At 39.0% G+C, this 132,164-nt stretch overlaps 3 protein-coding genes and 1 long non-coding RNA gene across 12 annotated transcripts; 2 read left to right on the forward strand and 2 right to left on the reverse strand.

Annotated features, from left to right (window-relative positions):
* Positions 1 to 1,153: 1,153 nt before the first annotated feature.
* Positions 1,154 to 42,370, forward strand: LOC131085776 (neurabin-1-like). Of its 5 annotated transcripts, none has more exons than XM_058028248.1 (19): positions 1,154 to 1,188; positions 1,949 to 3,787; positions 15,621 to 15,753; positions 16,124 to 16,244; positions 16,757 to 16,861; positions 17,041 to 17,161; positions 17,604 to 17,750; positions 19,503 to 19,556; positions 21,333 to 21,562; positions 23,221 to 23,317; positions 23,398 to 23,587; positions 24,416 to 24,567; positions 25,370 to 25,703; positions 28,029 to 28,113; positions 28,694 to 28,765; positions 29,244 to 29,439; positions 33,814 to 33,930; positions 39,518 to 39,706; positions 40,961 to 42,370. In XM_058028248.1, the coding sequence occupies exons 2-19, from the start codon at positions 2,204 to 2,206 to the stop codon at positions 41,126 to 41,128; spliced, it is 4,095 nt and encodes a 1,364-aa protein (XP_057884231.1). In that variant the 5' UTR covers positions 1,154 to 1,188; positions 1,949 to 2,203; the 3' UTR covers positions 41,129 to 42,370. The 5 variants fall into 5 exon arrangements, with proteins under 5 accessions (XP_057884231.1, XP_057884232.1, XP_057884230.1 ...); XM_058028249.1 differs by lacking the exon at positions 1,154 to 1,188 and adding an exon at positions 1,189 to 1,255; XM_058028247.1 differs by lacking the exon at positions 1,154 to 1,188 and adding an exon at positions 1,341 to 1,426.
* Positions 42,371 to 43,042: 672 nt separating this feature from the next.
* Positions 43,043 to 55,957, reverse strand: PDK1 (pyruvate dehydrogenase kinase 1). Its single transcript, XM_058028260.1, has 11 exons — positions 55,755 to 55,957; positions 52,507 to 52,648; positions 50,976 to 51,047; positions 50,277 to 50,461; positions 49,905 to 49,994; positions 49,554 to 49,631; positions 48,909 to 48,985; positions 48,137 to 48,235; positions 47,092 to 47,202; positions 45,794 to 45,907; positions 43,043 to 45,673 (listed from the first exon to the last, which is right to left on the reverse strand). Exons 1-11 carry the CDS (start codon positions 55,870 to 55,872, stop codon positions 45,533 to 45,535), a joined length of 1,227 nt encoding a protein of 408 aa, XP_057884243.1. The 5' UTR covers positions 55,873 to 55,957; the 3' UTR covers positions 43,043 to 45,532.
* Positions 55,958 to 56,078: 121 nt separating this feature from the next.
* On the forward strand, positions 56,079 to 79,008 carry LOC131085946 (uncharacterized). Of its 3 annotated transcripts, XR_009114694.1 has the most exons (6): positions 56,079 to 56,187; positions 63,642 to 63,698; positions 64,930 to 65,077; positions 77,661 to 77,740; positions 78,306 to 78,438; positions 78,517 to 79,008. It is a non-coding gene; the product is annotated as an uncharacterized LOC131085946 (long non-coding RNA). The 3 variants fall into 3 exon arrangements; XR_009114693.1 differs by having other exon boundaries at positions 77,162 to 77,740; positions 78,306 to 79,008; XR_009114692.1 differs by having other exon boundaries at positions 78,306 to 79,008.
* Positions 62,886 to 101,445, reverse strand: ITGA6 (integrin subunit alpha 6). 3 transcript variants are annotated; one of them, XM_058028527.1, is made up of 26 exons: positions 101,212 to 101,445; positions 86,481 to 86,608; positions 85,968 to 86,047; positions 83,977 to 84,232; positions 82,403 to 82,534; positions 81,063 to 81,179; positions 79,869 to 80,079; positions 79,238 to 79,431; positions 79,016 to 79,104; positions 78,107 to 78,234; positions 77,074 to 77,169; positions 76,566 to 76,627; positions 75,164 to 75,321; positions 74,035 to 74,184; positions 73,186 to 73,301; positions 72,057 to 72,246; positions 71,888 to 71,971; positions 71,603 to 71,682; positions 71,370 to 71,447; positions 71,166 to 71,268; positions 70,389 to 70,562; positions 69,298 to 69,396; positions 68,810 to 68,920; positions 68,628 to 68,726; positions 68,173 to 68,298; positions 62,886 to 64,981 (listed from the first exon to the last, which is right to left on the reverse strand). In XM_058028527.1, the coding sequence occupies exons 1-26, from the start codon at positions 101,409 to 101,411 to the stop codon at positions 64,823 to 64,825; spliced, it is 3,420 nt and encodes a 1,139-aa protein (XP_057884510.1). In that variant the 5' UTR covers positions 101,412 to 101,445; the 3' UTR covers positions 62,886 to 64,822. The 3 variants fall into 3 exon arrangements, with proteins under 3 accessions (XP_057884510.1, XP_057884508.1, XP_057884509.1); XM_058028526.1 differs by lacking the exon at positions 81,063 to 81,179 and adding an exon at positions 66,596 to 66,725 and having other exon boundaries at positions 64,894 to 64,981; XM_058028525.1 differs by lacking the exon at positions 81,063 to 81,179.
* Between the last annotated feature and the right edge of the window lie 30,719 nt (positions 101,446 to 132,164).

The raw sequence follows: 132,164 nt of genomic DNA on the forward strand, positions 1-132,164 counted from the left end.
GTTTTGGAAAGACTGTTATATCAATAATAAGATTTATTTTATTGTAAAATCATTATTAGGGTCATTTGAAACTGCATCATAGATTTTAGATCAAGCTGTGAAATATCATAATATAGATGTTAGATCAAGCTTGTGACTCCAAGTTAAGCCAAAGTCAATTAGGATGTCTGGGAGAATGTATAAATTTCACCATAGACTTGAGTAATAAACCAGTGAAGCTTTTTTTTTTTCCTCAAGGAGCTAAGTATTTAGTCTTCTAAATAACTGTTACACAATTTGCTGTCAGGTGCCAACAACAGTTGCCATGTAATTGGTAACTACCAGTACTCTTCTTCTGTGCTCTTCTATTAATTTTGTGTGAGCTTTATTCATATGGAAGGAACTGCAATCGAAATTAAACAGTCGTCCAAATCCAGTCTTCGATAAATAGGTTGAAGCCAGTGCTTTTATTTGGGCTAAGAAACGAGAGAACTGAACGTATGGAACACTGCTTTCTAAACTGCGGTTATTACTGCCTGGGGCTATCAATGATGAGCAAGAGTTTCCCGGCCTTGGGGAGCTGCAGTGCCTTCCCGCCCGGGGAGCGTGCGGGGGAGCCCCGCGGGCTCAGCCCCGTTCCTGCGCGGACACGTCAGGCTGTCCCGGGGCAGCAGGTGGATCCTCCTGTGCTCTGACACCGACCTGCTCGGGAGCGGCTAACACCGACTCGATTTTTGAAAGGAAGAGGGGGAAAAGGAAAGGTTTGGCACTGTTGTTCTTCAACTGTCCGAGCCTCGGTCGCGGCAGCTGTCGCTCTCCGCGCCGCGCTGGCCGCCCGGGTTTGAAAGTAGCGCGCAGCATCACGGCAGCTCGGCGCTCGCCTTTCTCCAGCGTCCCTCGCCCCACTGTCTCCAGCTCCCCCGACGGAGGCACCGGTGAGCGCTCGGGGCCCACCGACGCTGCCCCGCGCCGGCTCGCCTCGCCGACATTGTATCACCCGAAACCCGTATCCCGCCATGGCGTGGTATATCCCGGCGCGGGAGGCGCTTCCCTCGGGCCGGTCGCGCCCGCCGCCCCCAGCCCGTCTCTTCCGTGGCGCTGAGAGCGGAGCAGGGGCGCGCCCGCCGCTCCCTCTCTTTGTGTGCGAGCGAGGCAGGGAGCGCGCGCGGGCGGGCCCGAGACACAGCGCGGAGGAGGGCGCGGAGCGGCGTGAGGCCGGGGAGCGGCGCGGGCGGGCAGGCGGCGGTTCTGAGCGCGCCGCGGGGGCGGGAGGAAGGTGGAGTGAGGAGAGCGGGGCGGCGGCAGGGCGGAGGGGGGTGGGAGGGAAGCAGAAAGAGAGAGAGGAAAGGCGGGCGGCTGTGGCGGCGGATAATGATGGCGTGGTGTGTGCGGCCGCTGGGCGGCTGGGAACGCTGAGGCCAAGGAGGCGCAGGACCCCCGCCCCCAGGTAGGCTGGCTCGGAAAGTTTGGGGCGAGGTACCGGGGCGGCTCCGCTGCGCACCCCGCAGGCCCCGCGGCGCAAAGCGCCACCACGGGGAAGCCCCAACTTGGGGCCGAAACTTGTGGCTTCCCCCGTTGCGGGCGGCGCGGGGAGCCCGGGCCCCTCCGTCCTGCCCCGCCGCGGTGCGGGCGCGCGGTCCGGCCCGGGCCCGGCCTCCCCCGGGCGGCAGGAAGGGCTGGCGCTGCCCTCCCCCGCCGCCGCCCGAGCCGGCCTGGCCTGGCCCAGCCCGGGACGGCCCTTAGCGGAGGGGCGGCAGCCGGAGGTTGCGGGGGGGCCGCCTGCCGCCGCATCCCCCGCCAGAGCCGTCAGGTCGGTGCGCGGGGAGCAGCTGGGTCCGCGCGTCCCGGCCGACACAATGGGCTTTATCCCGCAGAGAGGTCTTGGGCTGCGATTCCCAGCCCGAGTTTTGGATTCGTGTCACACGCCGGCGAGGCCCCGAGTTAATGGAAACTCTCTGTCTCTCTGCAGATGGCTTTCCGGATCCCGCGATCCGCGCTGGGGATAACTCCCGATGTGGCCATTCACGCGCTTTGATTTCTTTCTCTCCACGTAGCGTCCCCTGCGCTCCATTTCAATGCGAGCAGGGAGGCTGACTGAGTGAAAGGCTGCTTTTGGGATCTTCTCTGGGATATACACTGCCTGGTGTTGGAGGGTGGAAGCTTTGTGCTAGGGAATCGTTCTTCCCATTCTTCTTAAGGAGTGGAGGGAGCTTCCTCTTCAACAATGATGAAAACCGAAGGCAAGGGGGAGAGGACTTTAAGAAGCGCTTCTCCACACCGAAATGCTTACAAATCTGATTTCCATGCTATCAAATGCTCTTTTGATGGTGTAAACAATCCTGACAACGCTTCCAACAAAACAGGCTTGCATCAGAAGCTGAGCACCTCTTCCAATGGAGGGGGAAGTGACCCGCACAGTCGAGGCAGAGCTGCCACTTACGGTAACAGAGTACACAAGATCAAAAATATGTTTCTGCAAATGGGAAGCTCTTGTGAAAGCAATCCACCGGCTGATACTAAACGGGCCACGGCAGCAGAGTATGGATCTTCTCCAGGTAGTCCATCTTTTCTCATTGTCCAAAAAAATAATCTTCTTAATACAAGTACCAGCCCCAGTGGCAGTCCTGTGGATTCAACGTCTGTGTCTTCTTCTGCTGACAAAGTCATCCGTAGCAACGATGAGGCAGACTTGGACAAAGTAGCCCTGGCAGAAAAATTTTCAGAGACCAGGAAGCTCTTCGAGAGAAATATAAAACAACGGAGCTCAGTGGACAGATATTCCCCCAGCAAATGTGAAAGAAGTGAAGATAAGAGGAGACATGGTTCAGCTTCTGATTGCATCAATGTGGTGGATCACTTCAGTTTTAATACAGAAGCAAGTCCTCCAGTTGTACTGGAGAAGGCTGAAAATCAAAGTAATGAGGAGTTGAAGCAGCAACATACTAACAGTGGTTCCAAATCTTCCTTCCTGAATGCAGGGCCCATTTCTAGGAGGCTGGAAAGCTTTCTGGGTGACAGTGATACTGAAGAATGCAAAGAAACTTCCAAAAATGATAGTTCTCCAAGTCAGGACCCTTTGAGAGGCCAGCAGACTTTGAATTCATCTGCTATTGCTGAAGGATGTCGGGAGAAAGGTGCATTCCCCAGAGCGCCTGAGACCTGCAGAGATGAGCCGAGCAAGGCACTGGGAAAAGACAAAAGAGAGCAACTGGTACTTGAGAGAAGCCCGTGGAATATGGGCAGTATGCCTGCTCAGGAGGCTCAGCAGATGTCAGATAGTGTTTGCTCCTGGGTTTCTCCCACAGAGGTGACTTGCACAGAGCTGGTTGCACAAGATGAAACCTCAGGGCATGAAAAAAAAGGTTTGGAGAAAGATCACGTTGATGAAGAGAATCAGAAGCTCACATGTGATCTACAGGAAGGGAAGAGAAGTAACTATGCCTTGGAAGTGGTAGAAGAGTTTATGGATGGCAGCAAGACCAGATGGGAAGAAGGAGATGGGATGTCTGTAAGAGATGGTCCAGCTCCACAAGTACAGGATGTTCTAGAGCAGGAAGAGGGTACTGAAGAAGAGGAGCAAGTGTTAGAAAAGCAAAGTGAGGACTTCAGTGATTTTGGAATAGAGAATGCAGCTTTTGATGATGACAGGGACACAGAGCCAGAAAACCAAGAGCCTGAAGGCAGAGAAATTTTGGAGGGAGAGGAGGACTATATGTATGACAGCGAATATGAGGAGTTTCCTGGACTTTCTGAAGAGGAAGATCCAGCGCCAGACCGAAAAGTTAAGTTCTCAACAGCTCCTATCAAAGTAAGTACATTTGAGTTTTCTTTTTTCTTTTTAAATTGTTTTGCAGTCAGAAATACTCAGAAAATAAATTTTGAGTGTTTTGTGGGTTTTTTTTTAGGTTCTAAAAGCATTTAAGAAGTGTAGGTTTATAGCTTTTTTTCAACACTAAGTATGAGAGAAGTTACCACTTCAGAAAACTCATTAGTCAGTCTCAAGAGATTTCTTAATTACAGCTGCTTCATAAGATAGTGTAGTGAAGCACATGAGATCTTACTTGCTGGACTTTTTCAGCAGCAGATACAAACACCTTGACCTTTAATACTTTAATTTTTTTAGAATTGAGGCATTGTGTTAGGAATTATTATTTTCAGTTTTCCTTTTGGCACAAAAGTTAAAAAAAAAAATCCAAACAACCCTCCCCCCCGAAAACTTTGATATTCAACTTCAGACTTGTTTATAGAATGAACTATAAGAAAATATCAAATGACTGGTTCTTGTATTTTAAGATTCTAGAATTCTCTCCAATAATAATCATATATATGTTGTTTGGATCTAATACTGATAAGGTGAATAAGCCGTAGGAGTGTTAACTTGATTATTTTGGAGTTATGAAGTTGCAGAAGTCAAAGTTATAGAGCAGACTGCCTAATGAGGAGTAGTGTAAGTTCTAACTTGAACAAATTAAAAAGACTTATGTGTCTGATCTTCCTCCACCAAAAATACCCACAAAATAAGTTGCTCCACAACTCAAGCTATGTTCACCCATAGTCTCTTTCCAGACTTGAATAATTCTAGTCTCTGTTAAACTTTGGAAGGAGAATTGGAAGACATGGACCAGGGTAGAATGGGGGACTGTACAGACTTTCCTCAGAATGCTTCTCTTCTACTATCACATGACTGAAAGAAATAACTTTTAATAAACAGCTTTTACATTTTGTTCTTAGAGTCAGGACTCATTTTACTGATCAGAGGGATGTAAAAATTCTCTTGACTCTTGAACTTCCCACAGCACAGAGCTGTAATTTCCCAGTTTGCTAACACACACTAGTGCTGTACCCAAAAAGATGTTTTGATCGTGGCAAAAAAATTAGGCAAAATGTGAGTTTTGTTGCGTGTGGGTTTTTTTGTAGTCTCTCCATAGACAAGCTGACTTTATATGGCTTTCTTCTAGTTGATGTTGCTTTAGTGGTGACCTGGAGCAGTGAAGGGGAGAGTGCTGCTATTGAAAACTGCATAATGAGTCTGGTTGGGGCTGGGAGAGAGCCAGAGGGGCATCAGTCCATTTCTACATGCATTTGTGCACTCAGTATCTGAGCAAAGTGCCGAGTAGAGTCTACTGTAAATGTGTTAAGTGACTTCCTGCTGTAGGCAGGGTTTTCCTGATCATTGCTGATTTCCTACTGCAGCAGCGGCCCTTAACAGACTTCTGCCTTCTTTGCTGTGCCTATGCCAGACATAATTGAGAGCCCCGGTAGAAATCTCAGTGCTAACTGTGATGGTAGCTCTTGTGTAGACAAAACTCAGAATTTGGTAACAAGCACTGCTCAATTATAGCTGCTTGTCTGAAAGCTACGGGAAGCAACCTGTCTCAGATGATCATTTACACAATCAAGAGATGAATGGTTAGAAGCAACTGGTAGCGGTTTCCTATGAAAAATAACAGTTCTTGCCAGAATGCCCCACTTGGATTGGCAGAATAAACTGTACTTAATAGCAATAGCGTTATTGAGATACTTTTTAAGGCCCTTAAATTGAAGCTTGTGATACTTGCCTTCCTTTATCCCCTTTCAGTGAAACTTGACTGTATCTTTCCTACATTGGGTATAGGGATCTCTTTCTGTGGGTCATTTTCAATAGGTTTTCCCTCTTTGTTCCTTTTGCCTAGGCAATGATTTCTGTTCCCATGTCTGCCTTTTTGCTTCATGTTTCTATTATAATTAATGGGAATAAGTCCTGGTTATATGGTTTTTGGGATTTGTATTCTATAAAACAAAGAATTCCAGCTTTTTATGCCTACCCAGAACTTTCTTCAATTCTGTATTTTTAATATCTCAATAACCTTTTAGAAAATCCTAGTTTTACCTTACAGAAGGAAATCTCTCCATCTTTCTTCATAGATGGTGCATCTTAAATTGGAAGAGAGAAAAATATCTCATTGGTAGCTAAAAGATTATTCCTGGTCCCTACCGCAGCTTTGAGCTGTGCCATAGTGAGAAATGTATCCTAGTAGCTTCTTCTTTCAGCTTTATTTAGACAAATAAGTTTGACTAAAATGTGAGTGCCATTTTCAGACATTTGTAGCCACTAGAGAAGGTCTGTGATTCTTCTCCTCACAGATGTTCCTGAGAGAGGCCAGTCTGTCCTTGCATTCTTGCTGCTTTCATTCTGAATCTCTAGTGATGACAAAGAAACCATCTGTGTCTCTTGCAGTTACTGTTTAGCAGGTATCTGGTAGAGGTGAAGAATTCAAAATGTTCAGAGTGTATTGGGCAAGAAAAAGCACATTCTCAGATCTGCAGCATTCTGCAGTGAGGGAGCCTTGACCGTTGAATTTGAAACCTGCAAAAGGGAGTTTGGATATGTCTGTCAGTAATGGATAGAACTTAAGACATCTTAAAAACAGCATTTATACTGCTGCAACAAAGAGAACTTTATTAATATTTCTGTTTCAAAGCTTCTAGTCATTAGTAATATTGGCAAGTTCATTGGGTAAAAGAAGGAGACTGTGGAGCTCCCAGGGGTAGCTAACACTGTTAGCACTGCAGCTGACCTGTGGTGGAGGTCTGTAATTGTTGACATCTGTAGCAGGGCTTGGGAACATAATTTGATCTGATAATTTCAGGAAAGATGGAACAGAATTACACAATACTCTGTTGTTTTGTGTTGTCCTGTGCCTGTGAAAGCAAGCACAGATGAGACTTTTTAAGTGTTTAAATTCCATAGAAGCTATTGATAAACGATATATGGGATTTTTTTGCTTGCTGTGAGTGACCAGACTCTCTTAAGTCCTGCTGCTGTTTGATCTTTCCAGACCCTGGGGAACATTTTATCTCGGTTCTTGTTTTCCTGAAGTAGTTTAGAGAGTGATACAATACAGTTATTAGCAGAACTTTGCAGCCTGGGTTTGTGTTATGGTACATGAGCAATTTTTAGTCTCTTGTTGCCACATATGAAGCCAGTAAGGAATGTAAAGCACACTTGCAGTCCAAGGTATTTGCAAGGGAACTGAATTTGCCTTTGTGTTGAAGTTTTCTGAGTGAACTGTGTAAACAATCAGCATTACACACAAGGCAAATAACATCAGGTAATTCTTCTGTCATCCCTTTATATTTCATTTTGCCTTTGTAATGTAGATGTTAACTTGCTGTCAGTTATGAGATTACCTTGAAAGGCTTTAATTAACATAAATGTAATGACTGAGTGCCTTTTGATGTTTGTAATTTTGAAACTTTCTGTTTGGAAAACAAATGCTTGTTTTCAAATTGATTTCTTGAGATGTTTTCACCTCTGACTGTGTCAAACAAACTTTGTCCTCCAAGCACAGTGACTAACTTCTGAAATGATTTATGATCCTTAGAAATTCTGTAGCTCAGGTAAGCTGAAAAGATAGTACAGCTGCTGCTGCTGTTTGCTTCTGTTTACTTATCAGTGTTATCTAGTTTATGTTGCATGGGAGTGTCTGTTCCCAGCTTTTTGTGAATAGTAATATATTTTGAGCTGGTTTAGTCAAGAAAGCCGTTCAAAAAAGTAAACAGAACAAACCCCGAACCTTATAAAGATATTACTTTTATATTTGTCACAGCTGAGCATAAATTTGCTTCATAAGGAAACTGCAAGCAGTTTCACAGTCTGTGTGTTGTCCTAACCAGTCTAGTTTCAGCTGCTTCTGTGAGAACATGGGAATCCTTCCTAGTATTGCCATTTGTCTTGCACATCACAGTAAAGCTGTTCTATGTATAGCTGGGCACAAATGGTGCTGGTGTTCAGCCTTTCCTATTCTTCAACGTTTTTTGTACAAAACTGCTTACTGTGGAAGTTAATGAAGAACTAAGTGAAGATAACCCTTGAATTAGATTTTGACAGCATGCCTGCAAGTGCTTTTAGAAGATGCACTTTTAGGACATGCACAGATTTTCTAGGTCAGTGTGCAGACTGGTGTTTTAACACAATGTTGCAGTGTGGTGCTTCAGCTTCATACAGCCTCTGAGTTTGGAACTGTTTGTTCGAGTACTTACAGTGTCCTACACAACGCGGGGTACAAAATGCACTGCCTGGTTGAAGGTACCCAAACCCTGAGTTCCTTCAGGAATTAGAGAATTGATGGCTGGTCAATTGTCAGCCATTGCTCAAGCACTTCTGTAAAGCACTTCTGTGGCACTAAGAAACAAGTATGTGATGTGGGTGAGGGTTGATGAAGGAAAACAGATTTGATTTGAGACCAGATTTAAACAGAATTGGCTTATATGTGGGAATAAATATTTTGTTTCTTGACAGAAATAATGTGTCTTTCCATACTACTTTGTGTGGGATCTTTTCCAATGACAATTTGCTTGTTTAAAGTTATAGATTTTAATTGTTTTGAAGCTCCATTTCTTAACATTATGACATTTGTAATGTAACATGAAACCAACTTCTCTTCATATTTTCATCTCAATCTCTCCACGGTGCTTTTCAGTGATTTTTCACAAAAAATAATTCTATTTTGTTTTGTCTGCATCTGACAGTATGGCATTCCTGCAACTTAACAGTATGAGAGATTAAAAATATGGGTAATAACTGGAGGAAGAAGGTATATATTTTCACACACATTTGAAATTTTTTGTTGTTTTGGGGGTTTTTTTTGAGAAAATATAGTCTTTAAACCTTTATTGAAAGTTCAGTTTTCATACAAGTAAAATCTTTCTTAAGTTAAATGGTTATTAAGCCTAAATGCATTTAATTCTTCCCATAGGTTTACCTGTGTTACACAGTTCTGTGTTGAATCTTTCTGGTGCCTTTATGGTCCTTGTTTTTTGATGCTGTGATGGTTGTTCAGCTGGAACAAAGCTGTTTCAACTCAAGCTGTCTTTGGCTTTTTTCTTTTTTTAAACCAAACATCTTCTCGTTTGATTTTTAGTAAATGTTTGATATGTAATGTTTACAATAGTAGATTGATTTGGCATTTCAGGAGTCTTTGGATGAGAGTCCTGTGCCAGGACATGAGGCTGTAGATCAGAAATCTGAATTGGAACAGAAAAAGTAAAGAATTTCTTTTTGTATCCTGGCTCACTGCTGGAGCAGCTGGACTCTCTACATTAATATCTCAGTGTATTTCCAACTGAATTATTCTGCAGATGCAGTTAGACAACATACCAACTGACCTGCTTAATGTATTTGATTATGCTAGAAAACTATATATATATATATATTTATAGAGTGTTGAGGTAATGGAGATCAGGTGAGGTTATCACCTGCCTGTCCCCACTCTCCTTTCAGTCCATCCAGCTTCGAACTTCCAGAAGTTTCACCTGGATTTATTAGGAAGGAGAGAGGGGTTTTAAAAGGTACTTTTAAAGTACTGATTGGTTTGTTTGGAAAATTAGCACTTGTATCAGAGGTGCATATTCATGGCCTCACTGATGACAGGGCTACAGCTTTTGTTTAAGTTACGTGTTCTTTTTGGCTTAATGCTAGCTGATCACTACATATTCCCTGCCAGCATTTCCAGCCTGCACTGTTTTACTTTGTCAGAACAGCTGTGGGGAACAGGAGGGAGAAAAGGAGGTGAATATGAGGCACTTGAGGGTTTCATGGGAGATGATTAGAAGAAACACTGAGGAGGTGGTGGGGATCAGCAAAGATAAGCAGATTTATAGGAGACAAGTTCAGTAGATCAACAGTTGAAGTGCTGAAAGATTCAGTGTTTTTTCATGATGATTAGTGTTGTTACTATGTGAGAATACATTTCCTAGCCAGGTAAAAAATGAACCAGAAGTAGCTGAAACTTTTTGCAGTTTACCTCTGGAGAGAAATAAATTTAAAAAAAAATTATCGCCTTTCCATATAATTCTAACAAAAAGAAAAGTGAACACTAAGAAGGACGTCAGTAAAAAGATCCTTACTTTCATCTTATCTGAGTACATATTTTGTAATCCTGAAATCATGAGGATTGTGCAGAGGTTTTTACAGGGTTCTTATATTTTTATTTAGTAGGAAAGTATTATGCAATATGTCAGATATCCTATTTTTCAGACATTTTCTTTCATCACCCTCTAATATGACTTGGCATAGTGAATTGACCCTTCTTTTTAGAGCTGGGGTATTGATCATTGCTAATGGTAGTATTAATGCAGATTGGTTAATTGTATTAATGCAGATTAGTTAATTGAGTTGATCTGGTACCCCCGATGACAGGGTTATTTTGTTGTTTCTTCCTAAGGACTTTAAAATACAGGTGGACTATTTTTGTGTCCACTGTTATTCTTTTGAAGTTCCCCACAGTGATTTGCTTGCTGTTTCAATTTGGTCAGGCCAAGATTTTTGTTTTGGTGAATACCAAATAGATACATGTGTATCTGTGTGCATCACCAGGGGTAAACTGTTGGTACCAAGGCACCTGTGAAATTCACAGAGGTTTGTCATTGAGTCACTCTCTTTATACACATACCTAGCTTTCAGAAGCTAATTTTTTTTGTGTGTGCTTCCTTTTATGTGGTATTTTGAACAGTTTTTGTTCTTATGGACATATGCTACTTATTTTGGAGCCTTTCAGTCTCTTTGTCAGTCAGAGAGCATAGCCACCTCAAGTTGAGTTGCTGGAGGAGTACAGCCAGGCCAGAGCAGAGCTCTTCTGCAGATGGGGATCATGGATCATCAACTTCTCTGAATACCTGAAATGAAATAAAATCAGTGCTCTGAATCTGAATGGATGCTTTTCTTTGTCTTCAATATTTCTTCCACTGGGATTGAAAAATTAAATGCTGAAAGTGAATGTTTCTCCTTCTCAAGTAGCTAGCATAACCTGACTGAAATAGATGCCATTATTGACTGTCTTGTTCTTTAGCAGGCTACAGTGTTTTATCTCCTGCAGTGAAAAACAGAACTAAAGAATAAATTTTACTGTTTTATTGAGAATTAAGTAGAGACTGAGACTGGTAAAAAACTGGTTTATTTATGATAACATTGTCCATATGAAATTGTTTGCATTGTAGATGTAAAGCTAGATTGCACTTTTGTCTTTATGTAAACTGACTTGGTTGGGGTTTTTGATGAAGTCATACCAGGCTGCAGTACCAAGGACATGAGTGTGCAAAGCCTGCCTGTCTACCTGGTTAGTAACAGAAATTGCTGTCTTGAGTGTAATTGTTTATAATATCGACCTTTAACAGTTACCAGCCATTCTGAAAACTTTTTGAAGAGTAAAGGTGTGAGTATTTAAAAAGTCAAATTAAACACAATATTTCTCTTTGCTGCTTCTATGGTTGTATAGCCTGAATTGAGTTAGATCAGATATAGGCAATTTTTACTTAAAATATAGAAAGTAGTGCTAATGAAATATTAACCACATAGCTTTTGGAAGTAGAGGGAAGAATAGGATAGCAGTAGCAAGATGTCTACTTGAACAGAAGAGAGATATGGTAAGAGTAAAAAGTAAAGTGTACATTAGGCTTCAGTCCTACTTCAGTGCTGCTATTTCAAATGATTATTCATGGGCACTTCACATTTCGCCAGGCATCACAAAGGCCTCAGTTTGGAAAGCTGAAACTGTTTGCTATTGGGTAATTTTCCCTGAGCTTTAACTCATGTTTTGAATGTTGGCTTTATGGAGTGTCAGTAAACAGGCACATTCAAATGAGGGCAGGTGAGGCAGGGCTGTGGTCCTGGCTGGGTGTGCTCCAGGCAGGGATCAGGAACACTCCAGGGCCTCTCTCAGATGTTCAGGGGTGCTGTAACTGCCCGTGCAGGTGTTGTGAGTCTTCCCAGCAAATGCTGCAGGATTACATGAGAACTTTAACATGATGTGGATGTTGCTTCCATTCTAATTATTTGGAGGCCCTTCCGGGCAGTTCCTGATTTCCTAATCTGACTGTTTAATTGCTTTTGTAATGTTCTGCTTTGCATTAGGCACAAACAAATCTATATACTAGAAATGAATGTTGGAGTGGAGGTCTTTGTGATTTTTTTTAGATTTTTTGAACTTTCTTGCAAGCATATGGTAAATTAGTGTTTGCCTTCTAACTAATTAATATTCTTCTAAAAGTAACATATTTAATAGACATTCTTCTGTGCTGTTAAGAGTTTGAAGCATGTGAAGGTCATGGTTGTTTTTCTGTGATAGTGCTATTTTCTGTGTTGGCACTAAGATGATACAAGAAATTTTTGGTTCTGTAATAATTACAGGAACTGAACAGCAGGGTCTTTTAGACAGGCTCTGTTGGTGTTTTTTGGGTGCGGGTCTTGTCTTGAGGATAAGCACCTTCATAAAATATGCAAACCAAGTTTTGCATCTTCACACCAGATTTTTCTGGTGTGAAGAATGTAGCTAGTTTTCTCTCCAGATAAATATATATGCCGTTCGAGCACTAAGTATGTTTGAAAACTTACCATTATGCGTTTAAAACAGTTCAATTCAAATAATTCTTAAAAATTCAGCCTTCTATCAGAACTTTCTTTGATTCAAGTTAATTGTATTCATTCTGAAGGAAAAAGGTTTTAAGTGAAAAAAACCAACCTTTTCAGCATTTTGCCATTCATTAACTTGACAGGATCCAAAAATTATTAATGTTAGGGTAACATCCTGGATATATAACAAGCTATGGGAAAAGGCTTGTGAAATTCACATGGTTTTCATGTGAAATTCACCTGTTTTCCCTGTGTTGAGCCAATAATTTGTGTTGGCTAAAAAATATATTTTAAAAATACCAGTTGCGGTACTAATAATTTTTAAATCTCTAGCTTGCAGTGGTTTCTGAATAGTAAGATTAGAATTTCTTTTGTCTGTAATGCATTTGATTCAGTGACTAAACCCTGCCAGACACAGTGTAGGGATGAACATGTTTAGCTTTCTCATCAGTCTTCTAAACTGTGAACTTACATTATTTATTATCCACATTTAAATGTTACTTTTGCTACTTGGCAAGAACAACTTGCTGACCAGTTCTGTATTTTCTGTATTAATAGCAACATTTTTTTTCTCTCTCATAAAAGATGAACACAATGTTATGATTCCATGTGTACACAATAAAATTTCTGTATTATACCCTTGACTCTTCAGTCATAGATTTTGTAGTGTGCTTTTACTTTTCTTTCTGTTTTTCCAGTGTTTGGCTTCTGGTTATAAGTTTTACTTTTCTTCTGTTCTTTGTAAATTAATGTTTTTCCTCAAAATTATTTTTCTGAAATTTGGAGAGGGGTGTGTTGTTCTTACTATTTGGAAGTAGGTCTGTTTTCTTTTAATTGTGAGGTTATGGTTTTAAGAACATTACCCAAATGTTCTCATACAGTTGTCAACTGTCACTTTAAGATAAAAGTATGAATTCTTTCTCTTAGTAAATTACACAGAATTTATTTCAAGTAGGCTTTTCTTAGAAAGGTAATATGCATAAATATTAGGATTCTTCATTTGCATAAATATGTTTATGCCATTATTTTATTAATAGCAATGATAAACGGCACTGGAATTTAAGTGACCCCTAGTTTTAAATTCTATTATCCGCTTCTGGTAGATGAACAATTCCTATCATCAATTTTGCATAAAAATGAGCAAATTCCATAAGATTCTAAAGTACAATTCTGTTAGTTTTAAATTGGAAAAGTGATAAATCATTTTTAGAAGTTCCAGAGATATTTTAATGCTGGTGCCCAAGGCTTGCAGTGTACATAATGCTGTTGTTACAGTGCAACTTTGCTTTCCCAAATTTCTAGCACTTTATAGTGTTGTGCAAGCAGCCAGTTATCCCTGTGGTAATGTCATTTTTCAGTAGATAGTAATTATTTGCATAATGTTCTGCTCTCTTAGACCACTGAGTTGTAAAGCACTAAGGAAATACAGTTGTCACTGTCTCCAAAATTAACTACTGCCATTCTCCACATTTTGCTCAACCATTTGATAGTTGAGATATCTTTTTTATATTGTAGTCATACTGTTAATGCTAGATTATATGTGTATGAATTTTTATGGGGGTTTTTTTTTCATGCCTTGGTATTTGATTTGCCCTCAAGAACTCAGATCTTCTCAATAACAAGTTATCATTTGTCCACTCATGTGCTTCCTTTTTATTATTAGTTTAAAATTAATCTTATTATAATTTGACTGTTTTTGGAGATGCTGCTTTTTCTGTTGGAATGAAAAATAAAACTAGGCCAGTCTTCTTCCAAAGGATGAATAATGCTACATTAAATGCTTCTGCTGCATATCCTATTTAGTGATTTGGGGGCTGAGGAGGGTGATTAATTTAAAGAACTTGGCCACTTTTTTCTGATAGTGGTAGAATAAGACCATTTAGATGGTTTTCTTTGTCTGTTTTGCAGATTTTTTCTGTAAAGCTCATGGAAGACATGCTGTAAGTGTGACCCTTGCTGTCTTTCTGTGTCCAGTTGTTGCCTACTGGTATCTGTATGAAAGTCACAATGAGTTTATTTATTGACCTTTATGCAAGACTTAGGAATAACAGCTTCTAAGGAAGGTTCTTTCATTGTGGAAGGCATAAGATTTCTGAGAGTGGGTTTCTTCCTTCCCTTTCAGCCAAGTGGATCTAACCTTTCTTGATGGACTGGCCATGCCATGTGTCTGGAGTAGGTGTTTTGCAGGTTTGGGAAGAGTTTGTGAACTGATGTCAAGTTGTAGTCTGAAGGTGATGGCAGTAGGCTCCTCACAGGAAATACTGAATTATATTGGTTGCATTTTGATAATCTGTTTCAATGACCATTTTTCAGTGTCTGAAGCTACTGCTCTGCAGAGCTAAAGCTGTATACTAGTGAATGTAAATTCACAGGGAAAATGTTCATTACAGCTAATGCTGTGATATTTCCATGATTCAGTTACCTGTTTAGGTAGTCTCAGCAGAAAATACAACAGTTGCTAAAATACAGTAAACCAGTGTGAATGAACTTCATGTCAGTGCTGCATGTTCTTGATTAGGGAGATGACTGCTGCAGCAGCAATGAGTGCTTTTTTGTCTTACAGTGGTGGTGGATAAAATACTTAGTGCCTGCAAAACATTTAGCAGATAAACCTTAATTTTTAAGATAAATGAGGGTGTGATATTTTTCCTTTTTTTTCCTAACTTCTTAATTTAAATGCAATTAATGAACATGCTGATATGTCTGTTATATATAGTTAATTCTTCCTTCTAGATTTCTGTCTTAATTTGTGTTGTTTGTTTATCTTTTATTTTTAACAATTCAGAAACTCGGCTGGAGTGAATACTAAAAATAGTAATGTATGTAGCAAGGCATTTCCTTTTCCTGGGAAACTGTGTGATTCCCTTGCAAAATCAGAAAACTACATCTGTTTGAAACACTGCAATTGGCAGATGGTGTGGGGGGAGGGAAGAAGAGAGGAAGGATTTGGTGGAATGTAGTCCTAATAAAAAAAGTCACACGATATCAAAGAGGAGCTGACTGATTTCTTTTAACTCTTTGGTGTGTTTGCAAGATAAAATCTGTTCAAGTAATTGTTTTGAAACTTAAAATGTTACTTCTGTGCAAGCTGGAAACTGTGTGACAGCAGCAGTATTTATTAAATTGATGGTTGTTTAGAAAATGAGATCTCTGAAAATACCACTTTAATTTCCTTATGGATTGTCTTTCAATTTCATAATGTTTGAAAGGAGGTGAGAAGACATTAAAAAAAGTTTTCTGTTCCATTTCTTAGGTTTTCAGTACTTACTCAAATGAAGACTATGATAGACGTAATGAAGAAGTTGACCCTGTGGCAGCCTCAGCTGAGTATGAACTTGAGAAAAGGGTGGAAAAAATGGAAGTGTTTCCTGTGGAAATTGAAAAAGGTGCAAATCAAATCTTGAATATTTGCAGGAGATACTATGGGAACAAAAGATAAAACCATAGATGTATATTCCTGGAATTTAGGTCTTGAATTTTTGTATATGTGTCTGGGGTTAGATTTGTGGCAAGTTCTGGTGAATTTAGTGAGTGTTAAGTGCAGATTGTCATACTGAATTGAAGTTAGGAGGGCTACAGGCAAAAAGGCTTTAAGTAGTATTTACATATAGAATATATTCTATTTTTTTCTCTTTTTTAAAGTTAATTTCTATTATCTTTTGTGTAGAAAGACTTGGAATGCTTTGAAACAACTCAGTATTGCTAACTGTTACATCATATGTCATGCAACTAATGTTAGATTTTTGAATCCCTTAGGTGATAGGGGTTTGGGCATCAGTATCATTGGAATGGGAGTTGGTGCTGATCAGGGACTGGAAAAACTAGGTATTTTTGTAAAAACAATAACAGATGGTGGAGCTGCTCAGAGGGATGGACGGTGAGTTTTTCGTTGAATTGATTATGCTTTTTACAAATTTCCAACTGGGCCTAGTTGATTTCATTAGATATGCTGTATACTGTGAATAAAAGTACAAAAGCTGAATGCAGCTGAGTGATTATTACATTCCTGCTTTATGTTAAATTTTTAAAAATGAGTTTTTTATTATAGGACATTTTTGCTAAGTAACTGTAGATCTACTTGCAGCATATATATGTTCAAAATGAGCTCGTGTAGAAGTACCACAAAATGATTCATGTTGACACTCTGGAGCACTAATCACAGTTATAAATAATATAAAAAACATCGAGTCAAATACTGTGTAAATTTAAATTGTTGATTTGCATAGTAACAGAGGATGAGGAGACTATTTTTAAGCAATGAATTTCAGTGGAGTCAGAATTTATCATTGAAAATACTAGTGAGTTTTAGGTGATATTTGTCATGTCAAAAATGTTTCAAGCCAAAATACTATTGTTTACCTGATAGCTAAGCATTTATTTATTTTGCAGAATTCAAGTAAATGATCAGATTGTTGAGGTTGATGGCATAAGTCTAGTGGGAGTTACTCAGTTCTTTGCAGCCACTGTACTGAAGAACACCAAAGGCACTGTGAGGTATGTATGTTTTCTCTGAAATAATAGTTTCTTTTTGCCATTTTTCATTCATGGAGAATACAAAACCACAGTATGAAAATTTTGCAAAGATATTGTGAAGGCAACAGTGTAGCAAACTCATTTCCTAAGCATGTCTTAAATTTTTTTGGTGCAAGATAATTTGTTCTTTTTTCCTGTAGGTTCCTGATTGGGAGAGAGAAGCCAGGGGCTGAGAGTGAAGTAGCCCGTCTCATTAGTGAGACCTTAGAGCAAGAGCGGTGTCTGTACGAGCAGCACTATGCTCATGATGATACAGAGCAGGTAAACATTGCTCATGCTCTGCTAATGGGGCAAATGGTGGGGGTTAATCCAACTGAGGCAAAAAAGTACAACACAGGCAACTTGTTAAAAACAGGAAAATAAGCACTTCATACACTGCTGTTGTTAAGGCACATGGTTATTGCTTTATCACTAATCCAAAACACGCTTTTAACTGTCAGCTGTATGTGATCATTTTGTGCATGTCTTTCTTAACTCTCTTTTGTGGGACTTTGATGAAGGTGTTTGCAAGTCAACTTTACCATAGGTATAAGATGTGTATATATATACCATAGATATAGATATATACCATAGTTATATAGTAACTAGTCAAGAAAAGTTTTGCAGCTGGTAGGATTCTTTGATTGTGTGCTTTGGTTATTGCTACTACCTTAATGCAAAAGTGTTTGTGTTACAGAATGTCATGATTTTCTCATTTTGTCAGGATGATGACTATGATGATGAGGAGGAGGATACATATGAGTCACATTTACGTGGAAAATCTGTAGAAGTTTTTGATCTTCCTGAAAATGAAGATATTGGTTTACTACTGGATATGGATTCAGCAGAGTCTCTTCTTAAATTTAAAGAGGTGTTGTAGCAGTTTCTTAAATATTCTTTGTGATGCACTGGGGAGCATCTGAAGCTTGTAGGATTTGGATATAATCTCCTTCATGATCCCTCTTGTTGCTTTGGGGTTTTTTTCCCCAGGGTCACCAATAAATATCTCTGGTAAATGTCCATTGAAATATAGGTCTTCTATAATTTTTTATATCCAGTTTCCCTATGCATATTTACATTAAACAATCTTTTGATTTAAATTTGAAAAGCCCTTGGAAACGGGCGGTAGAACCCAGCCCCAGCTCGGTCCTTGTTGTCTGAGTATTGCATTAGATAAATAGGATGCTTTTCTTAGTTCTCCTGTGGCCCATTGGCTTGTGCTTGTGTTTGCTGCCCAGCAGAATGGCTTTAGCTGCAGAGGGCACGAGGGTTGTGCAAATATGCCTCTTCTGAATAGTCTCAAGTGTTGTTGTTAGATGTTTTTCAGGAAGACAGGAAATACATATCTAATTTCTTGGTTTAGTCCCTGCAGTCTTCTGAGATATCTGTGTACATAAAAGACTTGATTCTGTAGATAGGCATATTTTTGACTTGGAGAGTATTTTTATGGTGTGTTTTTTGGAAGGAATGGATTTGAAAACCCAGTAGGGCATTCCAGACTCTGAATCACAACTTAACATAATTGGAAATAGTACGGTTCTCTTTTCCCAGGGTTTTTATAAAGGAGCATATTTGCTTTATTCAGGGCTGTGGGATTTAGTCAGGGACTTAAATGGTACAGACTTTGGCATTTAGGAGTCCAGGCTTCTCTGGCAGATTTAAGTGCCTGTCATTTTCACTCTGTGAGGAGAAAAATGTACTGCAAAGAAACTGTTTTATCAGATGCTATTTGCTGCTACATCAGCTTATTTTTGTGTTGGTATTGGATTGGTATTTTGCAGATCTCCTAAGTTTGTTCTTGTTGCCATTGTCTCTGTCATTCCTCTTGTCATTGAGGAAGTAGAAATTGCAGGCTGCTGATCTCTAGAGAACATTCACAATTTTTCTAGGTTTGGAAGCATTGCAGCAAGCTGAAGCTTCTTAAGTGCTGTATTTACTTGGGATACAATTATAATCTCATGTAGAATCATTACTGTGCTGTTGCTGACATAATCTAAATGAAGAATAGTCATGGATTCACCAGTTTTAATTTGGGATCGGTGCAATGTGTCTTGACAAAAAGAAAATCCCTGCAGGGTTACAGATGGAAAGAGAGATATAAGGAACAATTAATACTTGTTAAAAAAATCTTTACATTTGGCTTAAGTGTAGTCTTTTTGATTTCTAATAATCCTATGAAGATTTGTGGTGTAAAAATACATGGCTTAATTTTAAAATAAAGCAAACACATTTATTTTTTAGTGCTGATTGTAAAAATATTTAGTACTGTTAAGTTTTTCCTTTTTTCTGTGTCCCAGTTGTCATCTTAAGTACATTGCTGCTTTTCATTACTCTGGCACATTGAAACCTTATCATAATCTTTTCAGCTTAATATATAGACAACAATGGGAGATTTTTAGGGTGGTTATATACTGGGGAACTTGTTTGAAGTTTGAGTAATTTTTAATTTTTTTTTAAATAAAAGCTCATGATGACTTCTCCTGTAAATGACAAGTAATTATGTTGACTTTATGCCACTCTAACAATGGTTTGGGGAAAAAGGGTATCAGGGAGAAATATTTAAAGCTAACATTTTCAAATGTAATTTTGTGTGTGCTCATACAGTTTTTTTCATCTGTTCCAGCTACAATTAAAACATGCAGTAACAATAGCTGAAGTGAATCAACTGAAGGAGAAAGTAAGTTTTCAAAGAATATAATTATTGGTAGGGTTTTTTGTTGGGTGGTTGGTTTGGGGGGGGTTTGTTTTGTTTTTGTGGCTGCTGATTTTACCAGGAATAGGCTGAATGCAAAAGGCAGCAATCAGTGTATGCCTCAGGTGCTCTCTACTTTATGCTGGACAGACATTTCTAAGCTGAAGAGCTATGCTCAAATTAAAAATAAAATAAAATAAATCAACCAAACAAATAAAGCCCCAAAAGTCACATAAAACAACTAGAAAAACCCCCCAAGTCTCCACTTTAAAAGGAACACTTCAGTATTACTTCTTAGAGTAGCTGAATACTGTGGAGAGCTGTATGAAACAGCTCATAAACACATAAACAAATATGAGAACATTAGCAGTGGTTTGAACTTGTCTTATTTGAGAATAGATTTGGTCAGACAATGGTTTGTGGCTGTCTTTCTGTTACCAGAAAGTTATTTCTGTTATCCTCTTTCCCTCCTCAAATTTCTGACCTGGTCTGGCAGAGTGTTTTTTTCCAGTAGTTTTGTTTGTTGCTGAAGATTGGTTCAATGCCTCTGCTTATTCTGAGAAAGTGTTTCTTTTTCTTTTTTGCTGCTTTTTCCACTGATGCAGATTTATACATGGCCTTTTTCTGAAAATACTGTGTGTGAGCAAGCAGCTTCATTTATTCCATTGCCCTTCTGTGTTGCCTTGCTCAGAAATGCATATCCTAGGACAAGCTGCAGCACATTGCTAGGAGCAGGTAGCAAGTGAAGAGGGCATAGTGCTTCAGGTTGCAGTTATTCTCAGTAGCAGTAACTATTGGGGTATTTCATGCACTCTGTAATTGTTGAGGCGAGGCAGACAAAGCTACTTATGACAGCTCCCTTTTTGATTTCTGACAGTGCTCCTCCTCTTTCTAGTATTTTTGGTATGTGCCCCAACTGGATTGCACAAAAGCTGTTAAAGATGTTGGTGTTAGTACAACTTACGACCCCATTTTTAAGTTCAAGAAATTCTTGGTCCTTTCAACATCCTTGTTCCATTGGCAGGTGATCTTAACTGGCTTAAAAAGCAGTGATTTATTTCCTCAGTGGAAGTGGTGTTCCCAAAGAAGGAGGCATGGGTATAAACTAAGCTGTATCTTGCTTGTTCACTCTTCCAAGGCCTGGAGAGCTTCACATGTTAACATACCTGTGTGTAATGTGGCTGCTGTCAAGCTGAAAGGTTGGCATCCCTTTCCCTTACTGAGGGAATATTTGGTGATTTTGGACATTAGCTCAAGAAAAGGAAACCCTGCACGTGCCATCATTGATTTGGAAGACCAGTGTCATATGAAGTTACCAGGGAAGATCAGCTGGTCGTGTTATCTTTATTCAAAAAGCTGTGGGTAACAAAGTAGTGGGACAGGGAGCTTGTCTTACACAGGTTAAAATTCTTTATCTGCAGTTGCCTTTGAAGGTATTCAAAGTAGGCCTCTCCAGAGATACTAAGTTCTGGTGAGATCTTGAGCAATATAAGCTAATAATACAGGTCTTGGTCATTTAATCTGTCTAGAATGATGCAGTACAAATGAGGAAGCAGTTAAAGACTCTTGGGTTTCAGTTCTTAACTTGATTAGATTAGCAAGGGTTGGAAGAGTTGATGTGATTACTTTAAAAGTTGTGTCCTGTTTTCATATTACTGATAAGTATGTAATCATTATTAGCTATTCTTTACATGTATCAGCAACTGTTTTTTTATTTAATCTTTTAGTTTAGATCAATTCATTAAGTATTAATCTTTTCAGTTAAAAGTTGTTGAAGCAGAAAAAAACGAATGGAAATTTAATCGAGCCCAACTGCAGCAAAACTTGGATGAAAGCAAAGAGAAAATTAAAAAGTTGGAGACCTACTGGTTAGAGGCACAAAATTTATGCAAAACAGTAAATGAGCGTCTTAAAGAGACTCAAGAACAATGTGATGCCCTTGAAAAGAAATACAACAAGGCCAAGAAATTGCTTAAAGACTACCAACAAAAGTAAGTACCCCAAAATGCTAGGTCTCTATGTATTGGTTGAATGTTTTGTGCAACTTGGGGAAAGCTGTCAGCAATACCTAGGGGAATAGGATTTGCTTGACATATTCTCTTTTTATTTATTAGAGTGCAGGGAAGAAGTGGGCTACAAATGCTGAATTATTCCATACCTTACATCACCAACTTCTGGAAAGGCTCTCTGAAAATCTTGCTGCTGATTTTGATTTATAGCTAAGGAAAAATTCTTTAATATTTCAATGACAACTATTAAAAACAAAACTTAGTTCAAAAGCTGTAATGCATATTTACTTTTTTGGAAGGACTTCGTGAAATTTGATATGAGGTGTTAGGCAATATCTTTTGCTCTTTGTGAAAAACCCTCAGCTTGGCTGACTTCAGTGTTCCAGATAGAATAGGCATCAAAGGATGTTTCATAATAGCCAGATACATGTGATTTAGTGTGAGTTAGTATATCTTGTAGGAGGAGTAAAAAGAATTTTGAGAGAAACTGAAAGTTTGGGGATATGTGTCTAGCCCACTGAAATGGCATCATGAACACAGTATCTTCAATCTGTTAAAGGATTTGGGTTTTTTAGTGGAGGTACTATTGTTTATTAGATACATCTGTGGGGGGCTACATCACTGTTATGTGGTAGTGTCTAATTGTTCTATGATCTTGTTTTATGAGGAGGTAATTGCAAAATATTTGTAGATGTGTCCTGATAATAGAGAACACAGCTGTTGCTTTTGGTAGTTGCTGTAAGTGTGTAATACTCTTGTTCCCAATTTCTCCACTTGCTACTTACTTTTAAAGGCAATTTATTATGATCTTTTGTTCTGTAGTCCACATCTAGAAATGTTACTTTTCACAGTACGTTTTTGTGCTGTTTGGTGAGCTTTTTAAAGGTCTCCTTTCCCCTCTCCTCCCAAGCTTATCCATATGGAAGTTCAAAAGTACGTGAAGATGACTGCTAACATGCTGCTTTCCATTCCCTTGCTGTTTAGCCAATCCCCATTACTTGTTTGATTATCCCTGAAGCTTTTGCATCTGTTGTAGATGTTTTATGCTTATTTTCTGGTTTTGTATGTCATTTCATATGATGCAGGCAAAAACAGCTTTTATTTTTGTTTCCTTCTTGTAGTCATTGTTTCTTTTTTGTAAAACGCAGCCATTGCAATTGCTGTAGGATGGACCAAGTAGAAACTTGAAATGCAATTTAATTTCCAACAAAGAATTTTGCCATAACTTTTGGAACGAAAATATACTGTGTGTGCATGTATCTTTGTGGAAGAGAGTAAGATGTAATGATTGGAGTCGTGCATGTATTTCAGGCTTAAATGCATATGCAACTTGCCGCTTTTAAAATGAGAGATGGTTGTACCTTTGCAGAAAAAGTGTTGCCATGCATCCTTTTTCTGTCCAGACTAAGTCACAGTCATCTCTATTTTCTTTTGAAGACAGTAGAAGCATACAAATAGATATGTCATTTTCTGACATGATAAGATTAATGAATCACCTATACCTTGCAGACTGATTTTTGTCACCATTCACTAATGGAATGTTTTTTAGTTAATGCAATTGTGCGTATTGCTATTTAACATCTTTTTCTGCATTTCTGTATATTACTGTTTCATAGACATGTATATATTTCTTTCACCAGAGAAATAGAATTTATGAAGAAAGAAGAAGATCATTCAAAGCTACTTGAAGAAAGAGACCAGAAATATGCAGAACAACTGAAAATCTATCAGGAAAAAGTAAAGCAGTATTATATTTTGAAATAAACTTCTGCATTTTTGGAGACATGTATCTCACTTCTGAATTTTAATTCTTGCAGATTTCAGAGCTTGAAAATAAATTGAAAGCATATGAGAAAATGCCTTATGTGTTTGAAGGGGGCAGTTTATTGGAAGATGGCTGTCAAAGTCCAGACCAATCTAATGAACAATCAAAGATTAAAGAAGACAATGAAAAAGAAACCAAATCAATAGAAGAAAGAATAAATTCTTTAGATATGCTGGTTTCTGGTAAGTAGAATAAATTCTTTAGATATGCTGGTTTCCTTATTTACACTTAAGGAAAATTAGGAGGCGTTATATGTATAGTGTTTTTTTTTGTTATTAAGAGAAGTGAAGTGTTTCCTGTTTCCTTCTGACTGGGTAAATGTTTTAGCTGAGTCAGTGTGGATACTTGAGTTTAGGTTCCCCCAGCATTTTCAGTAGAATTGTAATGTATTTCTTAGGTGTTGTGGGAAAGAGGAGGTGGATGGAGAGACAACTATTTTAACAGTTCTTTGGATTCTCTGTTAGTTGAACTACTGATGGGACTAAAACAATGAGATATGTCAGTTAAAATCCCATTTATTTCAAGCTATAATTTACAGTAAACTTGCTGTGATTTTTTGTCTCAATTTTATGCACAGAATGTAATGAAATATCAGATGGAGGTTCCAATGAGAATGAAATTTTAAAAATATTTGGCAAATTCTTACTTTGTAAAGAGTTTCTATCCTAAAGAATGATGTTAGGAAGGCACATCTGGGGCACAAATTTTCATCTATTTGAGAACAGAATTCAGTTTTCAATCCATTAGAATTATCATCTGTTGGATTTTATTTTTTTTTTAATTGAAGAAATTGGGTAAAAGTATATTTCAAATTAAACAGAAATTGCTATTGCAATGTGTAAAATAGTACAATATAATATGAAAATTATTTTCATACAGTAATGGTTAATAGGTAGAATAATTCCGACTTAGATTCTGAATATTTTTCTGGACAGGGGGTTGGTGAACTTGCCTAGCAGTTTTTGATGGGGTTTTTGTTTGCTTTTTTGAAAAGTATGTGTTTGTTGCAGATTTTGATGCTTTTGTTGGGGATACTCCCAGATTAGACACCAGTGCCCACAAAGCAAAAGCTCAGCTTGCTTTGAAAGTAAAACGCCAGCCACCTTCTCGGTCAAAGCTGAAAGAATCTCTTGGGGTTGCACAACAGACTGCAAATCTGCAGGTACTGACACTGGTGATCATGTGCTCTGGATACTGACCATGGGTTGAGTTTTATCTGTATTTGCAATTGTAAGTGTTCTCCATGCTTCATGCAGGCTGTGCCAAAGCATCCTTGTTTTATGCTGCATCAAAGGAAAAAACCTTTTAGGGTTCATGACATACATGGGAACTCTGACGTGTTTTTGTGGCACAGTTAATTTGGAGTTAGCAAAGAACTGTGTGAGCTTGTTCTGTGCTGCTTCTGCTTGCTGACAGATTTTGATACAGTGACATGTTGAGAAATACACTATTTTATCTTGTTATGCCTTCATCTGGAACAAGTCAGTTACCAAATTTCTTCAAAAACTAAAGAGTTCTGAAATGCTTCATTTTTCATAAGTCATCATTTGAGTTCACAAGAAGTGTGCCAGTAAAATGTTCTCGTGTTTCTGGAAAACAACTGGAGAATTGAGGTATAGATAGGCAATATATGGGAGAGCCTGTAATAGAAGGAGGACGCTGAACTAATTCAGTGAGATTGAAAACTGGCTGCATTGAATTGGGATGGCTAACGTGTACCAGAACATTTCTGATTTGCCTAGAAGAAGTTTACTTGGGATGTGCAGAAAGATGTGTATAGAGGTGGGTAACACATTCTAAAATCAGATTCATGTGATTCAGATGGTATCCACAAGTATGTAAGTTCAGAAAATTTCCTGAACTGGGGAAGTTTGCTTAGCACATCCTTCCACCCTGGTAAAAGAACAGACAATAAATGAGTATATGTCATGTTTATCAAAAAATAACTTTCAAATGTATTGAAGGATGAAGATTCAGAAGACCACGTTCTCAACAGAGAATCTTCCTCTATGTACCTAACTAAGACCTTAGAAACAGGTGAAAAATTACCTCTCCCATGCCTGGAGGACCCAGATCGAAAGAGTGAAAAGCCTGAGAAAAGAGAAAGCACAGAAAGTCCTCTGGAGTCAAGCCCTTCTGCTTCCACACACTCTTCTCCAGTACACAAACCAAACAACGAAAATAGCACAACCACCACTCGGTCACCTCCTCCTGAAGGGATGGCTCCAAATTCTCCTCAAGGGTATCTCAAGAATGTTAAGCAAAGGGAGGCAAAAGGGAAAGGGAAAGAAGCCAAGGGTAAGACTTATGGGTTTATTATTATTTTAATTCTTCAGGATTGAAATTTTACAAATTTCAGATGTAATCAGTAAGGGTCCTAATACATTTTTGCAAAACACTAGCCTCGTAAGTGGCAATGTATTGGAGAGTAAGTCTGATGGACTTCCTGATTCCCAGAAAACTTCATTGTTGCCTTTGTGCTTCCAGACATTATGCAGGTTTAAACAGGATACAGATTCTGAGAATTGTGGGAATTACCACATTACTCATCATGCCCTTTTAGGATATTTGTTACTAGAAGAAGGTTAAAGGTATTATAATCAGCCTAGTCTCTACTAGTCATTATTTGATAGGAATAGTTGGCATTTTTCTTATGAATAATTGAAAAAGGGATCTAATATAATCTTTTAAATGTTTGATATTTTCTGTAATCAGCTAGTACAAATTTATAAAGACAGATGACTTGCTGTCTCTGGTTTTGTCTGAGCTGTAGGGCATTCTTTTAATACCCTGAAACAGGATTTGTTTTATACTGTCCTTATTTTTATGTGTCTATAAAGACTCAAACAAAAAATAGCCTAAAACAAATGCCACTTATTAAGACACATACCTAATACATCTATGATTTTGCTTTCTTTTCTACAGTTTTTTTTTGTGATGGCAGAAGCATTGTAAAGTTTTTTTTTTGTAAATTTGCCATGGAATTGCTAATTAATGCAGTACATGAGGATTGGTATTGAAAGGTTGCTCTTTGTCAACAAAATTATACTAAATGCTGTTTCTGCCAGATTGTTGCTTTCTAACTGTATTTGAATGTTTGCCTATTATTTTACTGAATTAATCCTTTCTATTACCTTTTCACCCATTCATTTATCAGTCTGTATTTTAACCTACTGTGCCATATTTAAGAAATTACCTCTTTCCTTAAAATACTGCCTCTGGAAATAGAGGTGGAAACAAATGTCAGTATTAAAAGTAAGTCTTCTGGTTTTGTATTCAAGCTGATAGGAAGAAGAGCCAGTTTAATGGTAGTTATAATTTGTTGGATATTATATATTTAGAAAAAGTGCTTAACTAATTAGCTGAAGTTTTAATTTTCATCAGAAACTACGGATTAGATAAGCAAAAAAAAAAAAAAAAAATAAAAGGGGAAGCTCTTGACTAACCTGACTGTCAGGTGTGTGAGCTTTGAGGTAATCCTTCCTGAAATACATAATGGTTGTTTGCTAATGGAGTGATGGGTAGCTGACCTCAGTTTTGTGTACTGAACAGGATTTTTGGTTTTTATGGTCCTTGAAGGGAGTCTATGTATATCATGTTAGGAGTTGTTTTGAAGGTAGAGCTTAAAATTTACTTTGTTTCTCAAAATGTGAACTGCATCTCTTTCACAGGTAGCTAAGTTAGGAAACACATGATTTGCAACACAAAATGTATTTCTTTTTTTTTTTTTTAATCTAGTAGCCTGAGAATGTAAAAGTAAGTACATTTAGGACTTGCAGTAATCTGTCACAGTCCAATGAGAAGACATCATGTGGTTTGTGTCACTTAATTTTGCATAATAATTGAGAAGTTGGTATTGAACATGCTTCCTTTGGCAAAAAATTGGGTCCTAAGAGGTTGTATTCCAGTTGTGAAAATAAGAGCCTTGAAGGAGCTTCAGAGTCCCAGCTGTTTTTTCAGAATAGCCACATTTGCATGCCATTTCCAGTGAACTCAGCTTGTCGGGAGCTCTCTGCTCTCCAGGGACTGACCATTGTGTGAGTTAGGCACAGCTTCTGGAGCAGGCAGGTTATGTATGTAGCCATGTGTGCAGCAGCTGGCCTGGGCTAGGTGCTGAACCAAAAATAATACCAAGAGAGCATCTGTAATACTGTAAGAGTAATAAAGAAATACTAAATGCTATATCTTATACTGGTTATGTGGCTGTATGTTTTGAAGTTGACATTTTGCAAAAGAAGGAGGTACTTCTTTCTAAACCTGTCATAAACTAACTTTTGTTTGTAATTCATTGGAGTAAAATACTGTGGTAATTTTTACCTTTCTGTAGACTGTATAGAATTACTCTTTATCAAAAGGAATATTTTTAAGTAGTTGTCAGCAAGTGTTATGTTGCCATTTTTCAATGGCTGGTACAGACAGCATGATGGGAAGATGGCACAGACAATAACTTAGGCTGGCTGATATGGCTGTAATATTTTCAATTATTATCTGTGCGTGGGAATGGGAGTTTTAACACTGTCTCCCAGGTCATAGTATCTGACTTACAAACTTCATCATTAGTAGCTGAAAATTGCAGGTATTTTTACAACAACATTTTTATTTTTCACCTGTCTATGAAAACAGAAGAAAGGAAAAATGAAGACAGGACAGCAGAAACAAATGAAGGAATTCCACCTGGGAAGTCCAAAAGGAGATTTCCAGATTTTGGGTGAGATTTTACATGTGTTCCTTCAGAAATAAGTGTTGTTCTGTGTTACTTTAGAGAATATTATGTTCTCTAAATAAACAATGTTGAGGTGTCCAGTAATGTTACTTCATAACACCTTTGAAGATGGGATAAAGCTTGTTGAAGCCAACTAACATTAAAGACTTAGACTAGTACTTCAATAAATGCATCATAGTGTATAACATAAAGATTAGCTGATTTCACACACTGATAATGTGCTTAGTGACTGTGCTCAAGTTGCTGTGCATTGCTTAGGAGCATTAATGTAGCAATAAAACTGTGGTTTTCCTCCTGGTTGTATCCACTGTATGCTAGGCTTCTTTAGCTATTGCTGTATTTATTTTGGTTATCTGTGGCTTTTGAAAGGGTACTGTCATGAATCTTAAATAGAATATGAGTGCCAGAACTTTTTAAATTGCATGCATAATCTGCAGAATTATGCTTTGTGTAACAATACAAATGTGGCTTTTTGTAACTGTTGAAGTCAATGTGAAAACTAATTTGCTGATTTAAAGAAATGTAAATGTAAGTGCTTTATGAAATTTGTGTTTTTTCACTTCAGTGGATTGCGGAAATCTGGGGGGAAGGGTAAGAAGCAAGAAAAAGAAAATCTAAGAGGTTCTCTGGATAGCAGGTAGGTCTTTTGTTAGTTTATACATACATGCTGCATTCCTTAAATTTGTAACCTAAGGATTTCTTTAAAACTGTCATTAATGTTTGATCCTAAAGTACATTCTTGTATAACAGTGGCAAAATTCTGTGAAGATTTAATGATACAGAGATGAGCCTAAGAGAGTAGAGGAGACAACCTTAAAACTATTTTGCTTAGGAAGATGAATGTTGAGTAAATTAAGTTAGCAGTTACTGGAAATTATTAAATTGTGTGAAATACTGCAAAAATTTGTGTTATATAATAACTCATTATTTCACATGGATATTTTAAGGCAAGCATCAGTTTTCATTTCAAGTATCAGTTGTGCTGTGAAACTGGTAAAAATAAGTGGTGTGTTTTGAGTTTGTTCCTGTTTTTAGCGGGGTGGTTGTGTATTTGAGGGGTGGGATGCAGTTTTTTGCTGTTTTTATTTAAACAGAATTTCATCTGCTTATCTCAGAGGTTCCCGAGAACTTTTGGATGACTCTGGCAACTATCTATCAGCATCAGATTCAGATTCCCCTGCTCCTACTTGCATGCCTTTCTCTTGGTTTGGAGACAGCCACAAAGAGCCTCAGGTTTCAAGTAGCAGTCTGCAGGTTACTCAGAGTGGGCAGGATGGTTGTGAGCATGGTCAAGACAAGAACAGAAGCAAGGTAAATATGACTAATTTGTGCTTTGAATGTTTAAGTGTTGCATTTTGATGAAGTAAAAATATCAGTGGTTAGTGTGTGTAAGCCTAATGACTTAGTCCTTTACCACATCACCTCTTACAAACATTGCTGGAGCAGTTTGAGATACTACAGCTCTTACAAGGAGGAATTGTGAGAGTGTTGTGTTCCCTCCTTCAGCTGAAGCTCAGTAGAGCCTATTCAGGCTGAAGTAGCATCTAAGAAAGAATCACAGGGCATGTTCTTTCACTGGTTGGTAATGCTAAAAGTAATGTAGTAAGTAGTGTAAAAGTAAGTAGTAAGTAAAAGTAATGTAAGTAGTTTCAGGAAAGTATAGTTTTAGAGGTCTAATCTGTTTTCCAGACGAGTTCATGGAGGAATTGTGCATAAATAGAGGTCAGCTGTCCAAACAGTTGGCCAGCCAGTTCTTACTGTACTGGAATGTAGGATTGGAGTACCAGACAGGTGGAGGAAGATAGTATCCTACTTTTCATTAACAAATGTGGTACTAGATGCCAAGAAACACATCTATAGGACACTTTCTTCCAGGCTTCAGAGTAGCTAATAATCTAATAATTTAGAGCCTTTTAACCAGATCTTGAAAATGAGGCAACACAGTTCAATCTATAACCATAAAGTTTAAACTATTTGAAAGGAACAGCTTTAGAAACTAAAAGATGTAATGTGTGTGCTGTCTGAATATTTGGTGAAACCTTTTTCAATTTAACACTGTTCCCAGCAATTTTACTGACTGTATTCTTGTTTCCTTTAGATTTTGTCAAATTGAAAATTACAGTTATTTGAGTAAGGTGGTTTATTCTTGAGTTTCACACTTTTTCTTCACTTTGGATGGCTAAAATACCCTTTCATGTATTGGTTTTCTTCTGTGCTGTTAGAAATAAAGGAGTTGTATATATGGAAGAGAAACTTGCCAGGTTTTAGTCCATGAAGTCACTGATATTTTGCAGAGATTGCAGATGACAAGTTTGCTTTCCATGTTTCCAGATGGTGATTGCACTAAAATGCTGTTGTAATACTTTTCTTAAATACTTTGTTTCACTAGTGTAAATCTTCAGTCCCTGTGATAATGGTAAATTGTCTGCATACATAGTTTTAAAAAGTACAGAAAGTGATTTTAGAATCATACAGTAACACAGGAACTTAATAAGAGTAGGAATTTTTTAATCTCTGAAGTGGAACAGTACTTCACAAACTGCTGCCCAGTGTGCATCAGTCTTGTGTATTTACAGCTCTTGCATTGGTTGCTACTCTTGGAGCCTGCAGTGGCCAAAAGATGTTTCTGTAAATAACCCAGGAATTTGGAAGGTATATGCATATTCTTGGATACAATTTTTGATTAAATAGTAATGCATGGCTGGTCTCTTAATAGGCTGGTCTCTTGATAGGCTGTAGTTGGTCTCCTAATAGGCTGTAGCAAAGCTGTGCAGAGTAGTTTCCTGAATAGATAAGGAATCAGTGGGTTTATCATTGATTCAGAGGAACACGTTGGTCCCCTCTTCATTGCTCCTTTCTATCTGATTTGAATAAGTTTTGTAAGCATAGTAAAAGTCCCACTGCTGCATTTCTACTATAAGCATCCATAATGTGCTTAAGCAGCTCCTAATGTTTTCATGTACCTACTATATACACCTACTTTTGGCAGTCAAAAAGTTACAGATGTTACCAGACTAAGTGCTCTTTTCCTTTCCACATTGTTGTGAAGTAATCGTTTTTTCTTCTTTTCTTTTTACTGGACTATACTTCCCAAGATGATTACTGTATCAACCTTCCAGCTGGTTTCTTGCCTACTGGATTGGGGGTTTTTGTTTCCTTCTCATGCTCCAGTATGTAATTGTTGTTTGCTGCTCTCTTGCTGCAAACCAGCAGCTGGAAGATTATGCAAGTCTCCAGCTATATTCTTGCTTTGTAAAATGGTAGAAAGCTGTTCCCATTGAAGAACAGATTCTCATACATTCATTAATCATAAAATCATTCTTTTCCTCTCCAAAGTCAGGCTGGTTTCACTTTGCAATGTTTGGAGTCTTCTGTAAACATGGAGATGTGACAGTGGTTGCTGCTTCAAATGAATGACTAACTGTTGTAGATCTGAATTTAGGGTTGATAATTACATATGTACAGTTACAGGGCTTTGGCTTTTTTTGCTGTGAAAAGATATGAAAACTAACAAAGAAATGTGCTTGACCACTCAGAAGTGAGCCTTGTTAATAAAACAATATAAAAGCAAGAGACAAAGTCATCTTCCCAGAATTCAAGGGAACAATACTCCTTTTTGTTGATATCAACTCAAAATTTATAAATAAAGAAATATATCATAAATATAGCAATAGCATTTACTCATTTTATTTTGTAGTATCCAATGTGATCTAGTGACAGCATTTCTTAAACAGGAGGTAAAAGTAGAAAGCCTAAAATAAGAACTTTGTCATTCAAAAAAATCTCTGTGGAACCAAGTCCTTAGCATTGTAGTTGTGTTTTAGCATTGATGGTGCAAGGAATATAATTACATTCCTTATTACCTGGTTTCTGGTTTTGCAAAATTTGCCTCTGAAAGTCACTATACTTGAAATGTTTTTGCTTTCTTAAAATGGTTCTGAAGTTAGTTTTAAACTTAAGAGTTTGACAAAGTAGTGAGTCAACTTCTTGATCCTTGTGAAAACAAAACCACAGGAACTAAAATCCTGTGTGCTTGCAGACAGTTCTTAACTTAAGTTCTTATTTAAGAACTTAATTTAAGTTCTTAAATAAGTTCTTGGTGTAATTCTCTGATACAATACACACTTATACATAGTGTTTATACTCATTGTTTTTCCAGAATACTACTTAGCTTCTGTAAGTGTGTGTGCAGTCTTTCATTTTCAGTGCAAGGAAGAGCAGTGTGGTATAAACTATATCCTAGTACCTTAAATGGTAGGAAGCATACCTATAAAACCTCTTCTGTCCAAATTCTGTGCTATTCAAGAGTCAAAACCCTTTGCAACTGGCTCTAAATGCTTAAAAGGCAATTACTCCTATAAACTGATTAGGAGCAGAGGGAGGAGAAAATATTGCAACTGGTGCTCAGATGCCTTACTTTTGACCATATTTTTATTATTGTATCTTTTAGTTTAGTTTGTCTGAATTTTTCTTGATTTTTTTGTAAAAGAAGAAAGAGTGAGGGCAGCTAAAAGAAAAGCTCTTAAATAGATTTTCAGTTTGGGTTGAAGGTAATTTGAGAATAAGTTGATGGAAAAAGTATTCAGTTATTTCTGGTAATAATTTTTACATCTAAAAGACTGAAGAATACCTAAAATTTTATGTAATTATTAAAATAATCTACATGGTAAATAAAATACCATTTCTCGGTCAAGAAAAGTACTACACAGAGGTAGCAGGAAAACTCAGGTTGTGGGGGTTTTATGTTTGTTGTGTTGTGGTGGTGATGACTTTTTTCTTGAGATTTGGTGTGGTGTTTTCCAGGCTGAAAATGTGTATCAATAATTTAGAGTATAAGGGAGTGCACTTAGAAAACAAAAATAGAATAATCCAGAAAACTGAGAGTTCAGGTGAAATTGAAATCAGAACACAAATACAGAAGTGATAAATGAAGGTAACTGCAAAAATGTAGTTCTCTTATACAAGCATAAGTAACTGAAGAAAAATATCCTTAAGATCAGCCTTATTTGGGATCTCAGGTTATTTATGCACGTAGGGATGTGGTATGGCATCCTTACAAAGTGTAATTGGTTGATTAGAGACTTAGAGAACATTAGAGGAAAATACTAGTAAATAATTACTTACTGTTTGTAGGCAGCAAAGAGTAGTGCTGAGACATAAATCTTTAGAAAGGCAAAAGTAGGAGGCATTTTTTGGCAGCATTATTTTTCACTCACTAACACAAAATATTCTCAAGGTCACAATCTGAGTTGGAAATGGAGGGAATCAACAGAACGCTACCTTCTGAAACACATTCATGGTGTTCGTGGAGGTTTCAGTTTAATGAAAGTTCATCATGAATAAGTCGAATAAATGCATTTTAAATTGCTTCTCCCACAGTGTGGATGCCTGCTGAAAAAGTAACTGATGCACTTCCTTGTGTATTCTAACACCATTTCAGGTTATGACTGATTCTCTGCATAAGTTGCTCTTCTTGGGGATGTTGCTTTAAGTTCATTACTGCGTTTCTGAATTCAGAAATTTAACAAAAAACAAGTCAGATGCTTGATACAGTTATTACATTTCATATGTATTCTAAAGGTAACTGAGTCATACTATTTTTTTAAACCAAAAATTAGAATGTCACCTAATGACCTGCTTTTCCAACAAGTGAGTTAATAAAACATTATTTCCACTTGTTTGCAGAGTAGAATTGTCATAGATGATACATACCATAGCAAGCCAAGTTGTGAACTTTCAGGGTTAGTGACAGAACCAAATCTGTCAGGTCGTTCACACACTTTAACCTTCTCTTCAAATGAGGTGAGTTTCAAAGTGTGTATATGTGTGTTGTTGATGTTGTTGTTCACACTACGGCATGTTTCATAGAAACAGATGTGTGTAATGTGAAACTAGATGGCTGTTCCATATTTGAATGTTGTAGAGCACCCTAAAGAAGCTGTTAAGTGAGCTAAGGACATGCAGTAGTGGATGACAGATCACCCTGTGTGCTCTGAGCCTAGTTATATCTTAAAAATTGGAATGAACTAACTGATCATAACTGTTCTGTTCCACTGATTTAAAGTAACTTCTTGGGTGAATGAAAACTGCAACATTGTTGACTTCGCCTTCACATCTTGTGCAGGTTTGTTTTAAGATAAAATTTCACATCAATTATAAAAAAGAAAAAAGTCAGAAAACGTGGTGGTTCTGATATATAGGTAGAAATTAGACACCTGAAAGTGTGTTCATTCCCCTGGAGAACTAATTCTTTTGGCTACAGCTGAAACCCAAAGTCCACACTTCAGTAGCATTCTGAGATAGTGTCTCTTTTGGTGTTTGACTGATGGACATCTTAATAAATTGAATCCTTTAGTTTAGGAAAAGTAATTAAAAACAGAACATCGTTATCTTATGTAAAATGAATTAGGGAGCTTGCCAGACTGGTGGTTCATGAATATAATGGGATTTTTATTAGCTGTCTTAAGTCAGTCATTGGTGAAAATCTTACCAAATCCCAGTAATATGTAGAAAGTCACCACAGTCTTACAAACAATGTTATAAATTCACTGACATAAAAATCTGAGGTGTCAAAAATTATATAAACAGTTTACAGGTTGTAGTAGTGGATTAAGTTTTTGCAGAGTTTTTTTTGAGATAATAGTGTTAGATCTAATGAAAACCAGAGGAACTCCAGTTAATAATCTATCTTTGCAAGTACTCCATGCGGTTTTTTGAATGGAATGTTTTGTGATTGGAATATGTGTTTCTAAAACTTTCAAGGAGTATAAATTATAAGGCTTTATTATAGATGTCTTCTTGAATATTGTTCTTTGATCAGTATTACAAACTTTCAGTAAATTTTGGATTCTAAAACTAAAATGAAAGCAGTTTAGTTGTCCATGTGTGAAGTGATGATTTAAGCCTCTTTTTATTATAGATGAGTTCCAGTGTCCTGTCTAATTCATATGTTGCTTATTGTCCTGGTTTTGCATGACCAGTGAAAGCTGTTTGTATCTTTTCGGTAATTACATTGAGTATCAAGGGCCTACTCTGAGGAGAACAAGGAACAAACTCTGAACTGTTTCCTCATTTGGAAAGCAGTATGTGTGAACAAAATACATAGTTCTGTTCTTTGGGGTTTTTAAAGTTTGTAGTCTAGATCTGGGAAAAGTAATCCATCTTACAACATTTTAGGGCATTTCAAATCACAGAATCGAAGGGGTTGGAAAAGACCTCAGAGATCATCAAGTGCAGCCTATGACTGGACTTGAACACCACCTTGTCAACTAGACCATAGCACTGAGTGCCATGTTCAGTCTTTCCTTAAACATCTCCAGGGACAGTGACTCCGCCACCTCCCTGGGCAGTCCATTCCTATGTTTGGTCACCCTTGCTATGAAGTAAGTCTTCCTGATGTTCAACCTGAATCTTACCTGGCTAGCTGAAGACTATGTCCTCTTGTCTCTGGGTGCCTAGGAGAAGAGGCCCCCTCACCTGGCTACACCCTCCTTCCAGTAAGTTGTAGAGAGGTCCCTTTGAGTGTCCTCCGGGGTAAACACCCCATCTCCCTCAGCTGCTCCTCATGGGATTTGTGCTGCACAGCCTTCACCAGCTTTGCTGCCCTTCTCTGGACCTGTTCCAGCACCTCAATGTCCTTTCTGAACTGAGAGGCCCAGAACTGGATGCAGCACTCAAGGTGTGACCTCACCAGTGCCAAGTACGTGACAATCACTGTCCTGGTCCTGCTGGTGACACTATTCCTGACACAGGCCAGGATTGCCCCTGGCTTTCTTGGCCACCTGGGCACACACTGGCTCATGTTCAGCTGTTGTCTACCAGCACCCCAAGCCCTTTCCCACTGGGCCACTTTCCAGCCACTCTGCCCCCAGCCTGTAGCACTGCATGGGGCTGTTGTGGCCAGTTTGTAGGATCCAGCAGTTGGTCATGTTGAACCTCATGCTCTCGGTCTGGCCCATCCATCCAGCCTGTCCAGGTCCCTCCGCAGGATTTTCCTACCCTCCAGCATCAATATTATCACCTAACTTGGTGTTGTCCATGAATTTACTGAGGGTACGCTCAATCCCTTCATTCAGATCACCAATAAAGATACTGAACAGGATCCTTAACTTAAGCTCTTACTAATTTCTGCCTGATGGTTGTTGTCCAGATGGGTTCATGAGTATGCAGGATGAGTCGTGCTAGCCAGTGTAACTCCAGCTCTCAGAGGAGTGGGCTGTTGAACACTGCCTTATAAATCCTGGACTTGGAAACGCCTCTTGGACACCTACCTAGGGGCAGCTCTGAGGGGTCTGCCTCTGCTGTGCAGGTGCTCACAGGCAGTTTGGGCAGGTGACTGCCTGCTGAGAGTTCAGTTGTCAGTAGCCAGCTAGTTACAGCAGAGGCACTTCACTCGCAGATGGTTAGCAAGCCAGTGGGTAATCCTTCTAATGTTCCTAATATGCTAAATGGGGTGGTGGCAGTGGTGTTTTCTTGGGCTTGATATTTTTATCTCCAGAGCCTTTATTTGTTTTCTGAGTCACATGCATTTTTATGCAGGAGCACATAGCTTTCTCACGCTTCCATACCTTAGAAGTAGTTTTAGTTCTGCTTTCTGAATTTGCAGCTGATCTCTTTCTTGTGTGTGTAGTGGCTGTTTTGGGGACTCTTAACTTTGCTGTACAAAAACAACTTGGCATGTTCCTTCTGCCTCTGAATGGACATTTGAGAAAAAAAAAAAAGATGCAGAGGTATTATTTAATGACCAATAATCCTTACTCAAAAATTGGTGTTTTTCATCTTATCCTTCTACAGTTTCCCCTTTCCTTTACTCTGAAAAATAGTCACAGGTTCTTTCCCTAGTGTAGTAGTGAAAAATTCAAATTTTATAGTATTAAATATCTGTGAGGAGATGATGTCTGTGTTTTAACACAGATTCAGATGTTGCTACAACTTCTGGTTTTAGGGTTCCGTCTTTACCAATATGAAGTAAAAGGAGTTTGTTAGCAATTGATGATGCTGAAGCTGCAATTCATAGCTAAGCCTGTAGAATCCTCCATAGTGCAGCCTGTTAGATGCTCTAATCTGTGCTGTTTGGGCAAATTGGTTTAGAGAGTCCTCAAGATTCTGTCAGGGGACAGCAATTCTCTGACAAAATGAAATAATCTGAGTCTCTTTTTTTTTTTTGACAAGAATACATCTTCAGTACTTTCACTCTGAAATTACAGAAGGGAAGTTCTCGCATGGCTTGCACAGATTCAACAAATCTAGAGTGAGTTCTAACTGGAATAAAAGACTTGACACATTTTTTCATGTAAAGGAGATATATAGATACATACACACCCCCACCTCAAATGATAAAATTACGTAGATATATTAAAAACTATGTATGTGACAGCAATATATTTTAGTATTTCTTCAGTGCCCTTCTCTGGGCCTGTTCCAGCACCTCAATCTCCTTTCTGAACAGAGAGGCCCAGAACTGGATACAGAACACGAGGTGGCTGAAAGACCACACATGAAATACAGGTCCAGCCTAAAATGCAAAGTGTTTCCCCTTTTTTATGTACTATTCATGAACACTTGTTAGTATGAGACAAAGTTGCCAATATATATTTTTTTATTGCAATATCAGATTGGGGAAGTACTGTTAGGTAAAATTATTTAAAACAAATGTGCATTTTTAAATTCCCCTGCTAATTTATCCAACTAATCTTCTTTGTGTGAAGCATCTCAAGCTTGATAGCTTGGATAGAAGACTCAGTTGTCTTGATACAGATGCTGTATAGAGCACTTCAATCTAATCCTCTTCTAGAGCCCTTTGCTGTTATTTTATGCAAATTGCGATTCTCCCTTCGCACATCAGTAAGGCAGATGTGTTCATTATATCTACATAAGTATTTTGATTTGGATAAGGAGTTCATTTTTTAAATAAATATTCTGATTGTTCCCACTTGCCTTACTTTGATTTATCTCAGAAATCAAATCAAATGTGCTCCTACAGTGGTCCTGCTACGTTCCAGCTGCTAGTGGCCATTGAGTCTTTGTGATCAGACTTGGGCTATTTGGAAGTGAAAATCCTTTGAAATGGTTGTAGTGGGGATTTTCAGACCTCAGCACAAACTGTTCAGCTCTACAAACTCATTCCTATTTTTATGGATTGCCTGTTAATATAGCCACTGTCCCTTGTTTCACAGACCAGGGAAAGCAAAACCATTTTGAATTATGTGTAGTCCCTCACATTGGAAATTTGAAAATTCTCTGTTTCCCCTCGTATGGGTCTTCCATCCTCCGTGCTCAGATCCACTGTGTTGTATGATCAGATCATGTCACAGGCCTACATGTCACTGTCTTTGACTTGTAATCACCACAATAATTTTGTTACATCAGTCAACTCTCCCAAACATTCCATCAAATAAGCTGAATTTTGTGAGATCCCTTTGGCTGGCAGCTGTAGTTGTTCACCTGCCATTTTACATGATCATCTCTCAAATCTGTAACTAGGAAACCCCTTTTGTCCGTGTTTTCTGTTTACAAATGCGTGTAAGGCCTGCTGGAAAAGGGGAGCATGTTTTCTGCAGTTTGCGAATATCTCGGATGAGAAGTCTGCAAGTCTAATGCAGCCTGTACTCAGTCATGAGCTGGTGAGAGATGATTCTGGATAGTTAATAAAACTTCAGTTAACTGATGTTAGTGATTCAAGTACCACACTGGAATTACTTCTCTGCAGACACTGAGCTCTGTTGTGTAGCTTTTCTTTTGTGATGAAGTAACAGTGCTTCAGGACAAACAGCAGTACCTTTTCCCCTTGGAAGCAAAATGAAATTGAAGCAAGGTGCCTCAAAAGCTCTGTGAGCTGGCAAACTATATTTTCAGTGGAAGTCTACAAGCTGCTATGTTTCTGAAATGATCATCTTTTATTTGGGCAGTCCTTATACAATATCAACCTAATAGCATTAGTTCAAAGAACAAGCAGTCTTCTCTTGACAAATGTACAAAATGTAATAAAACTGTACCTAGAACACTCACCAGATTTACTGGCTACTAGAATTGTTTTTATTCTGGATTTCCATCACTTAACAACAATAATAGAGTTGAAGTGCTTCATAATTCTTTACGCAGTGTAAGGTAGCATCTAACATTCAGATAGAGCTACCTTAACCAGCTAACTGAGGAAGAGTGTTCCTTGTTTGGATAGGTCCAATTTACCATTTATGTTCTGTTTCTGACTTTGTGTTGTATGTTGAAGTGTCTTGTTTATAGTAAATTAGGCAAACTGATCTCAAGAACTTTACTTTTGGAGTAGAGCATGTGTAAAAATGCACTTCGTTAACCAAACTCACCTGACAACTGGAATTCAACATACAGTCAAGTAAAATATTGCTTATGGTGACTTTTCTCAATTGGTTAGGCATTGGATGATGAATTTACAACAACAGGAAAGCAAAATCAGTGGCACAGTAGACCTATTTCTGAATGGACCACCCAGCAAGTGTGCCACTGGTTAATGGGAATGAACATGGAGCAGTATATCACAGAGTTCACAGCTATGAACGTAGATGGACAGCAGCTGATGCAGCTCGACAGTGAGAAGCTGAAGGTATGTGTACATGCCAGGATTGATTTGTAACTGTATAGGTTTCACTGCTTATTTAGACATATTTTTAACTTACAAAGTCAAATTTCCTGGTTCTGTGGCTTTTTAAGGGACAGTTACTCGCTCTTGTTATTTTATTTTGAGTTGCTTTTGAAATACTTGGAGACTGTATAGTTAGATGGTAATTAGTAATTGATTGTAAAATTAAAGGCTGTTTACAGTCAGAAAAATAACAAATATTGCTTCCTTGAGGAAATGAAAGGAAGCATATTTGTCCAAGGAGTCTTGATACATCTGTCACCAATCTCAACTAAGGTCATACCAAAACAAGTTCTGGCCAATTGAAATAGAATTGCAGGATCCCGTTTTAGAAATCCATTTCTTCAATATTTCCTCTTCAAATGGGAAGGCTGAAATCCTATCTGGTGACATTTAAAATGTTTCAAGTTTTTTCTTGCCATATTGCACCTGGAAGCTGTACTATGTATGTATCCCTTATAGTTCTGGTAAATTTCTGCAGTTTTTCTTTCTTGTTAGATTATGAGACTGTATTCTGGACAGGCAAGATGTGCAGCTAGAAGAGGTTCATTGGTCAGCTCTGGCGTAAGGCAAATTATTATTAATGATTTATAGCAGAACTCGAGGAGCTTAGGGGGAAAAAAGGTGTTCTAACTTCAGCCTCCAAAATATGCCTGCATTTTAAACAGACATGTAACACGAAATGTCCTGCTTTATAAAACCGCGTGGGCACAGGGAAGATAGCAGTGGCTGGCCTGTCAGTGCTGTCCCCGCCAGCCGCGGGGCCGTGGGCGCTGTGCCCGGAGCTCCGGGCGGGTGAGGGATCGCTGCTGCCACCTGCCGGCCGCCTCCTAATAATGCGCCTTAAAGGCCTGCAAAATCACAGAGTTGGTACCGAGTAAAAATTCCTCGTGTGCAAAAAGAGCTAGGAAAATATCTGGACACTAAAACAAATGATGCTATTTTCTGGGAATTCCCATGGGTTTACATGTTTGTAAAATGCAACATGAAATTGTTATTTTACAACTGAAGAGCTAGCCTTGGTTTTCTTACCTACCTTGTCACCCAGATGATTATTTGCAGTGTTTCTGTGGCCCTGAGTCTTTATTTTTCAAATAAACAGACTATCTTGTCGAAAGGTGGATAACACTTTCTTATACTGTTAATGCACAAGCATTGATAACAGTGCTGTTGAAAAAAATCACTGATGAGGTTTTGTTTTGTTTTCCTCCTTCAAAGGCTTTGGGAGTTACCAGTCAAAATGACCGATCAACAATAAAGAAAAAAATTAAGGATATTAGAAAAACACAGGAAAAACTGGAAAAGCAGAAGGAAAAGGTTCAAAAGAAGGAGAAAGAAGTTCGCAAGACTGGCAGAGTTGTGGCCACTCTTGAATCAAGCTGCTAAAATGACCATTTTATTTTAGTGCAGACTTGCCTAAACTGGAGGAAGTTCAGCAGATTTGTATATAATTGTACAATTGAGGGAGGAGGGAAAGTGCAACAGTTCAACAGTTCAACGTGGTAGGTGGTTTTTTACTTTTAATTGTGGTCCCTCCCCATTACAGCCCAGTAAAATGAAATAATGTTTTCAGTATTTTTATTTCTAGTTGACTCTGCCTGTACTAATGGACAATAATTTAACTTTCTGCCTTAAGTAATATTTCTGCTTCTAAGGTGTCATATGCCCTTTTCATTAAATCAATGTTTGTGAAAAGTAGAATACTGTTTTAAAAATCTTTCCAGTATTAGTCAGCTAGCATTTGATAGAGTTAAAGGTGATAGAGGGACAATAGAAAAATCCTGCCAACAAATTCAGTCTGTGACAGTCTGTTTATCTGTTGCCACTAAAGATGTATAGTAAAAATTAAGTTTAAGAAATGGTAATGTCAAATTAATTTAAAAAGAAAGCATGTATTTGGAATTTAGGATTATTTTAATTCTTTTACTTCCAGAACTTCATTCAAAGTTCACTTTAGTAGCATATCATTTTTCAATTCTATGTGTTGCAATTTACTGAGAAAATAACAAGAAATACTAAGTAGTTTTCACAAACTACGGATCCTAAGCATAATACTAAGTTTTCTGTACACTACCCATATGGTGTTGGGACAAGGTTTAAGCCTATAAATAAGATCCTTTTTAACCTATTTTTCCTAAATAATACATAGTTTTATAGATTTATGCTATGAATAAGATCGATTTGCAATACATGTATTTCTCTTTTCTACATGCGACAAGATTTTTTGCGGACCAAATTTATATATTTGCTAATTTTAAACAATACTGTTTTTCAGACTTCAAATACTGAGAGAAGAATTGTAGGAAAAATTATTACTGACACCCTGGGTTTCTGCCTTGTATTTAAATGTTCAGTTGTAGACTACAGATTATTTCTCTTTAAAGGAGGATTTGATTCTTGACATAGCTTAGAACATGACTTGGTGTTTTGTATATTTACATACTATTTTCTAGACATACTACAAGAACACTTCCTTAATTTAGATTATTCCAGAAACATAGACTAGATTAAATATCAATTCCACCCTAGAATGGACTAGAACAAAACTTACATAGCTCGTTTATGTGGACCAAGTTCTCCTTTAAATCTATGGACTGTTTTTCATTTTAATTAAATGAATGAACTTCACTGTTGGTGTTTCACATTTATTATTTTTTTGTATAAATGTCTTAAGAATTTCAGCAAAAGGACTGCGTGGAAATGCTTCTGCACACTAAGCATTTCCAAAATAAAGTTTGAAAATCTTGGTAATAAATACTTTTTAAAAGATATTATATTTCAGTTTTATGCATTATTTGGTCAAGATTTAACTTATTTACTTTGTTTACAGTAGATTTGAGTTGTATGCCAAACTTACAGACCTTGAACCAAAGAGGAATGCTGCCCTACTGATGAAAGAGAAAGGAGTTAGAAGTATGGAATCATCAAATGCTCAGGATCTCCCACGTAAAACCACCATTTAATTAATTCAGTCAAGAAAGCTGAGTGTTTTCATACCTAGAACACAGAATATTGCTAGAATTCCATATTACCTTTTTTTCTTTAAGCGTACTGTTGCACCCTGGGAAGAGTTTTCTCCTGAAGGAGACTGGTGAAAATGATGGTTTCAGAAGTTTCCCTGTGTGCAGAGCTGTGACAGGTAAGGAGGGGCCACAGCAGGGATGATAAACTCCCCTGGCAGCTGAGCATGAGAACACTGATTATCAGAGCCCACAGCGTTCAACATCTGGCGGATATTGAACAAGAGGACTGGATGCACTGAACAAGCTCATTACCAAGCTACACAATCACCCAACAGAGTTTCATTTTCACAATAGTTTTAATGAATAGATGCAGCAATTCTTTCAAAAAATTAACACAGACCAAGATTAACTTTACACTGCAAGACTGAGCTAATTTGCATACAAAACTATTAATCTCAGCATTTTGATAGTATACTACTTTTCTGTAGTGATTCACTTCAACTTAACCAGTGTGCTCACAATGACTTCGGTAAATTAATGAAAACACTAAACACAAAAGTTGTCTTCTGCACTTCTATTTAAAGCAAAAGTTACCAAAGTTCATAACTTTTAACTATGATTAAATATTGTAAATCAAACCACGATGCATTTGTGTTTTCACCACAGTCGTTTGGGGTTGCAGGCAAAGAGATAACTACAAATATGATTATACAGCAAGTTGCTCTGGTAATCAGAATTCAATTGGTAGTTAGCTGAGAACATGAAAGAGACTTTATTACAGTAATATCTAAAATACTTTATAGACTTTGCAGAAAACAAACTGTTAGCTTTTCTTCAGAAACACTGCTTGTAGTTGTCTGATGTTACTAAAATCAGTTTAGTTAGTTAAAAGGTTTAAAGGCTAGAATGCTCAGCTTCAGACGTGATTTTTTAAAAGCCCTTGCTGTAACTTTCAGCTTTAGTTTAGCAAAAGCAATAGCTGCAAGTGTCCCTGCCAGCATTCGTACAGGCCCCATTTTACACTGTGTGGCATTTCTCACATCCTGTTGCAGGGCCAGAGAAGAGAACAGCTCTTGGTTCTCCTCACTTGTAGCCCTACAGACTGAAAGGTGTGCCAGTTACCAACTCGCATCCTTGCAAGGAAGAATAGGGGCCTCAAGGTGCCCACAGGCTTGAGTGGAATAGGTAACCCTACTGATCTGGTGGCAATTAAGACACAGTAATACTCCCTCAGACTGTCAGTTTAACTGTACACAGCCCAGTCTGTAATGCACTTCTATTAAAGTTACCTACAGTAGCTTAACCAGGGTATAAACCATTTTGTTGTTTTGCAGAACTTGGCTAGGGAAATAGCAGGTGATAAATCTTGAATCTCGCTCGGCTGCAACTAGAGTAGCATGACTTCAATTTCCAACATCCTACCTATCCCCTTCACTTGTGGTATCTCACCTTTTGCTCTGCACAGAGATAGTAAACTAGCAAAAGCTAGGCCTGTTGTTTCTGAGATGGAGTATGCATGTCTGCTGCAGAACAAAACCCACAGAATTACATGCAGTTTAATTAACTGAGAAAAGCATTGGTTCCCAATGGCTTTAACTGCATCCCTCCAAAAATGCTCAGGAATGACAGGGATTGAGGTGCAACACGGATGTATATGATTTGAAAAAAGCTCATATAGTAGGTGTTAAGTTGAATTCTTAATTGGAAGGACTCTATCTGAAATGTAAGATTCATTCCCCTCTCTCTCTTCCCCTTTATGTTCTGATTTGTCTTTGATTAACATATTCTGGTTATCATGTTTATGTTATAATGTGACTTCCAGTTACTACAAAGACGAGGCCAGAAGCATATCACAAATGCAAAGGTATTTTCAAAAACTGTTAATTTACTTACTTTACTTACTCCTGAGAAGGCAGTTTATACTGTCAAAGTAATAGAGATGCCCTATTACAGACAAATTTTAAGAATCTGTTTATTAAAATAGTTTCATTTACAGCTGTACCTGACATACCCAACTCTGAGATCTTACAGAGGCTAGAATGTTGATACTGCATTTTGGTATGACCTATAGAAATATAGCAAATGCAAGACTAACATTTCTCTACTGTACACAAGCCAATGCTGTTTTTAATTCACAATGATCAGGGTAAGGTAAGTTTTTCACATCTATCATATATTCACATTACAACCAAAGAAATAGAACTGATGCCACCACATACCTGAGATACATTATACCAGTAGTAGAAGTTAAAAACGCTTTTAAAAAACTTTTATCCCTACAGAGGTGTGATTTCTATAGCTGAAAACACCACCTTGATGTAGGCAGTGTATGTAGGCAACATATCTAACTTTGCAAAATTAAGCTTCAGCATGCTTAAGATAAAAGAAAGTGCCATACAGTTTCAAAGGCATAGCAATGAGCTCAGTATTTCTTACACAAATTTTTCATTAATCTGTAGAATTTTATAATGGAAGAATGTTCCAGTGAGCTTTTTTAATAGTTTTTCTAATAAAATTATTTTTAAATAATACAAATTAATACCAGATGTGATAGCTGTGGCATTGATCCCTATAAAAACCAATATATTGCTCCTTTGATTAGCTCTGAAAGCAGTCATAAATAGAAAGTGAAACAAATGAAGTATGACCTTTTTTTATATGTGCATGTTTGGGGGTTTTGGTGGCTGTTGTTCTTTTATTTCAGAAAAGCCTCATTACACTCAAATTTAGAATTACTTTCACATATCAGAAGTGGCTCAAAATCATAAATCAGGTCTTCTAAATTCCCTTTACAGACAAACCTACTTAGGAGCTGCTGAGGAAAAAGCTACATACTCCGAAAAGTGGTCATGTCCTTTGGCTCACTGCTTGGCACACACCAGTCATCAGCTTCATGGTTTGCTTTATAATGTTTCCAGGCTGCTTTGTTGTATACAGGGAGTCTTTCAATTGATTCTGTTGATAAGGCCTGTAAGGAGAAAAGGCTCTAGCTGATGATTCTTTTTAATTGAAGTTACCATAACAGAACAAGGAGTTCCATTAGCAGTTCAGATTAGAGCTGCTGATAGAGTAGAATGTTACATCATACCTTGATGTAAATAACTGCATCTGTACCATAGCCTTCTAAGGAATACAGTTTCAGGTCTCCTTGGAAGTACTGTGCATACAGACGTGATATGGGTAAGCCATAACCAAATCCAGCCTGATCAGGAGAAAACACTTCCATTAATTGCATTAATCAGCAGCATTTTCTGTTTAAACTTAATAGGTAAAATAGACAAACTAAGCATGATGTTTGACAGTAACAGGAGTTCAGGTGTTAACTATTATGCCCTCCCCCAAGCTATTATATACCCCAAAACCAGAAGAATGCATGAATGATCGTGATTATGAGAAAACTGTTTGATTCCTTTGTCAGGCAGGGCTGGTAGGTAACACTTCTTGCATTATGGCAGCTTTTTGAAGAGATGCCATTGGAGAACACACTGCTGTGTGTCTGCACCACACTCATGGAGCTCCTAATCTTAAGTACTCAGAGTTCTTAAATCAAATACACACCATCATCAGAATATATAAAAAAGGTTCAAGACACTACATCTGTGACTTTGCAGCTTATACTGGAATTCTGCCAAGCCCTGGCTGCAGTAGCAGGACAGAGCCCATAAGTGTTAAGTGTGATTTTTTTTTTGTTTAAATACTAAATATTTTGTTTAAATAATAATTTTTGTTTACATTTTAGAGGTAATCTCAGTGAGTGTACATGACACTCCTCTGTAAAGATCTGATGTTTAGTAAGTTGCAGAGTCATCTACATGCAGAACTGCATACATTTTTAAATGATGCAAGGTGGGAGAATAAATACAGGAAAGCTGTTCAGAGATTCTAATTTCTGAGAGCTTAGGCTTCATTTCTTGCGCATTTATTACACTCACATGAGATTAAAGAGGATTCTTCATATGCCCTCTCACATCTGTGTACCTTCATCCTTGCTAGGGGTTGGTACAATTGACTACACAATACAAATTAACTATGGCCTTGATCTAAAGTCACTGCTACAATTATTCTTCCTTTCATTCGGTGGCTCCAAATATAATTCTGAATCCTGCTCTCACTGGATTGTGCAGCATAGCTAAGTATTCTGCTTGAGGTGGCTGATTTTTAGGTTTAGTAGAGAAAAAGAGAATCTTGAACAAATTTAAATAATTTTTGGTATTTTATGCCATTTTCAGTTATTTTTTGAAAAATACTTTAATTAAGCTTAAATTATGTAAAATTCAAATATTACTCAATGCAATATCTATAAAATTAGCATTTCATAGCTTTAGCTAAATGGTTTTTGTGACAATTAGACCTATCCAGGATGCCATGGTATAAAATCTTGCATACCAAAGGTGTAGCTCGTGATGTCTCAACACGAGGACGTGGTGCTGTTGAATACATATAGTTGAACAGTCTGTCAATTTTCCTCATAGGAACACCACCACCACGGTCACTCATCTGCAACAAAAAGGAGCATTTAGCTTTATATCCCCGAATACATTTTTATAAAAGACAGCTTCTCAAACAATAAGCCAGAAAAAATTACGGTAAAATATTATTTGAAGGTGTAAGTTACAGATTTTCCTACTAAGTTACAGATTTTCTTTTAATTCTCATCTTCAACAATGACCAAAGAGTAACGAATCCTTCCCTTTCATCCTTTATTCAAACCATTAAATAAAATACTGCCATAAGAAGCATTCATAATCTCTTGGAGAAAAGGAAATTCTGCTTGAATTGTGCATTACTTTTATCTTGTTCATCACACTTTTGTCTGAAGTCACTATCTATACCTTTTGGCAAATGCTAGGTTCTCTGTGTATTTTATCTTTATTCCTCAAGAATACTGCCATATTTAAATATCATTTACTAAAATCTATTACTTGAAGGAGTAAGTCAAAGGAGTTATTTTACTCCAGTTTAGTTAGACCTATGAAAAACACAGTGCTTGCAGCTGGTCTTTGAAATCAAAGATGGGTGTTGTACAGAAAAAAGAAGCTGCAAACTGTACTTCAGGAGGTTTGTTTTGTGTGGAATATACAATATATATTTCCCTTTCTTCAGTTCTTTCAAACCTGTATAGCTCTGTCATTGTCACTTAGAAAATGTTGATGTTACAATTGTATTAAGATGCTACTTTAGTCATGGTTGCTTCTAAGCTAGGCAAGACACAAGCAAGTGCAGGATGCTATTGCAGAGCCCTCAAAATGACTGCAGCCTCTTCACGAGGCAGTATGTGAAATCCCATAAGGGTTTTTCACTTACAAACGTCATCACATACAATCTATTGATGGAACCAGATCACCAGCTCAAGTTACTAATATGCTGCTCATGACAGGAAAGGAAAATGCTAATCAAAATAACTTTCAGACTAGTAAAAAAAAAAGAGTACCTTCACAGTTAAATCCTCATTTCCCAACGTGATTTGTACATGAATTGCAGGATAAATGCCTCGATCAGCATGATGTTCCATGGTGGCTCTCATTGCATTCTGTAATTTCCAAGTACAACTTAAATCCTATTCACTTTGTATATTAACTTAAAATATCATTTAGTAGTTATTTTCATCATGTATTTAAGAATCAGAACAAATGTATATTGGTTTAGAATGGGTTTTTTATATTCCTAGTTTATTCAGTATCAGTATATATTTAGTTTATTAGAATATTAAGACTTCAAATATTTAATTTTTTAAAGGAAACATGAATAGTTTAACGTACAGCATTTGTGTTCTAGAATTCTTTATAATGCACATAGCACATGCAATATGGCACAAAGTTCAAGAAAAGTCTAGGACTAAACTGCTGGAGAAAGGTCTGTAGGAGATGTTATGTATTCTACCAGATTTGAAAATACAAATTTATGGTATATCTAACTTGCTTCATTAACTAATGTCTTCATACATTTTAAGATTTAAGCTGTCTATTCAGAAGGTATTCAGTGGCTGGGTTAAAGAGATACCTCTTCCTAAGCTGTTCATTTTCTATGCAATCATTGTTTCTCTAATAGTACAGGGCAGCTGTGTTGCTGCAGTCAAATGGCAATAAGTTTGCACTTGCAAAAACACACTGTGATCTAGAATCAGTTTGAAAAGTCAAAGCAATACAGTCTCAGTAAACAAAGATGTAGGAAAGAATTGTGTAATTAATGGTAAGTGCACAGACCTTGAAAAGTTCAAAAACCATGTGATAGAGATGTGATGGCACATACACCACTTGCATAGGCTGTCCTGGTGATTTAGCTGGAGAGAAGAGAGTGCAAATAACTAAATGGCAAATGAGATGTCTTTATTCATTCCCACAGTAATTCAGAATGTGAATTTGTATTGTTAAATTTAAAGAAGGAAAATTTAAACAGAAATCTTTTCAAATGTTGCTTGCTGCTTTAGAAATTAATCTTAAAACCGACTATGGGATCACTGAGTAGGGCATATCATATCATGTTTTCAAACAACCTCCTCATAGGTATCACAAAGATGGAACAGAAAGTCTTGTATAAATCTTTAATGTGTCACAAGAAATGCAGAGAGGGTGAGATGCAGTAATGTCAGGTGAAGAAACATGAAATCTTAGCAAGGGAAGGAGCCTGCTAAAATTTGTTATATCAACAGCTGTAGAATCAAAAACTTCTACTCATGTCAGTTTTCTGATTAAAGGGAGGAATGGGGAAAGCATTCTGCCAGATTTAAAAAAACCCCAGTAGATACAGAGAACACATGAACAATGTGAAAAGCAGAACATTTCACCACCAGCTCCTTTGGAAGAAGCCATCATGATGTTCAAGAGTATGCCTTGTACACATTCACTTACAATTCAACTCTTCAAGGATAAGTTCTGGAGAGCTCATGTAATATAAATCACAAAGGCTCTTGGCATTTTCATAGCCATCTATAATAAAGAACACAGGAAGTTACATTTTCTTTTTCTCCTTTGGAATCTACAAAAATAAAATTTTTGAAAGTACTGTGCACTGTCAGGGAGATTTGTACTTTTCAGAAAAACTGCATTTATAGGAAAAAGAAACAAAATTGTATTTCATGTCCAATAAAACTTCTGCTCCTGGTAGGCAAGAACGAAACAATACATGCATATCGGGATGTGTATTTACTCTTAGGACGGACTCCCATGTAAGTTTTCAGGATTCTTATCATCTGAATTTACCTTTAATAACTTCAACAACATTGCAGTTAGGATCGATGCTTCCAATATGTTTTGGATGAGCTGGATTAATTTTCCCACCAAACAGTAAAGCTGCCAAAAAAGAAAACATAATTTAATATCCAGTGTAACTTTATAATTTTAGTTTGTCTTCCATTTTGCTAAATAAAAATTTACAGACAATCTATAACTTCAGTCCTCACCATACTGAAAAGCGTACTATTAATAAATATTTTAGGAATTTTATGAAGAATGAGTTATAAATGGCAAGGCAAATAGTATACTCCTAAGTGGCACCTTAGTACATATTAAGCACTTAAAGGAAAATACAGCTGACATGGTACTGACATCATTTGCCCTCCTTTCGACACTTACAGTGTTGATTAAGGAGCATTCTGATTGAAATGCGACTCATGTAGAAGCGGTCTAAGAAATACTGCACGTTCTGGGAGGTGACTGGATCAATGCCAAAGCTCTCCTTGTATTCTATCACTCCTTGAGCCATCGTAGGAATGACATCATTGTGGCGATTCCGGATTTTTATCACAGTGTCTGTAAAACTAAAATGAATTCATGCCATCAACTATTTCACTTTCAAGGGAAATTCATCCTCCAGCAAACAGTGCCTGTCTACAAAAATGAAGACTTACAAAAATATCACATCTGCCTGCTGCAATAAGAAGGCAGGTCAGTGTTTTACAGCACATTTCAGGTGACTAGCATTGAAACAATCAGTAATCCACTATTTTGAATGTTTATAAAATTATTATTTATTTATTATCTTGATTCAACCAAGAGAAAGAGAAAACTGTGCTAACTGTTTTCATGCAGAACAACCCATGCCTGTCAAATGGCACTTCTGGTCAGCCAGGACAGAGCAGAGCATTCTGTAGAATGACATTATGCTGAAGTGCTTAATTTCCTGGTTTAATGTACCCTCCTTTAGGGACAGGGGATGACATTGCTGCAATTCTTCTGTAAAGATTTGAGATAGGAAATTTTATTTCAGCTACTGTTTTTCTGCCAATTCTCCAATACAATATTAACAAGATGTATGTGATAGCAAAGCTTTACCTTTGAACAGTCCCTGAATCTTCTGAGCTTTTGTCCTTAAAGTCAAGAATCTCCTGAAGACTTTGGACATACCTTTCAATGAAACAAAGAGGATAAAGATCAATTCTAATATGTCTCCCCAGATCTCTCTGGTTAGCAGTTTGTGGACTTCCAATGTTGCATTTTTCCAAATCATTCTACCTGTTTCCCTGTGAATTTTGTTAGATTCCTTTGAATCCATTTATGATGTTTTCTTCCAAAATTTCCAGAGCAATGCACACCACAATTTAATTAGAATGCATAAAATATCATCTTTGTGGTTTAAACCCAGTAGGGGATCACTTATTTGCAGCCCCTGCGTGTTCCTGTTAGTAGAAAAATCTTTCCATTTGTGCATGATTTAAGTATTTCTGCCATCCCTTTCCTTAGATACGTATTTTCCAAGCTGAAGAATTCTATTTGGTTTCTCCTCACGTAGAAATTGTTCCAACCCTTTGATTATCCCTCTTGGTCTTTTCTGTTCAGGATAGAGCTGCATGCAATTCAGGGGAATAATGGGCTAACACAGTGGTACAATTATATTCCTACCCATTGGTTATTTAGTTCCTAATACTATTTTCCTTCTTGCCATCAACTGACATATGCAGAAAAATATTCCCAGCAGCATCAACGTTTCTTTTTCCATTGTAAGGAAGCAAGCCCACAGGAGAGGAGGTTCTTCCCTGTGTTCTACTTTGCATTTGCCCAAATGGAATTAATTTCCTATTTGATCAGTGTCATCTAGTATCATGAGAATGTAAGCATTTGTGTTTCAGTAAGAATTCATTAAGCTATCTTCATTGATAGCTCTTTTCATATTCAGTCATCTAGTCAATCCCACTTACTGGCAGATTTTGGCAGATAACTTTAAAAGCCTTTACAGAAATCCTTGTGCCTTTAGCAGTTGCCAAGCAATCTCTTTGTTTTGCTTTCATCTTTAAAAACTTTATGCCTATGTTCCTTACTTGGAAGCAAACTTTACTTTTCAAATAATGTCTTTTTTACTTTAATACTTCCATGTTCTCTCTGTTGTTTTATGTTTTGGCTTTGGGAATTTCCTATTGCTTTTTCTTTATATTTTCTATACCTTTACTCTCAGTCTGCAATAACTTGTCTTGTAAATGGTTTCTGTTATGTTTTGCAAACATTTTGTACCTTAGTTTGCTTCTGTTGTTTTCTTCAACTAGCTTCTTCACTATAAGGTAAGTTCCCTATTAAACACTCTTCTGGTGGATTTTTTTATAAAAAAAAATTGATTCCTCATACATGAATGTGTGAAATACTTAATGATTTTTTAATTCCCTTGGAGTTCTCTAATTGCTCCTTAATGCTTTTTTCCCACATCTGTAAATTTAGTTTCTGATCACACTGGTATATTTAGCATCTCAGTATTAATACATGATGTTCATGCACCAAGCCTATGAAAGTCCTTTCAATAGAAGAGAGTGACTTCCTCCCACCTGTGTATCTGCAGGAGGTCACCCTGCAAGGAATGGAATGTCACTGTTCTTACCAGCTCTGCACCAGCTGAACTGAAGGTGTTCTCAGGAGGTTGTCTGGAAGCAAGCTGATTTCCTTCATTATGTTTGCCAACCTCACCGGCAGCTCTTGTCGCAGAAACATGAATGAGGTCTTTTCACAAGCATTTTCAGACCCTAAGACCAATGTGACATCAGAATGAAGTCAATACTATGGCAGAGAACTGCACAAAATTAATTTCTTGCATAAGAGGCCTATACCTTGATTTCAAAGCAGACTCCACCAGGCTGTTTCTTTCATGGCAGCAGCCCACTTGTATTTCAAAATCTATGGCATACTGAAACCTTCCTGTTGCAGTAATGAGAATCTTCAAGATATGAACAGAAACTAATGCAACAGTTACAGACCTATACTGTTCAACTTTAAATATGGCTTCTATCCATGTATATTGTTCATTTTATTTGCAGTAAACTCTAACCAGCACTGACCAACATGTCATTCTGAGCATGTCAGAGAAGCAAATGAAACCAACACAGGCAACTATTTATGAGAAGGATGCTTGAAAAGTATCATAGTCCCATACACCCTGCTTTTCATTGCTGATCTTAGTGAATTACCATAACTCATCCTCAAACACTTTCAGAAAATAAAATCAGTAACAGAGATCTCATTTTCAGCTAAATCTGTTATAGCTTAAATTCAGTCTTACAGGAACAGAAGTCAGGTGAACAAATTCACATGAATAGTGAGAAAGAAATTAAAGTAGGACAGCTACTCTGCTTAGCCATTAGGATACTAATACATTTAAATTTTTACATTTTTAAAAGCTGGAAGTGAAAATACTGCCTATTTCGATAACTGACCTGTCCTTTTGTAAGAACAAGTGTCATCTGTGGGGGTGGCAATTAAATGTGGTTATTAAAATCAAGACCTGTTTTACTCCCACAAAGCTTGTTTTCCTAGGTGAGAAAAGAGGGTGCAGCATGGGGAAGAGACTAAGAAATGCTGCACTTCATTCTCAGCCAGACTTCTTTCTAGACTTAAAGACTGTCACATAAACAGCTTCTGAACTTCTAACCTGCCCATCTGCTGCAGTGGAGTGTGTACTTCAGGTCTGGTGTTTCACAACATGTATCTCCTACAAAGGAACTCCTGTGTTACTGCTCAGTTCACTCCTTCCATTTGGCAAGGGGAAGTTGGGAAAGAGGATCAAAGGAAGGGATGAGGAAAGAAAAAAGGAAGCTGGGACTGCCTTAAACACGAAAAATCTTCACCATATAGAGCAGTTTAAAGCATGCAGACTCAAACACAGTAATGAAGGAAAGTCAGTTAATTAAAAAAGTGAATAATTTACAAGAAATTCCTCCACAATGGCACTTACCAGCATTAGGCACTGTCTACACAAGACCTCTGCCTAGAAACCTTTCATTCTTCTCCCTACTCAGATTGCACAGGCATGACTATTACTGGCCTTTCCCTTTTCTTGGGTAAAATTCCAAGAACAAATCAGATTGGAGGTATTAAAGTGTAAATGCAATTGTTAAATTCCTCATACACTCACAAAATTACATTTCACAAAATAGTTTTTGTATCTGAAGGCCTTATCTTTGCAATTTTGGGTCAAATATGGAAGGCAGTATAGAGCAGGAAAATGACTCTCTTCCCATGTGCAGCTACAGTCTATATCTAGGCAAAGAATGGATAAAACTCCTACAGAAAATACTGTGGTCTTATAACCCAAGACCAGACCTGAATTTGCTTACAGAATATTTCATTTTTTTAAGTTAGCTTTACCAGATTTTATTATTTCCTCTTTGACTCACTCCTGCAAAAGGAGCAAAAACAATCCTTAAAGTAAACACCATCAGATTATAATGGCTACAGAATGTCTTACAGAGAAATATTGTCTCTGTGTTGCAGTCTTTGTTATTAGATTTTACTCTCTGTAAAGGATCTCTAAAGATTAAATCTGTAAGGATTAAATCCTTAAGCAAAAGAGAGGAAAAAAATATTGTAGAAGTTTTCAAGACTATTTTTACCTTATGTTCAGGTACTAAGAGCAAAAAAGTAGCCTATCTTTTGACACAAGGATATAGTGTGCCGTGAAAATAAACATTGATTTTATGGTAAGCATTTTATCAGTAATGGTAAAATAACACAAGTCAAAGCAAACTCTGAATTGCAAGGTTCTTTGCTTAAAAGTACAGTGGCAACAGAACATATGGTGAAGTTCCTGTAGGAATCTGGAGTTTTAAATGTCAGATACATTTCATTGCACAAGTGAAACATTGAATAGATGGGTGAACTGATAGCAGATAATTGTGAGAAAATCTTGTTTGTAAGTCTTCCTGCTTATACAAAGTCTTGGATTCTAGGATTAGTTATCACTTAGGTTTTATTTGCAAAACTATAAAAAGCCATGAAACTATTGACTAGTTAAATATATAACATGTAAACATGTATGCACACCAAATTGCCTTGGGTACAGAAAGGGAGCATACTATAGAATGGTTCCAACCTCAGGTTTTGAAAAGATGTCTCAGTGTGACTTACACAACCTTTCTCTATTTGCTTTGAAGCAGAATAGAACAATTCCTGTGATCCCTTTTCTTTCCAAGCTGACAGTCAAACCTGGAAGCATTAGAAGTGGTTTTGGCACTGAGTGTAATATTGAGAATCCTGTTACTGATTTACTCAGTTTCAAGACTAGATTCCAAACCTCCAGGATGGCTCCCGGTGTCTGCATCCTGTTCCTTTTCTCACACACCTTTTAAATCGGCAACATTTGGCTAAGCTGTTTCTGTAGGGCACAGGCCAAGTGACAGCGCAGTGATGACTGTTCCAGCCCCTCGTGCCAGCCGAGGCTGAACGCTTCACGTGTTTGGCAGATGCCTTTAAAAGGCTGCGTGCTGCTCAGCAGAAGCCTTAACCAGTCTCACCTGTCTGAGTCACTGCTCTAACGCTACCAGTTGTCACAGCTGTTCCCATCCTCTCCCCAGCACTGCGGGCTCTGCAGGAGAACACCCAACTAGCCTGCTGGTGCCAAAAACTGGAGTTTTCAGCTACATTTCAACCTTGCCACAGTCGCGGTCTCCGGGAACGAGCCAACTGGGCTCCCTTGCCCCAGAAGGAAGCAGAGCCCTTTTCTGCCAGAAACGCAGCATTAACAGATAAGCAACAGCCGGGCAGCGCTGACGGGGTGAGGGGTCGTGGCCGTCCCGCTCCTCACAGGCACCTGTGGGAGGAGGGGCAGCGGTCGAGGGCGTCTCGCCGAGGACTCACCGAAGTCCAGAAATTGCTTCATGGAGAGCGGCGAGGGGGAGAAGCGTGAGTAGAAGTCCACCTGCTGCGGGATGTTGCCCGGGGCAGCGCCGCGCAGAAGGGCGCGCAGCAGCCTCATGGTGCAGCTCCGTCCCCTCAGCTCAGCCCGGCCCGGCCGCCATTTCCCGCCGCGCCGCTCCCCCGGCCCCAGCCCAGGCCGCGGCCGCCTCCGCCGCGCCGCCGGGAGGAGGTGCCCGAGGGGGGCGGCTGTCTCCGCCCGGCCCGGCCCCGCAGCGGCGCGGGGCGGGGGAGAGGGCGGCTCTGAGGGAGCGGGGCGGAGGGGCCCGGAGCTGCCTGGCGGCGCCTGAGGCGGACGCTCGGCTGTCCCCGGCGCTTCAAGGGCCCGACGGGAGGAGGCGACGCTCGCATCGCGGAGGAGCCCGGCCTCGCACAGGTACGCGACGTTACGGGTCCCGGGGCCGCCGCCTGCCCGGCGAGGGGCTGCGGGTGCGCCCTGCCCACAGGCGGGGAGCCGTGAGGGCTCTGGGTGCGGGGGCCGGGACCGCAGGGGCCGCGGCGAGGCCGAGAGATGCCCGTGCACCAGCGGCTCTCGCTGGGCACTGCGGTGCCCGGGGCTCGGCCGTGCGGGCTCGGCGCACCCGGGGCTCCCTCTCGGCCTGGGATGGAGCCGTGGCGGGCGGCGGGGACTCGGCTCCCGGTGTGGGTGAGCCGCGGGCCGGAACGGGAACTGTAGAAACTCATAGAAGGGCCGGCGGGAGGACAGAGCCTCAGCCGAGGGCATCGGGCTTAAACAGCCGTGCGTCTTCTCACTGTGGCACCTGTGTCTGCCCGGCTGCGGTTTCTTTCAGTTACCAGAAAAAAGATAATCAAACAAAAAACACAGAGGAAGAATAGGGCTTCTGCTTTTACGGATGCACTCCTGATCGGTCAGCAATGAGCACAGTATGTCTGTGTTGGTACAAAAGCACTTGGACTGTGTGTCACAGTGAATCACTTTACTGCCTGTTCAAATGCAACATGTGAGGTACCAAACTGTGTATTGAATGGTTTATTGTCCTGCTCTGGTAGAAATATCTAGAATACTAACAAAAAAAGGGCCATTAATATGATTATAAGCATTTCTGATAAACTTACTGCAGTATAGATGTTAAAGACATCTTTGACACTAGGCTCTCATCTCCATCAGATAGATCTATCAGCACAGATAAATTTCAATACCTGGTAGCTTGAGCTAGGTGCCTCAAACGAGGGACCTCCAGACAAAGAAATCCCTGGGCAATTATTATTACAGTCTAAACTGCACACAACGGTGTGGATCAATAGCCATAACAGAGTCTGGGCCCTTCTTGACCTTCATTGCTTTGCTGTTTTGTTACCAAGTGTTTGCCATGTGGTCATTTTCACATCCTCTTAGGTCTGTTTCTGTGGTGATTTCTGTCAGTTCTGTAGTCCATGTTACAATGTGGTTGCTCCAGCTATTAATATTTGAGTAATATTTAAATTACAGTTTTGTCTATTCTAACTATTAGTAATGTTTAGGCTGTTAGTTCCAGGTTTCACTGTGATCCATCTTTGACTAATGCAATATAGCCCTATAGCTCAGCTTGCTATAACAATTCTAGCTACTTATGCCAAGCAAGCACTTAGCTACTTTCAAATAATATGAATTTTTCAATAATTCTACCTTTGTTTTGGGAAGCATACCTGTTTTAATAATTTAGTATTTGATACAGGTTTAACCTCATGCCCTAGCAGAGTTTGAAGGCAAGATTCACTCTGTTAGTGAGTTGGCCATAATTCACACCCAGGCACAGAGGTGTGTACATCTATACCTGTGTACAAAGTTACTCTGCAAAGTTCCCCTTGAGTTCGGTGGAATGCATCAAATCCATTTACATTTCTCAGTGGGCAAGAGCTGCTCCTCCGGGGCTGTAGGGGGCTGGGCTTTCCTGTATGGCAGGCTTGAGGGGTCACGAGCTCCAGCTGGTGTCCCACCTGAGAGGTGCTGGCCACACCTGCTGGGGTGTGGCAGAGTTCAAAGGGCCTCTCTTGGTACTGGGTCAGGAAATGCTTGGCTTTAGTCAAAAATGTATTTCCATCCTAGCCATAAAACAAGTTTTAAAGTGCTGGAAATTTTGAGGGGGAAAAGTGCAGTAGCAGTGGTGCAGTTTCATTAGCACTGCAGCTGAGGGAGGTAACTCCAGAAATCATAGAGCAGGCCTGGGGAGGTGTGGGAGGGAATGCACCATCACTATTCCCCCGTGTCTGAAGTCAGTTCAGCTGCTCCACAGAGTGACAGTGTGCTCACCTCTTGCTTCTCTGCCTATAAACAGGTTAATGCTGTGTTCCAGTTGAAGTTGGAGAGAAATTTTTGGTTACCTAATTATTATGGTTTTTGCTAAATGTTAATAATATGTATCAGGAAGGCCTCTTCAACAAGTTATTCTCCACACTACACCATACTGAAATACTGTTCAATAAGAAGCATTATCCCAATTTACCTTTTGCATTTCAGTGGGCAAGGTGCCCTCATGACCTTCCCTTATAATTACTGTTAACAGTAGATTTTACCCACAGTGAAGAAACATAGATAGTGTGGAATGTGCTACAGTTGCCATATTGATTAAAATACAGAAAAGAAGTGAGGGTCTCCAGCCTGTGCAAACTTGCTGATGTGTGAATCAAATTTGGTTCATGCTGGCAATGGTTGCTCCTCTGAGAAGGATAAGCAGTCTTTTGATGGCTAACCTGATCTCCAGAGGAGATGTGCTGCTTATTATTCCCAGTGCCATTCCTGAAAAGAGAGAACAACAATATCAACAGTGGATGATGCCCTGCCTTCATTTCCTTTTTCTATTGTGGATATTAGTATTCGCCCCATAAATTTATTAAATCAACTTTTCAGTATTGATTGGTTTCCTACCTGGTACCTGGGACTTGTCTGTGACATGAGAGAGGGGATGGATATCCTGTGGCATCCACTGGAGCACTTCTGATACAGCAATCACGTTAATCCCTTCAGTGCTTTGTTGGATTCCTCCCATTTACGGCTGTCTTGTTTCTTGTTCATGTTGCATTGAAATACAGAAAACATTTGATTCAGTCAGCCTCCAGATGCAGTTTCCTGAGCTGCACCAATACTGAGTGAGAATGAAGCAGGATTGGACTGTTTTTTTGTAATCCAGCCATACCTTAATCTTTATGCTGCAAACTGAATGGCTTGTTCTGCTCTGGCTAATGGGGCAAGCAGCTTGTCTGGCTCTGCAAGGCTTCTGCAAATACAGCTTGTTGGCAGGTTTTGCTCATTGCTGCTTGTAGGCCACTCCTGGAACACCAAGGAGGAGCTCATGCTGCTCAAGTTTGTAATAGTTTGGAACTTGTACTTGAGAATTGCTGTGCCCAAAGCCACTTTATGATTGCCTCTCAGCTGTGAGCCAGCACTAGTTTAAAGCAGTGCCTACAAGCAGTACATGGAGTCTTTGTGAACTGTTGCAATTTCTTATGGTGGCTCTGGATTGGCTTCATCTTTTAGATGTGTATATTACTGTGGTGTTTGGTGTTTCAGCTTTACAGACATGCCTTCAAAACTGGCCTTCTGCCTAAAGTTATCTTTGGACAGCAGTCCCCAGGCACAAGATGTGGCAAAGGCTGCCAGAGATTAAATAAATCATTGTGCATTGTAAGCTGGGGACCATACAGAGTCACGTAAACAGAGAGCACTTTTCTTGGAAAAAGTTGTGCAGGATGAGCATTCACAGAAGTAACTGGATGAAAGAATGGTGGATAATTCTTTCAATGCTGTTTTCAGATAAGAACCTCTCTATTTACCTGATGGTGTTTCCTCATCTTGTTTAAACAATCGATCAGATCCTGATCCATGTAAACATGTTCTGTTAGAATACTGGAGAAAATTTTGAATGCTCTTTCTCTCCTGTTGAATGCTGTTTCTCTCATTGATGATTTTCTAGGGGCTTGCTCTGATATGATCAAGTGTGACACTGACCAGAGCTATAATGTACTAATTTCTGTAAATTTTTATGCAAACCAAAAAGGAGAAATGTATTATTTTCATTATTTTGCATTTTTCATTCTTTCATTCATGCTTATTGGTGGTGTTGAAATTTTGATACATCTGGATCAATAATTTAAATGGGACAGAACAATTCAGACCTCAAAAGAACTGAAAACACAATGTTTAGTCGAATTTCAATTTTATTTATTTTTTAAGGTCTAATACTGCAGAGTGTTACATAGAAAGAGTTTCTTGTTTGTTAAGATGTTACTGGAAGTCATCAGTTCTTGGGTGCTGCATGTACCAGTGCTTTTTTCCTTTTCCTTAAGGTCCTCCAAAGTAGGTGCAGCTCAGATTAAGAAAAAAGCTTAAGTTGCTAGGTATGAGTATCCTAAGAATATTTCTTTCTTTACTTTCCGTGGTTTATGTGCTTGGCTGCAATGCCTGCACAGTCCCCTGGCCCATCTAGCCAGTTTGTGCACCTAACCTGCACCAATCGTTTGTTGTCTTCATCCTTAGGTTTTTGTTGGTAAGTTGTGCTTTTGCTATGCTAGACAAATTCTTAGGGTAACATTGGTTTGTGTGGCTTTGATCTCTTTTTTGTGAGGAGCTATGACCTTTATAGGGCTCTTCCAATTTGAGATACTCTTAGGATTCTATGGATGTCTTTTGGATACAGGAAAAATATACTACACAGCTACTGAAGTTAAGCATTAACATTTTAGGGGAGCAGGAAAAGCAAAGGATTTTGTGGACACTGCGGACAGCTCTCAGCAGCTGCCAGAGGTGGACTGCTGGTCCGGGTGGATCTGTGGTCAGGTCCAGCGTGGCTGTTTTCATGTTGTTCTTCCTTGCTAGGCTGGAATTGGGCAGAGTGCCTTGTAAGCAGGCTGGCAGCAATGCACTGCTCAGCTCTGTACTGGGATACTCTGTTGGACCCCTCCACTTTAAGAAACCCAGCAGTATCCTGCTAACATTTCTTTTGATCAACTTACCAGTTGCATTATTTCATATGTTCCTAGCAAAAGTGTTTGACTCCTCGTCCCTTCCTTCCCTGTCCCCCCAAGACACTGGAATTGAGGGACAGAATACATAGTTAGCATTGTGTATCCGCAATGAGAGGGATTTATCTTGGTCTGCAGCAGCAAGGACACCTCCTGCAAAAATCTGTTCTCTATGTTTTCTGGGATATTTGAGGCAGGTAGGGCCCTGAAAAGGTGCTGCTTGCAAACAAACATTTTGCAGAGCTAGAAAAGAGAGAAAGGGGTCTTTCTTGCAATATGAAAAATGCAAACTGCAGGTCCCCAACCCCTTCATAGTGACAATGTCACACCTTGGCTGAGGTTTAAGGCCTGTTACAGCAGCAGTCCTTCGGGATAAGGAGTTTTGTGGTGTTTTTTTTTACAAGGTTAGGACTCAGCAAGGTTTATGAGCCTGTAAAAGGTGTATAGTATGAATTATGACTCCGGGACCTGGAAAGATAGACATGGAAAGGTATCTGAGGACTGGAATAAAAATCTAAAGCAACTGGTTCCGCAATCCCTGGAGGGAAAAACACTCGTGCTCTTGCTGTGCCACACAGCCCTGCTGTCTGGTGAGGCAGCTGAGGCACGGCCAAGCGTGTCCACGGGCTGGCTCAGAGCACTGCCTGCAGTTGCCTGGCTGTTTGTCACAGCTTGGTCTCCTGGCCTCTCCAGACCAACTGGTGACACGCTGGCTTTGTGCTGGGAAAAGCTACTGCAGCTGTTGAACACGAGCAGCTCCCTGGCCGTGCGCAGTCTGTGCAGTGAGGACACCCTGCAGCCATGACCATCAGCACTGCAACAAGGCTGCTGTGTGTGGATTGGGGTCCAGTGCCCCTTCCAGGAGCTTCTTTTACCTCATGTGCTGATTCTTGATTTGTGTCCAGCTGAGCACCCTGTTGCCTTTTCCACATATAACTTATAGACAGGTGGCTACTGGAGCTGAGCTGTGGGTCCCTTAAATTGAAAGGTATATTCTCTTATCAGGTGTCTGCTGTGCTGCAACAGTTAAATGTATGGGAAAGCATTGCAGTTTACCAACACTCTGTTTCTTACCTTGGAGTGTGTATATTTTTGTATAGATATAAAACACACATTATATATAGTGAACACTAAGTTTTATGTATCACATATATGCATACATTTTGGACACATACCCTATTAGAGTGCTGCACCACTGTATATATTGTACAGACTACATCTAGTACTATTATGTGTATGGTATATATGAGCATACATATAAAGCCCAATATAACAGATTGGCTCAGAAGTTACTATGATCAGCTACTTAACTGTTCTGACAATTGATATTTTGTCTTCTTGTAGACAAATGTTTGTGGCCAGCATGTAGAGTAATTGCTTAATAAGAGCAGCTTGAGTTCTTGTCTTTGAGATGTGCTGAAGGGTCTAGCAACATTTTCTGGGTCTAGTTCTGGAAGCTGCTTGGTCTCAACAACAAGGAGTGGCCTAGCATATATCCAGCTAACCTTTTTCTTTGGGCTTTGTTGCATCAAAAGGCCTTTCAGCAACAATGGGTAAAAGCATCCAGTGAGGGCTAATATCTTAGAGGTGGAGCCACGTTTTGTCTGTTGGGTTTGGGGGGATTTTTTCCCTGCATAACTCTGGCTTTTCCATAGGGCTTTTTTGGTGGACTCTCTACTACCCTGCAATTGTGTTATATCAAATTTCCACTGCTAAATAAATACAAATAAGGTATGCAAAATCCTTGACCAATTTTGGGGGATGTAGCCATCTCCACTACTTAAATACTTGTCTGGCACTATTTAAGAAGATTTCTAGGAGGCTGCTTGCATGGAAGGGCTCTGGGGCAGCACGAGAGGGGAGCCGTGTCCCGGTGGGAGCTGGTGCGCGGGCTCTGGCTCCTACACTGCTGGCAATGGCAGCAAGCAGCTGAGAGCCTGTGAGCCTGAGGCTGTGCCTGATCTCTGCTGCTCCTTATCTGCCCCTTGCTTGGAGCAGGGCAGCAATGCTGAGAGAGAACCTGTTAGAGCCTGCCACTTTCAGCCTCTTCTTCTGGGGAACTTAGCTGTGGCCACCTCAGTTAAGTATGATACAATCACTATTACCAAGACCATCTTTAATTTAAAAAAAATTTATTTCACACTTCTATACAAATATCCACAGGTAATTTCTAATCATGGAATGATGTAGCATTCTTAGCAGGTATAACAAAGTTTGAGATAAAAATATACCAGTGATGTGACTTATTTTTTCAAGAACTTTAACACTGCTAAGACATTCATGTTCTTAGATGAGGGTCACAATCTGATTTTATACTCAGGGGTATTTCTCAAGCTTCTTAGCCCCTGATTAGCCTGGCTTCTGATGCTGCTGAGCCTTTAAGCAAATAAGCTGGGATTCTAAAAGATATTAATACATAATTAATTATGTATTATTATCTAAAGCTATTAATACATAATTATGTAAGAGTTTATAAAGTCATAACACACTGAGATTCTCTATTTAATAGACTCATCTTAGTTAACACTAAAGGTAACTTTTTAGGTGACCACACCTTCCAAGAAGGTACATTCAAAGTTAGCAGTAAAAATAAGACATTTGACAACTGCCCTCCTAGCAGGTTTTTACCCTATGAGGAGAAAAAGTACCAAGAGGTTTTTGCATAGTTCATAGTACAAGCAATTAACATGCATACTTTTTGAGCAGAATTTTGTTCCACATGGAATACACAACTGTGAACTAAATCTTTGTTCCTAAATAGTACCAAAGCTTTAGAATATGGGTAAAAAAGTAAACTCTTTAAATCATTTTCTCAGTTATGTTACAATAACCAATTACTAATAACATGGTTCTACTTTTATCAACATTCAGGTATTCAAGCAGATTCAGCAGTCTCAACGTGGATCAGCTCAGATCCTGACAGTTAAGGTAAGTAAGGCATCTCCAGCCTCCAAGTGCTATTCAACAGCTGCAGTAGTCAAGGCCTTCTGCTGACCAGGAAGTCCTTATGAAGCTGGAAAGAGGTTTCCAAAGGACTTTTCACTTTCTTGCAGTGAGGATAAAATGGTATCTAAAACATTACTTCACTTTGGTGTCCAAACTGTTAAACAGTCCACAGTAGTATACAAATCATGTTACAGGACCTGATGTTACAAGCATCAGGAAAAGAAAGCACCCATACACATCATTTGCATAAATATTTACATTTTAGAAAGCATTGGCACCTTCAGTGATTTATTAAAATGTGGTGAAAGCCTCAGGTCTCATAATTTGAAGTTCAAGCACAGAAACATAAAAACCAGAACAATGGTTTTTAAAATTCAGTAGTCTTCAGCCTACCAGTTAGTCAAAGACAATGATTTATAATAAAAATAAATACAAAAATGACTAAAATATATATATACAGAAAGTACATTTAATATTCAAGCCTCTCTTAAAAAAAAACAAAAACCTGTGTATATTGTTGTGAGCAAGAATCACACAATCTGATCTTAAAAAAAAGAGCCCAAAATCAAGCAACATGACCCATTGCACATGTAATTTAAGATGATGCTTTTTGTTAAGCCCTAACTACTGCAGCAGGCAAAGGTTATGACTAAAGCAGACTTGCAGGTCTTCAGTTATACTTGAACAAAGTGTGATAAGGCCACTGTGTGTTTATAAAGCACTGTGCACTGAGGGAACAATGGAGAACTCATCTTGACCTTAATCATGCATGCCTTAAATAACTAGGAAGAAAGTCAGGATCACAGGAGGATCGGGTCTGCTGTAGTGGTTTTGCTCATTTTGCAGAAAAGACCCCACATCAGCATAATATTATCTGAAGTGTGGGTTAGATTTAAGGGGGATGAAGAGGCAGTGTGGAAATTAAATAAGGCAAATGAAGTCTGTTGAAGCCATTTTAACTGTGCAAATAAAAGCTTCAATATAAGTAGTAATATCTACAATCAAATGGTGAATGTGTATAGTGTTCACAGGTCTAACTCCATCAGTATTCCATGAATGAAAACCTTAACCTCTATCTGAACTTTGTGGATAAACAACATTTTTGCCTAAGAATAACTTTCATTTTCGTTCCATTTGGTGAACCACTGTTTTGTCTCAAGGTCTTGGCTTTTCCCATCTTTGATGTGTCGCTCCTCCTTTCGAATTCTTACAGCGTGATAGCGGGGGACACTGTCTTCGTACCTGGAGCGCCGGAAGAACCCGCACTGCGCACAGAAGGAGAGCAACAATTCAGCTCCGAGTTGCTGCCAAAGTACTACAACTGTAGAGGCAGTAAATTCTTCCTTCACACAAATATGCAGGTAAGAAAATTGAAAACAAAAGTATGTAGGCCAAAAATGTAGCATATTTAGCTGTAAAAATGTGAGCCAGGAGGTCTGCATTAGCTGTTCAGCAGCAGTTAAAGACAAAGGGCATGCTCTGACTATCCGTGGTAATCAAATACCTTAAAATACCTTAAAAAGATTCCCTCCAGTACAAAGCTGTTCATTCATCTAATGAGGACATTTACTTCTACACACAGGAGAGCTGCTTCTCCTGAATCAAAGGTAGGTATGTACTTCAGTGTCTTCCTGTATGATGACATGATTTACCCTTAAGAACGTACAGAAAGACTTCCAGGACATTCAGAAAAAGTTACCCTAAGGGCCTTGTTTTTCAAAGCACCACCTCCACTTCAGTCACCTGAACTAACTACACGTATGCTGTGTTAGAAACACGAGTCTTGCTTGCCATGGGAAGTCGCCCTGGCTGACACCTGTAACAGCTTCTCTGCACTCTGCAGTTTTTTATTCAAAGCCACTGTAAAAAGTGATCGTGAACATCAAAGCATGGACTAAAATTGATTTCCAAAACAAAAGGGAGCTATGGCCACAATATATAAAGATCATGAATGGTACACACTCAGCTTTACATCCTTATGGATCGCTGATCATCCTTATGGATCAAGATTCAGGTTAAGAGACATTGTGCCATCCAGCTGTCATTAGATACAGCTGGGGGTAAAAACATGTTAAAGCAAGCAAGTTTTCTTTCACAGTATTTAGAGTGCTGGATTTTTTGGTTCTGTTTGGTCAACGGTTTGGAGGTTTCTTAATATTAGAACTGAGAACTGAATTTTAAAAAAATTACAGTGAGCAAAGACTAAATCTTTAGCCATCTCATAGTTTCATTAAACACTGTTTTGAAATAATTCATTAAGAATTCCTCTCCCCTCCCTTATCCCAAGCACACTCATGGATACAATATACGTGCACATAAGTGGAATAAAGGTTGCAGGAAATACAAATCATCATTATCATGCATCTTGTAACTTCAGCAAAGTATGTTCCTAGAGAAGTACCTTAGAACTCGAGTAAAACAGATGTTTCCACAGAAGTAAATTCTCATGAAAACCCTTCTCCGATGTAAGCAACATGTACAGCATGCACTAAAGGTTAGTAAAGCAAATTTATGTATTGTTGCTGCAGTCTTATCTTTGCATCTTAACTCTACAGTGTTGATTCCCATCTTGCAAGCTCAAAGACTTACTTGTAATGGTAAAGCATAAATTAAAAAAAAAAAAAACAAAATTGAATCCCATTGCAACAGATCACCATGTTTTTAAAAAAAGAAAAAAGAAAAAAAAGCATTTTAGACCAGGGTAAACCTCTGTGTGTTCACATGCACCAAAAGCTGAAAATCTATCAACAGAAGGAGCAAGCAAGCATGATAGCTTGAAATCCAAAAGTTAATAGAACTTATGCAGAAAAAGCTTCACAGTTAGCCACTGCAACCATAGCATGTGCCACAGCTAGAAATTAAAAAATATCATCAGTTACCAATTACAGAAGTAGATCAGTACTATGCATCAGAAGTAAGTCTCTCTTTATCAGATGGCTGAGCATGGATCTCAGCCTTGTGATATGTGGCATCGTAATGATCTTTCTTATTTCTCTTGAAGAAACCACACTACAAGGAAGCAAGGTATTTAGTCATTTTTTGTGGACTGAAAGAAGTCAAACCTCTTAAAACTGACTTAAGTCTGTCAACTGTCTTCCCATTATCCCTTCAAGGGCCAAAGAAACCAAACTAAAAAACTCATTACAAGAACTCAGCTGTTTCTAGACCTGAAAACTTCTTGGGCTAACCTGATCTATACAATAACAGAATAGAATAACTTATTAACAGAGTAACCCGAGACTGTTATTTCAGAGATATTTTGATAAATGTGTAGAGAATCTGTTTGGGGTTCTTTTAGGAAAAGCTACAATAAAGTATGTCCATAGCAAGTGAAGGTAGCTGCGAAGAGCAGAAAGAACCCAATTACAGAAACCTGTTTGTTTGTGGACTAGTGCATGGGACAGACAAAACCACAGGGTGTGGAAGAAAACCAGTTACTGCTTTGGCCCCTTCGATACAAGCTTTTGTCTTAAACCAATGATGTATCTGTCTTTCCAGTATGATGTTTGTCCTTCATAGAACAGCACAGTTTGTGTCATCAAAGCAGCATTTTTCACTGTGTGTGCATGTGAAAAATGTTTGTATTTTCATGCACAGTAAAACACTAGTAGTTAGAACCTAACAGCCCACCCAGTATTCATTCATCAGGAGTATTAACAGGAGCAGCTGGGCATGTTTTACAAAATAAGGAAATCAGAACTATCCTATGGGAAGCAAATTACAGCAAATAGCTCCTCAAAGCTAACTGCTGCAGTTTCACTTGGAAAAAAGTAACAGATAGGATATTCTTTGCCTCCTCTTCCTTAAATAACCTTCTGCTATCCAATAACAGCAAATACTACAAACCTATGAAAACTAAGAATGAAAGGATTGCTCCTGTTATACTTGAGACCACAAATAACTGACATTTTTACAAAGGTAATTAGAAAAAAGATACTTAATTTTTTCTTTTGCAAATAGTTAACCATTTGTTAGACCTCTTTATTTATTTCTTTAAGGTTTCTAATATAAAAAAGCAATAATAAGAAATTCACTAGCACACATGGTTATGTATTAATACTTTGCTTTTGGTTATTTTCATCTGCTGTCAGTTTAATGGTATTTCTGATGTTTTGAGAACTTAAACATTTCTAAATAGCTCACATGAAGTTTTACACCCAACTGCAGAGGCTCCCAATGGCTCTATCCGTCTGTATCAAACTATGGTCTCTGAACATTTGTCTCAAGTTTCATCTGGAGCTCAAAATACTTCCTTTTGAGGATGTGAAAATAGAAAAATTATGTAACAAGTCTGCCCATACAACCATTTTAATTCCAAGTGTTGCAGAACTGAGAAACTGATAATGTGTGATTTGTGCAGTTTTGCCCTATTATGAGTCCCAAATACTTAAGTAGTCTGCTATCTTGTCAGTTATAGACCAGAAAATAAAAAATAACCAGATTAATAAAAGCTCACCTTCCATAGTAAGAACACCAAGAGTGCAAGCATGAGTATTCCAGCAAGGATAGCCACTGCAATGATCCACCATGGAACCCCTGTATAAAGGTCTACTGGTTTTGCAGGAAATACAGTAACACGGACCTGCAGGACAGAAAATGTGCATGTGGAAGGAGTATTTTAGAAGGTACCTGTTTAATTAGAAAGCTGCAATTTATATAGTCTTACCTCTCCTCTAACAAAATGTCTTCTACAAAATGCTTTTAAAGAAAAAGCTCCCACTGGTATCATTTCAATATGGTAATTAACTTGTTCAACCCCATTAAAGGGTAAAAATTAAAAATAATTCAAAACTCAGTTAGAAAGTTAAACTTTTAGCTAGTTTTGTTTTAAATTTGTTTCATTCCTGGTCTTTGGAGATAAGGTAGAACAACCACAACCATAACGTGGTTAGCATTAAACACTGAACCTACCTGAGCAACTTCATTTGTGAGTTTAACATTCTTAGCTGCAGCAGGAACACTGATAGAAGCCCTAACCAGAATGTCAAGGTAATTCATTTTTGAGTATTCCTGTTCCAAAATAAAACACAAGTATTAGACACAGAACAGGAAAGAACTCTGACCTTTCAAGAAGGGCAGGTAAGAGGACTTACCTCTAGGAAGGTGCTGTTCCACAGCCTGGAACGCAGCACAATAGATGCCTTGCTGTCAAAACCCTTCAGGGGACACTTTATATCCACGCAGCGTGCATTCACATTGCAGCTCTGAAAATGCAGATTTCTACATGTGAGTAGGATCACATCTTCACAGATTGTTTAAACCTCACCCCAAGATTAAAAATTAGATTATATGCATTATACCTCCATGCAAGAACCACTATCTGTTTGTACTGATAGCAATGGGAAAATACAATGAAGGTATTATTACTTGCTTATTTTAAGTAACTATGCAGATATTCTTTCCTAGTTCTTCCTCACAGTCGATGATCTAAATGTTTGAATTTTAAAAGCATCAATATTTGGATGTAAGATAAAAAGAAGGGAAAGGGATCATTTCTTTCACTCTGCCAAACTCAGAAAAGCCCTCTTTCGAGTGCCGAGGGAGGTATCTGACAAGAATAGAGCTGTTGCAATATCCTTACCAAGGTCTTGTATTTTCTTTCTGAGAATAAGGAAAATGCCTGGCCATCTGTAATCTGCTTCTCTGCAACTTCACGCTTTCTTCTGGAGTTATGGGATTCCTACAAAGAAGAAAAATTAAAAAATGAAAAAGCAGTTTATCATAAGAATCTTTTAATTCATACAAGCAGAGAAACTAGAGCTCAGTGTTTTCTTCTTCCAAAATCAGCACATGACTGATAGCATTATATAGCCCTACTTAACTACATTTACTGCTAAGAATAGAATTTGAGATTACCAAAAGAAAGGCCAACAGACTATTTTCTTTAATAGGGCAAAGGGAGGTTTAGATTTATAAAGCTTTCAATGCTATTTCCATTTTTATTTCTAGATAAAGAGTATTAATGGTACTCTTTTAAAAAAGAGTAAGAATGTGCTATGGTCAGTAGATGCAGGGGTTTTTTTAACTGTATACTAATTACACTCCAAGTTAATATTAACTAATACAATCATCTGACAAAAACAGGTTTATGTGCATGCAGTTTTAATGGTGGAAAATAAAAATTCCTCCCATATAATCTTAAGATTATATGAAGAAAAAAAATACAGCTTAAGTTTTAGGAAAAAGATTTTGCTAGACAGGCACAATCCAGGGCTATGAAAATTGCTTCTTATTATAATTGTTATAAATAAATAAATTTAGGTTCAAGTTCCTTGTCTTCAGAAAAAGGACACAGAATGCCCCTAGGCTGGGAAGATATTTAGTGATTTGTTGTTTTTTGAGTAAGAACTCAGATACTTTTATTACTGAGTAGTTTTCAATAATACTGATGAAATTTGTTAGAACAGTCAGCAGTTTCATCCTAAGAGCCTATGACAGCAGTGCCCATTGCATAAACAGTCATTGTGTCATAGCATCTATCCTTTGGCATATCAGCCTCATGAGCTGTTAAGAATTCTCCTGATAGGCTCATTCACAGATAACTGGCCCGGTATAGTGCTCGTGAGCTGCTTAAGATAAAAAGTTAGAGGCAAGCTCTCATGCCCTACTCTCACTTGCTGTGGGGTGCTCCCATGTTGTACCGATTCACCGACAGAACACAGGGTAACGTACCGCAACACGCAAACTGTTGATTTCACCCTCGGGTTGACAGGAGACTTTTTCCAAGCCTTTGGAGTCTATTTTCATCAAATAAAGCAGCCATTTGCCATTACTAATTTCTTTTGGCCACTGGATGTCCAGGGAAGCAGTGCCAAATGTTTTCAGTGGTCTGCCCAAGTTAGTTACCTATTAAAATAAACCTTCTTTAAACCGTGAAATACTTTTCAGAGGGATTTTCTTCCTGAAAACATTATTGATTTGGACAAGCTTTAAGCATGCAGCTAACAGGAAACTTAGATCAGATGAAAGGCAGTCAAAATAGTACAAAGACAAAGCATATACTAAAACTAGCATACTTGGGGAGCAAGTAAATACATAGAAGGATTAGAATTCCCTAACATGAACTTTTAGTGGTTGATTTTTAGAAATTAATCTTCATGTGAAATGACAATCCAAATTTAGAGTTAACAAATCAGTCAGTTGCGTAAGTGAGGCAAACTGCAAGTTTCTGATGAACTCTGACACAGAGAACAAGCTCTTACTCTTGTAAGTCTGAAAGTGTTTTCCCAACCTCTTTTTTATAAAATTGATAAAATATCAACACCTAAAGAAGCTTTAGTCCACAGTCAAACTGCATGTTCTGAACAGGAAGTTACGGTTTTGGGCCAAAGAAAGCAAATTCCATTATACTAACTTTTTAAAATATTCATATGCATAAAGCAAGAAGCTTTGCATTTGATTAAAAGCAGCTGTTGCATTTGATTAAAAGCATCAATCTAAATTACTCACTCTGAATTCATACTCTATGAGGTTTCCAATATCATCTTCAGATTTCATTGCACTCTCACCAATGATGTTACCTCCAAAATATACCTGAGAAGGCTTAGCAACTCTGTTCAGGTGGGGGTGGGAAAGGAGAATAATCAGATTTTAATGAGTCTGAAGCACAACTGTCCCCAGACCCCCCCCATCTGTCATGCTATCAACACTTACCCAGTGACTGATAAAAGCAATTCAAGAACCACTTTAGCACTGGCTGTAATTGGAGTCAAATTAGCTTGAGTGCTTGTTCTACAATGAAAAGGAAACAATGGTGTTTATTTTACAAATGTAGTGGGTTTCTCTCTACTATTAAATTACTTCCATGAATCAAACAAATAAATTCAAAACGTTTACAAGTGTATATCAAAGCAAAGTGCAGGTGCACGCACATGAAGAAAACTTACGTTTCCAGCTTCAGGTTAATGTCTAGGTCTGTTGTATCAACATTAACCTTAGTGGTACTTAAGATCAGATAAAAGGTTACCTAAACAAGAAGAAAGATAATGAAATACATGAGCTCTTTATAAGATATATCGATAAATGAAATGTTATAGAACATTTCAGTGTTAAGTTCTAGAGTTAAAAAGACAGATCGAAATCAGATTTCCAGTTGCAACACACAGGACCTTTGGATGACTGCGGTCAGTCAGAACGAGATCTTACATTACAGTAAAGTAAGTGCAACTTACATTAGAATTTCTTTTGAAAGGATTTCCAAGTTCACACTCTGCTTGAGAGCCATTTTGGTTAGCACCACATGTCAGCTGTTTTTCCTGATTGAACAGAACACATTTACAAGTAAAAATATGCTGGAAATAGTTTAAATTTTTCAGTAGTTTTTCTCTTAAAAATACTTACAGGATAACTCCTCATCTCTCTGAATGCAGAGTATGTCAGACTGTCTGGAAAAGTTGCAATTAGTTTAGCTTCATATGCATCTTCACCATCTTTTTGTGGATTTTTTACATCAGATGGATTGTTTGTCACCGTTATTTCCAGGGCAATATCTTTCTGGTCTTTCAGAACAAGCACTGGCATGCCCTTTTCACTACAGAAACAGAAAGTACAGGGTTCTGTGCATTAGGAAAACAAATGTGTATGCAAGTTTGCTTCTTATGATTGTTTATCCAAATACAGTTTCCTCATATTGGGGGAGAACTCTAGTAAAACTATGAACATGCACAGTCAAACTATGAACATGCATAGTCAGGTTTTTTCCCAGTCACAGGTTTTTTTCCCCCACACCAGTATTTCATCTGACAGTGGCCAGCAGTGAAGAGGAAGAACAGGATGATAAATCCCTCAAATAATCAGGAGTTGATAGTATTTCTGAACCAGCACTTGCATCTGACTCATGTAGTGAGGAATTTCCTCCAAACCAATCTACTGACCTGCTTTATACTTGTAAAGTAAACATGGGTTTGGCTTCCGAGTGTGGCACTCACTGCTAAAAATGTCTGACTGCTGGCAGTAAATAAACATTTGTTTGTTTGTTTTATCTCTGCTCTAATTTCACTGGCCCTCCAGGAAGGAGGGATGCAGCAGGGTGCTGGGCCATGTGTTAAAAGTAAATCATCACTGCATTTCTCTGTAATGACTTCTCTTGGGCTATGAGACCACAGTCTATCAAATTGTCATACAGTCAAGTTTCACCTGCAAAATAATTAACAGTGTCACACAATAAACTACTGCAAGGCTGGTTTAGCATATCATTTCTCCAGGTATTAAATTGGCTTGGTTTTTTTTCTTTTAGCCCTCCCCTGCACTACTGTGGCCACTTAGGATCCATTCAAATCTGAACCACTTTTCTTCTCAAGCTCTTCCCCTCTGCCCTCATTCCTCACCCTGACAAATCAATACTACTATCAAGGGCTGTGTTTGCAAGACACAGAAAAATGCTGCTTTCTTTTCCAAAATCCTCTCCTAAAAGTTCTTTTAAGGACTTGTTAATAATTTGAACTTTAGAAGTGCATTTATTGAGACTTACAGTGGTAAATAAGTAAACCTGTCTTCATTTCCCTCTCTCGCACAAAACCGGTACTGAAGCTTAAGGTTGCTGTGACATTCATTGTCTTCTCCACATCCTTCTTTTAAGAACTCCACCTAAATAACACCAAACCAATTTTACCACCTGACACACAATAGTAGCTTAAAATCAGATTCCTGAAACACACTGAATAAAGCAGCTATATGGAACTCACAAGGCACTTTCCTGGACAGAGTTCAGATTTCAGCCTGACTTAATTCTTGAGTTGAGTTTTGCTTTGTGAGATACAGCTCTTGATGCTGGTAGTTTAGAACTTTAAATGTGACTAACAAGCAGAGTTGGATAATTGTAAATGAGAGGTGCCCTTATTATGAGAAAATACATCTTTAGTGTGATTCTCCAATAAGCATCAAGGAAATGAAAATTTTTAATGGGGTTATTCCCTCCCTTCTATGTCACTGCTGCAATCGTTGTTCAAATTCCATTTCAGCATCCTAACCATGGAAGAATTAAGAGTGAACATTATCTTTTTATGTTGGACAAATATTCCCAACAATAGACAATGAATTTCTATTTTTAATCAAAAGTACATTTCCTCTTAAACTTATTGGGGAGAGGGAATAAACCAAGGAGCCATACCATCTTCACTTGTTGCAGAAGAACACAGGACATAGTTTGTAACATGTTGTAACAAGTTCAGAACAAAGTATAAAATAATAATCCAATAGTTACATGTCCAGTACCACCCCAATTATTTCCTTTGGACATAATTTAGTTTTCTACAGTCTTTAAAACTAAGTTATTTGTAAAAGTACAGATTTTTGTGAGTATTATATATCAAAGGCTTACTTTTGTGGTCTCTGTTTCAGATTCATTTGAATTTAGAATTGGTATGAGATCTGGAAGTGCACTCTCTTTTCTCTTGGATGGTGACTCCAGGCCAGCAATTTTAACACTGACTGATATTGGAATGGGACGTAGCTTATCTTTAATCTTTTCCTGTCAAAATATTTTAAATTGCATCATTAGTGTACAGTGCAGAGGAGAAAAAAGCAACACAAAGATGAGCTGTACTTCATATAAATTCAGCATTTTCTAAACATGCAGGGACACAAAGAGCCCAGTGCTATTGTCCTTTTTTTCCTCTGGTTTCCCAATCTGACAGTCTGTCTCACCATTAAGAATTCCTTTGAACCACAGACAGTAATTCAGGCAGGTGAAATTCACACAGCTATAGTAAAATAACACACTGGAACAGGTTTGAGTAACATGGTCTAATAAAAGGTGTCCCAGCCCCTGGCATGGGAGTTGGAATAAGATGATCCTTAGGGTCCCTTTCAACCCAAACCATTCATTGATTCTATTCTATTCATAAATTAAAGTTCTTTAATCTGCTGTGGTCAAAAGAGCCTTGGAGGCTGACTCATTCCTGCTGAGCCATGGTGAGGGAATCTGTTTAGCCTCTGGAGCAGTTCCACCTTTAGGAGCCACTACAGAGCAGCCAAATCAAGAGAGCACATACCAAGCTTTCTTGTCCTGCCCATTTGTCCACTCTAAAACCCATGGGTTAAAATTATTTTCCTGAATAGTCACACTATAAAAATCTGTAACAATTATTTCTGTTGGAAGCAGCTCTCCATTTTTGGCACTTAGTCGCTCTCTGTTGTTCTAAATTAGTTCAGCTCTACTGACCTCCAGAGTGTGCTGCAGTGGCTACAGTTTTTATCTGTATCAGTTTTTTACAGTTTTCTTGCAAAGACATCATACTTTGCAAGAAAGGCAACAGGAGGAAGCAGCATGTGTGCAGAGAATAGTAAACTATGGTGGGTTTCTGTTTTTGAAGTTTTATATTGCATATGACTTTGAAATTAAATACAAAATTACATACAAAGGTTCCTTCCATGAGGGTGCCAAAAAAAGAGCATTCTTTTGTTTGAAGTGGATCTAAATGAAAGATAAATGAAACACTCTCCCTTACCTGCAGTATAAGCTTTGCAGTGACACACTCCCATGAGTTCTGTCCCCTGAGGGTTGTACTTGCAGTGAACTGATCAGAGGAGTGGTCACTGAAGCGCACCCTGGAGGGCAGGCCCAGCTGCCGCCTCTCGTTTTCCACTTCAAACGTGTAATTGATCTCTGTGTGAAAAAATAAAGTAGGTCACTATAAAAAAAAGAATCATTTTAAAAAGAACTTTAATTGCACAAGATATCATCTTAAGCATTATTCTAGAAGACTGTTCCAGACAGTGCTGGGCTTCACAAACTGTTTTCAGTCATTTAAAAAAAAAAACCAAACTTCTCCATGTCAGTTTTGTCCTGCCACAGTTGAGGGCCAGGTACCCCGTGTGTAAATCTAAAGAAAATTTCTAAATCAAATCCCATTATTCCCAAAGTAAAGCGTTCCCTTGGGCATAGGGGCTGGCTGGGGGAGCTGTAATTGCTGTATGGAGCCAGCAGAGGGCTGAGCTACCCGCTGTAAATACCCCAGCCAGAGCCAGCACGATTCTGAGATCAAAATACATTGGTAATTTCAACACTGAAAGCAGAAGTGTGACTAGAGCTGTCCAGTTGTGTGCTGAGGTATGCTTTTCTAGATCTGAACTTGGTGCATCTTTTAATGATTGCTTCACCGAGCTAATTCAGTGCTGCACAGATGGAAACAGCACTGAGTGTGCCAAGGAACTGAGAGCTGTTTCAAACACTTCACCTGCTAAAGGACCAGCACTCATTTGGGCACAGCCGTTGGGTTTTAAAAGTAACTGAGAAATTCAAGACAACACAGGAGAAAAAGGGTCATTGGCCTAAAGTTCTTCTCATTTCCTCTCAAAATCCTACACAGTTCTCCAAGAGCTGTAACAGCAGCATTGTAGCAAGTGCTTTACATCTTTATGGCATAGTCTTCCAGTCTTCTCCTATTAATGCAGATTTTTTTATTTCAATTAATGATTTCCACAAAACCATTGTCATGAATACAGGACAGGTACATAGGGTAAGCCTCCAATAAGAAATAATACTCACTAAGGATGTATAAAATTGACCTTAAAAAAGGATTAGGGATTCTCTAAAGCAGCACTAATCTAGAGAAGCAAAATGGTTTGGGTCTGTATAGAAGCCATTTGCTCACTGGCAGTTGTATCACTTAAAAAGCTTTAGTCTGTCATCCACAGAACAGCTTAACACACCAGCATGGCTCTAAATACAGACTGTGCAACAGCTGAGCTTAGCACTGAGTCACATTTTAAATTTGTCAGTCACTGTTGAGATGACTCACTATAATTTGAGTAATATGTTTCCATGATGAACTCTAAAGAAAGAAAAAAAAAAAACCAAAAACAAACCATGTGACAAACAGATCAAAAATACTTATCTTCAGAACTTACTTATTCTTCGATTTAAATCTCTAGGGTTTGCAGTATATTTAAAACATGCTTTCACATCCATCCTGTAAAAAGTGCCAAGAAATTAGTATTAACTTTTATTAAGGCATGGTCCAACAGAATGAAAAGTTTCAACTGATCAGTCTTATGACTGTGGTATTTACTGCTTACTAGACTGAATTATAAAGCAAGAAAAAAATGGTTAATAAGCAATTCAGCATTTGCTGTCATGTGTCTATTCAAGACAAGATACTTGTGTTAGAAGTCTGAAGAGGCAAGGTGACATTAATTTTCAAAAATGAACATTATGAGAAGGACATATTCCACACCTTGTCTTTAGCACATTAGGCTGAAGAAATTCAGGAAGTCAAAATGAACATATGCAGATACATTTGCTTAACCTGCATGACTCCCATATCCCTTCACTTAAACATGATCACTGAATGAATTTTGACAGTAGAAAGTTCAATACACCAAGGCTTCTGATAGAGGAATTTCTTTTTCCATTTACCTGATTTCACCATGGTCCTCAGGGTTCTTTTTCTTTAGATCAATTCTATCAGGCTGTACTGTAATGTTTCTTCTAATGCTTATCACAGGCCGAGATCTTCATTTGGGGGAAAAACAGGGAATAAAAAGAAGATGTAAAAAAAGAAGTTGCTTCTGTTAAGATTAATGAAATAAATAATGTGAATAACAGATTCCCTCCACCCCTGCAGTGATTTGCAACAAAGACACTTCAAGAAACACAGAGTTTGGCTTTGACGCTGGTTAGAAAAAACCTGAAAACTATTAAAACTAAGCAAAGGTCACTGAGAACAACTACAGATCCTGAGTGGGAAGCAGGCTACACTAATGTGATCTTCTTGTTGTCTTTCTTTACACTTACGAAAACCAGAAAATTCAGTGGTGGTTTCTACCACCAGTAGTAATTCAGCCCCTGGGAACAACTATAGGTACTACAGTTCATTCAGGTTTGTGTTCACAAGAGCTTTAATTTGGAGCCTGGTGGCTGTGGGAAATGATATTTCCTGCTTCCTCTGCATGTAGGCTGTAACCATACTTCTGCCTGACAACTTGTCTTTTCTCTTCTGGAAGGGAGAAGACATTTCACATGAACAAATGAATGAGGTGATCCTGTTCTCATTAAAGCATCAAAAGGTTGTTTAAAATAGCTGGTAAGCCACCTGCTCCACTTAACTGGGCCACTCCTTTTACTCTTTGTCACCATAAGAGGTTTTTGTTCTCACCTTGGTAAAAGTTTTTGTCCTGCCTTTATCAGCAAAAGATTAGAGCTCCTTCTGAGCAAGGAGAATGCTAAATAATCTGACCAACTCCTCTACCACCTACTCTGTTCTCTTCCACAAGCCATGTGAGTTGCTTTTCTTGGGCACCGTTCCAGTTATTTAAGAACATTACTATTATGTGCACAGATACTGTGCACCTTAGAGATGGGAGCATAAATTGTAGGGAGGGCTGTTCTTCCTGAAAAGTTGTTTGTCCCAAAGCCCTGGTGTAATTAATTAAGGTTCCATGTATAATACCTGTACACATTTACAGAATCTGACAGGGAACCAACAGCAACATCAGGGTAGGAATTTTTATCCAGGTCCATATTTCCAGCAATAGAGTAACCAAAGAAATTGGTGTTTGTTTTTTCACCATCAAGAATCTAAAAAGCAAACAGACATTTGAAAACAATAAAGGTAAAATAAGTAACAACTGAACATAACTGTCTTACAGTCAGAGACAAAAGAGGGAAAAAGATACAATGAAGCAGGGCCTGTGAAATAGGATCTCTGTGTTCAGTTCAGCTAAAGGATACTGAAGTGCCAGGACATTTGCTCTTCTTCCAAGAAGTTACTTGGCAATAGCAGTGAGTACCAGAAATTACTGATCTGCTGAGACTTTATGTTTATTACATAATGTTTATTACCCTCATGTTTATTTACAGTATTTATGGACTATGAACACTTAAAACAGAAGAAGCATTCTATAAAGTATTCAAGCAGTATTCTAGGGAGTAATGAAGTTCCATTCCCACCCTGCAAACTGGACACAGTGACCCTCAAAATCAAACAAAAAAAAACAAAGAAACCCAACAACAACCAACCAAACATTTTTAAGAAGGAAGTGAAACAGTAGTAATGAAAGCGAAAACAAAGAAACTAATTGTTTTGCAAGCACCAGATTTTTTTTTAAACCCAGATCTATACATCTTTTCTTTCTGCACATATTACTGGTGCCAATGGATGGCCAGAGAAATAAAAATATCTGTTAATAACAAGAATTCCTAATCTTTCCTGTCAGCAATGCAATCTTTGAAGTGCCCTGCGACTTTCCTGTATACCCAACACCCCAGTGATAGCAATGGAAAGCAAGATGGATAATAGCCCTCTTGTTCCTGTAATTTTGTTCAAGAATGATTATAATAGTAAAGGTTATTTCATTACCTGTGCTGGTTTCGTATTTATTCCATTCTTGGATCCATGATAAATGTATACTTTGCCAAAACCATCGTACGGAGCCCCTACTGCAATATCTGGTGAAAATAAATTGCAACATCTAAAATCATTCTTGCTCTTTCTGCAGCATGCAATCAAAGAGTAAGATGTTACAATCTGGCATTGGCAAAACAATCTCACACATTTTTATTGTCATTGTTTTCCATTTACCTGGGTATCCGTCCTGATTAATGTCCCCAACATTTTCTACTGCAAGTCCAAACATGGAGTCAGTGGTTCCGTTTAGGCGAAGAGGCTTCACGCCTGCCCATTTGCCCTGGCGGTTCATGTAGATGTACACGGCACCCCCGATGTCCCCACTTCTGTCAAAGTACTGCGGCGCCCCAACAACGATGTCCTGCCAGCTTGGGATGAAAAGGGAAAAGAAAAGGCAATGCTTTTGTAGGAGAACTCTGAAGAATAACTGCTAAGACTGTGAGCTCAAGATCAGCTGCCCAGAGAGCTGCTGAACAAAGACTAAAATGTGCATTAAACTGTTGGGCATCAACAGCCCCGCTGACACTGCAAGCTGGTTTATTCCCTTGATGGCATACAAGGACCTTCTATGGTCTTCTTGAGATATGAGACTGGTTTCTTGTTTCTGTGTTTACAATAATTGTTTAAATAAAACTCTTCATTAGAAAGGTAGACTCCATCCTGATTGATTCTCAAGACGCTCACCATTTCCTCCAGGAAAACATGGAAAGTGGGCTTTGCCATTTCTTGTATTTCTAATGTGAAAAACCAAAGCAGAAATAAACAAGATTGCTATTCCAGCAGCAGGAGTTAATCACAGCCATACCCATCACTGTTGAGGTCCACAACAGCAACATCGTAGCCAAAAGAGGAAGCCAGCCCTTCTCCTTCAAACATGTGCTCCAAGGAAAGTGCTCTCTGATTTTTTTCCTTCTTTAGTAAAACTACTGCTCCGCTGTGGTTCGCTCTTGGGGCACCAGACACAAAAGTCATCTCATCTTGGGAGACAATTCCTTTACCAGAGTCCAAAGAGAAACCTTTAACAGAGAAAGAAATAAAGTATAAATTACCTAAGTAGCAGTTTGTATCTTCATATGAAAAAATAAACATTTCCCCAGCTATATTAAAGTGGTATCTGGAATAAAAGTTTTGTCTAAAACACAGTGTGCTATGGCTGGGAATTCTCCATTTCTGTTTGCACTGGTGGATGTGTATTTGCAAATCAACACTTTTTTACATTCCTACAAACACTCCTCCATACATTACAGTTAGTGTTTCCCCACAAAACACAGTACTTCATTGCTGACTTGGACCTGCTTTTCGCAGACCCCAAACACAGGACACATACAGCTTAGACACAATTACAGCTTTACCACTTCAATATAGCTTGAGTACTTCACCTCTGGCAAAATTATCAGAAAACCTCCTAAGTAAAGTCAGTATCATTCCATTACAAACATGCAAATTGTTCTGCACAAGCATTCTCATATGAATGATGTATGCAGTATTTGAGAATCAGCTTACACAGTAATGGTGAAATAGGCAATTTTAAGTTAATGCAGCCCTAAGAATGATATGTTCAAATTAATTTAGTCTTACAATACATTTTAAAATATGAAAAACCAAGTTAAAAGATTGTACTGCTAATACCAATATAGCCAGTGAAGGCCAAAGTAGAAAAATGCCCACTTTGCAAGGAAGGAAGATACCAGCCAGATGGGAGTCTCCCTCTGAAACACTTCACCACTGCTATGGAAATTCTCAATTACAGCAATTCACAATGACACAGTTCCAGAAAAAACTGAGGGAGTCCCAGCTGCAGGAAAGATGAGAAGGTTCGGAGAAATGCATGACAAATCAGCATTTCTCTCAAGCCTTGTTACTTTGCTGTCTCCCCTTTATCTGAATCCCTGTTTTTTTCATGCTTTACTGATATGAGAGGGGATAGAGGGGAGGGAATCATGACAAAGGTCTGGAGATTATGTCTGACCAGATGCTGCCACCTCAAGTGGTCACAAACCTAAGTAGCTATTCATCATTACATCCACTGACTTGTCCACCTGTATGCTGGGAGGCAATGTTTTGTACACAAACTGATCTGGATGAGTATCAGATACAGCTGTCAAAAATAGAAGACCTATAAATATGAGTGAAAGATTGAAGAGAAAAAAATAGTAGTTAAGCAAAGCACCTATAACCACATTTGCTTAAGGTGTAAACAGACAGAACAGTAATGCCTGGGATGAGCTGGCTTGCCTGGAAGTGGTTCTGATTATTACAAATCAAGACAGCATCTACATTTAGGAGATAAATGCATTGGTTACACAACTGGAAAAAGATCAGATGACTGTTCACAGCAAAAGGCATCGGCCTCCACAGCGCTCCTCAATTCTTATTCCACCAGAAGATGCTATCAGCTTGTCTAATCTAAGCTCTTAGGATGATTTTTCTAGTTAGCTTTACACCCAGTAATTACAGCTGATATTTAAGAGAAGTTTATGTTCTCTTTCTCCTAACAAATATGTAGCTCTAAGTTTGCTGTCTTCTTGACTTGGTTTTTTATTTTTTACATTCGCAATGCCCTTCCCATCTATTCAGCTTTCCATCACTCACACAGAAATTCCAGTGTCAGGTTACCAAAACTCTGTTTGTTGCATATGCCAAAAGCAGTGGATCAACACACCAAGAAATCTGCACTGGAACAGAAGGATTATACACTTAATGCCTTTCCAAAAATGCAGCATAGCCTTTTCAGTCTATCGCCCTGGTGTACAGAAAGGTCGCTGGCCTAAGGACATATTCCTGCTTTCTTGACTGCACAAAGAGCAAGAGATTCACCTCCTGCAGCACACACATCAGTAAAATATAAACAGCACTTATATTATGGCATTTTAAAGGTCTGTTAAAAGTCACTGGAGTTTCAAAAGCATAAATAATAGAAGAATTGCACTTACCTACCAGGAGAGAAAATCTACAGCCTTCACCGTTACATCCAGAAACTCAAATTTTGATAAACTTTCTGATACTACATGGCAGAGACTGTGCAACTAAGGACTACAGACTCATTCATTGTACTGACCCATCACAGTGATTATAATCACTACTGGAGATTCCATAGGCCCTTGGCACAGCTCTTGAATCTCACATTACAACAGCAGCTCTTCTAGGTACCTCAGCAGTCTCATCTTACACTTAAAACTGGCCCATAAATGTGGAGGGAGGCTGTGAATTATCCCAAAGAGTTAACATGTTACAGGGTCCACAATGGAACATCTGCTCCCACTTCAGATCATCACACCAGGCTGGGATCACAAATGTTTCAGAGACCTAAAGAGATTTACCACATGTACTCAATCCTACCTAAGTAACTGTTAGCTGGAACAGGAACTAGATTCTTATCCTGGCGGCTCTCATCACCAACTTCGTAAGGCCCATCATCAAAGATACCCAGATCATAAAATGTCTGATTCTTTTGCTCTGCACGAACCACCCCTGAAAAAATGAAATGATAAAATAAAAGCAAACAAATGATAAGTGAGAAAAATAACAAATAAATGTTCCCAACTTATATTAATTATGATGAATGACACAGTGACTGCTGTTAAAATGGGACAACACAGAACAGTGCACTGGGTTAGTGTTTTGTTTCTGTGTGCCAGAAGCTCACGCTGCTCTACAAAGAAGTCATACAACAATCTGGAAAACATGGGATACTAATTAAATTCTCAAAAAAACCCTATTGAACCTGTTTGGTCATAAACCACCAGTATTTCTTAGCATTATAAAGCTTCTCTTAAAAAGGAGGTAATTACACAGGAGTTTTTAAAAAATTACATTTCATTATGACAAACATCAGCATTATACTTAGAAACAGTATTTAAGAAGAAAAAAGCTATTGTTCAGTAAAAAGTGTGCTTCCCTTTTATCAATTGGCATAATTAAGGTTTTGGCAAGCACAAACATGTTTTTCCATTACACAGAAGAGTACTCTTAGGACTCTACTAGCACTTCTCTGCAATTAAAGTAAAAGGGTGTCTGCACTCAGTATGCTGTTTCAGGTCAGGCAGATTTTGTTGACAGATACATGGAAGATTAAGTTTTCACTAAAGTACACCTTGTGCCAGAGCTTAACACACTGATTTTGCATGGTTCATACACCAGGCACAGGTGTACGAGGTGGAAAAATGCAGTGCTTGGAGGATCAGATGTTCTCAAGAGGAAAGTATTTACAGCTGTTGGTGTAATGAAGTGTGATGGGAAAAATCACTTCTAGAGACTGAACTGGGCATTTAGATGCTTCTGAACATAAACTAAGAAAGAATATCCAGGGTTTTTTCCCCTTATGTTTTGGAGAATCTCCTAGATGACACAGAGTACTTGGCTCTTAGATTATCCATGAAATTTTACATGGACATGCATGGATTTAGATATGAATATATGTAGTATTGCTGTTACCTTCCTGCAATCCTTCAATATTTATTTTGGAATGTACTGGTTTCCACAAACTTCACGAAGAATAAAGGAGAGAATATTGCAGAATAAACAGAGTTCAGCAGCTATCTAACATTTGCTCAAATGCAGAAAAAGAGCTGGTCAAGTAACTCATAAAAATTTAGTAGTTTGTTCCTGTATGTAAGTGTCCAAGTAAGCCCTCAATCCCACCATAAGATTAAGACTAATAAAGGGAAAATCTGCTGTACATATGTGCAAAGTTCCATTATTCATAAATACACACAAAGATATTTAAAGAAACTTCAGTAAGTGTTGATATTTGGATACTTAGAAGCATAGCATTTTGTAAAAACAGAGTAAAATCATTACATCCCTATTATCTCCTCTTCCCTTAAAAAAAGCAATTAAAACTCTGGATTCAACCTTTGAGAGCAGTCTCAGAGGAAATGGGAAGGGTAGGCAGGAAGGAGGCCAAGTCATACCTTTCCAGTTGTAAGTGCCTGGGGCACCAAACACAATATAATGATAGTCTCTAGTAAAAGTAGCAGCAACACCTTGCTGACAGGAACCAAACTTCTCATGGCCTCTCAAACGACCATCACAAAAACTCCACACTCCATTATCCATATCATCCTTAATAGTGAGGTCCTGGCTGAGCACATAGCACCTTCCAATGATATCCCGGGTTTCCTGCACTGTGTTTACATACTGCCTTTTCTCATAGCGATGTGCGCACGTCTGCAAGACAGAAGAAACAGCGTGTGACGTGTCTGTGTGTCGTGCACGGCTCAGCACAGAAGGCAGCGCTCAGGAGCAGTGCAGCCCCTCCTGCTACCAAGGCACCCTGCAGACACACCCAATGCAGAATGCAATGCTTCCTACAGGCAACACGTGGGAAAGGTTGGGCACCTACAGCTACAGGGCAAAGCAGTCTGCTTCATGGTGAAGGACAGCCACAGGGTTAAATCCTAAAGCCCTTCCTGACACTAAATCCCTCTCTTTCAAGAAGTAAGGAGAAAACCACCCTCTCTCAAAGAAAGAAGTGGCTGTTTCCCAACAGCTCTCAAAGGACTGACACACCCGTGCAGGACACAAGAAGCTGGTTCAACTACCAAGACTATTCAGGACCTGCCCCTTACAGAAAAGCACCACTAAGCAGAGGCTGAAAGCTTCTGCAGTGGAGGGGAGGGAAGTTGCTCCTACTTCCCCTGTTGGATGTTCCATTTACAGGGTAAATGTCACTGGGGCAGAGCTGAAGCACTAAACACATCCTGTTCCTTATCCTTTCAGACTATCCTCCGAGAAAAGAATTTTCATGAAATATTTAAAACAAAGGATGAACAGCCATTGGCTAAGCAGTGTAAACACCAAACCATTGTATAAAAATGTGAACAACCAAATGCCTTTGCCAGCAGTGTTTCTGGAAGACTCAGATGTAGCAGGTTGTGTGAAGAGCACAAGCAAAGTTTGTCTCAGCTGACAAACCTGTTCTATGGTTCCTATCAAGGCCTGCATGTTATGCAAACACCCAGCTGCTCCACATTAGAGCACTGCAGTACTGTCCTGCTGCAGTGACCTCCAGGCTGCTCACACCTCATCTGAGAAGTGCATTCCCCACTCACCACAAAAAGACAACATAGCATTGGTTGATGAGCGATTATTCAGTGAACAGGACTGTTTCTATGTGTTCCTTCCCACTCTGGGTTCTGAGGCAGACCAAAGCCAGTTATTACTGCCTCTAAATGCTTAAATAACCAGATACACTTCCTGAAGTCACCTGCCCCAAGGTTTGGAAGCAGTGACATTAACCTCCAATTAGATGAGGAAGCTTCACTGCACACATGTTTTATGATATATGTTTTATCCTGCAGCACCACTAGAGGTTTTTATTTAACTGAGAATGTTACTTTTTAAACTCTGTCTCTCATAACTCCCAAAAACCTTTTCTGTTTAATATAAAATAAAAAGTATCAATGTATTGTATAAAATAAAGAATAGCACGTAGTCTTACTGCAGTGCAATGACCACATTAATTCACACGAGCTACTCAGTGGAAGTCCCTGATAAAAGCTAAAGTGAGGCTCATCATCTTGGAAAACAGGCTAGTAATAACCTGCTACTTTTACAGCCTTATTGAAGACACTAGTCTTCCCTATTTCTGCAGCTACTAGTAGTTAAAAGAAAAAATGTGTATATGACTAAAAAAAAAAGTGTACCCCTTGAAAATAAACTGTCCATCCTAGATTGTTTAAAAGGTTATAAAGAGAAGCTAACTCATAGAAAAATAATTTAAAGCTCTCACAATCTCAAATGCCTTATTTTGCTAAGGAGATATTTAAGTCCTTGCCTAGGAAAAATCAAAGGAGTAAACTTAGGCAAGTTCCCTTTCAGCAAGCTGCACAGAAACACAGACCATTCAGAACACGTACTGGAGACCCCAGATGTTTTTGCAAGTCAGTCCTTTAGCACTTACCACCACATTTCCTCCTGGCCCCTGACTCTGGACAGTTACACCCATCCATTGATCTTCTTTACTCTCCATCCTTGGGTCAGCTGCAAAGTATCATAAAACAGCTTGAAATATTAACAGTTCACTACACTTTCTTTTTTCTGTTTTTTTGTTTGTTTTGGTTTTTTTGTTAGTTTGTTTTTTCTTGAAGGCCATGTCAGGGGAGACTTCATACAGAACTTCATACAGACAGTCTGCAGGTGGCAGTGTCTGTACATGTTATCACTAACAGCTTCCATTTTATTAAACTTCTAGCCTATTACTTCACGTTACACCAATTTACAAAACAGTAAGAATCTACCAAGATTTAAATCTCGTAGTAACTTGGCAATTAAGCTACAACTTACTGTGATGCAAAAAGTAGTTAGGTATAAATCTCCAGAAGAAATTGTCTGATACACTGCCTCAGGAAAGGACATCAAACAAGAACAATCGGTCAACTGTTTCAATTCAAAACAAAAGCACTGAAAAACTTACTTTCCTCATCAAATTTGACACGCAGGCAATTTGTACTTGGAGATGCAATGTCACAGCTGTACAGCCCTCCTGTTCTGTTGGCTTGTTGGGCTGGAAAGGCCTTTTCCCGAGGAGCTCCAACCAGCAATCTGCAGGGAAAACAAAGTAATTTAAAGGAATATGTAGAAGGAATATTAGAAAAGAGAAAGGCAACAGAATCAGGAGATGTTTTCACCATGTTGCTAGAGGTTTGACATGTCCACATTTGAAGGTGGATGAAAAACTACACCAAGGCACTGCTCTTTTAAAAAGAGAAAGGGGGGGAGGGGAAGGAGAGAAGCTGTGTAGCAATAATGCAGATTACAATTATTAGACCTGCAAGCCAGTACCTGCATTGTTATTCCTGTAATTGTTGTTGCAATATTCTCTGAGAGTGGTTGATAAAAAGTCTGGCAGTTTTGGGAAAATCATCTTTTTATCAGGGCATCAAGTGGTACATTTTACTAGAAAAATGTACCATTTAAAATATACATTTGAAAAATCAAAATTCTATTATAAAAGCCAGATTACTTAATTTAAAAATAAAAAGTGTGCACAGAACTCCAGAAGTATGACATGAACCATGCATCAGTGTGAATTTCAGCATGACTGCAGTAATACAAATGAATCAGCTCATATACTGAGCTGTGCTACGTGCTCAGCAGAGTCCTTCCAGATAGAGGACACATTCCAGTCATTACTCTGTGGCTACTTACTCTGCTGTGATTTAATAGAAGAATTTTAATCAAGTTTGAGCTCATTATGCCAAAACCAGGTTAGCTTTTTCTGCAGCTATGCATTTTAGCTTTCTCATTGGCAAGCAAAACCTCTTTCTGCAGGTCAGAGGTAGGGGTAGAGTGAGGGGATGCTCTTCCAGCTATCACCATCTCCTTATAGTGGCAGATGAAACACAGACACTTAAAACCTAGGAACTTTTCCTCTGCAAATGAAGAGTGACAAAAACAAATTCTTAATTTCTCTTCACCCATGCTCACGGTATGATTCATTTTATTTACTGGGACTTTTCTCCCTCAAAGTCTGTGGACATGGTCTACTGTAACTACTTTCACTTAGGTTTGAATGTCCAAAATCATGTTCCAGAATGCATATTCAGATAACAAAATAATGCCCCAATGTCAAGAATGCAGTGGGAGATGAGAAGCCAAGATACTCCAACACACAGAAAATTTTACTGATTTTCCTATCCCCATGGTAGGTTTGCCTTGTTACTCTACAGAAAACAGAAGCTCAGCCATACAGTATACTGAATATAAACATCTCTGAGCATCAGTTCCTGTCAGAGACTTAGCTTTTTATTGAGTTATGATGACTTAATATCTAATGTTTACCATGAGTCCAACGTCAGAGAAAAGCAGACAATTGCTATTCCTCATGTAAATTACAGAAACAGATAATTCTGACTGTTAACTTGAATCCTAATTTTCCACACACATCTTGTTCAATACTTACTATAACCTAACTGGGCCAATAACACTGCACAGGTGTTAATCTACAGAAATGTAACATAATAAACCATTAATATAATTTAATTTAAAATAAGCATCTAACAAGTGACAGTGTTGGGGGGAAAAAAATCTGAATTCTCTCAAACCCTGGCATAAAACTTCAATGCTTTTAGCTCTAGTTATAATTAAAGCATGTGTCTCCCAATTTCAAACTGAAATTCTGATTTTTAACCAAATGAATCAGTCCAGTTGCCCTATTGATTAGAATTATTTTAATTATTGATTTCTCTTAATTATTTCTTGAAGATACGTGATAATAACTGAAGTCCCACTGCCAATTATGAGCATCAGTTGACTTAGAGGAACAGATTTACTCCCTTACAGTCCCAGATTCATGGCCAAATATAAGACAATCCCCCAAGACGAGAGCTCCAGGACTGGTGTACGATGGTTTAACTAAGTGCCCTCACTGAGAGGCAGGCTCAGGGGGCGCTGCCTGCCCTGCAGACACAGTGACCCCGGCTGTCCCCGTGGGTGTGACAGCAGCTGTAACACAGCAGGGAGCAGCAGGGCAGCACATCCCTCCAAGGAACCCTAGGGCACAGCTACACCCACCCTACCTCACTGTGCTGTGACATTACACCCGAACACAACAGCTGAGGCAAGAAAAGCTCCGTTTCACCACTTATGCCAAGTACTACTCAAGTCTCAGAAAAGACATCAAGACATCTTACTGACTTCATCTGCATCTGGAGCAGACCTTTAGATAAGTGTGTGTAGAAAACATGCTTCATAAGCCCACATATCTCCAAAAAGCAGAAGAAGGTGAGAACTCACTGCCCACACTCAGGTAGGCACCATGTAACTACAGGTCCAACTCCAGGTACACAGTCTATGAACTGAAGATCTGGCTGCATTTAGAAGAACCAGTCAGATTCTGGAACAGCATGATTTACTGAATGCAACATACCACATTCCTCTGGACTGAGGGTGAGAGTGCATTAACTGCAGAGGAGCCACATCCAGCACTAAAAGTGCCACTGCAATCACAAGCTTAACATCCCAGGTCAACACTCAGCACAGCTGAGGACACAAGGCTTACCAAACAGTGTCCCTTCTGAGGGGGGCAAGGAGGACAAACCTGTCTGTCTGTCCCTGCAATTTCACTCAAATTCTCCTGCCCCACTGAATGCAGAAGCGGGGTATTTTTATATCTTGTTCACTGTTACTGTGCCAAGTGCTGTGGGTGGGACTGCAGCCAAATCTTTGTGGGCCTATTTGCAGAATAGGTCTTGGTAGGAAGTGTACCTGGTTAGCACAAAACATTTCTGGGTATCAGGCAGAAGAAGGAGACCACGTGGCCTGCGCCTCACTTGGCATTGCCACCCTCAATGCCACAGCAACACAAACCACAAGCACTCCAGCTGATTTCCTGCACCTAGAGGCACCATGGCACACTGAGCTTTGCATTTTCTTCACTACTTTATGCTTTGAACAACCAGCATTCAGCAAGAACAGCTGGGTGAACACTGAGAAGAAAGGGTGTAACTTTATTTAATCAGATATGGCCCAAAAGAGTCATTAAAGTTCAAAGTAAAATACATGAGCTCTCCATTTCAACACATACTACTGATTATTAAGCAGTAGGATGCAGATTTTAAAACCCTCCCTGCTTTAATTGGTAATTCTTGAAATGTTTAGTAGGTAGCTGTGGCTCCTTCTCAGCTAATGAAAACAACAGTAAGAACTGGGAGTGGTTTCTGCTCACAGCCATTTGAACTCCCTCCAATACTGCTCATGAAACTATCTTGGTTGCTTCCAAAAGGAAAGTCAAAGTTAAGATGCGAAAACCATCTCAAAAGAAATCCAGAAATCATCCAACCTCCTGGAAGTATTCCCTTACTCCACAGCAAAATTCTTTTCTTCACTTACAGCCTGGAACTGTCCAAGGGTAACATATGATTTTCGCAACATACTTCAGAGATGAAAAATTATTACCAATTCATTACAGTTCTATTGTGGAAAAAACTCTCAAAAGAAATCAAGTAAAAGGAGGGTGAAGATCTTCAATGTTTTTTAGAGTAAATATCCTGTTCATCAAAGTAGGAGGCTCCCACTGAGTAAATTATATTTTGATTTAAACAAATACAAAAAATACCACAGTCTGCACCGAACTCAGATACTCTGCTATCTCCCTAAGTTTTCTTCATTCCTTAAATTCTTTCTTTTTCCATGGTGTCCTTCTACCCAAACAAGGCACCACATCTTTGCCAGCCTTTCTTTAAAAGTAAAAGCAAACACACCCATAGTGCCTGCCCTGAGCCTTAACAGACTGGAGTAGAAATCATGAAAGTGTTTTCTGGGTAAGAAACCATTAACCACTTCCACATATAAGTGAAATAAAGTAGTCACTGGTCTAAGTAATTTCCAATTTTGCAGGCTCCTCAGAGCACAAGTTTCAAATGGAATATTGCTGTTCTCAGGCAACAATGCTGCCACTGCAGACTTTGCACTTCATTATGTTTTCAGAAAGACTCCACAAGGGGGGCAAATTTGGAAACTGACAAAGCTAAATGCCATGAAATGGCTCACCCTTGACTGGACAGTTAAACTCCTACATCCTTTCTCTCTCCCACTTCCAGTGCTCTCTTGGGAAAGAGTTTCACTAGATTAAGCAATATAGAGCCACCAGCTCTAACTCACTTTAAATTTTACTACAAAATCACCATCACAAGTCATCTATCAAATGTTTAAAACCTCCAGGCAGAGATCCCTGATCACAATGTGGGCATCTACAGCCCTCGACCTGAGCTGTATTTCCACTCCTCTGCAATGATTTGGTCTCACCTGTTCTTAAAATTAACAAACACAGAAGATGGATGCATTTAACCGCCAAAATATTTCAACATAACTGAAGTTGGTCAGTGGGACAGCCACTGTGAATATTGGTGGCCCCGGCCCTGCTTCCTGCTTGGATTTGCCATTCCACAGAAGAAACAAGTTACAGGACAAGAGCACCACAGACTAATAAGCACAGAGAGACTGTCCCTTCACACACTGGGCTGCTGATGGGAACTGGAGCTAAACTATGGGCTCCTCAAAAAAAAAATCCTCCCCTACAAAATACAACCAGTAACTGTGTCAGCAGGGAGCTTACCTGTGATGCTTTTCACAGAGACACCCATCATGGTCAGTATGCTATTAACAGCTATTTTAAGCGACTGAATATTTTCCTGATCTGCTGCTCCACAGCTAAACTTTGGAACTAACAGAGCAAAGCTGTGGCCAAGTACATCATTAATGTACTCTGTTGCCTGGAGGCTTGGCACTTGAAGGATTGCAATTTTCATTTTATTTCTTCAGCCTTTTTTAGGAAACAGATTATGACAGAAGCTAGAAAAAGAAGCCAAAAACTGCATAAGGACTAGGGCAAGCTAATACAAAGCAAAACTGGAACTACAAAGATACCTGTTGTTCTGGAAAGGCCACTTATTATTGACTTTCTGAAAGTCACATGGAAAAATAAACACTTTCCCATCACAGTCCAGAGCCCAGCCTGTCTGGATTTGAAACAGGTTTTGCAGATCTTATTTCCAATTCCAAAGCATTTTTCTTAGAAGAAATGGTACAGTCTGCCCCAAGTTTGTGTTTCAAAAGCCAGTTTTCCATTTCAGACACCACTCTCTGGCTTTAATCAACAGATACCTCATAGATTTCATACTGAAATAACAAGTGCAACCTGTATACTACCTACAGGTTTAACGTCTCCCTTACAATCTATACATTTTTCAGATTTAAAAGGAAGAGCACTCGTGCCAGGAACAGACTACAAACTGGTACTGTAAAATAGGTATCAGACAGCTTTATAATTAATTTATGATAAACCTACAGGAGAAATAATGTTAAGGGGATTTTCACTCAGGTTCTCTAACATGGCAGTGCCTGGTACTGCATGAAATCTTCTTAAAACAACATGTGGTTTAACTCGAAAGTGACAAGCGCACCATTTCAAGAAACTAACTTGGGAGCCAAAATCCTGGCAGTCCTAGCTCAGCCCCCGCCCAGAGTCACCTTGTCGGCACTGGAAGGGCTGAACTACGGGAGTGCCACCCCTGCCAGCTGGGCACAACCCAGCCGCTCTCCTCTGCAGGCGCACCAAGCTGCAGCTCCCAACAGCAGCAGGCCAGGCACGCAGGAACAGCTGCAGCAAAGCAGCCGGGGTGAGCCAGCAGCCCCCAGGCACCCACAAGCACAGAGAGCCGCGTCCGTCCCGCTGTCCCACCCGGGCAGCCCGGCTCGGCTGCCAAGAGCCCCCCAGCAGGGCAGGGCCCTCCCCGGCCACGGCCTCGCCCAGCGCCGCCCCCGCTCCGCGGGCCCTGCAGAGGAGCCGCTGTGCCCAGGCTGGGCTGCGATCAGCGGCCTGGGAACATGGCTACCTCTGCAGGCCTCACAGAAATTAGGAATTACTGTCTCCTGCACTTGGGCTGCTGGTCATTCATGCCATAGAAAACACCTGAATTCATTTAAACTTCTTCACGTTTGCAGGACTTGTCTTTGTATCCCCACGAAACGGTATCCATATAAAAAGTTCATGAAAAATTAAAGAAGTATCACATCATATATTAGGCACATGTTTTAGAAAATAAACAAGAAAGAAATAAAAAAACAGAAACAGTTGCTCACTTTTTTTTCTTTTGGGGGGGGGGGGGGCCTGAAAGCAGTGCCCACAGTCAGTATTTGAAGGCACTACTTGTTTGAGAACTAACAACCTTAACAGGCATATACTGTTCATTCAATGTGCCAAAAGCCATTTTAAAAAAATTATAGTAGTTCTAATTCAGCACAAAACAAATATTTGGGTTGAAATGTCATTCCTCTATTTCCTTCACAGAATGAAGTACATCAGTTTCATTTATCACCATAATTAAACTATTAAAAGGCATGAAAGAAGTACAGCGAGAGGGATGGACATTTTACTGTAGAATCAATGGGCAATATGAGACACTTCTGCAACTAATACAGCCCTGCAGAATTGAAAGAGCAACTGCTCCTCATGCTAACCCAAGCCATATTTCCTTCTCTCATACATCTATTTATGAGATTCCCTCCTGCTCCTCCTTTTCCAGACTTACCACCATCTCCCTCTGAATTGTAGGGAGAATACCAAGACAGGTAGAAACCTCCTACACTGGATACACAACCACATAAATTCTGCCTGATTCAAGGTCTGAACAGAAGTTTGTCACATTTAGTTACAACACAGCAAGCAGCACCCCGGGGGGAAGGAAGCTCACCCACACCAGACCAACACTGGCACCCCTGAGCTGAGCTGTGCCCTGCCCAGCTGCCAGCCTAAGCCTGTGGGACTACAGAGCAGTACCCTGTGGGAGGGAGCTAAGGAACTCTCCATGTGCAGGAAATGCGTGCACCTTCCTGACAGGTAATCCCTAATAAGAGCTTCAGACAATGAGTACATGAACAGCCATCACACACACTTCAACAGCCCGAAGGCACTTGCATGCTAGAGCACAGTTCTAAGTATCCCTTCAGTCTTAAAGCCATCATAGCCCTGGGCTAAATGCCTACAATCAGATCCACAGTTTGAGTAACACTTTTCTTCAAGCCATGAGCTTAATGACAAAGGCAGATGTGTCACTGGGTACATGACGCATTATGCCCCCACGCCTTCAAATTAACCGAAAACACAGGCATTCAAGTCGCTTTAAAGAACATCACTCCAATAAGGTATTTCCCTAGGAGAAACAGGTCATAGCCTGTGCAGCTGGGATGCTCAAAGAGCCTTTTTTTTATATTTCATGCAGATACTCAACCACTGATCAAACAGATCAACAGAACTAAATGATACATTCACAAGAAACTGCTCTTTATATACATCTGTGGAAGAAGAAACCATTATATTTTACTATGAATAGGAATGATCAAACTGAGAATTTCAACCAGCTTTAAAAACTTAAGAACAAGATTTTTTGCAAAAAAACTTACGTTTGTGACTGTGCCAAGAAACCCACTGCAATCTCTTACTCTGTATATTGCTACTCCTCCACATGCACACATACCTAATTTTTACACACATCCCCTCATACATGCTTTTTTTTTTCCACTCTCTACATTCTCACTTGAGCAGAATTCAGAATTAGGTTTTTTTCAGGTATTTTTAACACCCTATGTTCCTGTAAGCTGCAAGTTGTACAAATACTATTGCAGCTATTTCTAGGACTACATCTGATCTGACAACAGAAGTTTTCTTCTGCTATATGCAGGAACACATCTTGGCTGGGAAGAGAAACTTGCATCTTCAGCAATATTCACGGACCACACCACATAATTATCAAACATTTCTCTAGCAGAAAAATAAATTGAGTGGATAAAAAGATTACAGGGACTTGCAAAATTACACCATATTTGTAGTAGCAGCTACAGGAATTGGCTGTGTAAGAAAAAAATATACCAAATTTATTTTAGCATCTTTGGCCAAGACAAGATGGTTTTCACTTGAGGGTTTTTCACACTACACAAACATGGATAATTAAAATGGCTTTTCACACACTCTGCTAGACATCACTAACATCTAAGAGCCAGCAGACTAAACCATTATGCAGCTTCAGCTGCACTGATGACAAAGTGCAAGGCTAACAAATCTTTATAATTCCCTTAGCAGAGTATTGTGAAAGGAGCAGTAAGTAAAATACACAAAAAATTCAACCTCCCATGATGATGGTGTCCTTGCTATCTGCAACAGCTGCTTGCCACTTTTGACCACTTCAGGATAAACATGCATTTCCTTCAGACCTTTGACCCACGCATGTGCTGCTGAACAAACAACTCCAGGCAATACAGGAGTGAGCTGTCTTCAGCATATTTGCAATTCTTTGTTTTTTTAAGATTTATTTTATAGACCTACTTTTGAGGAAGGTGACAATGACAGATGAATCATGCAGAGACTAAGCATATACAGCTCCATTTCCAAAAAAGTGTCATCTTCACTAAAAAGGAAGTAACACTCAGTCTGAGACAATTCTGCCATTCCTATGGACACTAGCTATCAGCAAACTCAACAATGCTGATCATTCCTGTCTGCTGCTCTCTATTTCTTAGATGACCTCCAAACACCTTGAAAATAGAAAACAAATGCAAGGAATACAGTTTAAAAGTAGTCTAGAAACTTGCTAGCTGGCAGTGAAATCCAGTGCAGGATCTCTCCATGTTATCCTGGAGGGACTGGAGTACATTTTTATGCTGTAGATGGCATCTTGACAGGGCCCATCCCATAAATCCCTCCTTTTCTCCTTGATTCAGCAGATCTTCTCCTTTCCTAACACAGTCTAATCATCCTCACACACATTAGCTCAACTCCTTGAAGGACACTACATATTTTAGGTGCAGTTCTGTAAGAGGAAACAAGAAAAACAGCCACTCCAGCAAAAGCAATCAATGCATAAATAGATTTTATGTAATGCTCCAAAAATCACAATGCAAGAAGCAGTACCTTTTGCCTTTCACTGTTATTTTGGTACAAAAATCTGTCTCAGGTACTTCACAGCAGAATACACACTGCCTGTTGTTTAAGCTAAGCCAACATAACTGCAGTTTTCCAAAGTAACTGCTATGGGATTCTCAAAATAATCTTAGAAAATGTGATACAATACATTAAACCCAAGAGAAGTGCATTTTAACAAGAATACAATACCTTAAATGCAAGAGCTGCAAAAGGAGCCTTAGTAACCTATGGTATAGTTAATTTATTTTTAACATACAGAATTATTCCCTTAAAAATGGAAGCAAAACATTTTTTTCCATGTTCATATTTGTTTTCTAAGCCACATTCTTCTCCCATTACTTTCAAAGCTTGGTTGTGTATATTGCAATCAAAAATATGTAGTGCTAATAAAGGAATTCTTCAATGTTTTCCAGACTATTCTACATAGTTCTTTCATCAAATATTCATGTGCTGTTACCTACCCTTGCTAAATACAATGATAAGGTGCTCATTTTCCAGCTAATGTTTCACAGTACAGACCACCATCTGCTCATTCAATAATATGGATTTTTACTTACTTGCTCTTAAACTGACATTTGCCCAATAGCCTTATCTCAGTCTTGTCCTTTCCATAGAATATGCCCTCAAAATGTGGCATTTTTACAGTTATGGCCAGAATGACTCATCTAGACCCAGGCTGGTTCTGAAATATTTAAACGATGATTTTAAATGCAGCTCTTTCAAAATGAGCATGCTATATCCAATGAGAATTTACCAGAATGCATTCCTTATAAAACTTACAGTTGCTCTGGCACATGCAGGTGGAATTTAACAGGGGAAAAAGGAATGGCCCATGCTGACTGATGAACAGCTTACTGCTGTAACATGCCAGGCAACCCACTATGCTAATTTCATTTATTTGGTGGAGAAATCATACAGCAACAAATTAGATCAGTAATCATTCTTCTGTGCTTGTCAGGCCTTATGAAAAAAACATTTATGAGAAGCCAATGTACCTGTCTGGCTTCTGTCACCGATAACCAAGAACATAACTCAAAATCAGTACTGGGAAAAAAAGCCAGCCTTCTGCAGTTTGCTCCTCCTGTAACAACTACACATCCCTTATGCAACATAAATTTGTCTTGCTTCTTTCACCCCTGATATTAGCAAAATGGATCTTTCTTGAAAATCTGTCTTTTACCACAACAAGTAAACTCTTCAACTACTCCTCCTTCCCCTCATTTGATCCTGACCTTTGCCACAGGACATCTATCTTGAACACAAACTCCTCTATTGTCACTAAGAAAGCAAATAAGCATACTAAGCAGGTTATCCAATATTAGTTTGCATAGACAAAATCAGAGAGACACTCAAGAGAAGAAAATACAAGGTGCAGTGACACAGTAAAATCACAGCCTAAGAAAAAAGGAAATTTATTGCAAATCCTTTCTTTTTTAATTGACAGAAGCACTCACCAAGGACCATCACTATTACAGCTTTTAAACCTGAAGGTATAAACGTGCATTGTTTTTCACCCAAAGCCTGAATTACACTACACCACCTCTGCATGCAGAAATTGTCATTTTTCGCTGCAGACCAGCATCATCCAGCTCTTTGTTGCTGGAGTAAAGTGTCTCTGAGCCCAAGCCCCAGAGAACACAAAAGTACTGGCTAAATGCCACAGAGGATGCACTGCAGCAGCACAGCAATGCCAGCAGACCTGCTGACCTAAGGCAACTCTGTTATGTATTGATATAAAAGCTCACAGTAGAGACATGCAGTGTCAGCAAAACCTGTGACAAGTAAAATTTTCAGTAAGACACTGCAATGTTTAGGATTTTATGGCCAGTAATGGTCAGTGCAGTCTTGACATAAAGTGCCTGTCCACAGCTTTCAATACAGCTTTTCAGCTGATGGGAGAATCCTGAATGTTAGTAACTACAGTGTCATCCCTTCTAGCCTTACACAATAACACGAAGCCTACCTGAATTCAGCTCCATACTTGCACTGAAAATATTATCAGAATTACTTGCAAGTAGGTCTTTGTGGGTCCCTTGCAAGGCAGGATAATTTGTGATTCTATTATTCTAAACCACAAATAAAAACTGGCTAACGGGTGTTAGGTTCACACTTGGACTGACCTTAAGGGTCTTTTCCAACCCACGTAATTCTAGGAGTCTATGATTCTATGAAATATACAAATTTAGGTATTCTTGATGTTTGTGTTCTAATTCAAGATGCTTAAGTCATTGTGAATTACAACCAAACTGGAATGGATTTGCTGGACACCTTACACGGAGTATGCATACATACAGACTGTATCTCTATATATCCTATAAAATTACATATATGTGACTACATGCACTACATATATAGCTAGTAGCTAGTATTTCCATTTTTATTCTAATAGTAATATATTTATAACATATAGTAGCTAATAAATCCATAATCAGTGTAGTCCCCATCTAGAGATGCTGGATACACTCACATTTTCATCACAGGACCACTTACATTTTAACCATGTTTCTCCTATAGCTATGCCCCAGTCTCAGACTCCTCTAAGTTACAAAACTCCTTTCAATCTGCAGATGAAATGTGCTGCTGTTGTGCCACCACTCCCCTGCAGAACCAGAACTCCCTTTCATCATATTGATAGATAAAAACAGAACAAACTTACACAGGGCAATAAGCCCAGCTCCTTTAGAGCTCCATCAGCCTTTTCTCCTGCCTGATTCACTATGCTTGACAATGAACCAGAACCAAACACAAAAATCCAGGGATACCTCCAACAATAATGTTCCTCAATGCACATAAAGTTTGTATTCAGCTGTCTTTCACACCCACACACCATTAGCAGTCCACTTTCAGTCACCATAAACTAAAGCTTTTCTCCTCTCTAACAAACTTTCCAACTCTTCTAACCTGAAGATACTGAAAACCAAAATCTTGTTACTAGTTCATAGCTTAATACTCAGTATGATTTACAACTAATGTCAAAGCAATTGAACAGTCATCTGTTCATAACGCTGAAAGTTAAGTAATTCATTAGCAAACATGGCATTTGTAGCTAACACTAATAAATTAATTTGTCATTCAAAGCTAATATGAAATCCACAGTATTCTGTGACTAAGAAAAAAAGATGGTCAAAAGTAAATACCATGTTTAATCAAAGGCTATTTCAGCTGTACCTTTATTTGTCACACTTCCTAGACATTCTCCACCCTCATCTTTACAGAGGATTATTGTAATGATTAACACTGAACAATCCTGTGTGAGGAAGAGGGAATCATTTCACTTAACAAATGCTTAAATGAGGTAAGAGAAAAATTACATATAATTTCATTTGTTTTACCAACGCTTGCTCCAAGCCATTAGCCCTTGAATACACTCCATGTATTTTACCTCTCATTTTCTTGTTTTTCCAAAGATGGACTGAACTTGCACATGTCTGTGCAACCTCTTTCTAATTTTGTAAAACTGGAGGGGTAGAAAGGCGCTCAAGTTGACAGGTTTCTTTGAAATGAGGGTCCCGGCCAGAAGAGATTCCAAGTATCATTTTTAATTACACTTCAGAATGAATCGGGAGTTTTTGTATTTTTGGCAACTGCTTAACAGTGTTCACACTCTAAATGTAACTGAGTTTTGAAATTAGCATCCATTCAAGAAGAAAGGGTAAAATAAATACTTCTATCTGACTAAGAGATAGCTGTACATAAATGCAGTTTTGCAGCAGAGGTAAGACAGACCAAAATGCACCTGGGAATGCAGAGTTATTGCACCCAAGTCCTGCTGTTACAGGTAACAGGCAGCATGAAGGCATCAGACATAATTGTTTCTCAGCAGAAGACTTCAGTGTGACCTCTGCTCCCAAAACTTTCCACCTTCCCCAAGTATCCGGACAGCAGATACCATTTCTTGCACCTATGAAGAATCAATCAATTTTGAAATTGCATGGGGTTTCCATGGAAAAGACCACACAAATCCTCTGGTATTAGCTCAACCTAAGCTCATTTTTAAATGATATAAAAATGCAGCCTAACATGGAACGCTTCTCTTCAAGACTCCCCAACAAACCTCCTGCTTCAGAAGACAGAGCTCACACAAAATGAGCTAAACACAACTTGGCCCCTAAGAGTTCAGAATATTTAATGTCTTGTTCTCTTAAAGCCACACACTACTACTCTTACAGACACAAAAATGATGTTCAAAGTGACTACAACATGCCCATTTGACATAAAAGGTTTCATTCCAAGCATACTAGCCAGCAGCTACCCAGGGTAGCAATCCAATTCCTTATGCTAAAACTCATGGAGTTGAAAAATGGCCAAGATACCTCATACTCAGAAGCGCATGTCACCATAAAACGCAGTTTGTCTAGTCTGGTTTTGTCTCTAATAGAGACCCTTGCTTCTCATGAAAGCCTGGATTCAGAAAGCCATGTCAAGGCAGATAGCATCTGGCTCTGCTCTTTCCCCACACTGGACTGCCTGAGGAAGCACTTACTAGACATACAATACAGAACTTTCATGCCAATAATCTCTGAGGCATTTCAGCCAAATAGTACATACCAGCTTGAATACTGTGACTGTCCTTGTGTTTCTGCTGTTTCTTTCTTCTCAGTAATTGGCTGTCTGCATATTCCTCCACACTCATTCTGCCAGGACTGACAATACAACAGGAGACTAACAAGCTTCAGGCACTGCTTTCTTGGTAATACTAAAATGAGACCTGTGCAAGCATAATCCTGTCAAGAATTAAGACGAAGGCCTCTGGAAAGGAGCTCACAGATTTGCATTTCATTCCTCAGGATGCTATGGGTCATTTTATCTGCTAGATGGAAGATGAAACATGGGTGTATGTGATTTATACTCCTCCACACACTGTAATTTTTATGAACTCACACAAGAATGCAAGTATGAGCAAAATGAGCCTACAGGATTTTTCAACTTACCACCTAACTTTACAAAGAATATTATTTATTTTCAGCTTCCTTCTCCCACTAACTCTATATGGATAATGAGCACATCTTGCCTTGAATTAAAACTAAATATTTGAGGAGGGTGCATTTATTTAACAACAATACTTTATGCTCACACTCCATCCAGCACTACTGGATAGGGTGGGGTCCAGCACTGCTCCGCTTTGGACACAAAGCAGCAAGGATGCTGAAGATGTACACAGGAGCCTTATTTTGTCTCCATAATTTCCCAAAAGAAGTTTCATGCATATACCACCAGCCTTGACTTATTTTTCTTAACTTCTTAGTATCACCTCTCATCTGCACTCCCGGGCAGGGATCTGTCTTGAACAGCAGACCCTGAGTTACCGATGCCGGGTCTGCCCAGGGAGCCCAAACCCGAGATGCTGGGCAGGCTCCGGGGGCGCAGATCGCCGCCGCCCCGGGCTGCAGCCTGCCGGCGCAGGACAGCGCTGCGGCGGGAAGGGCTCCCAGCGGCGGCTGTCGCTCGCTTCTCCTTTCCAGCCCCGGCTCCCCGCAGGTCCCCGGGGTGGGGGCGGCCCCTCGCTCGGCCGCACGTCCCCGCCCCGGCTCCGCAGCGCCCCGCGGCAGGTGCTGCCCCATCCCTCCGAGGGCCCCCGGCGGCCCGGCCCCGCTCCCGCCGCCGGCCGGACACCCCGGGAGGGCTGCCGACCCCGGCCCGCCGCCAGGAGAAGTTTCCCGGCGGTGGAAGGTAGGAAGGTCCCGGCGGGCGGCCCGGGACGGGGCTGGGCGGGGCGCGGTGCACTTACAGCCGTTTCTCCTGCGGCTGCAGCTGCCGGTGCATGGCCAGGGAGAAGCCGAAGAGGCTGCCCGTCTCCCCGCTCCAGCTGATCACGTTGTCCGTGTCCAGGTTGAAGGCGCCGGCCAGCCCCGGCAGGAGGGGCAGGTAGAGGACGAGCAGGGCCGCCATCCGCTCTCGCCCGGCACGGGAACCTGCTGCCAGCGCCATCGCCGCTCCCCGCGCTGAGCGCGCCCGTCGTGCCCCGCCGGCTCCGCGCCGGGCCCGCCCCGCCCCGCCCTCCGTGGGTGCCCGGCCCCCGGCACAGCACAAAATGTCCCCGGGCTGGGCCCCTTCCCCTGGGAGGGGCAGCCGAGGGCGTCGCCCCGCCCGTGAGTCGCCCATCGCCTCCCGGGGCCCCCAGGGGGCTCCGCGCCTGCCGCGCCCCCGCTCTCGGATGTCTTTGCCCTTCGCGACACAAAGTGAAGTCGTAGCGAGGGCGGGTCACGGCCGCCGGTGAGGAGCGGGCCGTTGGGGAAAAGGGCAGAGAGCTCCCATGGCGGGGGCGGGATGTGTTTGAAACAGCAAACCGTGTCCCCTGCGGGGCTCATACCGCTCTGGCTGCTGCTCAGCGGCGTGAAGTCGGTGCGGGTACCGACCACGGGCATAACACACTGCCCAAGTGTGCTAAGGTTGATACAGAACTGTGGCCATCATGACCCCGGTATTTAGTTTGTATTCCTCAAAAAACATATGCAAGAGAAGAAGAACAAAAAAGGAGGGAAGAAAAAAAGTATCTCTCTTTTCTAGACTATTCACAGACCACATGAGAACAGAGACTGAAGACTACCTGAATCTCCTCCTCCAGCATTTCTTATCTGTGAACACATCTGAAACTTTCTTACTCCTACCTTTTAATTGTTCAAAAACAGTATGTGGGTTTGGATCCCAGGTAATTTTCTCTTATGCTTTCACCCATAACTCCAAAAGGTTATTTGCCAGCATACCTTATCAACTTAACCCACTCCAGAGAAAGAGATTTTGGTTTTTTAACAGAATCTTGGTTTAGTGCTCTGGATTAGGGAAGCAGATGCAAATTTTTAAAACCTCACAAATTCCAAGCAGGATAACAATACTCAGTTGTTCTTTTCTCCTTGTATCCAGGGTACAAAGAGAGAAGCTAAGATTCCAGAGAAACTGAGAAAAGACCAATTGAGACAGAGCACTCAAATATGTTGATACTCCAAATAACTCCTTCTGAAACAATACTCTGCTCCCGTGGAATTAATCCAAGCTACTTTTTCCAGAGTAATTATTCTAGGATAGCTCCGTGTATAGACATGTCTTTGGCTCAAGTCCAAAACACCCTTGATCAAAAGAGGGGAAGAAAATGCACCAGAAATGTGTTTTTAATGTGGAAACAAAACATTTTGTTAAATTAGGCTCCCAGATATTTATTGCTAATAGAGTCCTTCCCTGCTTGCTCCTCCATGCCCAACTCCTTCAAAGTCTTAATCCAGTGTTCAATCACTGCCACAGCAGAAAACTGTACTGGCATAAATACTGCCCTATTTTCACTAAAGGACGTGTAAGAGGGAAGGGTCCCAGACTAATTAAAAGCTATTTTACTACAATCCACGTATTTCACAGTAATTAGAAGAGATTTGAAAACAAGTTCTTAAAAACATTGACATCTGTACCAAAGTCTTAGCAGTCTGCCTTTTGGGACAATCAAAACTTACGTGCTTCTAATACTCTTACAGTAACTATAGTTACTTTTGAAGTAATGCTTGTACTCAACAACTTGCAAGAAGTCACAGAAGTACTTTCATCCAGAGCTTCCTGAATGATACTGGCACATTAGGTTTATCTGACTGCTCCCCCTCCCTCTAACCAGCGCTGCCTGAGCATGTTGTACCTGTTGGTTCATATCCGCAGAGATTGCTGAGAGGAAACAGAATTTTCTCATCTCCAGATGCAGTAACAAGCATTCCAAGACACAGCAACATTAATAATTGTCTCAAGGGACCACAGCAAGAACAACAAAAATAGAGTGTGTACAGGGTGGAGCAAAACTGCACACGAACAGCTTACAATTACCTTGGATGGTCTCTCATCATTTCGTACTATTTTCATTTGCTCTAGATGAGGAGAGAGGAAAAAAATAGGTTTTATAAATATGTCAGTTTCCTTCCTTTGCTCTTCCTCCAAAACAAACATGCTGTGAGTTATCTGTAGCTAACACATACTTCAGGAATTCCTCTTTTGTACAATTCTGGTATAAAGGGGGACCATGTGAAGATTAGGTATGATGGCCAGTTAAACATGAGCACTCTGTTATGCATAATAACAGCAGTTCTAAGAAATGCAATGGCCAGATCAAAGCAGTTTCTCCTTTTTGTAACAAATGCTCTGCTCTTGCTGAGTTTTCAAGCTGTCTGCTTATTAATGGTGTGTTGATACTCAGCTGAAGAGCTACAAGATGTCTGCATGTTGTGTCTACACAATGAGCAAGCCTCAATGTGCAGACACACATTACTGCCAGCAATACTTTCCTCCTCTATACAATCGTGTAGCTAATTACAAAGTTTAAAAAATTCATTTCTGGAAAACAAAAGAGGTGGAATGCAGAAGCTACAGCTTGGCAAGACATTTTAAGGGTTTCCCTAGAAGAAAGGCAAGGCACAATGTTTTCCATTTCTGAAATTCTATCCTTTGTACCAACAATATACTACACAAAGAAATACACAATTTGTGGATGTTCAGCTGTGCAGCTTTACTGCAGCACATCAAATGGTCCTAAAAAGACAAAATATGTAAACATCTCCATCTCGCTTCCTTTTAAAAAATTGCTTGATTTCATAATTCTTTATTTCATATAATTCCAGATGAACAAAATGATACCACCAAAAAGGTTTGGTTTGGTTCACTATACAAGTTCCAAAGATACAGCGTTGTTTCAATTCAGAAATAGAAACTAGATTTAAATGTTAGTAGCCTGAATGGTTGGACGGTTTCTCCTGAACACAATATGCATACCATTTCTAGAACTGCATGTTCTAGAAAAATTATTTACATTTATTGAACAGATGCATCCTAACAGCTACAAGAAACACCTGCATTTTTATGCAGCCAGGTGATCAGACTATCTTTGCCAGTATGTCCTCATAGCTGTTCTTGGTTCCCTAACAGTCATTAGAAATAGCAAACAGCAGCAAAGGAGATAAAGGGGCTTAGAATGGTAAATGAAATAAACTTCTCAACACTATGTAAGCAACATGTTTTGCTTTAAACAATCTAAATCCAGAGCATTAAAATAGTTATATTTACACACTTGGAATTTTGACTTACACAAACATAACACTGATTGTATTTTTGTCATTTATAACTGGATGAGGAATGTCTCAGTCTCTTTACTGTCTTTTCAGAAAGGTTACCAAAATGCAGCTTTTTTACTAGTTGCTCTATTTAAACTACAGTTCCAAATGAAGATGTTACTATGTTCCTATGATGTCTAAAACAACAAGATGACATTCTGGCATCCTTTACTTGCTTGTAACATCAAAATATTTTACCTTGGTAGACATAGTATTACACAAATAAAAATATGAGCCAAAGGAAATATTTCAGTCCAGACCTGGAATTTTGGTGAATACTGAGACCAGTGTCTACAGCAGTTCTTTCAGTCTTTTACATCTAGAGAATGTTTTTCCACCCAAGTTGTCAGGTACATTCCTTAAGTAGTTTTAGAATGACGAGAACTGTTTGGAGAGTAAACATCTATGTAAACATACACAGGGGCACTTTATGAGTGTAGCTGGGCAGAGATCAGAGAAGCACTGGTGACAAATGGGAATCAAGCAGCCATAGTTTGGATTTCTATGGAAGGAATTAAAGATACACTTTCCAAACTACTTATAACCAAGGGATAAAATTGCAATGATTTTGAATGTATGCCTGTGTTTTAATTCACTAGTAACGTATACCACTATGTAAGATTTGCACCACCATAAGGTAAGATGAAGCTGAACCATCATTATAGATATCACAAGCACGTGTGCAGCCCCATTCTGTGGTTCTCTCTGAAAGACATTGATATACCCAAAGCTCTTACATTACCCCAGCTGAAACTTGTATCCCTGACTGCATCCCAGACCCATCTATACCATTCATGCTTTTCTTGATCTGCCATATGTCCTGCACATGAAACCTTGCCTCTCTTGGAGAATTTTTCACCAGTGTAGAGAGACATAACCTGATATCAGATGCAAACTTTTGTGTAGTTCTAGCCAACTCTCCCTCAATGTACATCTTCCAACTACTTTGCACCAAAGCAGCCAACAATGGCTTATAAGGAAGCAGAGATCGAAAAGATAAAGGTATTTCTTGGGTAGGTGTTGGCAGAGAGGGAAGAGAGAAGGCTTACAAGAAAGTTATTCACAGGATCTCCCTGGAGATTTTCCCCAGGAATTTTGAAAGCAAGACAAACCTTCACAGGACGTATTTTAACCCCATCAAGAGCCACAAAGGATTATTGTTCAGGACTCTTTCACTCTGCTAGCTCACAGAGACCTGACTAAAGAGTCTTTGGCCATCACCCAGAACACAATTCCACACAACCTTGATAGCACTTACCTCCAAGAGCTGCACTGGGTGCTGCTGCTGGACAGGACCTGGCCCTGGGACAGAACCTGCAAGGCACAAGATCAGGAACTCCAGTCACTCAAGGCCTCTGGTGTCTAGGTCACAATCTGGCTTATTGTAACAGCACAGCTGAGACCCCGAGCACCTCTGGCAACAAACTCGTGGAAACAGCTGCTTGGACATTTGCACACTTGTTACACCTGTTCTCCCATCAGGTCCTGGATCACACCCAGCTGTGAGCCCAGCCAGCTGGCTCTTTGGTTTCCATGGGAGAGGTAAAGCTCCCTCAGATTGCACAGAGGCTTCCAGTGATTCACAAGAACCATGCAAAGAAATCCAACTTCTTTTTTTTTTCTAATTGATTTAATTTCTTCTATAGCCACTGTCTTTAAAAATTCTACCATTTTGGTACTACAGCCAGCTCATTTGCGTGTGCAAACCAAACTGTGTCTGCCACTGATTCAACAGGACCTGTGGTCAAGACATGTTTAAACGTGGTTTCAGACAGCTGCAGACAAAGCCAGCAAGGGCTGCTGGTCCAAAGCTAGCAGTCTCAGAAAGATACTTCCTCTACTTCCTTTACTTTTTATTTGCTAATAGAAAACATGTCTTCCTTTTTTCTCTTTTTTTCCTTTTTTCCTTTTTCTTTTTTTCTACAAAAATAAATCTAACAAAAATATTCACTTTTCTCTTAGTGAATAGTTAATTCACTAATAGTGAATCAGATTAACATCCTGATTTCTGAAAAACTAACTGGCAAGACAGACTAGAGCACCACAGGAATCTTTTCCTAGTTCTTTTGAATCACCACCAGTTAAAACTATTTCTTTTCTGGAGAATTTATTGTTTTAATTAATCACAGTCTTTTAAATCAATCCATAATGAGTAAATTCAATCTTTTGTTATATTAAGTCTCACTTGCTAACATACTCACTAACAATGATGAGAATGTTAATTATGCAAAGGCTGTTAAAAAAATTTCTAAATGAAGCCTTTAAAGGCCCAGTCTACTCAAGATCTGAGCTACTGACTGAAGGAAAAGCAGGTTGTTCTCTCTCTCTGCTTTACCTGTATATGAACAGCAGTTATGTGGAGGCTGATACACACTGCAGTTCTCATAAGCTCCCTGCTGAGCAATGCAACCTTTAATTTCTTAAGTTTCTTAATTTCTTAAGGAGTTTCATAAGTTTTCTATAGAAACAAAAGATTCTTCTACCCTCATGCCCATCTACCTGTACCATTTTATATGAAAAAACTATCAGATACTTTAACTTTCTCATTTAGTCAAACAAATTAAGAAATTAAAATCAACAAAATAAGACAATCTGTTATCCAAGGAAGAATTTTTTAAAATATTCCTTTTTTATCCAACCTGAACCATTTATAGCTATCACAGGAAAAAAGACTGAGGATTGACTGCATATGCAGTATTTTCCAATTACCTGCTTCTGTTTAATTATTAAACAACTACATTAGGCTCAACAGGAAGAATTTTTTTCAGAATAAGACTGCTCACACATGAGTTAATCAGAAACAATTTCATGTTTAAGCAAGCACTACAGAAGTATTCAGACCAAAAACAATTTAGTTCCTCTGCAATTCCAGTTTTATTCAATGAAAATATTCATTGCATGATGCTACCATGACCAGGCAGGCTTAGGGAGTGAACTGCAAATCTAATCAGTTTGGAAAGGGTTTTATGGAAGCTGCTGTGCTGCCTTCACTGACCTCAAGTGTTTGTTTTTTTTCCTTTGTTCATTTGTTGCAAACAACTAAAAATCTAGGTCAAGGAAGGAAAGGTCATTCATTAATTATGAAAGTGCAGATTTTTATACAGTATTGGAAAGGTTTCAGAAGCAGTTTTGAATTCTGTATTCATTGTGTATCCTCACTATTTTTCCCATCTTTCTATATATCTAAATTTTGAGCACCTTCATATGAAAAGGTAAAAAACTTGTGCCTTGTAGGCAATCAAAATTTAATGCATTGAGTTTTAAACAATTATTTTGGTAACATTCTAAATTGGTAAAATATTTATGGCACAAACACATTTCCACATTTCTGTACACTGTAACTGCTCTAGTGTTTATTTTCAGACCATCACTTCATTGGTCATACTCTCTAACTTAATTCTGTCAGGAGTAATTTTTTTTTCTGGGAGTTCTAAAAGGTTTTGAGCTTTCATATAGTAATCACATTTAAATAAGCCCAGTCATATTTTATGTGATAAGAGGAATTATTCTAAAATATGCATTATAACAACTATATCTATATTTTTTTCAACTGCAATCATCAGTCCCTGTGTAGGTGTGCTGGGAGTGCTCTGCCTTGTTTGTTTACATGTCTTTCACACCAAAAATCTCAAAGACAACACCTCAAACCTATCCAAGCTCATTCCACACATTTGGGAACACAAGTGAGGAAGGTAAAATGATACAGTCCAGGAGAGATGCTCTCAGTTTTCACTAGGGCTGTACCTTTCCTGTCATTTCCTGCATGACACGTATGTATTGCTTTCTTTACTTGTGAGTGTGTATTTTTAGGACACACCAGATAACTACTATGTTTTCTAGCATTCAAGCAAGCTGCTGTGAAGTTCTGACTGCACAGAGTGAAGTACATGCATCAGTTCCTGTTACTCAGCTTCTTATAAAGTCAGTCAGCATCTCCAAGGATCAAGGTCCACTTTTAAGCAATTGAGCAACCTAATTGGCAGGTAGATCAAGGCATAATTTGCTTATGGACTGCAAATAAAGGTACACTAACTAACATTTTACTGTGGAACTGTTCTTAACAGTAATAAAATTGCTCTTGCTGTTTACTGTTGGTGCTCTGCAGATTACAGAACTTATTTGGACATGGGTTCATCCAGACCACTGTATTTATGGACAGTTTCTAATTTATATAACCCAATTTGTATTTATATTTTTGACCTCTACAGCGCAGTGGAAACAAGATATGCAAATAAATTGTACACTGTGTGAAAAGAGACTTTCTGCTTCAAACTCGCCTGCTCTGCTATTTTTATATGATCAGATGTGAATTAACATTTTAAAGTCGTCTTTTATAGTCATTCATGATTTTATAAACCTCTGTCATATCCCACTTCAATAATCTCATTTTACACAGAAGTCTCATTGTCCAATTCATATATCAAATAGATATAATTTTAAACACTTTTTAACAGTTTTTAAACACTTTGGGCATTCTTTGTACCTTTACATTATGCCTCTTGAGACAGAACTGTCAGAATACCACAAAACATTCAAGATAAAGCAAAGACATGGATTTAGAGCAGTAGCATAATTATACACCCTGCCTCATATGGTATTCCATTTGTAATTCCTTATTTTTGAATTTCCTAATTCTCTTTTCGATTGCTACTAACCATTGAGATAATGGTGGATTTACCACAGGGAGACCAAGATCCTCGGTGGAACAAGTTAGTACAAAGTCAGTTTTTTAATTGAAGCAAGTTTCTTTGTACAATATGAACCTTAGTCTTTCTGTTTTATTTCTCAGTCGTTTATACAGAAACTTTTCTTTTGAATCAGCTTTAATTTTGACCCACAAAAATGTATAGAGGTAGTAAAGACTAGGTCCCTAATGCTCACATCCCTTCTTAGGTTTTCAAACATAGCAAATGGCATAAATTCCCTTGGGATTTCTCACTGGGAGAAATATTAATTCCTCCTATTTTCTTCAGTCATCTCTTAATCTACAAAAGGATCTTCTCTTCATTGCATACCAGTTTAAGTTCTTGAGGGCTCAAAGCAACTTGAAAAATCCAAGGTGATTGTGACAACTGACTCATCTTTTTATCTAGAGGGTTATTGCCTGCTTGAAAGAATTCCAAGAGGCATGATGTCCCTTTGCAATTTCCGTATTTTCCATGTTTCCACTAATACTGCACTCATTACAATTCCTATTATGTTCCTGGATTGAAAATCAGCTTAGATTCTGTAGTTTCTCCCAAACACCCTATTTCAAACTTTCTCAAATGTACTCCCCTTTACTCCTCTGGTACATGATAACAGTTAAAACTCCATTTGGGGGAGTTCAGAAATTTCATAAATGCTCTCATTCAAATCTCAAGGACAGTAGTAAATCCATATAAAAATCACAATTAAGAAAATACTGTATCAACTGATGTACTGAGGAAATGGGATGAACACACACAGATTCTTTATTGCCATGCTCATAATTATGCAATGATATCTGTTAGAACACGTATAATTGCCAAAGCAGAGCCTAAAAAAAGGCAGGCTGCTATCTGTTGCTTATCCCCCGTCTTATCAAGTTGTGATCTCAGGAACTGAAGGAGCAGCATGAACCCAGAAGTCATGTCTGCCCTTCTAAAGGTGATGAGTATTTCCTCCTCCCTTTGCCCCTCAAGTTACCAGCAGGCTGTAAGTCTCCTCAGTATAAATGCTGCCAAATCTATCTGCTCTTTCCAAGCAGGCTGCTGGTAGCAACTGACTCATTGTAACAATTCAACTGGCAGCACAAAAATCCTTTCAGAGAGCAAGAATCCATTAAAGTCTCTAGTTTTCTTGGGCTCATGCTCTTCTTCCAACAATGGCATTAGTAAAAGTGAGTCATTTTTCAAGCAAACTAATTTTCTGAATTCTCCATGGTTTCCTATGCTGTACTCTACTGTCATCTTGTTTCTTATTTCATGACAACAATCTGGACTGTCCCCTGCACACTTACTTATTCACATAGTGACTCAGAACAAAAGCACTTCTCAAATATTTTACAAGATCTGTCTCTTTCATATTAAAGAAGCTGCATGACTACAATAAACCAACACCTAAATATTTGTCCTGTCTCCACATGCCTTGATTAGAGAGACATAACCTTAGGTGTTATTCATATGAATGCACATTCATGGACATAAAATTCTTGGCAGTTCGATTTTACCCTGCTTATAAACTGTGTAGATGATTGCTTTCTCATGGCTGAGCAATAACCTTCCAATGGGTCAGCCTCTGTCACCGCAAGGGAAAGGGATTCTCAGCACACATTGTTCATCTCTACATTAGCAGGCAGCACTCTATGCTATATCTAAGACTAGGCAGGTATTTTCCTTGCACCAAAAGGAATGGCACTTAACCCCTGAAGTTCCAATGTGTTGTTATCCAGTTGTCAACATACTTCTCATTCTAATCCATACTGTGCAACATAGCATTTAATCTAATCCATAACGTTCAGAAACCACATCCAACAAAGGCATTTGTATTTTAAGCAGCACAGCTCCACTTATTTACAACTTGCCACTCTTCCATACCCTGCATATTTAATCCTTTTAAACTTCATAGCATTCAAAAGTACATTATGCAGAATGAAAATTCATTATTTAAAGGTATAAAAATATATCAAGACTTTATTTTAAAATTTATAGCTCAGAAAGTAGTCTTTAACTGTAGAAAACCTGAAAATTTTCCCACAAATTACTAGTGGAAATAAGAGTGGATCTAAACAGAGAGGATGCTTGTATGCTCCTAAAGAATAACAAGAAAGATTAGTTAGGACAGAGACAACAGAAAGCACTACTTTTAAAAGTTTGGCATTTTTTACTAGTTGCTTCAAAGTTTTTATTTTCCTGAAAGCTGCAGTTCTAGAACTTCTAAAAAAGAACTTCTTGAAAGGGAACATAAAACCTAAAACAAGTTTCTAAAACCTTTTCCTATATTTCATTGGTCAAAATCAAAAAGGGCACATTTGGCAAGAATGAAATTCTGGCAGTGACAGGACTATATTTATAGGGGTTTGAATCATTAGCTAAGTTTCCCTCTTACTCCTATTCCCTCCCTTCTTTCCTTTTTCTCTTAATAAAGCAGTAACTGGTGTCATTCTTGCTATAAAACTTAGTATCTTGAGTATTTTAATTTTTTCTAGTAATTCTGTTATTTAGCTTGAAAAATGAGGGGACAATTGGAAGGAGACAAACAATTTAGTGATATTTAAGCCCTACTCTTGGAGATGCACATATGCTGACTTTATTACAGAAGTACTTCTAATAATTGCAGAGGAAGCAATCACTGAAATATAATTAGACATATGAATAAATATGTCGAAAACTGAGGGCCTAATAATCTTCTAAATATAGGAATTTAGTCATTTTCTTATTTAAAACAAGCATGTTCAAAATGAAACCTTCAGAACTCTCAGAAAAGGCCTATGGATGCCTGACAATGCCTGACTTCTGGACCACATGGTCCAAAACACCCCTTTCAGACAAATAGATTGATGTGCTGAATGATGTATATATACACAATCTCCACTCCTGCACAGTGCCCATCATATCCTTTGAGTGGTACCCATACTAACACAGAAAATGCTCTGTTGTGTCTCCCTGTATTCTCCCTGCTCTTCCCAGAACATCAGAGTCTGGTGGGAAAATATGCACAGCAGGTGCTCAGTGTCACTACATGGGGCTACCTCAGCTAGCACAACATCACCACTCTTTTGTCACCTTTTCTGGCTCTTGTGTAACTGCCACGTCTGTAACTGTGGGGGACAGTCTGTGGGGATGAGCAGGTAACCAGAAATTGGGATTTTGAAGCATTTCAGTTGGAACTTTGGTTTATACTACTATCTTTCTGTTGCTCAGCCACATACAGAGTAAAATATTTATCTTCATTTCCTTAATACCCATTGTTACTCTTTAGATATGAGTGAGGTTCAGAGCAGAGTGCTGGCCCTTTGATATTTGAACTATGCAGGCTCCTTTTCAGAGCAGGAGAGTGCAGGAACCATATATGCTTATCACCTAAAGATGAAAGGGGCCCTGCTTCTCCACTGCTCAGCTGCTACTGCAAATAGTTATGCCTCAGAAACTGCAGAATAAAATTATATCATGACAATTATTATTCCAAACAAGCATTACAATGAAACCCCCTCTAATTTTAACCTGTTAGTGATGGCCCATTATTTTAGGATTACAACAGCTGCATACTCTTATCAGTTATAGAACAATTCTTTGATCAGAACCAAATTCATCCTTCTGCTTCTGATTTAACCTTACTGAATTCTGTTATCTGAGTTTGGATTTACAGTAGTACAATATTTTTGCATTTTTGTCATCTGTTCTCTAGAATAGTGTCTGATTGTCCTTTGGTTTCCACAATTTCATTTGAAAGTCACATTAGTGCATTTACAGACCTTTTAAAAAGAACAGTATTGCCATTATACAAAAAACCCCACAAAACTTCTATTGTGAAAAGTAGGTTACCTTGGGTTATTGTTTCCTTACTTTTCTGTCCTGGTAACACAGAAATACTGTGAGCATCTCAAATGTCACTGTAAAATAAGAACTGAATTTTTCAGAAATTCCATCTCATCCTTGCTTTTAGTTTAAGAGGCATCATTTTATCTGCAGCTAGAATCAGAGCTGTAATAAATAAAACCTTTTTATAATTCTGAAAGGCAAAAATTAGAACTAAAGTCTTCACATGACATAAAACTGAATTGTAAAGTATAAAGCAGCACATTATTTTGACTGCTGTAAATTAGGACTACATAGGGCTTCAATTTTTATAAAAGCAACAAAAATTAAAAATGCACTGAAGCTAATTTCCATTCTGTTTATTCTTAGACTCTTAATATTTAAACTAAAGTCACAAATGCAGGTTAAAGAAAACACATCAGGCCATGAACAACCAGCACAGACCACCTCAAATCTTCTCTGCATAACTATGCTTGAAAGAGGAGCACTCTCTTGGCTTGGATAACAAAACTCATTAAATAAATTAAGCAGAATGACTGAAAAATAAATTTAATGTACCAGTTGGCACTCAGTGGAGAAAGGAGAGGGGAGATGACATTCAGCCATTTCTCCTCTTCATGCTTCTTAGTCAGCATCCATTTACAGGCATCACCCCCAATCACAGGCAGTGGTGAGGTTCCAACACTGTCATTTTCTCCTAGCAAACTGAGAAAACAAGGTCTTTTCACCCTTCTTATTTAGAGTGTGGACCAAACCTTTTATCATATGAGAAACCTCTTCCTTGCAGCTGTTCAGCATCCTCCCACACAAACATCCCTTCCCAAAGGGGAACACCAGCTCTTGCTTTTCCTCTCTTTTACTACAGTAATTACAGGGAATTTTCACCTCATTCACAGTGTAATTGAAGATTTCTTTTTTGTCTGTGCCTCTCCCGGCTGACAAACAGGCTGGGGTCTCTCCTGAAGACACCTCTTGCCCCTGAGTGAGCTGAATTCAGAAGAAAAGTAAGGACTGACCCTGCAGGTACAGAAGTCCCCTGAATAACTGTGCATCACAGAATTTCTCTCAGCACTCACCCCACCATCAGCACGTACCAACAGCATGTTGCTGACCTTTTCTACCCTGTGCCTTTGGGTCAGGGTGCCCAACACTTGTCTTTCATCCCATACAAAAGCAGTGCACATGTAAAAACACCTGATGTTTTTTTCTAGTGCCAGAACAAGACTTTGGGGCTGTTGGCACCATGGCTGTTCACCACATACCCCAAGTGCTGGAAAGCAGGAGAGCAGTGGGACAGAAACCAGTTCAAATGCTGACTTCATGGTTTGCAAAGGGGTGGGGACACGGGATAAAGGAAAAGGAGAGCAGTACAGACAAGACTGAGCAGCCTTGATGCCTGGAAAGTGAAAGCCAAATAAGAGTTCTCATTTCTCAAATCTCATCCTCATTGCTAAGTGCCTTGTTTGTGACTAAGAGGTGACAGCAGTCTATTCTGAGCAGAGGAGCTGCTCCCAGCTACACCATCCAGGGAGGGGGAACTCTCAGGAACTGGGTGCTCCACCCGGGACCCCACAGTTGCTGTGCTGACAGCTGATAAAAGCACCCAGGCAATCCCTACTGACCCTGGGCTGCAAGGTCAAACTGTGCTGCACTGTTAGACAGCTATTTATAAATACAAGAGTGAAACCAAATGCCTCTGCTCTGACTTCTTTACAAGGCCAAACTCAGCCTTCAAATTGGTCTATTTCTAGCCATCCATTCAATCCCTGATTCCAGCATAGGTGTTACCCCATCCAGGCATACAATTCCTGCTGACTTAGCAAGGTCCATGTTGCAGTCGCAGCAAGATGTGAAACTAGGCAGTATGAGGATTTGACAAAATTAATTTTCTTGCTGTTCATGTCTTCCTGTTACATATAAAGGAAATTGCATAGCAGTGCCTCACCCTCTAACCCCTTAGGTTTCTGCATCTTTGTCCTCCAGTCCCACTCAATAAATACCACTTCATATTTGATATTCTGATCCCCCTTTCTGCATTAGAGAAGTCCTGAGCAGTTGACTTACAAAAAGCCTCCTTCCTAAGTTTGCACAGAGCATCTCTGAGGCCAGGAGGGGTTTGCATGAATACAGCAGTGTGGCTGTGAGAACATGCACGTAACCACAATCATCACACTACAGATGCACTAAACATGCATCTAAGCCAAGGGTCCTTGTAAACCAACAGACAAACAATCAAACCCCTCAACTTAGTAATGATTTAGAGAAAAAATTGTTCTAAAACAGAAAAACAATATTCTAAAAACATTCTCTGTTTTCTGAAGCATAAGTGGAGTTTCAAGTCTCCTCATAAAACTGCAATAAATATTCTTCATTATTTTGCCACTTTATTAGCTATTTTGAGGACTGAATTACATGGAATATTCCACATATAATGTTATTGGTAGCATATATTAATTTTGTAAAGCTCCAGTACTGTCCATTTTCACATGGAAGTTATCTGTTGCAAATGAAACACAGTAATATTATATTACTGGGATGTAGAAGAATCATCATTCTGTTGGATGCAAGAGAAACTTGTAAAAAGCTTTAGAGGGCAAATAATCAGTCTCTGTAACAGCTTTCCTCTTTAGAGTTTTGGAGTTGGCTTGTTTCCTTTCAAGTGCCGAAAAACTCTAGAGGGGAAGCAGTTGTTTCCTGCATACCAATGCTTTGCCATTTAGCCAAAAAAGCTGCCTGAAATAGTTGCTGATATTTTTCCCCACCTCTCCAAATAAATGTGTAAATATATATTTTTTTTTAATTGCTCTGTCTTCTCCATCCTCTCATTCACCTTTGACATGGATCAATCCCCTTTCAGCTGCCAGTGCTCCCCGGGGCAGCAGAAGAGGACATGTTCTGAATTTCTAATTCCCATTCCAGCTGCAAAGTCTCTCCTTCCTCCCACTACTGCATTTAGCAGAGTATGTTTATGGCTGATTCTGGGAGAGATGAATAGCCTTTTTAAGGAGTGGCATGGGCCACAAGGACAAAAATGCCCCTGGCAGGAAACTGGTGGTGTAGGAATTGTGTCACAGGATCTCCAACATAGTACTGAGGAGCAATGCAATGAGGACATTCAAGAAATTTCTCAGCAAAGTCACTCAAGTTATCTCTTCTCACAAATCATTGATTTCCCACAGTAGTGCATTACCAAGTATGACTGGGTTTTGTAGAGATCCAGAACATAATAAACATCAGTAAAAGTTTTACTGAACTCCCAAGAGTGCCTCCTAGACAACCTATCCTCACAGAGGTGGGAGCAGCTGCCAGTCCCCATGCCAGCCCCACACTTTACCACATCCTCTTGCTCTTCACTACTGGATTTCACTGTTGATACTAGGTGTGTTCACCCACTTAGACACCTTTGGTAGCACCATGGGACAAAGCAGATACAGCTCTTGGAGTTTCATGGAAAACCCTGAAGAAAATGCAGCAGAAATGGAATAACCAAGTACTTCCTGATGCCAGGATACAATGTGAAGCCCCCAGATGCCATTCTTCCACAGACCTCAGATAACACATGATGTACTATGGTTTTCATTCCTCTGCTCTTTCTCTATGGTCTCATTCCATGCAATGCTTAACCAGCTGCACCCAGCCCTCACCCTAACTAAAACAGAATTAGAGCCACAGCATCCAACCAGCAGGCAGCTGCCAGATCACGCAAGCACGCAAGTTCTTGGCAGATTTTGGAGTCCAGCTGGCAGCTTTAGGAGAACAGAAAGGAATTATAATAATTCTATAAATTGAGATTTTCCAACAGCTACTGGAAACTGCTGGCTGGCATCTTGGGACAAGGACAAAGACAGCAGAATTTCTTGTGGTGGCTGCATACAGCACCATTAGGGAACCTCGGGTGACTTCAGCACATTAATGCTGATAATGAGCTTGTGGCAGTGCAGCCGATCACACATGGATGAGCATTCAATTACTCACCCTGTGGTTAACACGCCGGGAAAGCAAAGACTACAGCCATGTGGGCCTCCACAACTTTCATTTCATAAAGCACCATTAAATCTCCATCAAATAATGACAGCTTTGTCCCAAAGGGCTGGGGCTGAGCAGGGGGTGGCCCATCTTGTTTTGCAGAGCCCTTGGAAAACCAGTTCAGGCCCTCACCCACTGATACAGGGCACTACCTACTACTGCCTTAAGTGCTGACTTCAAGATGAAATATTCCAGCTTCATTCCCTGCCTCAAATACCCTCCCAGTCTTACAGACCAGATGCAGTTTTGTAGTTCAGCAGTCTCAGAAATAGAGATCTCCCTTTAAGTCCTGAAATATATATTTTTATTTCCTTCTTAAAGACTTAGTTTGAGGATTTGATCTTTTTTATCACACAGATGTGAAACATTAAGTGTAGTTGACGTGGAAAAATTTTGTAATGGAACAAAATTATTTCTAGTACTCTTGCCACAACCTGTGAAGCTGAATTTAAAAATCAATTCAATGAGACTCATGATGGTAAACATACCATCAGCAACAGCTTTGCTTCCTTGTGAAGATGTGTCCTCAGAAAAAAATTGTATTTTCAAGTATCTTTATGTGCCTAAATAGGCAGATTCGTATGTTGGAGATTTTCTTTGGGACTGAAACAGAGAAAGAGTTTAATTACCACTGAAAACAAGGTAACCTTATAATCAAAGTTAGATCCTCAAACAACCAAGCATGTTGTAAAGTGTACTTTTTTTATCTGTCTGCATATTTAAGCACCTGTATATATTGAAGACATAACATTCCTACAGTGTTACTGTACTATATGTTTTAGCTCTATTCTTAAATAAATAAATTCTTACTCTAACAAAACCATTTATCTGATGATTGTGCCCTCACCAGAATGATGCTTAATACTAGGAGTTAAAATGCTACTGACTAGGAAATCAGATTATTATTTTAAAAACAGCATTAAATAGAATCTTTTCACTGCTTTAGGAGTGCATTATTTATTAATCTTAAGGAAGCATTTTCTAATATAATATTTTAAAAAACCCCAAAACCAGAACAAATCAATCAAACTAACAAAAAAAAGCAGTCCACTGATATTTCTCCTGGGGTCATTCTTTCAGAGTTGGTGCAAGCCATCTTTAAAATTCTCTAAGTTTTGCCATAAAAAGTATTTGGGGAGCTAGCAGAACTGACACTCCCAATTCACTTTAACTTCTGGGCACAGCTTCTGCTCCTAAACTGTACAGTGAAAGTGATTCCCATTTGGTAAATGTAGGTGTGCTGCCCTTGTCCTGCTGTAGAAGTGAACCCAGCCACAACACTGATATTTGGAACAAAATTCTGTCATTCAAGGCTGTTGTTATTTTGTGACTCACAAAAATGCAGATACTCAGACCAGCCTCTGTGTAACTATTTCAGTGCAGTATTTGAAAGGGGTGAAATGGTAGATGACAGAACAAAATTAACATTTCCAGCTTCTTGTCCCAGTCAGTTTTGTAACCAAACCAATTTAAGATGAAAGCTTTCAAGGTGTTAAGTTTTTTATGAAAAGCTTACTGCCAAACCTGCCCAACTCAGCCACTGGAGCTACATGGGAACAAGTGTGGATGGAGACTTATCTACACTTAAACTCTCTAGGGCACCACCTGCATCGAAGATTTTCTAGCAATATATACTCAAATCAGTGACACAAAATCTGCTTTATTCTCCTTTCACTAAAGTCTCTCTCCAGATGACATAAATTGGTCCTTCTAAAGATAAATTGTAAGTGCTTGCCTGCATGCTCCTGTTGTGACAAGAAGAAAGCTTGGACATATTGTAGAAAGGATGTGGACCATCTGACTTGGATGCTACCAAGCAGAACCTGCCCATGAGTTTCTAAATTTTTAACCTTTAAAATAAAGAGAAAAATGAGCACTGCAACATCAATTATCATTGAAAAGTAAGAGAGTTGCTATGTCCAGTTTTAGAAATCAGTAATGTAGACCATAAACAGAGAACATAACAACATTTCTAGAGAGCAACTACATTGAACTCCAGTTCTCTGACTGAACCTGGTTACTGTTTTTGAAGACAGAAAGGTGCCTGTTCCCCAGCTTGAAGCAGGGCCCTATTCTTTTAATGATGGAAACAGTGTTGTGGCTACTATCATCAATAAACAAATAAAAAAAATTAAAAGAAAAATGAGAAGAAAACGAAAAAAAGGTCTTCAGCTATGCAGTTAAAATCTAAGTTCCTCAAGTTTTGCTGATTTTCTGACTGGCACCATCCCCACATTTGCAATGTCATATCGAATACCAAAAACAAATGTAAATGGGACAGAGAAGTCATGCATGACAATCTAAACTAGAATCAGCAGATTCCACCACACACCCACCCCTGCTGCCTGCCCCAATTCAGAGTGAAAATAAAAAAAAAGAATTATGCATTTGCATAAATATATTTTGTATTTGCTGATTAATTTTTCACAGCTTTGCAAATACTTTAAAGTAACGATATGGTCACAACGGTGGTACAACAAATTTGTCCCTAAACAGATAAAAAACCCTACGTGCCTGTGAAGGACCCAGCAGCAACCATTCAGGGAATGGATTCCTTGGAACTGAGCATTCATAATCCAGTGCCTACTGTGCATTCACTCCCTTCAATGACTATGGTAATTAGGTTGTCTCATGTTATTGTGACTTACAATCTATCTATGGGGACACTCCAGGGGAGCTCTGGGTCTTAAATCTACTAATTTCACATTTAGAAAGACTCGGGCATTACAACAATGCTGAATTGATATGCAGAACATTCAGACAATTTTAAACACTTGAATCATTGTCCTCACATGTAAAAAGATCAGGGCTTCCCTCAAGCACACATTGTGCAAATTCACTGGGTGTGTCACAGCACGCTGAACCGATGTTTGCCGAAATGCAACTGGGCCATGGAAGTGGGAGTCGATTAAATGGAAAATAAGGAGCCTTGGGCACAATGACCTTTATAAACAACACACAAAATTTAAGCTGAGATTTACAGCAAACTTTTCTGGTCAGTTTTTTCTATGCTGATAATAAACCATCATATATGGTTAGTTCCTTTCATAAATTACAACCTTCTCATGAAATGTTGCTCAGTCATCTAGCTTCTGGCTTTAGAAATACATATCATTTGATCCAGTCCTAACAACAGGCCAGACAAAGCTACAGTCTAGTAGTACCACCATGTTAAATAGCTCCTCAGTGCCTAAGTATTGGCAGTCCTAGATGATTAATAGCATGATCTCAGTCTACTCATTCATTATAGACAAATGGGTAATCATACCGAAATTTTGCAAACAAGTTTCCACTTTAGACCAGAGCGTCAACCCAGATCAGGCAAACAACCTAGAATCTAAATCTGTATGAAAGTTTGGCAATCTTCTTATCATCTCCTGGACTCAAATCTAACCCAACTGCCAGACAGGTCATGACAAGCAAATATTCTCCACAAATTTCTGGACATTGACAGATGAGCTGTGAGTGTCTTGCAGCAGCTGCTCTTTTAGAACATTTCTAACCCCACCTTCCCAGCCCTTCACCAGCAGCTTAAGTAAGTGCAGGAACCTGGGAAGGAGAGAAGGAACGCAGAAGTATACATTTCCCTTCAGCCCTGACAGAGAATGCAAAGAAAGAGGAGGGCAGACACCTTAGAGTGAAAAATGTCAAACTGCCTTGTAAGATTTGACAGGTCTTCCACAACTTTTATTAATGCAATAAATTCATTTTTGGGAGGGTCAAAAAAATTCAAATCATTGCCACGGTGAATGCTTAAAATTACAGCCTATGAGTTAGATAGAATACAAAGTATGTACAGGTTCTCCACTGACAAAACGGAATGTACTTATCTTTTTTAATTGAATCTAGCCATATAAAATTATCCTGGTAAGTAGATTAGAAATCTTACGTACTGGGGCCCCATGTGGTTTGCCTTTAATATTTGTGCATTCAATTACTGTTTTTAAGAAGCAGGGATTATTCATTGCAATCCTAATGCTATATTTATTCAGGATTTAGGCCTATTTTAAGATTAGGCTTGACTTAATTGTACCAAACTATCAGCAATGTTGGAGTCAGACTACTGTAACTCATTATCACATATCTGCCTGATACCTGTATTCTTCAAATCTGTGAAGAAGAATAAGAGAATACTTCCTCTTGCTACTGCTGGAAGAAAATTAGAGGATGTCTGGGAAGTCTGAAAAGCAGTTTTATCTAGATGCTCAAGTAAAATACTTGGTTTTGGATGAAAAAAGATGAAACATGACAGCATGAAACATGACATAATAAAAATATGTACAACAGAGGTAATTTACATCTCTCTACATAACTCACAGCAAAAAATTAATTGTAGTAGCAAGGAGGCATTGCAAGAGTCCACACTGTGGACTAAGAGTCCACATCAATTGCTTCGTGCAACATTGATACAGCATTAGGAAGAAATGAATAGTCAGTCATTCCCATCTTTTCCTTACAAGACATTCACTGGCATCTCTACTAGACCTGCAGAAGGATAGTGCTTAAGGCATCTCAGCAGACATGAAGCACACACTGCCCAAGGGCAGAGAATGGCCCTCTCCTCACCACATAACACCATCCTTCACTTCATCAGCAGTTCCTTCACAACAGCAGTTGTGTCTGATCTCGTCCTCTCAGCTTTTGCAAAGCAAGGAGGCAACTTTGAAAGACTAAAGGAAATAGTTCAGAGTTCCATTAGACTGTCACTATTTCTGCATTTATACCTTAAATATCACAGGAAATTGCAACTATACGCTTTCTTCCTGTGTCACCTTTTATCAACGTCTGTGTTCGACTATTAGCTATGCAAGCATATGTATGGACATCTATTTACTTATTTCTAGCCTGTCTCTTCCTCACTCACTCACTCAATTCCTTGGGAGATTCTCACTGCAGTTTTGAGAAAAGCCTTCTTAAGCATCATGTTACAGATCATGCAGAAATCCTAGCCTTAACTTTGTTTTCAGTGTAAAATACTGCAAAAGTTCAGTACAGCCACATGTAGTTCCAACTCTGGAGATACACAGATTGTATTATTCATCTAATGTAGATGAAATGTTACCTTAATTTGTAAGAAGAGATTTAAAAACAAGGGCAGTAGCTGCCAGGATAGGAAAAAATGCAATTCCTAGGAAAATATTTGCTTTCATCTGTCAGTAAAACAGCACTGTAAATCTGCAGTATATTTGTCACTGGGGAAAAATAAAGTAATAAGATAGTTACCAAGAGTCTGGTTGTTTTTCCTACATTGCAAAAGGATTATTGCTTGCAAAATCAATGTTTGGTATAGATAAGAGCAGGAAATCAACAATAGTCACCACAGTTTTCAATGCAAGACAATATAGGCTTTCATAACATAGAATAAAAGCCTTAGTCATTAAAAAAAAAGGTATCCATAAATATATAGGTATAGGCATTCTGGACTTCTCTATCAGTGGTGAGTAATGAAGCAAGATAGCCAGGATCAGACCTTACTTCTGACAAATATACTACTATTATGCATCAATTTACATCAAATTCAGAGAACACCACACTCCAAGTTTCCAATTTAGACTGACCTTTTCTTTATATTTTTTTTTCCTGAGCAAATGCATGCTGTACTTGCAATTAAGTTCTATGACAGAACACAAGCAAGCAGGCATTCTTTAATTTACAGCATACAGACAACACTATGCAGAGTACCTTCAAAATCAGAAGGCATATAATACATCCTTTCATCTCCTAATATACAATGCCAAGGAATTTCTGTTTAATTACATAAACATGGCATTTTCAGCAAATGTTTGTAATATAGAAGATGTAAATATTTCTATTATTATTTGGTTAGAAAAAATAAATAAAATGTGTTTGGAGGTAGTAATTTCTACCTTACAGAGAAAATATGATGCCAAAGAGTCCAGAAACTCCATTATAAAGTGGCTGTTATCAAAAAAGAAGTATTGTAAAATATAGAGAACTCAAATGGCTTCTGATTTTGAAACAGACAATCTGTCTGAAATTCTAGTCAAAGACTGAAGTGGGAATTCTGCCTTTGGGATTTATCTTATACACAAAATAGATGTTTACTGTGCAATAGCTCTGTAAGGTATACATGAGTCATTTTTAACCACAGTATTTCCCAGATAAACACAACTGCTGTATTCATAATGAAAATTAATTCAGTTACGTAGATAGTGCAGTTCATAAAACATCTGACAGAATGGAAAAGGTATTTGACAAGTTCTAACTGGTATTTTTTCTTTAATCTTTCAGGTGCTTTTTGGTTGTGAAAGAAAAAGCAATGAAAAGTATACGCAGAAAGAAAAATCTGGTTGGAAACAAAATCTATTCCCCAAAACACTGGGTGCAGTTACAGGGAACAATGAGCAAAATTAGGTGGAAAAAGCCTGGGTTACTCTGATGATCAAAACCCCATGAGGACTTGGTGCAGTGGTGCTTACTTCCTACAAATTACAAATTAATCTTTCTCTCTTGTTTAACATAACAGATGGTCAAATCACACAGGTGTTAATTTCCAGGTATTTCTCATATATTGTCCTTACCTAATTACTCATTCACCTAATTTGGTGAGGTTTTAGGAGTTGGAGCAATCACTCCTGATCCCCTGAGCTTTTTTAAGAATCTACCCCATATTTCCCTCTTTACATACCCTTGTATGTAAACAATATCACAGGTCTCCGAGAGGACAGTATCTTACACAAAAGCAGTCACCACCTGAGTCTCTCTGGATTCAAATGCAGCACAAAGGAATGCAGAAACAAGGAAGAAAAACACAAATTTGAATGTGCTTTTATAATATAATTTTAAAAGAACCAGATTTTTAAGGATAATTTTGAAGGAAAAGTGGGCAGCTAACATGTCAAGACAAAGAATGGAGTTGCTGCTAATGACCCTATCTTCTACTGCTTAGTAAGCTAATTATATTAAAGAAAACCAGAGCAGAGGAAATTAGAGGGCATGTTGATGTTTCTATTCCTTCCAAATCAAAACACTAGCCAGCCAGCACGATGTAGGAAAGCCCCTTCAGGTTACATACTCTGAGAAAGCTCTTGTATATAGCTTTGGCAAAGCCAAACAAACACGCTGAGTATACTTGGGTTTTTATAGCCAAAGGCTATCCCTACTGTGGCTGTGCCCTCATGCTTTACATGTGCTCAATAAAGCAGAAATCCACCTTTCATGTCAGACCCTAAAAGAATATTACAGCTTAAAGGGGAATTGAAGAACAGAAATTATCTCCTGGAGCCAAACGTGTTTGATAATCTTGGAATGGGTAATAAAACTCTTCTGCAATCTTTTGCATGAGCTTCCAAGAAGTTTTTTGTAAGGAGGTATTTTCTGAATTTGTATCACAAAGCTACTGGTTAGCAGCAGCGGTTTCCAGTAAAAAGCTATTTCCTAGCTCCTATTCCCAAAGCATGACTACTAGAGCTCTGTAAGAATGATGTCAACTCTGCTGAAATGGCCATGGGCTCACAGGCATGCCCAGCAGCTCCAAGCAGCTGACACAGCTACTGCTAAACACCCACCCTCCCGCAGAGGGATCGCCGGGCTCCTGAGAAGCTGGATAGTGGAACATGTACAGACAGTGCATGCCTGCCCGTCCCTACTTGTATCCCATTCTCGAGGTGTGAGCATGAAACCACCCTTCTAACAGAAGAAAAACGCCACTATATTAGTTTGCTAAACTCTGATATAAAGGATGGAAAATAATCTAGACAAGCCATTAATTTTAATTTAGAAAATATTTAAATTAGAAAAGCTTAACCCATTTGGGTTGGAGGAAAAACAACTGGCCTTTTCAGTACCAGCTTAATGGCATGATCCAACCTATGCCTACCAACCTATTAATCCCATTTTTTTACTATGCTCCAGAAAAACCTACATCCTGATAGTGTAGGTATCCTGAAGACCCACACTCTACAGGATGTAGTGACCTGACAAGAGATCCTTACTCAGTCAAGGCTATGCCTGCCTGCCACAGATAATACAATATCACAGAAAATAATTTAATTACACAAAGATCAAAAAAATCAGAGAGTGACAGCTCCCAGTCTCATGCATAGTGCTTATCTAAGGCATAAAATCAGCATCAAGAGCTACATGTGCAGCAAGGAGATTTGTTGCTGCAGACCTGTCTATCTGAACACAGCACTAGCACAGCAGCACTCTGCTGACCTCACAAACTGTCAGTTATAGAACACACAACAGAAACATCTCAATTTCTTGACACAAGCAGAAAAGCAGAGAACAGCATTTCAGCTGCTGTAAATTGCCTTCAGTAGCAGCAGGCCAGCTGGAACACCATCCACACTTCCCTCAGGTTTGCCACACCAGGAGACTCCCTCCTGCCCCTCCTCAAATCTGCTGGGACTATCCAACTCCTCCATGCACTCAAGTGAACTCAGTGCAGCCTGGTGAGCAAGTTGTGCAGAATTTTTAAATTACAAAACCCACATCCAAGTTTGCCAAAATCAGTGACCTACATTTAAGAGTAAATAAAGTATCACCAAAACAAAAAAAAAAAAAAAAAGAAAAAAGAAAAAAAAAGAAAAAAAGGGCAGGGGGACCAATTTGACTATTGTTAGTTGATTCTTATAGGTGTTTTGCTTGAAGGTGCTAGTAAAACAGCACTTCATCAAACAACTACTCCCCAAAATCATCTGCTGCTGAAACACTTCTGTCCTAGCTGCTTACTGAAATGCTGCTTCCCTTCCCCCAGTCCCACAATCCTTTCTCAGCTCATGAGGGCTCTATTTGCAATGCTACACAAAAGGATTAGTTGTTTCAACTTTTCTGTTTTCCTCTTTCCAAACAGCTTCAGTCATGTCTCTTTTGAGTGACCTCAACAGCATTTTACTCAACACTCAAGCCACCTTTTTTTGGGGGATGGGGGATGGGGGGGTTTGGGGGGGGCCTAGGTGGGGGGAAGGAAATAACCAAGCAATTTGGTTTGACATAAGTACAAAATCAAATCAAAATAGTATAAATATGTATTCATTTTAAATGCTGCTTTTGAAGTCCTACATCTCTGAACCAAACAAGCATTTTCTGCACTTTAACCTCTAGATAAGCACCACACGAAAGCATGCATTAAGTAAGCTAGAAAACAGCAGATTTTAACACCGTTACTCTTCTCCTAGGTTTACCAGTGCTATATTCTGTGATCTCAGACAAACCATTGTACTTCAGCCTTCTTAACTGTAAAACAGGTAAAATGCATGCTAAAGCATCTGAGAATATTTTAAAAGTTTTGAAATTGAAAGCGACTTTGAAAAGATTGGTGCTAATGCCAACTATTATTTTCATAGAATACAAACTGCACTGCTAAGGGAAAAAATATCCTGACTGCATAATCACTTGAGAACAGTGGCTTCTGTACATATGCTAGATGACTTTCAAAGGAAATGGCATATTTTTAAAATACATGTGCCACTACCATATTTAATAGAAAGTCATCCCATATCTTTTGGTGCCATGAGTGTTGGAGCCTCAGCACAAAAGCATTTGGTTTTGTATTAGGCTATAATCACTCTGCAGGAGCTGTCAGGATTTATCACATCAAAAATACATGCACTAAAAAAAAAAAAAAAAAAAAAAAAAGGAGTGCTTGCCCAGAGTTTGGTACTTTAGAGACATTAGACTCCATTTCATTAATAGCACCTATTTGTGCACTTGGTCTTTGTGGCTCAGTGTGATCATACTGAAGTATTTCTCATTCTCTCCAAGAGGCTTTTGTTGTGGCACTTCAAGGGCAGATCCTCAAACAACAGTAAGTGTTCATGAACAGCCAAATTAGAGAGGCTCAGGTGCTAGGAGCCACATCAAACCCCAAAGCCACTGTGAGGATTTACTCACAGCCCATCAATGTCTAGTTGGATATTTTGTGCACAACCTGATTCAGTACCAAGTTGAGAGCATCAAATCATGTAGTGTCCCAGGCCTGGAAGAACTCTTAACTGACTACAGAGTTTTTCAATATGAGGTTGTCAAAGATACCAGCAAAAGACATCTGAGAAGTGTTCACTGATCCATGCATTTCACAGGGATGAGACCACATGCAAAGGTGTTTGCATGCGAGGAACCAGCACAGCTTAGTAACTCATCTTTCTGAACATTTATCAGAACAAGACCTTTCTATATGAATTTCCAGTATATGTTTTGAAATCTATACAGCCCTATTTTAAAAAAAGAATAAAGGTATAATTTCTTTTAGATGCCAAGAAACATAGGCTCTTGAGTGATAAATTATTTTCTTGAGGAATAATTAAACCATCCTTTAGAGAAAAACTTGTGTGATTGCTTCTTTAAAATAGAAGGCTTCTGTTTTACAAAAGGCTTTAGGCTCAGCAGTCTTTCAGTAGGAATTTATACATATAGAAGGAAAACTCAAAACAAAACAACCCACCAACAGTCATAGAGAAGAGTACGGTTTCTGCCCTCTGAAACTACAAGAACTACTAAATACAACACCATTATGTAAGTTGTATGTAGAACTGCAATCCTACTAAGTGCATCAATAGCAAATACTGTCAACACACTACTGAAAATATTTCAAAACAAATTACAGTATCAGTAAATCACATTCAGCTTTCATTGCCACGTATACATTTGCCTTGAAGTTGGAGACCCAGAAACAAGGAGCTTAACAAGAAAAGGCATTCAACTAAGAAGGTTAAGTGAAGAACACATAAATAAAGGCAATGTCCTGCAACAGCTGAACCATAAAAAGCAAAAAACCAAACAAGTCTGCTCTGGTTTTAAGTACAGTTCAAAAGTGTTGAAGTCTGTCTAAAGCAGGAAAAGATGGATGGATTTCTGGGGGAGGAAAGAAAGAGAAATCACACATTTCCATTGAACTGTTTCAAACTAAGGGCATTGTACGTTTTTCTAGCTGTAGTCTTGACTACAGGACTCTGTCATTGAACCCATGGAAAATCCATGCTGTCATGATGTTACAATATTGGTTTTTCTATCCTGTTGTGTATGTTGGCGTTTACCACTACCAAGAATTCACAGTGACATCAAACCAAGACAACAGCTTTGTTACAAAGAAGATACATTGCTGTGAGAAACAAAAGATGGTGAGTGCAGATCTTCCATAACACACATGGCAGATCATAATATTAGAAGTTAGCAAGAGAGAGAGAATGACACAGTCAAGCACTGGTCTTTCCTCAGGGCAGTCTCAAACAAGAGCTGAAATATTAATCTCCCTGAAAGTCAAGTGAGATTTTTACAACTTATTTCAAGGAAATAGGACCTTGGTTTCATAGAACTAATAGTATCTTCTCTGTCCAGTAAAAAAAACTTTAAAAATTTTTAAAAGAAAATAAAAAATCTATATAACCAATTACTATTATATAAAAAGCTGGTTTATAGCACTCTAGCAGTGTGCACTTCATATTCTTTTACAATGTTACAATTCTGAAACAGTGCCAAACTTGAAGAGCCAGACTCAAGAGAATGTGTTTTTCCAGAGTTATTAATTTTGATGAAAATAATATCTACTAGTCTCCTGCATTAAAAGATTTCAGCTCTGCAGCTTTCAGAGTCAACTTTCATTTCTTTTTATGTTAACATGCTTTTCCTTTTAAGCTAGCTATATATATTCCTTTCTTTCAGCTATCACTGTATTAGCCCAAGGTTAACTGACAGCCTTGGACCATCAGCCCATTGAAATCAAGGAGCTCCTTGCAGAACACAAGTTAAATCCATAGGTGGTAAACATACACCAATCACATTAAGCCAAATCTGGGCATACTACACATATCAATACCTTGGCAGCACTGCTGCCGTATAGTTATGCTTTTGTTTAAAACATTTTTGTCAAGTTTGTTTCAAACCTAATAGCCTTTTTGGTACAACATCTGCTTCTCTAGAGCCCTAAGGTCAGAAACACCTTGCAAGGTGGCTTGAAGAATAGTGAAGTAGGACGCCACAGTCTACTGTCTGTCTTACAAGCCAAAAACTATGGGAGGGTTTGCATCCAAGATTTGTGACAATTTACAATTTTCTGCATTCTCAGATAACAATAGCAAGAATAGCAAAAACAGTCCTCCAAAGTCCAATTGGCTTAAGAAAACCTTATTCAAAGTTGTTCTGCTTTCTCATTGCCCCACTAGTCCCTGGAGAAAAAAAAAAAAAAAAAAAAGAAAAAAAAAGGGGGGTGTGGCTCTGGTAGAGTTTTAAAAGAAACTTAATTCAAATTTCAGTTCAAAGATTCAAAGATTTGGATCATGGCTTACCACTCTCTCAACTATTCTTTGGTTTAAAATCCTTAAATATTTTAAAATAAGTCCACTTAGCCACTTATCTCTACTGAAAAGATGTGAGTGATTTGTTCCGCAGTTCATGAAACAGACTGTGCTGTAAGCAAAGCACTGCACATCCTGCTGTTTATCTCAAGGTTATGCTGAGCGTCACCATCAAACAAGTGATTTGGCCCACGTTTAGTTGAATATTATTTCCCAGCATGGTACTGAGAGTTTACTAACAGCAACAGAGGAGCAGAGCAAAGAAGCCTTAACAGAAGCACTGTATTATCCTAGTCCACCATTTAAGGAAATCTGAACATTCCCCTACAATAACAATTAATGACACTACATTTTCAATAAAATTAACACAGCATCTCCTCTCCCCAGAGGATCAAATTTGTTTGCCTCTTCCCACCCATGCCTTTATTCCTGCATTTGAATGGGAGAGTAGATGGGTTGGTGAGAAAAAATATTACTAATTTCCCCCTTGGTTTGGTTTCCAGTTTCAGCAATGAAAAATCACCAACTTTTTGATGTTCATGCAAACATTAACATAGACCTGTAACATGATTAAGATTTCAAGCAACAAAACATGTAAAATGCAGCTTCAGGGAAAGAAATTGAAAATTTGTATCTAAAACAAGTCGTAGCCCTGCTAAACCAAAACGCAGCTGGTGGAGTGATTTATGGGTAGATGCGAGTTGTAGCTTGGTAATGAGCTGTGCTGGAGGATGACTCAGCTGAGCAGTGAGTTATCTGAGCTGGAAAAGAGAAAGCTGAACTATAGATAAAGTTCTTTCTCAGAAAGGCTGGCTGGTTGGCATTTTGTCCTTGATTGCCTTTGATTGATTGTCCCTGGCAATCTGCTGATCATGACTTTTAAAGTACTCTCAAGATAAAATACTTCAGGAAACACTAACAAATTTTGAAGGCAGTTTTCACCTAATTAAAAAAAAAAATCAAAAAAAAACCAACCAAACCAAACAAAAACCCCAAGAGCAAATCCAGGGACTTTACCAAATTCTAAGAAAGAAATGTGAATTACACAAAAGAAAGCAGAGTCTTTAGGAAGGTCATTAAAATTGCTTCTAAGGCCTTTTATTTCCCATGGGTTTATTTTTAACCTCATTTTAAAGTGTGCTTTTGAAACCAATAACATGTACTGATATAGTGACACTTAATAGAATTTTCTCTACTTGGTATCAGACAGCACTAGAAATGCAGCTTTACCGTTGGGTGATTTTGTTCATCCCAGTTATTCTAAATGTGCCTGCTAATATGCATAATAGTGTACACTGAATGTGCACAGTCCCTCCTCCCTGGGCTCAGCTGGCAGCTCATCATCTTCTCAAATTACTCTCTCTGTTGCTGTTGCACCAAGCAAATGATTCTGTGCACTTCCAGTGAGAAGTCAGAAAACTGAACTCAGAGTACAATACCTCAAGCAGCAGTTTCAATTAATTATTTCCTTACCTGTCTTGTCTAACTCAGAGCATGCAGGAGTTGTGGGTCTGTACAGAGGTACAAGACAAAATGCATGATACAGGCTTGAGCCCAACTGAAGCTATTTACACAAATGTACCCCAAGACTTGCCAGTCACTTGAAATAGATCATGTGTTAGTAAATCCACTGACATCCAGGACCAGTCAAGTTTTTGGGTGAGAATTTCAGGTGAGTGATAGTTAAGTAGTGTTCTGATGAAGTATCTCAGCTGTTCAACAAGCGTGCTGGACACATGGCTATCACGTGAAGTTTAGTCTAGTAGTCTCATAGGCTAATTTTAAGGAAGTTCAGATCAGAAAATAGGTAAGGTCCACAGCCTTGCTTCATGACTCAGACTGCAACCACAGGAAAAAAAACATGAAGCAAGTCATAACAGCAGACTGACCTTAGCCCTGAGAAAGCTCAAGAGGGCTGAGGATACTGAAATAGAGAATTGCATGAGAATACTCCTATCTATCATGGTTTCTTGTAATAACTGCAGACAAAAGATTTTGCAAATATTTCAGGCTCCATGGGGCTGTCCCCAGAGGGCTGCAGGGTAAAGCACAACTTCTGAGAGGTGAAGGGCACAAGGAGGCAAGAACCTGGGGCGAAGGTGTTCAGCAGCCATGAAACATGAAGATCCACCCCTTTAAGCAGTGATGAAACAACACAGAATTCAAAAAGCTCTTTTGAAATGTTGCTTATCAAACATAGGAAAACAAGCAAGAGCAGTCTTGGGAAGTCTAGGACTATAACACAGATCCAGCAATGCTCCAGTCTAGCACACATCTCTCAAAAAGTGCTTTAGGAGGGCTGTGATCAAAATTAAGCCTCTTAAATGTACAGGTTTTTATGCTAACCTTGTGATTTGAAATCCTGAGTCACCCACTCCAAATGCCAGGAATTCACAGTGCTTTATGTATAGGCAACTAAAGAGACACAAAAATCTTGCAAGACTTCTATATTTTTCCAGATATTAATGGCATAAACTTCTAATATAATTACAAAGGACTTGAGCTACAGTCTAATGTTCACAAGCATGTTAAAAAAACCCCAACTAAATACAATTTGCTTAATGTTACTTACCACCACACAATTTCATTTATGCAACACTGATTCATCGAGTTCTTAATTTTTTTACGAAGATCAAAGGAAAAAAGCGTCTGCAGTCTTATTACCAAAAGAGCTATGCTTCTGCCTGAAAAGATCTGTCATTTAGCACCATTCTACAGAATAACTGATTTTTATCTTTTTGTTTTCATTGCTCCTTGCATGCAGGGTACAGAATTTACAAGATCACTCCTTGTTTGCAGTGAGCTAAAGTAGAACATACAACACAT

The sequence above is a fragment of the Melospiza georgiana genome, chromosome 7, assembly GCF_028018845.1.
Source record: "Melospiza georgiana isolate bMelGeo1 chromosome 7, bMelGeo1.pri, whole genome shotgun sequence".
Classification (NCBI taxonomy): Eukaryota; Metazoa; Chordata; class Aves; order Passeriformes; family Passerellidae; genus Melospiza; species Melospiza georgiana.

What these genes read in the sequence shown, in the direction of transcription:
- LOC131085776 (XM_058028248.1), top strand. Translation starts at nt 2,204, where the DNA reads ATGATGAAAACCGAAGGCAAGGGGGAGAGGACTTTAAGAAGCGCTTCT. An exon ending in CTCATGATGATACAGAGCAG is followed by an intron (nt 17,162 to 17,603) that starts GTAAACATTGCT and finishes TCATTTTGTCAG; the next exon opens with GATGATGACTATGATGATGA. An exon ending in TCGACAGTGAGAAGCTGAAG is followed by an intron (nt 39,707 to 40,960) that starts GTATGTGTACAT and finishes CCTCCTTCAAAG; the next exon opens with GCTTTGGGAGTTACCAGTCA.
- PDK1 (XM_058028260.1), bottom strand. Translation starts at nt 55,872, where the DNA reads ATGAGGCTGCTGCGCGCCCTTCTGCGCGGCGCTGCCCCGGGCAACATC. An exon ending in GATTCAGGGACTGTTCAAAG is followed by an intron (nt 50,462 to 50,975) that starts GTAAAGCTTTGC and finishes AATTCATTTTAG; the next exon opens with TTTTACAGACACTGTGATAA. An exon ending in ATGCAGTTATTTACATCAAG is followed by an intron (nt 45,674 to 45,793) that starts GTATGATGTAAC and finishes TTCTCCTTACAG; the next exon opens with GCCTTATCAACAGAATCAAT.
- ITGA6 (XM_058028527.1), bottom strand. Translation starts at nt 101,411, where the DNA reads ATGGCGCTGGCAGCAGGTTCCCGTGCCGGGCGAGAGCGGATGGCGGCC. An exon ending in CTGAAACAGAGACCACAAAA is followed by an intron (nt 73,302 to 74,034) that starts GTAAGCCTTTGA and finishes GGTGTTATTTAG; the next exon opens with GTGGAGTTCTTAAAAGAAGG. An exon ending in ATTAACCTGAAGCTGGAAAC is followed by an intron (nt 71,448 to 71,602) that starts GTAAGTTTTCTT and finishes TTTTCATTGTAG; the next exon opens with AACAAGCACTCAAGCTAATT.